At 44.7% G+C, this 105,860-nt stretch overlaps 1 protein-coding gene, 2 long non-coding RNA genes and 3 other non-coding genes across 7 annotated transcripts; 1 reads left to right on the plus strand and 5 right to left on the minus strand.

Moving 5' to 3' along the window:
* Positions 1-13,967: 13,967 nt before the first annotated feature.
* Positions 13,968-49,441, minus strand: LOC119842379 (somatomedin-B and thrombospondin type-1 domain-containing protein-like). Its single transcript, XM_038370413.2, has 5 exons — positions 49,078-49,441; positions 25,962-26,156; positions 24,821-24,899; positions 22,056-22,232; positions 13,968-15,175 (listed from the first exon to the last, which is right to left on the minus strand). Exons 1-5 carry the CDS (start codon positions 49,319-49,321, stop codon positions 15,058-15,060), a joined length of 813 nt encoding a protein of 270 aa, XP_038226341.1. The 5' UTR covers positions 49,322-49,441; the 3' UTR covers positions 13,968-15,057.
* LOC119842380 lies at positions 49,405-64,600 on the plus strand. The gene is made up of 3 exons (XR_005288726.2): positions 49,405-49,938; positions 62,906-62,989; positions 64,337-64,600. It is a non-coding gene; the product is annotated as an uncharacterized LOC119842380 (long non-coding RNA).
* Positions 64,601-80,669: 16,069 nt separating this feature from the next.
* LOC119841964 lies at positions 80,670-85,407 on the minus strand. Of its 2 annotated transcripts, XR_005288651.2 has the most exons (5): positions 85,325-85,407; positions 84,641-84,797; positions 83,684-83,830; positions 82,398-82,443; positions 80,670-81,112 (listed from the first exon to the last, which is right to left on the minus strand). It is a non-coding gene; the product is annotated as an uncharacterized LOC119841964 (long non-coding RNA). The 2 variants fall into 2 exon arrangements; XR_006275388.1 differs by lacking the exon at positions 85,325-85,407 and having other exon boundaries at positions 84,641-84,992.
* On the minus strand, positions 82,250-82,343 carry LOC119842429. The gene has a single exon (XR_005288745.1). It is a non-coding gene; the product is annotated as a small nucleolar SNORD12/SNORD106 (small nucleolar RNA).
* On the minus strand, positions 83,925-84,016 carry LOC119842427. The gene has a single exon (XR_005288743.1). It is a non-coding gene; the product is annotated as a small nucleolar SNORD12/SNORD106 (small nucleolar RNA).
* Positions 84,882-84,973, minus strand: LOC119842428. Its single transcript, XR_005288744.1, has one exon. It is a non-coding gene; the product is annotated as a small nucleolar SNORD12/SNORD106 (small nucleolar RNA).
* Positions 85,408-105,860: the final 20,453 nt, after the last annotated feature.

Consider the following 105,860-nt stretch of genomic DNA (forward strand, 5'->3'; position numbering starts at 1 on the left):
TTGTGAGCTACAGCTCACTTCATCGGATGCATCCGATGAAGCAAGCTGTAGCTCATGAAAGCTTATGCTCTAATAAATTGGCATATACAGACTGTCACAGTCTGTTAAGACAACTGTACCTGGATTTCCCCATCATGATCCCTTGAGGGCACCCATTCTTGGCTTCAGTCTCCTCAGCTGTCACGTCTCTTGGCTAGAGAGTCACCTCTCTCTCCCTCCTGACCAAGTTCTTTTCCAGGCTGCACAGTTCCCTGCCTATACTGGTATATCTCCAACAAGCCAGATGGCCTAAGCAGGCCCGCTTTGCCTTCTCCTCAGAGGCTATGAACAGCTGTAATTGTCCACAGTTATCACACAGCCCTTTTCAAGCAAGTACATTTATTCTTAAAGTGAAAGAATTACAGAGAAAACATTAAAATAATAAAAAGAACCTACATGCATGCTAAGAAGCTTACCAGAGACTTTTCCCTCACCCAACCTCACCTAGTTACAGCAAGGGATCTGGTAGGAGTCAGGCTTTGAAACCTGAACAGGGGTTTTTCTGTGGTTACAAGTTCAGAACAAGAACCCTCCATGAATAGGTCAAGTCCTTCCAACCTTTCCCAGGAAGGAATGGGGCCTCCCTCTGACAGAAGGTCCTGTCCATTTGCTAGAAAGAAAGCAGGCCCTGAGTCAGTTTAAACTCAGGCTATTTATCCAAAAATCCTTTCTTTGTCTGCTGGTCTCTAGAGAATCCAGTGTGAAGCAGGACATGCAAGCCTCTCCAGGTGGTGGTACCTCACAGAAAGGTGTTACAACATGAGTGAATTTGCCTCATTACCCCTAATCATTCTTAGGTAGTTCACTGCTTCATCTCCTGAGCTGCATCTGAGGGAGCCATGCTGTGCGTGTGTGTAGAGATTTATGAACTTGGTGGTTACCTGCCTCATTCCCTGAACTGCATCTAAAGAACGTTACGCTGCTGACTGGAAAATAAAATAAATTGCACGTGGTTGCTAAGCAAAACCACTATCCTGCAAACACTGACATACATGCTTAACTTCAGCAGCAGTGTTGAGCAGTAGTCTGAATTTGTGTAGTTCAAAAGCTCCTTTTTCACCCACAGAAATTGGTCCAGTAAAATATATTACTTCACCCACCTTGTCTCTCTAATATTCTGGGACCAACACAGCTACAACACTACAAATAACTTTACTAATGAGAGTTGTTCCATTGATGCCAATAGGATTACTTGTATGAGTAAAGTTAGCATGTGTACAAGTGTCTGCAGGATAAGGGGCCTTAATTATTGAAATACAGCCCTTAGAAAGAGAAGAGTGCATATAAAACATCTAAGCCACTAAAGATCTATTGAGCTGTTATGAGAATGAATATAGACAGAGTATACAAGAATAAATAGGTTTTAGTGAATGCTACATAGTGCTATCTAATTGTCTGCTATGATACCGTCTTTCAAGAAAATATTGTGCAATGAATGATGGGATAGTGTAATGAAAAGTGCAATGATGCGTACACAAAGGGGCAGAGCGAAGGCTGGGCACGTTACCATAAGCAGAGGCCACTCTAGTTATAGGCAAACTAACCAGCTGTCTGGGTGGCACTGCAGAGCGGTCTACAGGTACATGAAGGGGAGAGTGCTCTAATGTGCAATTCTCTATCTGCCCATGTAGACCCTGGTGTGAACCACTTTGGTGTAGTCTGTTCGGATCAGGCAAACTGCATGGCTGCCTGGCTTAGAGTGGTCCCTATGCACATGCACTGCAGGAGTACCCAATTTGATGGAAGAGGAGGCGCCTCCCATCTCACTGGGTTTGGCAGGTAACAGGGAGTGGCTGGGCACTTGGTACCCACTCCTGACAGATGTGTGCCTGGGGGAGTGGGTGAGAATGAACTGGGATGTTCCTGCCTCTCCACCTCCTGCAAGCATCCTCCTTCCTGATCTTTCACACAATCCTCCCCACCTCCTGCAGGCACCCACCACCCCCAAACCACCTGCATCCTCCCAGACAGCCTCCTGCCTCACTCTCCCCAGCATGGCCAGTTTAGCTGGCTGGGCTATCCCTCTCCTGTCCTCTGTGGCTAGGGGAGAGAAGGGACTTAACCCTGCTTCCCCAGTTCCTCCTCCCCTTTCACAGTCTCTGGACCTCAGCAACTCAGGAGAGCCCCTACCCTGCAGCTCTCCACCCACAGTCCCTAGCTAGCATTTCCAGCACCTCCTGCCCAGGTCTCAGGAGAAGGGTATCCTCCAGCTCTGCTGGTAGGTGTTATGACCATGCATGTGTCTCTTCCTGACTTCTAGGAGTAGAATTGTGCAACTTTAATCTGCTGCCACAAAAGAATCTGCAGTTTATTATGGGATTTACCAAACAGATCTACGCTAGTACCAACCACAACAACAAAAAGTTAGAAAACATTAAAGTTTTGTGAATTTTCTTTCATTAAGTTTGGTTTTTCTGCATGCTCATTTTCTGTCTCAAAGAAACACCAGGAAGCCTTTCCTTCAGATTCCTCTGTTACCTGCCAGTCACTGCCCCTTTTAGTCCAGAAAGGCTCATTTTGTCCATTTTTCCCAGCAGTCAGAAGTTTCTGAAGGAAAGAATCTTAGCTGACCAGGAATAAACTATGTCATGTACCTAAAACGTTTGTGTTTTAACATGCATTTCAGAGCTCTTTGCAGATGGCCCCTTGTTGTACAAGGACATTCCTGACACCAACATTCTGAAGGGAGCCATGTGCAAAGACTGCAAATCATTCTGGCAGCCTCCAACCTGGTGACAGCTTAATTCCTAGGGGTACCCTCCCTGACTGACTTAAGTCCTGATGCTCCCCCCCCCCCGTTCCCTTTGTGAATAGTTTCCAGCACAGCTCCCTGACATTTGATTTAAAAATTTAAGGCAGAAAAAAAGATTAGCACCATTTTCATCCTCTTCTTCATTCACTGTGCGTCTCCCCACATGTGTGCGTGCGCATGCACGCACTTTGTTTGGTTCGGTCAGACCTGCAGCACACTTTCCAGTTTGCCCAGCATGATAAATAGTGGCACTTTTCTTGGAAATATTTCAGCTCTTCTGCCTTAGGAAAATGAACAGCTTTTGACTTTGTTCCTACAATTGGGAGATGAGATTAGTACACAGAGTGCTGAGGAGTTTAGCACACAAAAGCCATGCACTTTCACAATTTGGAACCCATCCTTAGCTGGATACATGTGGCAGAGAAATTCAGCAGAATGCAACTCTAGTGCTGCCAGAGGTAGCAAGCACATTGCAAGGAGTTATTTCCCTTTAGTGGTCCCGGGGTTATATTTCAATGGGGTATCATAGCTCTTCCCTCATTGACATAGTCTGTAGGCACTTAGGCAGCTGAGTAGGGGTTAGGTATTTTATTGTTGTCAACTGTGCCTTTAGTATCATCGGTGAAACACCACATTTACCTGTCCTCTCTGCATTAAATTCCTACCTCAAATCACATTCCAATTAGTGCATTTCACCCAGGTTCCTTTCTGTATTGTACCAGCCTGGTGGATTCACATTGGATTTGAGTTGAAACAGATGAAAAATAGGAGCATCCTTGAAAATCCAAAATACACTGAACTCTTGGAACTAGCTTTGTTCTAGTGGAATGGCAGATTATTTACAGAAGCCTGGGAATTGTCCAACCAGATCAGACCCTCCAGTCCAGAAGTATCCTGCCCCCAGAAGTAGATAATAGATTGTGCTTCAGAGGAAGGTTAAAAAAAAATCCAGAATGTGCATGGCTAGTTGTTCAACGCTGTACTTCCAAGGAGGAAAAATAAGAGCCCTACTGAGTCTTATGTTCTGAAACATGAGCTCTGGTTCCTCATCTAATTGAGTTTGCAGCTCTAGTAAGACACAATAAGTTCTGTCCAGGTCATAGAGATGCCAGCGGGTCTCCCAAATGGTCTTAACACTGGCATTGTTTGTAAAGTAGGTCTAGTTCCCTCAATAGATTTTCACAAGAAAACTGTGTGGCAGAACAACAGCACTTATGGGGAATACAACTGTGCCAAGCACTTGCCACTATGTACTGTTCCTGCATTTTGCAGACAGCATTAGCTCCACCTCAGGGGTCGGGGTCTAAAGTGCAGAGTCAAGGAATAAATGAAAAATGGGCTGAGGATTGGTTTAAAAGCAGAGAAAGCTAGAACCCATTAGTGTGGAAATTCTCCCACACCCTAATTCAATCACACACAGTCATTGGTATGAAAAGCCACAAAAAAACCTCAAGTAAACAAGCATGAAGCATAGAAAGTAACAGCAAAACCAAATACACTGAAAGATAGTATCATTGACCTCAACAGAGGCAAGACCTCATTGTGGAAACAGCCTTTCTACCTTGATGACTCAGAAGTGGGCACTTAGTGGAATTAAAGAGGTGGTAAATTTACAACCTGTAATGGAAAATACCATACTTCTTTATCCAACGCATGAGTGGCCTCTGGAACTCACTGCTGCATGAAGTCATTAGATCAAATACCACAGCTAGATTTAAGAAAAAAACTGGATAATGTTATGATCATTCATTACATGCATATGGATGGATGGCACCACATTTTCAACTTCCTGCCTTCCCTCTATTCTTATAGCATGGAGAATATTTTTAACAAGCAGCTAAGCAAATCCTGCCCTTGGTATGCACGTGCTGGTCCCACTGAGAGTTGTGGCGTTATAGATTCATAGATACTAAGGTCAGAAGAGACCATTATGATCATATAGTTCGACCTCCTGCACAATGCAGGCCACAGAATCTCACCCACCCACTCCTACGAAAAACCTCACCTATGTCTGAGCTATTGAAGTCCTCAAATCGTGGTTTAAAGACTTCAAGGAGCAGAGAATCCTCCCTCAAGTGACCCGTGCCCCATGCTACAGAGAAAGGCGAAAAACCTCCAGGGCCTCTTCCAATCTGCCCTGAAGGAAAATTCCTTCCCGACCCCAAATATGGCGATCAGCTAAACCCTGAGCATATGGGCAAGATTCACCAGCCAGATACTACAGAAAATTCCTTCCTGGGTAACTCGGATCCCATCCATCTAATATCCCATCTCAGGGGATTAGGCCTATTTACCCTGAATATTTAAAGATCAATTAATTACCAAAATCACATTATCCCATCATACCATCTTCTCCATAAACTTACTGAGTAGAATCTTAACGCCAGGTAGATCTTTTGCCCCCACTGCTTCCCTTGGAAGGCTATTCCAAAACTTCACTCCGATGGTTAGAAACCTTCGTCTAATTTCAAGTCTAAACTTCCTGGTGGCCAGTTTATACCCATTTGTTTTTGTGTTCACATTGGTGCTGAGCTGAAATAATTCCTCTTCCCTCTCCTGTATTTATCCCTCTGATATATTTATAGAGAGCAATCATATCTCCCCTCAACCTTCTTTTAGTTAGGCTAAACAAGCCAAGCTCCTTAAGTCTCCTTTCATAAGACAAGTTTTCCATTCCTCGGATCATCCTAGTAGCACTTCTCTGTACCTGCTCCAGTTTGAATTCATCCTTTTTAAACATGGGAGACCAGAACTGTACACAGTATTCCAGGTGAGGTCTCACCAGTGCCTTGTATAATGGTATTAAAACCTCCTTATCCCTACTGGAAATGCCTCTCCTGATGCATCCCAAAACCGCATTAGCTTTTTTCACAGCCATATCACATTGGCAGCTCATAGTCATCCTATGATCAACCAATACTCCAAGGTCCTTCTCCTCTTCCGTTATTTCTAATTGATGCGTCCCCAGCTTATAACTAAAATTCTTGTTATTAATCCCTAAATGCATAACCTTACACTTCTCACTATTAAATTTCATCCTATTACTATTACTCCACTTTACAAGATCATCCAGATCCTCCTGTATAATATCCCGATCCTTCTCTGAATTGGCAATACCTCCCAGCTTTGTATCATCTGCAAACTTTATTAGCACACTCCCACTTTTTGTGCCAAGGTCAGTAATAAAAAGATTAAATAAGATTGGTCCCAAAACTGATCCCTGAGGAACTCCACTGGTAACCTCCCTCCAGCCTGACAGTTCGCCTTTCAGTAGGACCCGTTGTAGTCTCCCCTTTAACCAATTCCTTATCCACCTTTTGATGTTCATATTGATCCCCATCTTTTCTAATTTAACTAATAATTCCCCATGTGGCACGGTATCAAACGCCTTACTGAAATCTAGGTAAATTAGATCCACTGCGTTTCCTTTATCTAAAAAATCTGTTACTTTCTCAAAGAAGGAGATCCAGTTGGTTTGGCACAATCTACCTCTTGTAAAACCATGTTGTATTTTGTCCCATTTACCATTGACTTCAATGTCCTTACCTAATTTCTCCTTCAAAATTTTTTCCAGGACCTTGCATACTACAGATGTCAAACTAACTGGCCTGCAATTACCCGGATCACTTTTTTTTCCTTTCTTAAAAATAGGAACTATATTAGCAATTTTCCAATCATTCGGTACAACTCCTGAGTTTACAGATTCATTAAAAATTCTTGCTAATGGGCTTGCAATTTCAGGTGCCAATTCCTTTAATATTCTTGGATGAAGATTATCTGGGCCCCCCGATTTAGTCCCGTTAAGCTGTTTCAGTTTCGCTTCTAACTCAGATATGGTAATATCTATCTCCATATCCTCATTCCCATTCGTCATGCTACCATTATCCCCAAGATCCTCTTTAGCCTTATTAAAGACTGAGGCAAAGTATTTGTTTAGATATTGGGCCATGCCTAGATTATCTTTAACCTCCACTCCATCCTCAGTGTTTAGCGGCCCCACTTCTTTCTTAGTTTTCTTCTTATTTATATGGCTATAGAACCTTTTACTATTGGTTTTAATTCCCTTTGCAAGGTCCAACTCAACTCGACTTTTAGCCTGTCTCACTTTATCCCTACATGTTCTGACCTCAATTAGGTAGCTTTCCTTGCTGAACCCTTCCATCTTCCACTCCCTGTATGCTTTCTGCTTCTTCTTAATCACCTCTCTAAGATGCTTGCTCATCCAGTTTGGTCTACGACTCCTGCCTATGAATTTTTTCCCCTTTCTTGGGATACAGGTTTCCGATAGCTTCTGAAGCTTTGATTTAAAGTAATCCCAGGCCTCCTCTACCTTTAGATCCATAAATTCTTCAGTCCAATCCACTTCCCTAACTAATTTCCTTAATTTTTGAAAGTCAGCCCTTTTCAAATCAAAAACCCTACTTGCAGATTTATTTTTGTTAATCCTTCCGTTCAGTTTGAACTGAATTAGCTCATGATCACTTGAGCCAAGATTATCCCCTACAACCACTTCTTCTATGAGGTCCTCGCTACTCACCAAAATTAAATCTAAAATGGCATCCCCTCTAGTCGGTTCAGCAACTACTTGATGAAGGAATCCATCAGCTATCGCATCTAGGAAAATCTGAGCCCTATTATTACTAGCACTGGTCCTCCAGTCTATATCTGGGAAGTTAAAGTCTCCCATGATCACGTAGTTTCCATTAATATTTACTTTATTAAAAACATTAAAAAGGGCTCTATCCGTATCCAAATTAGATCCCGGAGGTCTATAGCACACCCCAAGCACTATCGTAGGAGAGGCTCTACTAGTTATCTTCCCCAATGTAATTTTTGCCCAGATGGACTGTCTTATCCATTTCCTTGCATAATGACAGGTTTCAGAGTAGCAGCAGTGTTAGTCTGTATTCGCAAAAAGAAAAGGAGTACTTGTGGCACCTTAGAGACTAACACATTTATTAGAGCATAAGCTTTCTTGAGCTACAGCTCACTTCAATTGGATGCCTTTGGTGGAAAAAAACCAAATGCATCTGATGAAGTGAGCTGTAGCTCACGAAAGCTTATGCTCTAATAAATTTGTTAGTCTCTAAGGTGCCACAAGTACTCCTTTTCTTTTTGTCTTATCCATTGCATCACTTCTTATTTCTTTACATTCTACCTCATCGTTGATATACAATGCTACTCCACCCCCTTTACCTTTGTTTCTGTCTTTCCTAAACAGCACATACCCTTCATTACCTGTAGTCCAGTCATGACTACTATTCCACCATATTTCTGTTATTCCTGTAATATCTGGTTTCACTTCCTGCACCAGTAGCTCTAGTTCCTCCATTTTGTTATCTAGACTCCTTGCATTGGTGTACAAACATCTTAATTTTTGCTGTTTGGCCTCGCTCACATTTTGTACCCTATTAGGCACAGTCATTCTACAGCCAGTATAACCTATTAGACTAGTATCCACACCGCCCTCGCTCCTTATATACATTCTCCTATCCACGGCTGTATCCTTTCTTACTTCATCTTCTTCCCTCTCAATGCTAAAATCTGGCGTGGAGATTTCCTGGACATCTCCCAACCATATCCCCCAAATTCCTAGTTTAAAGCTCTCTTTATCAGTTGTGCCAGCCTCGATCCTAGAAGTCTATTTCCTTCCCTACTCAGATGAAGTCCATCCCGAGAGAACTGTCCTCTGTCCGTGAATGCCTCCCAGTGGCCATACATCCCAAAGCCCTCCTTATAGCACCACTGCCTAAGCCATCTGTTGACAGTCATAATCTTGTCACACCTTTGTTGCCCTTCTCTAGGAACAGGAAGGATCCCGCTAAAGATCACCTGAGCCTCAATTTCCTTAAGCGTCTTCCCCAGCCTAGCATAGTCTCCCTTAATACTTTCCAGCGAGAATCTAGCCGTATCATTTGTTCCCACATGAAGGATAATTAGGGGATTCTTTCCCGCTCCCTTTAGGATCCTTTTCAACCTCAGGTCTACATCCCGTATCTTAGCACATGGAAGACAGCACACCCTTCTATTCTCTGGACAAAAAGTTATCTTTGACAGAATACACTGACTACTTGGAGTCTCTGAATATCCTGGTCTCTCCTAGATTTAAAAAGCCAGTGACTAATAGAAAACACTGAACTCAGTTTAGAAATCAATCTATTTCTCTCAATCTGGAAACGGGGAGTGAAAGAGTTAGTTTCTTCTTTGTCAGTTTTTTTTTGGGGGGGGGGGGGGAGTGGAGGTTGTTAATTGTAAGAGATGTATATTTACAGAACAAAATAATCTTTGTTGGTTAGGAATCTCCTCTACTCCCGACACTTATCCTCATAAATTATAATCCTCTGTTTGCAACATGACAGTCATCTCCACAGCAACTAATTGTACAACGTGAGTCTAAGGCCTTAACAGTAACAGTCAGAACTTTGTGTAATGCTTAACATTTTGAAAGTGCTTTATAACATTAACTAAAGGTTTCAGTAACCCAGGAGATTAATTGCCTGAGCAACTGCCACAAGGTTCATTACCTAAACACAAAGCCCAATCTAGGAGGGAAAATTTAATCCAAAACAAAGTTTCCAAAAAGTTTTAAAGGACAAAAAAAGGGTCAAATTCTCAAAGCTAGCATTAGCAGAGTGATTATGAAACCTTTCTACACATGAAGCAGTATTATCCTTCACCAACCGCCTGCCCCACCTCTCAAAAAAAAAAAAAAAAAAAAATCTTGAGATTTAAAACAAATAAATAAATAAATACATACATACATTTGGAGTTCTTTTTATTTACCTTCCAGCTTCTGAGCCTTTCGCCTGCAGTTTGGTCACATTTTCAAACTTTTCTCCAAAATCATCAGGGCTAGAAGCCTACCTTTTTCCTTAAAAAGAAAGTTGGTCTTCTCACATTCACATGAATCCAGACGCTGGGGCTTTAAGAAAAATAAAGTATTGTGAGACTCACACAAGAGTTGGCAACACTGATGAAGGCCCCATGGTAAGGTGTGATCCTGTGCTGCTTTGTGTTTCAATACTGGAGAAGACTGGCTAAATCACAGACTATGCTACAAGACCAGAACACAATGCACATGACAAATTCCTAGGGCCTCTCTTTCTCACCTGCTATCTGCAGACCCCCCGTCATAGAAATAACCTGCTGGCCTCTACGCCACTCTGGTAAATGGCCTGTGGTTTTGCCTGGCTTGTCACTGTGACTGAGTTTCAATTACATGAAAGTATTTCTGCAAAGTGTCTGCTTCCCTTATAAATTTTTAGCTTTTCACTGAAAAGCTGAAGACCTGAAAAGCTAATCTTTTCCAGTCAAAAGGGCGGGGGGATGCGGATGGAGGGAGAATCAGGTTTGGCCAAAAGCTTTCAGTTTTTGGCCTTAAATTTTTGGTTTCCAGTTGCCAAAAGCTGGAAAGTTTTTGATGAAAAGCTGAAATTTTCAATAAGGAAAAGCATCCTCAGCCTTCCACTGAGCATGTCCCCCTACCCATTCCCCTCAGCCCCAAGCATATAGAAAATTAAGTGGGGAAAAAGCTGGGGAACAGACAGAAGAACGTGGTTTTTAATGAAACATCTTAAGGTGTCACTGAGTCTTTTAACTTTGATAAATTATCTGAATTCTTGTGGTTTTTCCCTTCATTCATTGCTCCAAAGGCCCATAGCTAAAACATGAACCCTGCACACTTACACAAGAAACAGTTCCTGATTGTCTTGTTGCTCAAGAACAATTTGAGTTATTGGGCTAAGGCTCTTGGTTTCATCCATTCACTGCAGGAGCTGTTTTCCTGTTGATACCCAATAGTGAAAGGCTCACAATGTTGTCATGGGAACAACTGTCATCTCTAGTAAACAGCCTTTTGCTCAATATGAAGCTGGTTGTCTTTTTTGCCATCTGAAGCCATTTTTCAGCAATATTTAGCCTGGGCTTTCCAGTAGCTTTGTCTTCCCTTAGATCCAGGCTCTAAGATGTTACAGAGATGATGATGATGGATGGTGATAAAGACCCCGGGGACAGGAGGCAGGACCAGGGATTCGTTTGTCACTGCTGGGGAAATGGGCCCATCACCTCCATTAACCTCTCCTGCTAATGGGATCTTTCTCTCTCAATATTTGTGCTTTCCCCTCACCAATGGGTTTATTTGAGTGAGTGTCTCAGGGGCAGCATTTAAACCAGTGCCTGGTGCTGCCCTCTTCTGGGACATGTTGATGCATTTGCGGTGGTACCATCACTGTGGAATGTAGCCTCGATGTAGCTTCGCTTGAGATTCAAACACGGAGGAAAGCTGGGGCAGAGGATGGGAAAAAGTCCCTTCTTGGGACCCTTGAGAGTGAGAGGATGGGGGAAAAAAGTCCCTTCTTGGTTAAAACCCTAGATTTGAAGTTATCATCTCACCAAAGTGCCTCAGTCATGAGCTGAAGGTACAACCTCGAGGGTAATGAGGGATTTATTCAGACTTCAATGGATTGCGAGTCATTGCTGTCTTCATGGACTGCCTAGAGAGTTGCCCCTTTGGACCCATTCAGGTTGTGTTTCATACTACAGACATCTGACCCTTCACGTCACATGGGCCACTGAACAGCTTTCAGCTGGTGACAACTTCCAGAGCGTCACTTGAACCAGCAACATAGAACTGAAAGGGCCCATAGCCCATCACCACGCTCCTCCCGCTTGCTTAACTGGCTGATCCTGCAAGCCCTCCCTCCATGCATGGAATTCACATTGAGGCCAGGGGGAGTTCCTTAGAGGAAGGACTTGCAGGATCAGGTTCTTAATTTCTCAGCACCTCTTTGCAACCTCACCTCTGCCAGAATAGAAGTATCTGTATCAACAAGACAGCTGTGCTCATGGTTACTCTCACATAGCTGAGACGAGGAGGTACTATATACACCTCTATCGATCAAGGTTTGCTCGTCACTGTGGCATGTGGCAACCACCAGATCCTGAAAAAGTCTCACAACGAAGCCCACACAAGGTTTCTAGTAATAAATGCTTAGAGAGTGTTTATAACAACCTTTTAATGTGTATTCTAATGCATAGACATAGTACAGTTAACATATGGGCACTTGGTAAATGGAGCCACTATAGAGTGACAATGTCATTAACGTTTTTCTAACCATAATCTAAACTGTGAGCAACAGACTATTTACACTTGGTTGGCTGGGGGGTGAATTTGTAGGGGAGGGGTGCTTTGGAAGATTACAAGTTGGGACTGAATAGAATTTTTGTAGAGAAAGTTAATTCGGCCACAAGTTTTATATTGAATGAATGCTGAGTCCACTACTGTACCCACTGAAGCCTGGCTGAGGTGGAGGTTTGGTCTCTCAAAGGATTAGACACACTAATTTACAAGTGAAAAATGCTTCTAACATGCACTTGAGCCTGCTGCCACTGAAGCGAATAGCAAAACTCCCTTTGGACCCATATGGTGCAGAATTAGGCCTCTTTAAAACCTTCCCATTAGAGTTACTATTATCACACATCTCCAAAGAGAGAGACTTACTTCTATATCCAGAGAAATTCCTCACTGCAAAAGCACAAATGCTGCACTCTGGTTATTTATTCATACGCCATTCCTCAAAAGGAGTACATCTTTGTCCACAAAACAGAAAGGATCTTTGAGGAGGCCATAAAGCCCAGTTACTCACAGATGATGTCAGAGACAGCAAAGCATGAGCTATTTTTTTCCACCTTGCTACATTGAGATGAGGTCATTTCACTGAGAGTCGTTAGTCCACTAAGAGTCTGAAATATACAATTAAAAAGCAGAGGCCTGCTGTACTGTCTGAGTTTACTGTGTCACCAACTGCACAAAGAAGTTAAACAGAGCAAATTCCTAAGGCAGGCAAAGGGAAACCCACTTCTGCAGGGAAGTCCGAACAATACCTCATGCCAGTTTGAGTGACTCTAAACAGGACTTGGGAGGCAGATCATAAACACAAGAGGAAGAGAAGGGCTGCTAGAGGCTTCAAATAGACCCAAAGGTAAAGATCAAAGGTTTTGTTTTCACTGCAAGAAATAGGTGTGTATTTTCATGGCAATAGCTTTCGCAATGAAACCCTAGTGAAGAAAAGGCACTGTAGTTTTTACCTTGATGGGAAGGAGGTTGTAGGGTTGGCCTCAACTAGCTTGACTGAGGAAAGAAGTACCTGTGCCTTGTCTCCACTAGGATTTTATAGCGATATAGCTAACTGGAGTCAGCTCTCTTGATGTAAATACATACCTCTTTTAGCAGCGAAGGCATCGCCACAGAGATCACAGCACTGAGTATAACCACCCCTGAACTCAACAGCCCCAGAGCAGTGGATAGTTTTCTCGGTTATCATTTACTGTGAGACTGGAAGTAGACCATTAGCGCAGTGATACATGTATCCCTGGAAGAACAAGAGGTCTTCCATGGCGTACCATCAACTCATCTAGATATTTGCTTAGTTTTACAAGAGGCTACAATAAAAATCACTAGCAAAGTCAATACAAACTAAAATATACAGACAATGGCTTGTTTACATACTATCAACTGAAATATAAATACAATATTTATGTTCCAATTGATTTATTTTATAATTATATGGTAAAAAAGGAGAAAGTCAGCAATTTTTCAGTAACAGTGTGCTGTGACATTTGTATTTTTAGGTCTTATTTTGTAAGAAGTCGTTTTTAAGCGAGGTGAAACTTGGGGTACACAGGACAAATCAGACTCCTGAAAGGGGTACAGTAGTCTGGAAAGGTTGAGAGCCACTGCACTAGACTAGAGTATTCCATCTGTAGGCAAAATACAGAATCTCCCTTTATCCTATACAACTCTACTGTATACTGTGTTATTTAGGTCCATCAAATGAACATTAGCATATATAAGTGCCACTCTGATTGTCCAAATGAGGGATCCTATCAAAGCAAAGCTACAAAGATGGGCTTTTTAAATTTAATTTAAAAAAAACTAAATATAATAAACAATGTCATTTTAAAAAAAAAAAAAAGTCATGTCTGCTTCTCGGGGCCATTCATGCAAGGTGCTTGGGATTTTTTGGAAGTTCTAAATGGACTAAGGATTGGATATCTGAGAGATCCATCCTTGTCCTATATCCTGTGGTAGAGAAGTGGACAGCAAGATTAGCTGGACTCAGCTCTCAATGGCCAACTGCTCGATGATGGCACTATAGAAACAGATCAACAAACACTGTTAGAATGTCTCCAGCATCTCTTTATTTACTACAGGAAAGTGTTATAACAAAACCCAACCATTATAAAGAAAATACTTCAAACAGTTCCATGTGCAAATAAAAAGGAACAGTTATCTCCCAGTTGCACATGAAATGGCTACTTTTTCTATACACCCCAAAGGTGTTTTAGGCACTTCAAGGAGCATGGACCATGTTATCTCCACATCTGTGAAGCCTGAAATCAAAGGACTCCATTCTCCATGGCACCCTCAACTCCCATTGGGTTCAACAGGCCTGATCCCGAAATGGAAACTTTGCACAAATGAACAGAGGACTGGAAGGGATGGCCTGAGTTATCGAGTCCAGTCCCCTGCTATCGCAAGCAACCCTCTCATAAATATATACCTCAGTGGAAGCAGGATCCAGCCCATTGGGAGCGGAGGGTGCCCAGAAACATCCAGGAGGCACTCAGCACCCTTCAGGATCAGTCTCTAAGGGCTCAAAATGCCTCTCATTGAAGTAAATGAGAGCTTTGCCCCAAATTTCAATAGGGGCCAGTGCTGTAGCTACCAGGAACCCAACATAAAATAGCAAAAGCATGGGGGGGAATGGGGGTGGCAATGAAGTGCCCTCCAGGCAGGGAAGTTATCTGTACGGAGAGGAGGCAGTTTGAGTGGACTCATTTTGCAGGTCTCTTGTGGGCTACTTAGGTAGGTTTTTAAACAATACATGTATTGTAAATTCTTTTTTGAATTCTCTTATTTGGTGGCTTCTCGCTGGCAAGTCTCAGGGAAGGAGGAACTTGGAAGTAGAGAAGAGAACTGACTGATGGCCCAAGTCAGGGTGGCTGCTCTTAGGCACAGGGGACATTCATGGAAGGAAGTGTGGGGAAAAAGACTGAAGTTGCTTTGTCAGCCTGTCTTCTTCAGAGAGCCAGGAGCATGGGTGGATATTTCAGCCTCAGCAGGTGGCAACCTCCTTGAAGCAGTCCAAGAGGGGCTTTACTGACTGATCAGCAGGTGGGGTGGGGTGGGGTTGTTACTTCAATCTTTGTGCCAAAGCCACGATCATGTGGCTCAGGCTTGGAGACGCTGGGCCAGTTCAGAAGGGTTAGATGAACAAGAAGCTGTGAACGGAAGGACAGGAGCAAGTGTCCAGCTGGCGAACTCTCCTCCAGGTTCCTCTGCACTGGGGATTCCCCATAGCCTGCCAGTGCAGCAGCCGATTCCTGGAAGGAACAAAGCAAAAGTGCGGGGAAGGGATTAGCATATTAACTCCTTCAAGGACAGTACCTGAGTGCATAATGCACCATCACTAATGGGGACTCCAGCAAGGCTGCTAGGCAGGAAGCTGGCTGCTCTGTAGAAGCAGCCAGTCACACAGCCAGGGTTTGAGATCAGCCAATAAATCCTGAAGCTTCTGTTTTTGACATCAGTCTGCATCCACTGGGCCTGATTCTGATGAAACACTGGTGAGAATCAGTATCAACTCTATTGATACCAGTGGGGTTACATCAGTGCAAAAGTAGTGTAAAGTGAGATCACAATCAGTCCTCTTCTACTGAAGCAATTGATAAGTTGCAAAGCACAGGCAAAATTCACCTCTTTGATGCACATCACCAGCCTCTACTAGGAGGGTGAATAAGGGATTTTTTTGGTTCACTGGTAATTGAGCAGCCGAGGGAATAAAATAATTGTTGCAGCTCAAACCAAAAAAGTTTTGTTTCTATTTTGAGCATTTTTTTTTAATGTTTTTGATTTTTTTTAAATAAATTGAAGGAAATTCTGAAACAAAATGTCGTTTCAAACAAAAAAAACAAACTATTTTTGTTTCAAAAATGTCAACATGAAATGTTTTGATTTTTTTGTTTTAAGTTTTTTTCCAAATCAAAACAATTTGGTGAAATCTACAGGAATTCACGAAATATTTTGGTGTCTCCAAAAAAAAAAAAAAAAAAAAAAAAAAAAAAAAAAAAAAATTCACCCAGCTCTAGTCTCTTCTGTATCCTGCCCTCTTTCCTTGGGCAGAGCTCCCACTGTCGTCCATGGACGCTGCAGACACCGAACGAGTACGTGTTACGCAACACAGAGCCATGGAGTACAGCTCTATTTGTAAGGCAGGAAAAAGAGCAGAAACATCACCGTCACCTTCTAAGCTATTTTCTGCTAGGTTCTGAATGTTCCCAGCAAGTTACTGAATGTGTTTATCCTGAACGGACTAGAGAAATGTTCCATTTTAAACAAATGCTTTTAAGCACTTGCCCCGATGTGTAGATGTAGCTTTTGTGAGTCCCAGCTCACATTAGACATACTCACACTAGCTTACTAAAAACAGCAGCAAAGCCAAGGCAGCAGAGGCAGTGGCAAGCGGCGGCACAAGCTAGCCAGGTCAAGCACATACCCACAAGCTTCAGGCAGGCTTGTATGCAGCACAGCTACCCTGTGCCAACACTTGCTGCTGTCCAAGCTATGCTATTATTTTTAGCATGCTAGCTTGAGGAGAGCTAGCAAGAGTATGTCTAACATGAGCTGGGAATCACACCCTAGCTCTTGTGTAGGCGTACCCTTAACGCTAGCACAAAAGGTGCTGGCCAGACAGACATGGAGCTTGAAATTTAGCTATAGAAAAAAGTACGGCATGGGCAGCAGCATTGCAAACTTCTCCCATTACACATGCGCGACCTCATGCCAACGAGGCTGAGCCCTGCCCTTTCGGAGAAGCACAACGGCTCGTTCAGTCCCCGCTCTGGCGCCAAGAGCGGTCAGCAAAATAGCCAGAATGATCTGTTGCTCCTGTTAGCTTTATAATTCTCTAGAAGCCTGAATGATCACTGCCAATTGTACAGAGACAGCAGTACTGCTGGTTTAATGAGGTGCCATGCTCCAGGGTGCAGTTTTATACATCACACATGGTTGGGGGGAAACAAAATGTTCTCTCTTCTGACTTTGGGTCATTTCAACACACCAGGGTTTGCACAGGAAGAATTAAGATCCTAGATCTTACAGAGCAGGCTACATACATCGACAGGTCCTACATGTTGTATGGTTCTCCTCCTCCCCTGGGCCACAGCTTTATCTTTAAAAGGCTTAATTCTTTCAACATAAAGCACGCTTGCCAGCTTTGGCCCTGCTTATAGGAGAAACAGCCTGTGTTATGTTTAGAGGAACATTCCCCAACTTCCCTATCTGGATGTCCCGAGCGAAGCTGTTTGTGAGCTGCAATCACCACATCTTGCTTAAGACTATCAAGAACAGCTAATCCTCCCAGGCTCCGGCCCCCAGAGCAGTTTGTAGAGCATGCTCAACACAGACATCAGTGCTTGTTACTCAGTGTTCTGAGGTCTGGTACCATTTCAAAAATGCCTACCACCACCTGTCCTAAGATCACTGGATAATTTTGCAGCCCTGTCACGTTGCACTTCTTACCACTTACCCTTCCATGAACAAGGAGGCCAATCAAACTCCTTGGAGCGTCCCGGATGTCCCCACTTAGGTGATGGCTGCTACTTGGCCATCACACTGGGGACCTCCAGAGCTACAAGCAGGAGCTGCTACATCTTGGGCCAAAGACCCAAGGCTCCCTAGTTGTGACTGTAACAGATTCACATTCTCTGCAGGTCAGGCAAGGAGAAGGAACCACTCACTAACAGGTTACATAGGCAGCCTTCAGGATCTCCTGTTAGTCTGCACTGGCTACTCAAATGCTTGAATTGCACCAGACTAGGCGGAGAGAGAGAGAGACAGAGACAGACAAGCAGGAAATATTCAAAAGTACAACACTGCTGCCGAGTTTATTTTAAACTCTCCGATGTTTTACTGCCCGACAATCATTCTGGGAACAATAAGTGAATTAAATGCTGGAGTCAGCTGCCAAACCAATAGCATGTGAGAACTGAAGTGTCAAAATGGAATGGGTGTGACCCAGGCACTAGCTATGCACGTTTCCCTCGCAGTGCCCAAGCAATGTACCTCAGCAGGAGCTGCAGTGACCCCCCTCTAGGAGTGGCAGATAGTTCAGCCTGCATGATCACCAGCAAATTGATCATATTTATCCTATTAGCATAAGTGGAACAAGCTAAAGCTTGAAACCAGTGTACTTTGTGGGGAAAGGGGGTTGAATGTATAGCAGGAGAGGCCTACGTAAATCTGATCAAGTGCTCACTAATACTGCAAAGCTGTATCCCACCCCCTGCCAGCTACCGCTGCCTGCTTCATCCTCTTCACCAGGGCTCACACATTCTGGCCTGAGGAGTTTAGCAGGACAAGAGCTCCCCTAAAATGTTTCAAAACTCAGTCAATACTCTGATAGTCTACTCTATTCTACTGGAGAGGCAATGCCCTCCAACACATGTGTTTCTCCCATCCCACCTGCTCCCCTTCCTTCTCAGAGATCATGGCTGACCAGCTCCATATGCCCCCTCACATGCTATCCCTGCCTCCATCCTACGTGGCCAGTCCTTAAAGCCTATTTCTAGAAGGAAGTGAAAAGGGACTATCATGCACCAGCCCAGTACATAAAACATGCCCATATAAGACATTCCAAACACGGCTCAGGTCCATCTACAAATACTTTAAACTGCACACAAGACAGCAATTGGAGAAAAATCAATAAAACCTGTCCCCATAACTTGCACAACATTTCGTGGTAGCTTTAGGGAGAGTTGTCATCTAATGTGTGAATCATAAAAATATTTCCCACCACTCCAAAAAGAGATCCAAGCCCCATTACCCCCTCAAGAATGTAAGGCCACAGATCCAATTGAAAGGAACAAAAGAACCAACAAAATCTCTTACCCTGAAGTAAAAGCTAAAATGGCTCAGAAACTTGATGGAAATTCTCTTTGCTTTCAAACAGCAGGGGGCCTTGTGGCAGGAGATTTAAGGATTGATGGAGAGGTGGTGGAGAGCAGAGAATGAAATGAATGGAAACAAGATGACTGTCAAGGCTAGAATTATTCTAATCACTCACGGATTTTAAATTTATTGGTATAATCAACCCGTTAAGATTCCCCCCCATTAAGGATTTCATCACAGATGGTTTGCCGCATTAAGGGCTAGAGTGGTACCTTGCCTTGAGATGATTAAAGGTGAATTAATTTTAAATCTCTACAGGGCTTCCTATTCACTAGTCACTTCATCACAACTCTGCAGTGCACAGCCTTCCCACCCCCCATAACAGGAATGACATTATACACACTGGCATCCAAATGGATTTTTAGGCTGCACCATCTTGCCTTCAGTTGGCCAACTGCACATTCCACCACCAGCCTGAAACTGATCAGGGTGTAATTAAGCCTTCTTCTGCCAGGTGCTCTCACATCAGAGTAGGGCTTCATGAGCCAAGGCAATAGAAGATAGGCTCCCAAGATTAAATTAGGCACACAGACACCTCACTGAGAACTATATTGGGTCAGAATAAAGTCCCAGCTTGTCCAAATTTGAAAATGACAGATCGCCGGAATAACCCGGCACCATGCACCCTACTGGTATGTCCCATGTTGGTGATCATGATCTTCTATCCATGGTCAACCAAGGCCTGCATAATGATTGAGTAGCGTCCTTTCTGGTTTACATATTCATGTGCACTGCGTGGAGGCAGACAATGGGCATGTGTGCCATCAGTGACCCCAGAACACTTCAGAAAGCCCATTCGCTTAAAGCCCTTGATAAAGGCTAAGATTTTGTCATGGATATTTTTAGTAAAAGTCAGAGATCAGGTCATGGGCAATAAACAAAAATTCACAGAAGTCTGTTTTATTTTTCACTAAAAATATCCCTGACAAAATGGGAAGGTGAGCTTGGCACCCACTGCTGCTGGGGCTCCAGGGTCCCCTGCCACTGTGATGAGTGAGAGCTCCAGGATCCCTCTACAGCAAAGACATAACCTAATGATGTTAGTGCTGGTGGAAGGTGCCGAATTGACAGCCCTGAAGGCTATCCTTAAACAGATGTCACATAGGCAGCAGCAGTGTAAGCTTCCCCCACCTGGCCCCAGACCTATCTGGAAGGACCATCTCTGGTGCTGCAAGGGGCATTCACTGTCTGTACCCCATTCAACCCTTGGTCTCCCTGACAAGGCAGCCAACTGGTGCCAATTCCCTAGACTTATTTGACTCAACTTGGTAGCTAGACTGGTCAAGTTCACTATGTTTTATAATCTGTTTAACTTCCCAGTTTCTCATGCACCTGGAAATGGATTAACTCAGCAACTCATCTCACGTACACCACTATACAGCAAACAGATGGGAACAACTTCCAGCTCTGCTGAAGTAGAAAGGATTCAAACCAGCTCCTTAGAGATGAAAGGAAAGGCACCATGGGTGAAATCTTGACTCCATTCAAGTCAACAGCCACACTCCGACTGGCTTCAATGGGGCCAGAATTTCACTCCATATTCACAAAATATTTAGTTCAACCCAAAATGACTTTTGGAGTTTGTTTGTTTTGCTTCTTTTATTTTCAGGTGGCTTTTTATTTAAAACAAAAAACCACGAGCTAAATTTCTAAGCAAAACAGTTTGAAAAGAAAAAAAAAAAAGTCAAAATGTGTCATTTCAAAAGTATTGAAATTAAACATTTTAGCTTTTTGGAATTTTTCTTCCCCCCCAGGCAAAACTATTCACGGAGTTTTACCTGAATGTGCAAATAGTTCCAGTCAACCCATGAATTTTTCCATGATTAAACTGTTCAAAAAATTTCACTCAGTTCTATAAAACTATGAATGTAGATGTTATTCACCAGACAGCCTAGTAAATGAGGGAGGGTCTCTTTCCACACCCCTGGGAAGGAAACTGTGGGCTGCAGATATTTTTCATTTCACCTAGTCCGATGCTCTTCTCTGGCTCCAGGATTTCCAACAAAATAATGTTATTTCAAGCTTTTACATTTTTATTACACTTTTTAGCCTCCACTGACCGCATCAGTTGGTTTCACTGCTCTTTATCTAAAGATCTTTGCAACCTTCATACTCAACAAGCAGGGGGACGAGGGGGAGGAAAAAGAATCTAACCCGACTTGTTCTCATTAAAAGCCATGGGCAGCCTCTACCTAAAAAGGCTATTACTGGTGCGGGTAGTGGGTGTGCAATATAGAACATGTTTTCAAGCCTCATAATCCTTGTTTATGGTTAGTATCTAAAAACAAAGCTATTCATTTCAATATTAAAGTGAGCTACAAGCAAAACACCCGCAGCCCTGCCACACAGTCATTTCCAGTGCTGGATTGCCCTGCAGTTCCACAGTGGGATCTTAAAATGTTAAAAACAAAAATTACATTTCACCTGTGTTACACAGATGTAATAAGGAAGGGAACTGTGTGATAGAAAAGTGGAGGGGCAGTGTTATGTAGCGGCTACAGCAGGGCACTGGAGAATCAGGACTCTATTCCTCCACCGACTTGCTGTGTGGCCATGGGCAAGTCCTTCCTCCTCTCCTTTGGCCCATCTGTACAGTGTGATTAATGCTTGCAGAAGCAATTTGAGATTCTTGGGGGAAAGATGCTATAATGCAAAGATTTGTTTTGATCTCCAGTTACACTGGCTACCGGTCCTCAGCACCAGAGCTTACAGTGCCTGGGGTCAGGGAGAAACACGCTATTCTGAACCAACCGGTGAGGCTCACTTTTGGAAACACAGTACAGATCTAGATGAGCCATAGGTCCACTCAAGTGAAGTAAATGGTTCTTACAACCAGTGACAGCCGGCAGAACGGATTTGGTTTTATTTTCTTGCTGGTGGGAGGATGGTCAGACAACAGGGGAGCCTTTAAAAAAAAAATCATGACTGTGCTACTTAAATTAGGAGGCAATGAGATTTAACGGACTAAGCACAGGAGGTCCTGAGTTCCCATTCTGGCTGCGCCACTGGCTTACCATGCAACCTTGGCCAAGACCTTTCCTATCTCTCTCTCCCAAACAATTATATCATCACCTACCTAACTCCTAGTGTGCACTGAGGATTACTTAATATACGTACAGGGCTCTGGAGATGTAAAGTGAGAAGTGAGCACAGGGTATTATCAAACTGGGGCAAATCTCTCCAAGCAGCTCAAGGGGGAGGAATATAAAATCCAATATGAAAAGACACTAACAAGGCAGAATTCAGGGCTCTTACTTTTTGCTTCCACTGCCATCCCCGTAGCAATGCAGACTCCTGGAATCCAGGGCCGGATGCTGGCACTCCACGCAGACTGTGTGCCCCTCGCTGAGATATCGCATCCACTGAGTATAGGAACTGTTCCCCTGCAAACAGCCTTTCATAATGGCAGTGATCTGGAATTCGACACAATATCTGCAGCAGAAATGACAGTCTCAGCTAACTTAACAGCAGCATTACAGACCTACCAGTGACCAAGCAACCCAGAGCAGACTGGGTGAACAAAGATCGTTTTTAAAAAAGGGAAAGTGCATCACCAAACACACCATGTACATTTATTCTGACAAGTTAGATCCGAGTGTTGCTATTCAATCAAACATAGGTGCTTTCAACCTACAGATACCAAAGTGCTTCTCAAAGGAGGGTATCACTGATGCTCCTTTTACAAATAGGGAAACAGAGGCACATATAGCAAGTAAATGATAGCTCCAGGAATAGAGCTCAGGTCTGCCGACTCCTAGTCTGGTGCCCTGTTCACTGGACTGTGCTGCCCCCAGTGCATAGTTTTGATTATTTATGGTAATTCTTCATAGGAGACTAAGACATGTCTGGTAGTTTAATTCAAAACAGCACCCAAGTCTCAAGTAATTGGAGATCTTTCTATGGCAGTGTACTTGCTTGGAAGTGAGGTGAAGCTGCCAGCTTTCTGATCAGGATTACCAGGCTAGCAGTGAGACTTCGCACTCTATTTGTACCATGCTCAGATCATGCTGTACGGGTGTTTTTAACCAAAACTTAGTGGAAAGGCTAAGAACCGGCCTTTTTCAGCGAGGAGAATGGAAGTTTGAGGTGGTAGTAACTGCCTGCAAACATACTGCAGAACGGGGTTTTGCACAAGCAGAAGCTCTTTCCCTGCAGAAACTTAAATGAGGGTGATGGATGCATGCACGTTATGGAAACGTGTGCGCGCAAGGGTGCGGATCCAGCAAGTGCACAACTGCCGTATGGTGCCAGAGAGGCACCAATATCCTCCCTGTGACACTCACAGAATGACAGGTGACAACAAAGAAAACCCCTCCATAGGAGCTTGAAATAAAAGACGTCACAGAGAATCACCAGCCTGCAAAACCGAGTAAGGCAGGAGACAGGAAAACATGCAGCAATCCCCCTTAGCGATCTTCTACATGGGCCTGCATCAGCAACAGCAGCCCCTACCAGAACGAGAAGCAGGAGGCAAGGCCAAAGTCAGCACCCTAATAGACCTTAGTTCTTTAAGCGGAGCGTAAAGGAGGAACGTTTGCAAAATTCATGGCTGTGTCGAGAACCCCGACCTGGCGACTGATCAGCACTTGCAATTCTGTCTCTCACAGGATTTAAAATGCACAGGAGAGCCATATGCAGAACCTTGATGCCTGCCAGTACCTGCACCATGTAACAGTGACATTGGGGGGGGGGGGGAAATGCACAGCAGGAGCTTAAGGGAGCCAAGCACATCAGGTACCCCCTCCAGCTCTTGATGCAATCAAGCCAACCAGTACAATAACCTGCCTCCTACACAGCAAGGACGCCCAAACTCTGCTCTGCTGGTACCCAATAGGGCAATTTACCAGGATCCCAAAGGCAAAGCTAATTTGCATAAAACAGAACCAGCTGCACCTGGCTTCACCTTTAATACAGAGGTGCTGCCCACAGACTACAGCTCCCAGCTGGAGCTGGAGCTGGAGTCTAAATAGTCCATGCTTTCCCTTTAATGCGGAGGATAACTATGGTTCACACTGTAATCCAAGAGGGGAATGTAAATGCCTATCCCTATTACAAAGCTGAAGATTAATGCTAAACTATAAACAAGTAACAAAAACATAACACACACACACACACACACACAAAAACAGGGGGTCCATAAATGCACTCCTCTTTGACAGCAATTAATAGGCATCAAGGGCCTATACAGTTGAGATAAGAAATTCTAACATCAGGATTGATTTATTCTAAGGACCATGACAGTAACACTGCATACATGCACATTTTTCTGACTATTTAGGCCACGGTCTATGCTGGAAATCTATTCATGGTGCAATATAAACAGCAAAGAGCACAGCGAGACTGAAAGCTACCTTGCCAGCAAGCCCATCACACGATGATGGGAGAAAAGGGAACTGGACCCAGAGAGAAGTAGGTAAAGGGAACCGGCTGAAATGACTGCTCTTTGCTTACGGGATTCTAAATAGCAACAATATTAAGCAGCTACAACTCAACTCTCCCCATCAAGCAGAATCAAGCTTTTTATTTTGTGAACTTGGTGCTGCACTGGAATCAGGCTTTAAGGGTTTGTGGGACCTGGACTTGTAGATTCAGTGTTTCCAAGCCTACACTTTAGCATCCACACTAAATTGTAAGCCTGGGTTCACACTTACTGAACCTGGGTCTCACAACCGTGCTAATGCATCCATACTGAACTACGCAGACCTTCTGACTTGGATCTTCGGTTTGACCTGTGACCACACTGCAAAATTTCACGGAGGAACTCAGGTTTTGACCTACCCCCCCCCCAGCCAAGTCATAGGACCTGGGGCCTGATTTATATGTGGACAGAAGGGAGGTTTGGGCTCAAATATGAGCCAGAGCCCAGGCTTAGCATGCCGTGTAGACATCTAGAAGTTTCCATCCTGTTGGACATCTGCTCTGATAAGAGCAGACCCTGGGTGCAATCCTGCACACACTGAAGCCAATAAGAAAAGGTGCGTGAAGTGTGATTACACTGCAGCACTCAGCCCCCTACTTACCCTGCTCCTTCATTTTCGCTGAATGCAGCTCTCTTTTTCCTTGCTTTCCCATAACCTTCTGTGGTTATTAATGCTGGAACTGTGCACAAAGAGAAATAGCACACATGGTAAGTGACACTACTGCACTGAGGCCACTTGTGCCTGTCAAACAATAAAAATTGAGGCGTTGATGGTCTTTAACAGCACATAATTTTTACTCTGGCAGGAAATCAAAGACAATTCCATATTATCAGTGAATATCCAGCATTTGATTGGAGATACATTTATATACATCCCCTTTTACTGCCCAAGATGGATGCTGCTTATCAGAGCCGTGCCAACCAACGGAGAACAAAATCACAGTTAATTTAATACCAGCTCTCAGCAGGTTTGAGAAAGCAGATTTAAAATAAATCTAAACTCTTAAATCCACATTAGTAAAGAAGTCAAAGCCAGATTCCGGTCCCAGAGACATCAGCAGAAAAAAAATAAAATAAAATAAAATAAAATAAAATAAAATAAAAAAAAGTTAGTAGTCGTCAGTGGAATTACACCTGTGGAAAGTCAATGTATTCGAGATCAAATCAGCCTTTACTCCAGATTTACATCAGAAACTGGCACGCAAGATAAACTGGATGGGGAAAGGTGATACCTTGTCTCTACTGGGCACCATTCCTTCACGACTATTGCAGCTGATTTATAAAAATACTGCTCAGCACCTCCTAAAGCCAAATTTTCCCTCCTACTTAAAAGAATTTTCCTCATTGACTTCACAGGAATTACTCTAGATTTACATTCATACGTGAGCTCAGAATCAGACCCCTGGTGTGTTACTTTTGAAACATACCAGATTCCACTAAACAGCACGTACGATTTAAAATAAAATTTCCCAGAAAGGATGCCCATGAACCCCATATAAAAGGTTAAATTCTATTCTCAGTAATGTTGGTGTAAATCCAGCGCAACTCCGCTGACTTCACTGGAGCAACTCCAAATTTACATTGGTGTAACAGAGCAGAATCGGGCCCAAAAGCTTTATCTGCAAATAATTCCAGCCCAACTAACCCTGTAAAGAAGGTTTAGTGGCCAGGCCCCTGGATTCAACCAAGCTCTCTTCAGCCCAGGACTCAGCCATGTTCCCAAGAGTTTTCAATGCACTTACTAAGGGACTGTTTGCACTCAGCTCCTTCCTGGTTCCAGTACTCCACACAGCCGGCCTTCTCCTCCAGAGGAGGACACACCTCACCTCCATTTCTAGGCTCCTGCACGACGTGTCTCCTCCGAACTCGGTATGTTGCTCGGCAAGGCTCTGCACAGCCACTCCAGTCGCTCCACTCGGATACAGCACAGGAGACCTCTGGGAGTAGGGCGAGAAACAACAATGTAGGCTGCAGAAATCGTGTGCGCAACACCTTCAGAGATGGATTGGGATCTCTGGCTCAGCTCAGTAAAGCAACCTTCCCCCGACTAAAGCTGCGGGATGCGGAGTTTGCAGCCAACCCAGACTGTCTGCCATATTCGGTCACACAGAGCACTTCCCAACGGTTTCAGTAGAAGGCCCCATACACTCATAGCAGAGAAGTACTTGACCCTGGAGGAAGTTTCAACAACTCAGGCTGACCTGTGTTGGGGGTTTTGCACCCATGTGGCTACACTGCACCAAGGAAGCACTGCTGTAAAACAGTGCCTGCACTTAGTCCAGTTTGAAACCAGAGTAAGTCACACCAGTGTAAGACCCTTTTTATACTCTGGTGCAGCACATCTACGCTGGCTGGGGAGGGTGGGAGGAGAGAGAGTTGCAATGGTGTAACTACAGCCATGCAAACATCCCTAATGTAGACAAGCTCACAGATCCTTTATTCAGACATCATACGTCTCTCCATAAACAGGAGGAGAATCTCTCCCACTAAATAGCAATGTTTTAAGCAGCTTGTTTCCCTTCTCCCACCAACAAACCTCTTTCTTATCCAAATACCATGCCCGCAGGGTGTGTGCTCAACCCCAAGATACACTCTCTCTGGATGTGTGAAGGCATGGACCATGTGTATTTGCTATGTGGAGTACCATGGGGTAAATTGCACAAATACATTTTCCACTAATTTTTGATTTTCTAAATAGATTGAGAGTTTAAAGCCAGAAGGGACCATTAGATAGCTAGTCCAACCTTCTCTAGATCACAGACCATTAAAGACTGAATGCATCAGATGATGTGAGCTGTAGCTCACAAAAAGCTTATGCTCAAATAAATTTGTTACTCTAAGGTGCCACAAGTACTCCTTTTCTTTTTGCGAATACAGACTAACACGACTGCTACTCTGAAAACAGACCATTAAATGTAATCCATTAGCCCTTGCATGGAGCCCACTTATTTGTGTTTGAATAAAGCATCTCTTCCAGAAAAGTCATCCAGGCTTCATTTGAAAACATCAAGAGATAAGAATCCAACACTTCCCTGGGTAATTCGTTCCAATAGTTAACCATCCTCATTGTTAAAATTGTGCCTAACATCTCATTTGGATTTATCTGGCTTTGACTTCCAGCCATTGGTTCCTGTTATGCCTTTCTCAGCTAGATTAAAGAGCCCTTCAGTATCTGATATTTTCTTCCCAGGAAGGTACTTTGTAATCAAGTCACCTCTCAATCTTCTTTTTGGTGATCTAAACCAGATTGATCTCCGGGACTCTCACCACAAGGTATTTTCCTCCAGCCCCTGAATAATTCTTGGTTTCAGAGTAGCAGCCATGTTAATCTGTATTCGCAAAAAAAAAAAAAAAAAAAAAAAAAGGAGTACTTGTGGCACCTTCGAGACTAACAAATTTATTTGAGCATAAGCTTTCGTGAGCTAATTCTTGTGGCTCTTCTCTGTGCCCACTCCAAATTTTTCAACAACCTTTTTAAAATGTGGACACCAGAACTGCATGCAGTATTCCAGCACCAGTCTGACCAAGACCATATATGGAAGTAAAATCACCTCTGTACCGCCACTCACTACTCTCCGGGTTATACATATAAGGATCGCATTGGTGCTTTTTGCCACAGCATCACACTGGAAGCTCATGTTAAGTTGCTTTTCCACTACGACCTCTAAATCCTTTTCAGAGTCTCTGCTTTCCCACATCCAATCCCCATTCTGTAGGTATGGCCTACAGTCTTTGTTCCTAGATATACAACTTAGCATTTGGCGGTACTAAATGGTATTTTGTCTGAATGGCCGCCCTGTCTTCCTCATTATTGACCACTCCAATTGGTCAACCACAAATTTTAGCAGCAGTGATTTTATATTTTGTTCCAGATGATTGATGAAAATGTTGCATGGTGCCCAGCCTAGTACAGATCCCTGCAGAATGCACTAGAAACACCCCCATTCAATGATGATTCCTTGCTGGCAATAACTTTTTGAGACGTCAGTTATCAACCACTTAATCCATTTAACAGGTGCTTTATTGATATTCTAGTTTAAATCAGAATGTCACTTAGTATTAAGGGCTGGTCCACGCAGCACAGCAATGTACACTAAATTTCTAAAGGTTTCAGAGTAGCAGCCTTGTTAGTCTGTATCCGCAAAAAGAAAAGGAAGACTTGTGGCACCTTAGAGACTAATGCTCAAATAAATTTTAGTCTCTAAACAAATTTATTTGAGCGTTAGTCTCTAAGGTGCCACAAGTCCTCCATTTCTTTTTTTAAAATTTCTTAAGTGCTCCAACATATTGCAAATTAATTGGTCCTTGTAGAACATACTGTTTCAAGCAGCACTATGTTAAAGTGCCCTAGCAGGGTGTGCTTTAGAAATCATGCCACCATAAATGTGCATTGCTCTCCACCTAGACCAGCCCTAAGTCAAATCCCTGACATAAGTCCAAGTATATTTACATCTACATGGTTACCTTTATCAACCAAACTTGTAATTTCATCAACAAATGAAATCAGATTTGTTTGACAAGATCTATTTTCCATAATACCATGTTGACTGTCATTAATTATATCCCTAACCTTTAATTCTTTATCCACTGAAGCCCACTCAGCTTTTTCATTGTTTTGCCCAGGACTGATGTTAGGCTAACCAGCCTGTAGTTACTCACTTGCCCTTTTTAAATATTGGCACAAAATTAGCACTCTTCTAGTCTCCTGGAATTTCCCCTATAGTGCAAGATTTATTAAAAATTAACACCAATGGGCCAGAGATCTCCTCAGCCAACTCCTTTGTTTTAGGACTATTGGGTACAATTTATCTGGGCCTGCTGATTTTAAGTGTTTATCCCAAGTAGATGTTGTCTAACATCATCCCCAGTTACTAATGCACCAGAAACTATTTCATCATTGTCACAGGATAAGAACCTGCTTCTTTCCAAACACCTGCCTTTTCTGCATCATTATTAACAATTTGACCATCTCCATCTAATAATGGGCCTATATAACATTGCTAGGGTTTCTTTTGTTCCCAATATACTTTAAAAATTCCTTCTTGTCTTTAGGCCTGTCAGCCATGGAGTTTTCCCTGATGTATTTAGCTTCCCTTATCAATTTTCTGCACTTCATAAAATCTAACTTTTCTTGATTGCTATTTATTTCTCCCTTTTCCCCCCACATGCTATATATTGCTCCCCCCGCATTGATTGTGAAATGGCAGCTTTGACCGTCTAGTAAACTTTGTAAATAACTCCAATTTTCATTCATATTTTTCTGTCTACATTTTTCCTCCCAATCTATCAATTTCACTCAATGTTCCTTGGCTTTGGAAAATTAGTCTTTTTGAGAAGCACCAAGTTTATATATTACTGGTTGGGACTTTCCTCTGCCCATTTTTAATGTCATCAGATCACATGATCCAGAGGCAACCAACAACTTGCAGTCCAGTGATTAATTCATCTTTATCCATCATAAAGAGGCCCAAAATGCAGTTACCATATGTTGACTGCAATACCTTTTGTGTTAGAAAATCATCATCTATAATTTTTGGAAACTCGAATGATTTTTTACTAGTGGCTGCATGAGACCTCCAGTTTGCAAGACATGTCCTGAAGGCCCCCATAACAACACAGTTCTTTCAATACATTACACACCAGCATTTAAGCAGTAACTTATCCTGTTCTCTGGTTTGATTCAATGGTTTGTAACAGATTTCCTCTTCCCTCCCCCCCAACAACATCCTGGGCTTTATGAGTTAGCACTTCGATCTATATGGATTCAAGATCCTGCATTTCTGAGTCATCAATAACTCTAAAAACAAGCAACAGTGTCTTTAATATAGTGCGCCATCACATCCTTTTTTTACCCACTCCATCCTTCCTGAACAGATTATAACCAACAATTTTAACATTCCAGTCAGGTGAACTGTCCAATCAGGTTTCAGTAAAGCCAACTGCATCACATTTGTCCCATCAATGAGAATTACCAATTCTGCTTGCTTGTTACCCAGACACCTAGCATTGATACAAGGTGCCATTGAAACGTTTCTTCTCTTCCCATCTTTGCCACCTTGGTTCAACAGGTTTGCAACACACTGAATCTGCATTTGAACTACATCCGTACCACCACTTATGCAAAGCTCAGGGCCCTTTCCATGTTCTCTTCCCATGAAAATTCCTGCAGTCGAGTCTCACTGCAATGAATTTTAGCAAAGAGCAGATTTCACTGCATCACAGGAAATGAACTTAAAATCTGCATACAAGAATATTCACTTGTAGGATCAACAAGAAGCGTGGAACAATACCACATGACTTACCTAGCCAGTGACAATTAACCCACATGGCTCAAATAGTAAGTATAAAACTTTCACAGAAAACTATTTGCAATCAGTCCACAGAGTCCAAAAACATGTAGAAAAAAAATGCATCAAATCCTTTTGATTCAATGATAGTTAAATTTGAGTAAATCACAACCTGCTTAAAAATACCTTACCAGCAGAATTATCCACTCACTTCTCCCCAGAGATGTGTTCTTGGTTAGGTCAATTTTTTTTTTTAAAATGGCCAGCAGGCCTGCACACACACACACACAAAAACAAAAAGCCACGCACATGCACACGCACACGCTAAATTTATTTGAAATCTAAAATACCATTCTGGGTAAGGACCCCTCCTTACCCTTTTCAGTCACCAAAGCAAACATGGTAGAGAAGGCTGTGAAGTCTGTCCCTGGAATGGGGTCATTGGGCCTTGTTCTAGTAACACAAGCATTACAATAATATTTAGAAATAGCAGCATTTCTGGGTTTATTCAGTGCATGTTTATGCTTTTGCTGCCTCTGTTACTGCTAATTTGGGAAATATTTAGGCAGAACCACATCTTCCCTAGGGCCTCTCATCCAGTTTCATTCAGGAACCAAGCAACCTTTGGACTGGAACAGAACCCTGAGGCATTGGTCCTATCAGGACTGAAAGTGCATGGTCCTTAAACTGGCCCATATGCCAGGGGTTCTCAATCTTTTTCTTTCTGAGGCCCCCCCGAAGATGCTATAAAAAGTCCATGGCCCACCTGTGCCACAACCATTGTTCTTCTGCATATAAAAGCCAGGGCTGGCATTAGGGGGTACCAAGCAGGGCAACTGCCTGTGGCCCCATGCCACAGGGGCCTGCACAAAGCTACATTGCTCAGGCTTTGGCTCCTGCCCTTGGTGGCAGGGCTCAGGGCCCCGGCTTTCAGCTCCATGCTGTGGGGCTTCAACTTTCTGCCCTGGGCCCCAGCGAGTCTAACGCTGGCCCTGCTTGATGGACCCCCTGAAACATGCTTGTGGCCCCCCAGGGGGCCCCGGACTCCTGGTTGAGAACCACTGCCATAGGTTACCTGGGAACCACAAGCTGAAATAGTTACAGGACTAACCAGCAGGGGGAACATTTAAAAAAAAAAAAAAAAAAAAAAAAAAACCACCAAAAAACGGTCATCAGTGTATCAGAGATTATTTTGATGAGTGATTAGAGCATAGGATCGGATTTGGGAGAAATGGTTTCCTAACCCTGGCTGGCTCTGCCACAAATTTCCCATGTGACCTTGGGCAAGTCATTGCATATATCTGTGCTTCAGTTTCCTCATTGAGATAGGATAATACTTATTATCCTAATAATTTACTTGCACCTACAGATCCCAATCAGGGATGAGAGCTTGCTGTAGAAACACACAATAAAAAGATGGTGCCTGTCCCAAAGAGCTTACCATCCAAGATAAGAGACAACAGGCGGATACAGTCAGACACGAGGGAGTACAAGGTAAGAGTGAGATGACAAACTGTGCACTTGCCCATCCCATGAGCTCCTGTGAGGTGAAAATTCATCAACATTTGTAGAGTAATTTGAGATCCTCAGAGGCAGGACATTATGGGATACAGCTCTGTACTGGGACTCGGGAGTCCTGAGTTCTATTCCCGGCTCTGCCCCGAGCCAGTCGTGTGACCCTGAGCCATCTCCCCTTGTCTGTGCCTCAGTTTCCCCATCTGTAAAATGGGGCTAATGAGAAATTCAGTGCCTGTGGTCAGTGTCATTTCCCCGGTGCTTGACCCCCACTCTGCCCCAGGCCCTGTCCCACTCCCCCCCTTCTCCCAATGTCCCACCCTCTCTGCCTCTTCCCACCCCGCCAAGTTCACGAGTCAAGAATATGTCTCAAGTCCAGTTCCCATGCTCTACTCACTAGATCACTCCCCCACATTTTTTTTTGCTTGCCTGATGCTAATTTTTTCAGCACCTCCATAGTTTGAAATTAACAGATTCCTCATCCCCATCCCATTTTCAGTCACCACTTCCCTTTCAAGCTTGACCTCTTTGCTGAGGTTGCCACTTAGTGCCACTTGTTCTTCGGGCTCCTTTGCAATGGGTTACGATGATTTTATTCCTCACAGATGGAACCACTGTAGATCATTAGACCAGAGCAGACAACATCATTACAGGAATCCCTCATCAGCTCCACTCTGGCCCGCATCTTCCTGGACAGGACTCTCATCTGTCAAAATTATGTTTCAAGGTTTAAACTCCCAATCTCAAAGAGAAATGATCAGTATCTGCTTCTGGTGGTTCTGCAAGGGACTAAGAGCCTTCATGTCCCATTGAAGACAATGGTCATGCAGCATCTTACAGGACTGAGCCATTACATAGGAAAGCAGCAACATCAGTGCTGGATTGAGCATCCGTTTGTTGCACTAATACCCTCCAAGGTGATCCTGATGTAAACTCAGACCCTGCAGTCGCAAATCAGTGTATTATACAATGTTTCATGAACAGCCCCCCCAAAATATCCTTGCATTATCCCGGTGTATTTGATTGACATACACCAGACTATTCTGCACCTGAATCAGCAGGAAAGGAAGCCAGTATTTCAGCCTTGGTCATTCCGGCATCTCTGCTTCTCCAGGCAGGCCTCTGGATGGCTTCCCTAGCAGCTTTCTATTGCCAGCCCTTCTGTGAGGTAATTCCTCTCTGTCTGGGATGTGCAGGCATGCTACCTCACATCCTGTCTATAATTAACACTCCCTCCAACTTCAAGTCTTCCTTGCTGGACTGAGAATAGTAACTGGGACATTCACTGCCCATATTATCTGAGAGTTTGCTCTATTTCAGTTTCATCTTGTTTTCCTATTTTAGAAAGTTCAGATTCATACATTATAATCCTAAAATCAACCTCTTCACTCTCCATCCACCTTCCTCAGGTTCCGAGACAGCTTTCTACAAACATCTATATAGAAACTGTGTAGAAAGCCATAGCATGCTACAACAGCATGTGTTCTATTGACAGATCCCGGCTTTCCATTGGACTCCTCAGACCAGTTGCTTCTCTCTGCTGGTGATAATCATTCCTGTGTCCAGATGTTCCCATTCAGATTTGATCCCATTCACTGCGCATCTATGCAGTCTACTAGTTTAGGGCCAGAGTCTGTAGCATGCATGCTCACCAGTCCAGGAGTAGCCCCCACTGAAATCACCATGACCACTTGGGGCATAAAGTACTACTTCAAATGAATAAGGATGGCAGACTCGGACCCTTCATGCTAGGCTCAAATGCGAAGAACTCCTGAGTTCTAATCCCAGCTCTGCCTTGAAGTTGGAGCCCAATCTTGAGAGATGCCAACTATCTCATCTCCTCTTCAAATCAATGAAGAATTCAGGGTGTTCAACACCTTGCAACACCGGGCATTTGCCACATAGCCACAAAGCCTCTGCTTCTTCTCCAGTAAAACAAAGATAGTCTCTAGTTACTGAATTAACTTTGTTTGAAACTGCTGCTAGTATTGTCTTCAGTATGTTTTGGGGAGATTCCCATTCCCCTTGCAAAGATTTAAAACAAACACCACACACACACCCCCACTGTGGCACCATCCATAATATAAACAAATCTGAACCTTTCACTTTTGTAACCATACGTCAATATCAGTAATTAGCATTAATGAGCTAAATAAATGAGATGCTGTTCCAAAGATGCAGCAATAAACCCTAAATGTTTATTGGCTTGCACAATGGCCAACATTAATCCTCTAATGAATCGTCTTTGAAATCACCTGTTCTTTCAGCCAAGTTTGCCTTCAGATATTAGTACCACACTTGAAATATTTCATTTTAATATTACTTGGATAAAGTAAATCTGTAGTGATGAAAAATAATTAGAAACAATCTACAGATATGATTCAATATCAAATATATTTGAGTTCCTTGCATCCAGTACAAATGAACCATAAGAAATAACTGAGCAAAAAAGATATTAGTATACAGAAAGTGACCACATATTTTTGTACATAATTCAGTGGCTAGTACATGGTTATATCTACAATATGCCACTAGATGGTACTGTTTCAAAATACTATTGTGATGTATAAATAAACAATAGGCAGTATTCATAACAGGTGGTTTGCTGAAAATTTTGGCAGCTTTTGCAAAAAAGTGACCTACAGAGGGGGAAAACTGTACTTCCCTTTTTGGTTTATTTACAATGCATGAAAAGATTTTTTTTTTCCTGCTAATTTTATACACAAGAAATTTGGCTGTTATCATTCCTTGTTTTCTTGGAAGACTCTATAGACAACTGGGAAACTAGAAGGAGCATTATATAACAAGTATAGTGTTGTTATTATTTGGATTTCAGCAATATCTGAAGGCGCCAGTCATGTTCAAGGGCCCATTACGTTAGGTGCTATATAATCACTTCAGAAAACACAGTGCCCCAATCCCAAAAAGAGTTCACAACCTAATCCGAAACAAGACACAACAGTGACTTTGACAAACAATAGGAGACAAGGAGAAAGATTGGACAGGGGTAACAGTAAAGGAATCACATGGTTACATACATCAAGTATTGCACAGACAAATTATCGGGATCTTTTTTTCATAAATACATAAAATCAGCTATTCCTGATTGCTGCTCAATCTAACCATCACTTGGAGTGAAACCTTACTGAGAGGAAACAGGATTGACAGTCAATTACGGGTTTTTTGGGTGGGAAACCACATCCTGAAAGAAATCCTTCCCAAACTCCTTCTTGTGGCCTTCAAACAACCCCCCAACCTTGCAAGATCATCAAAAGCAAGCTTCTCAAAGTTCACCAGCCTTTGCCAGAACAGATGCACAACCTACAGTCATATCTCCACTAAGTCGATGATCAACACCACCCAAAACATGCCTTTCAAGATCCATCAGTCCTACACATGCCTATCACAACACCTTACCCAGTACACTAAATATCCTAACACCACCTATGTGACCGAAGTCAGAATCACTATGCTCTCAAATGAACTCACAGAGAAAAATGACGAGACACAGAAATACCATGACATCTGTTGGTGAACACTTTTCACAAAATGATCACTCCATATATGACCTCTCAGTCCTTGTCCTCAAAGGGAACATGTGCAGCACCTTCAAAAGATAAGCCTGGGAGCATAAATTCATGACTTTGTTAGACACTAAAAATCATGGTCTTAATAAAGACACTGGATTTATGACAGGTTTCAGAGTAGCAGCCATGTTAATCTGCAAAAAGAACAGGAGTACTTGTGGCACCTTAGAGACTAACACATTTATTTGAGCATAAGCTTTCATGGGCTACAGCCCACTTCATTGGATGCATAGAATGGAACATATAGTCAGAAATTTTTTATATATATATATATATATATATATATATATATATATATATATATATATATATATATACACACACACACACACACACACACACACATATACACACACACACACACACACACACACCACGAAAAAGGTGGAGTAAGAGGCTAATTAATTAAGATGAGCTATTATCAGCAGGAGAAAAAAACACTTTTGTAGTGATAATCAAGATGGCCCATTTAGACAGTTGACAAGAAGGTATGAGGACACCACTTTCTACAAGCCATTACCCTCTGATCCCACTGAGAGTTACCAAAAGAAACTACATCATTTGCTCAAGAAACTCCCTGAAAAAGCACAAGAACAAATCCGCACAGATACACCCCGGAATCCCGACCAGGGGTATTCTATCTGCTACCCAAGAGCCATAAACCTGGAAATCCTGGACACCCCATCATCTCAGGCATTGGCACCCTGACAAGAAGATTGTCTGGCTATGTAGACTCCTTCCTCAGGCCCTACGCTATCAGCGCTCCCAGCTATCTTCAAGACACCACTGACTTCCTGAGGAAACTACAATCCATCGGTGATCTTACTGAAAACACCATCCTAGTCTCTATGGATGTAGAAGCCCTCAACACCAACATTCCACAGAAAGATGGAGTACAAGCCGTCAGGAACAGTATTCCCAATAATGTCACAGCAAACCTGGTGGCTGAACTTTGTGACTTTGTCCTCACCCATAACTATTTCACATTTGGGGACAAGGTATACCTTCAAATCAGCAGCACTGTGATGGATATCCGCAAGGCCCCACACTATGCCAACATTTTTATGGCTGACTTAGAACAATACTTCCTCAGCTCTCATCCCCTAATGCCCCTGCTCTACTTGCGCTACACTGACGACATCTTCATCATCTGGACCCATGGAAAAGAAGCCCTTGAGGAATTCCACCAGGATTTCAACAATTTCCATCCCACTATCAACCTCAGCCTGGACCAGTCCACACAAGAGATCCACTTCCTGGACACTAAGGTGCTAATAACCTTATGTTATGTAATAACCTTAACATAACCACCACCCTATACCGGAAACCTACTGACCGCAATTCCTACCTACATGCCTCCAGCTTTCATCCAGATCACACCACACGATCCATTGTCTACAGCCAAGCTCTACGATACAACTGCATTTGCTCCAACCCCTCAGACAGAGACAAACACAGGCAGGTCTATGTGATCGGGGACTCTTTATTGAGAAGAATAGACAGGCCTGTAACTAGAGCTGATCCTGAGAATAGAAGGGTGTGCTGTCTTCCGGGTGCTAAGATACAGGATGTAGACCTGAGGTTGAAAAGGATCCTAAAGGGAGCGGGAAAGAATCCCCTAATTATCCTTCATGTGGAAACAAATGATACGGCTAGATTCTCGCTGGAAAGTATTAAGGGAGACTATGCTAGGCTGGGGAAGACGCTTAAGGAAATTGAGGCTCAGGTGATCTTTAGCGGGGTCCTTCCTGTTCCTAGAGAAGGGCAACAAAGGTGTGACAAGATTATGACTGTCAACAGATGGCTTAGGCAGTGGTGCTATAAGGAGGGCTTTGGGATGTATGGCCACTGGGAGGCATTCACGGACAGAGGACAGTTCTCTCGGGATGGACTTCATCTGAGTAGGGAAGGAAATAGACTTCTAGGATCGAGGCTGGCACAACTGATAAAGAGAGCTTTAAACTAGGAATTTGGGGGATATGGTTGGGAGATGTCCAGGAAATCTCCACGCCAGATTTTAGCATTGAGAGGGAAGAAGATGAAGTAAGAAAGGATACAGCCGTGGATAGGAGAATGTATATAAGGAGCGAGGGCGGTGTGGATACTAGTCTAATAGGTTATACTGGCTGTAGAATGACTGTGCCTAATAGGGTACAAAATGTGAGCGAGGCCAAACAGCAAAAATTAAGATGTTTGTACACCAATGCAAGGAGTCTAGATAACAAAATGGAGGAACTAGAGCTACTGGTGCAGGAAGTGAAACCAGATATTACAGGAATAACAGAAACATGGTGGAATAGTAGTCATGACTGGACTACAGGTAGTGAGGGGTATGTGCTCTTTAGGAAAGACAGAAACAAAGGTAAAGGGGGTGGAGTAGCATTGTATATCAATGATGAGGTAGAATGTAAAGAAATAAGAAGCGATGCAATGGATAAGACAGAGTCCGTCTGGGCAAAAATTACATTCGGGAAGAAAACTAGTAAAGCCTCTCCTACGATAGTGCTTGGGGTGTGCTATAGACCTCCGGGATCTAATTTGGATATGGATAGAGCCCTTTTTAATGTTTTTAATAAGGTAAATACTATTGGAAACTGCATGATCATGGGAGACTAACTTCCCACATATAGACTGGAGGACCAGTGCTAGTAATAATAATAGGGCTCAGATTTTCCTAGATGCGATAGCTGATGGATTCCTTCATCAAGTAGTTGCTGAACCGACTAGAGGGGATGCCATTTTAGATTTAATTTTGGTGAGTAGCGAGGACCTCATAGAAGAAATGGTTGTAGGGGACAATCTTGGCTCAAGTGATCATGAGCTAATTCAGTTCAAACTAAATGGAAGGATTAACAAAAATAAATCTGCAACTAGGGTTTTTGATTTCAAAAGGGCTGACTTTCAAAAATTAAGGAAATTAGTTAGGGAAGTGGATTGGACTGAAGAATTTATGGATCTAAAGGTAGAGGAGGCCTGAGATTACTTTAAATAAAAACTGAAGAAGCTATCAGAAGCCTGTATCCCAAGAAAGGGGAAAAAATTCATAGGAAGGAGTTGTAGACCAAGCTGGATGAGCAAGCATCTTAGAGAGGTGATTAAGAAGAAGCAGAAAGCATACAGGGAGTGGAAGATGGGAGGGATCAGCAAGGAAAGCTACCTAATTGAGGTCAGAACATTAGGGATAAAGTGAGACAGGCTAAAAGTCGAGTTGAGTTGGACCTTGCAAAGGGAATTAAAACCAATAGTAAAAGGTTCTATAGCCATATAAATGAGAAGAAAACTAAGAAAGAAGAAGTGGGGCCGCTTAACACTGAGGATGGAGTGGAGGTTAAAGATAATCTAGGCATGGCCCAATATCTAAACAAATACTTTGCCTCAGTCTTTAATAAGGCTAAAGAGGATCTTGGGGATAATGGTAGCATGACAAATAGGAAGGAGGATATAGAGGTAGATATTACCATATTAGAGGTAGAAGCAAAACTGAAACAGCTTAATGGGACTAAATCGGGGGGCCCAGATAATCTTCATCCAAGAATATTAAAGGAATTGGCACCTGAAATTGCAAGCCCATTAGCAAGAATTTTTAATGAATCTGTAAACTCAGGAGTTGTACCGAATGATTGGAAAATTGCTAATATAGTTCCTATTTTTAAGAAAGGAGAAAAAAGTGATCCGGGTAACTACAGGCCAGTTAGTTTGACATCTGTAGCATGCAAGGTCCTGGAAAAAATTTTGAAGGAGAAATTAGTTAAGGACATTGAAGTCAATGGTAAATGGGACAAAATACAACATGGTTTTACAAAAGGTAGATCGTGCCAAACCAACCTAATCTCCTTTTTTGAAAAAGTAACAGATCTTTTAGATAAAGGAAATGCAGTGGATCTAGTTTACCTAGATTTCAGTAAGGCATTTGATACCATGCCACATGGGGAATTATTAGTTAAATTGGAGAAGATGGGGATCAATATGAACATCAAAAGGTGGATAAGGAATTGGTTAAAGGGGAGACTGCAACGGGTCCTACTGAAAGGCAAACTGTCAGGTTGGAGGGAGGTTACCAGTGGAGTTCCTCAGGGATCGGTTTTGGGACCAATCTTATTTAATCTTTTTATTACTGACCTTGGCACAAAAAGTGGGAGTGTGCTAATAAAGTTTGCAGATGATACAAAGCTGGGAGGTATTGCCAATTCGGAGAAGGATCGGGCTATTATACAGGAGGATCTGGATGACCTTGTAAACTGGAGTAATAGTAATAGGATGAAATTTAATAGTGAGAAGTGTAAGGTTATGCATTTAGGGATTAATAACAAGAATTTTAGCTATAAGTTGGGGACGCATCAATTAGAAATAACGGAAGAGGAGAAGGACCTTGGAGTATTGGTTGATCATAGGATGACTATGAGCTGCCAATGTGATATGGCTGTGAAAAAAGCTAATGCGGTTTTGGGATGCATCAGGAGAGGCATTTCCAGTAGGGATAAGGAGGTTTTAATACCATTATACAAGGCACTGGTGAGACCTCACCTGGAATACTGTGTACAGTTCTGGTCTCCCATGTTTAAAAAGGATGAATTCAAACTGGAGCAGGTACAGAGAAGTGCTACTAGGATGATCCGAGGAATGGAAAACTTGTCTTATGAAAGGAGACTTAAGGAGCTTGGCTTGTTTAGCCTAACTAAAAGAAGGTTGAGGGGAGATATGATTGCTCTCTATAAATATATCAGAGGGATAAATACAGGAGAGGGAGAGGAATTATTTCAGCTCAGTACCAATGTGGACACAAGAACAAATGGTTATGAACTGGCCACCAGGAAGTTTAGACTTGAAATCAGACGAAGGTTTCTAACCGTCAGAGGAGTGAAGTTTTGGAATAACCTTCCAAGGGAAGCAGTGGGGGCAAAAGATCTATCTGGTTTTAAGATTCTACTCGATAAGTTTATGGAGGAGATTGTATGATGGGATAATGGGATTTTGGTAAGTAATTGATCTTTAAATATTCAAGGTAAATAGGCCAAATCCCCTGAGATGGGATATTAGATGGATGGGATCTGAGTTACCCAGGAAAGAATTTTCTGTAGTATCTGGCTGGTGAATCTTGCCCATATGCTCAGGGTTTAGCCGATGGCCATATTTGGGGTCAGGAAGGAATTTTCCTCCAGGGCAGGTTGGAGAGGCCCTGGAGGTTTTTCGCCTTCCTCTGTAGCATGGGGCATGGTTGACTTGAGGGAGGCTTCTCTGCTCCTTGAAGTCTTTAAACCATGATTTAAGGACTTCAATAACTCAGACATGGGTGAGGTTTTTCATAGGAGTGGGTGGGTGAGATTCTGTGGCCTGTGCTGTGCAGGAGGTCAGACTAGATGATCAGAATGGTCCCTTCTGACCTTAGTATCTATGAATCTAACACCTACAAGATCTCTATCAAGCATTCTTACAACTACAATACCCACCTGCTGAAGTGAAGAAACAGACTGACAGAGCCAGAGGAATACCCAGAAGTCACCCACTACAGGACAGGCCCAACAAAGAAAGTGACAAAACCCCACTAGCCATCACCTTCAGCCCCCAACTAAAACCTCTCCAACGCATCATCAAGGATCTACAACCTATCCTGAAGGACGACCCATCACTCTCACAGATCTTGGGAGACAGGCCAGTCCTTGCTTACAGACAGCCCCCCAATCTGAAGCAAATACTCACCAGCAACTACACACCACACAACAGAACCACTAACCCAGGAACCTATCCTTGCAACAAAGCCCGTTGCCAACTCTGTCCACATATCTATTCAGGGGACATCATCATAGGGCCTAATCACATCAGCCACACTATCAGAGGCTCGTTCAACTACACATCTACCAATGTGATATATGCCATCATGTGCCAGCAATGCCCCTCTGCCATGTACATTGGCCAAACTGGACAGTCTCTATGTAAAAGAATAAATGGACACAAATCAGACGTCAAGAATTATAACATTAAAAACCAGTCGGAGAACACTTCAATCTCTTTGGTCACTCGATTACAGACCTAAAAGTGGCAATTCTTCAACAAAAAAACTTCAAAAAACAGACTCCAAGAAGAGACTGCTGAATTGGAATTAATTTGAAAATTGGATACAATTAACTTAAGCTTGAAGAAAGACTGGGAGTGGATGGGTTATTACACAAAGTAAAACTATTTCCCCATGTTTATTCCCCCCCACTGTTCCTCAGACATTCTTGTCAACTGCTGGAAATGGCCCACCTTCATTATCACTATAAAAGTTTCCCTCCCCTCCCCCACTGGTAATAGCTCACCTTACCTGATCACTCTCATTACAGTGAGTATGGCAATACCCATTGTTGTATGTTCTCTGTGTACATAAATTTCCCCAAAAAGAAAAGGAGCACTTGTGGCACCTTAGAGACTAACAAATTTATTTGAGCATAAGCTCAAATTGCATCCGATGAAGTGAGCTGTAGCTCATGAAAGCTTATGCTTAATTAAATTTGTTAGTCTCTAAGGTGCCACAAGTACTTCTTTTCTTTACGCAAATACAGACTAACACGGCTGCTATTCTGAAACCTCTCCTGCTTAATTCAACCCCCGGCCTCTTCAACTGAGGGCCGAGAAGTCTTCCACTTCAGTTACCTAGTCTTCCAAGGAGGCCTTCAGTGAAGACGTGACTTAATATTTCTAAGCTAAGAAAAGCAAGATTTTTTTTTTCCTTAAAAGGGAGGGGGAGTGAGGGGTTTTTTTGTTTTGTTTTCCCCCCCCCCACACTCTGCAGTCCCTTTAACCAAGGACATCAGCAGCAGGTCTACCCTTAAAATCCTGCAGTGGTGTAGCTGCACTGCTATGGCGCTTTAATGAAGATGCTCTAAACCCATGTAGAGAGCTTCTCCCATTGGTTTAGTTAATCTACCTCCACAAAAGACGGTCGCTATGCTGGTGGAAGAAGCTCTCCTGCTGACACAGCGTTGTCTACACCGGCGCTTAGGTCGGTATAACTACGTTGCTTAGGGGGGTGGATTATTCACAGCCCGAGTGACATAGTTCTACTGAAGTAATTCTGTAGTGTAGACCCAGGCTCAGAAAACCTTTGCTAAGGGGGGAAAAAAAAAAAAAGAAAAAAGAAAAAAGGTCTCTGAACAGCATCCCACCCCATTGGATTTGTGTTTTTGATTTAATATACAACATAAACTGTCGGACATGGATAGTCTTATTTGCCATGCACACCTATAGCACTATAGCAGTGAACAAGAGCTTGATCCCTTTAGGCGGTTATCTCTAGATGTGTTCTTAGAGGTTTATTCACTGTTCCAGCCAGCCAGCTTGTCAGATGATTTCCATCCTGCAGCAGCACTGACAGATGAGCTGTATATTTTGTGGCCTTCCCCTCACCCTCAGAAATTGCTCCTTTACCTAGAGTGCAAGCTCTTAAGGACAGGGACCGGCACTGTGTTACATGTCTGAAATGGCTAGTACAATGGCACTGGGGCCTCTCAGCACTATTCTGAAATAATATTTGACCACTGTGGTCAGCACAGATGCTGGAGAAAGATACCTCTGAGAGGCAGTTCCTAAAACCTACCAGCCTTGTGTTGAGTCCACTCAAACCAACATTACTCATGTGGGTGGTGGAGCCTCCTCTCCCCTCATACATTGAATGGTACAGAAGAAGTGATCTTCCAAGTACACTTTGTGACTCTCTAGACTAGAGTAGCTTCTTTTTGCAGGTGAGAAAAGAAAAATACCCACCCTGTCTGCATTTGCTGGGTAAGTGATAGCAATTCTCTTCCAAGAGAGGGGTGAGGGATAGCTCAGTGGTTTCAGCATTGGCCTGCTAAACCAAGGGTTGACAGTTCAATCCTTGAGGGAGCCATTTAGGGATCTCGGGCAAAAATTGGGGATTGGTCCTGTTTTGAGCAGGGAGTTGGACTAGATGACCTCCTGAGGTCCCTTCCAACCCTGCATGTCCATGACACAACTACAGCAGTGCTACCCTAGGGTACCATTTCTCAAATGCAGCCACCAGCAGGTTTCCCAATGGCCATGGCACCCTCCTGGGCAGCGATGGGGGGGGGGGGGAAGGAGAAGCATCACTCCTCGCCTTCCTCCCTGTTGCTCCTGGATGCGCTGCCCTGCACCGCCTCTCTGGAGGCAACGCTGAAGGAGCAAGGTGAGTTCTCTACCGGGGGGTTGGGGTTTAGCCCTGCGATCGTTGGGCAGCAGGGACTTCAGGAGCTTGGCTGTGGACCAGGGCCCCAGCCCTGGGGCTTTAGGTGCCAACACAGGGTTCAGGCCAAGGGATTTCCGGTGCCGACCCTCAACTCTGGCCACGCAGCCCCAGCCTTTGGCCATGGCGCTTCAGGCTCCAACCCCTGGCTGCGTGGTGACAGGCTCCAATCCCTAGCTCTGACTGCACAGCGTACCAACCCCCGGCCATGCGCTCTGACCCACTAACCCTGGCAGCTGGCGCTGGCCCTGGATGCAGTGATGAGCTGCCAAAATCTTAACAGGTTCCCTCCTCACCCCACAAGGGGGTCGTTGCCCATGGTCCTGCCCCATCCAACCCCCCTGCATTCCTTGACACCCCCCCAGGACCCCTGCCCCATCCACCCCCCCCGGTCCCCTGACTGCCCCCAGAACCGGACAGGAGGGTCTCGTGGGCCACTGTAGTGGGTGCCCACCCCACTCCTAAGAGCCAGAGGCACCTGCGGGGGGCGAGGTGGGGAGTCCCGGAGGTGCTTACCTGGGGCAGCTCCCAGGAAGCATCCAGCAGGTCCCTCTGGCTCCTAGGTGCGGGGGAGCGTAGCTGGGGGGGAGCATGGGGAGCAGCAGCTCCCCCACTGATCACACCAAAAGTGGCGCCTTAGGACCAACTCCCTGGGTGCTCCGGGGCTGGAGCACCCGTGGGGAAAATTTGGTGGGTGCAGAGCACCCACCAGCAGCTCCCACTCCGTGCCCGGTCCCAGCTCACCTCACCTCCGCCTCCTCCCCTGAATGCACCACCCCGATCTGCTTCTCCGCGCCTCCCCCTCGGCTTCCTGCGAATCAGCTGTTCGGCGGGAAGCCAGGGAGGGCTGAGAAGCAGGCCACGGCTTCCCGCTCAGGCCGAGGGTGGCAGAGGTGAGCTGGGGCGGGGAGCGGTTCCCCTGCGCCCCCCCTCCCCCCAGGGTTACCTGCTGTGGCGCAAGTGGCCCTCCTCACACCCCCCCACCCCAGCTCACCTCTGCCTCCCTGGGCCTGAGCAGGAAGCCGCCGCCTGCTTCTCAGCCCGCCCCGGCTTCCCGCGCGAGCAGCTGATTCGCGGGAAGCCGGGAGTGGGGGCGGAGAAGCAGAGCGGGGCGGCGCGTTCAGGGGAGGAGGCAGAGGCAGAGGTGAACTGGAGCCGGGGAGCTGCTGGTGAGTGCTCTGCACCCACCAAATTTTCCCCTTGGGTGCTCCAGGGCTGGAGCACCCGTGGAGTCGGTGCCTAAGGTGCCACTTTTGGCCGGTTAAATTTAGAAGTCCTTTTAGAATCGGTTGTCCCTCACAGAACAACCAGTTCTAAAAGGGCTTCTAAATTTAACAACTGGTTCTAGCAAACCGGTGCAAACCGGCTCCAGCTCACCACTGCCTGGATGCCAACCCTGAACTCTGGTGAGTGCCGGCCCTGGGCACTGATGCTGTCCCCTAGCCTGAGCTGAGCGGAAGCAGGTGCCAAACCAAAGTGCAAATCCCCACCCCAGCAGTAGCTGCCGACCCGGGTTGTGTGCTCTGACTTTCCACCCTGGCTGCTGGCCATGGACACTGATCCTGGATGCCAGCTCCAGGTGCAGATCTCCGGTGCCGGCTGTGAGCTCCAGCAGGTGCTGGCCCTGGAAACCGACCCTTGGCCCCAGTTGCAGGGCAGCAGGCTCCGGTAGGTACCAGCCCCAGACACCAACCCCTGACCCCAGTCATGCGGCAGCAGGTGCAGACCCCAAGCACCGGCCCTGGGGGCCAAGCCCTGGCCATGTGGCAGCGGGCACGGTTGGGGTCTGCGCCTGCTGCAGGTGCTAGAATGCTGCAAGTGGCCCAGGGAAGCAGCAGTCCTGACCACGTGGTGGTGGCACCCCTCATCTAGTGCCTCACGCCCCACCCCTCCATCCAGGTCTCAATTTGCCAGGACTTGCTCTGAAGTGAGATCTTAAACAAAACAAATATCACTTTTCACAGCTCAGTTAGCAGCCCAATGCCACCTGCCTTCAGAGCTGGGCACCTGCCAGCAGCTGCCCAGCTTGACCCCAACACCTTTCATTACAAATTAAGGACTGCCCCCTGACTACTACTATTTCCCGCTGCCTCCCGGGCTCCCCACCCACCACCCCACCACCTATGGGCCCTACTGCCTCCCCCCACATTGTCCCAAGCTCCCTTCCGCAGCCTCACACCCGAGACCTGCCCCATTCCTTGCCTCTTGACCATGGTGTTCCTCCCACCATGGCAACACCATGGGCAGTTCACATTGCCCACCCCTAGGCCTGGTTAAATCCACACCACCCTGCTCCCCCAAATACAGAAGTCAAAATATTCCTATGCACCAGAGCACCCCAACAATCACCGAGATGTAAAGTTTTAAAGTTGCCTTGTAAATGCCATAATTCATAATGCAGACTCATTCCCTTCTAAATATTACTACAGTGCAGGCAGAGTTGTATTACATAGATTAGGTTTCCTTTCAAATAAAAAAAAAAAAACATCCACACAATGTTTACATCTCCCACTACTGTAGCACCATAAGCAGCCATTGTTCAACCTCATCGTGGACAAGATCAAGGTGTGGTGTTTGAGTAGGCTGAGATTGTTTGTGGCAGAAAGCAAAAAAGAGTTAGAGACACAAATGGATATCAGAAAGTTTTTCAAAAAAAGAAAAGAAATCAGTGCCAGATAGTGCCCCTAAATGCGATACAGAGATGGTCCCACAGCAGTCACCTCCTGCTAAGAAAAGCAGAACATGGAAGGAAGGAAGAAAAACAAACATTTCAAGACCAGCGGGAAATCGCAGTTTCTTGGAATCAGACTGCTTCAGAATCACATTTCCAAGCAAGTTGCCGTGTGCTCTGTTTGTAAGAGAAATTCATCAAGTAAAATTTTATGCACTGCAACATCACTATAGCACTCATGCAGGAGTACTTGAACAGAATTACCACAACGAGTTTCAGAGGTGCAAGCTGTTACATGATGCAAAAACAGAGTTCAAAAGACAACAGCGGCAGCTCAAAGATTTTTTTGAATAAAGCTACTTTTAAAGTTGTACTATTTTTGGGGAAAGCAAGGAAGCCATTCAGCGATGGAGAACTCCTGAAGGAAATTGTTCCGGTCGTAGAACCAGAAAATAAGCTTTTCAGAGAGATACCACTGACTGAGCAATGCCACATTACAGAGCAGCACAAGAGATCTGGCAAATTTTCTACAAAAAGAAATAGCTGGAAAAGTCACACCAAGCCCTTTCTACAGTCTGTGCTTGGAGAGAGCCTTGATGTCATGAGGAATCCCAAAGTAATCATATGCATGTGCTATCTGGACTGTGATCGCCATGGTCTTTCTGAAGGTGTTTTATGTCACCTGACATCTAGCACCAACAGGACAGACCCCCTCATTGGCAGCCTCAGCCCAGAGGAACCAAGTTGGAAAAGTGACTGAGCTCTTCTCTCATCCCTGTAACTAATCCCTCCAGGTCAGGGCTGAGACAATGAAGATGTTGTTTGCACGGCTGTAATCTATGCTGTGCATGTTGGGTGCATAGGAGTTTTCAGTCTCCAGAACTGCCAACCCAGCCGCTTTCACCAACACTAAATTCAATTTAAAGTGATTAAATTAAGTCATTTCCCACAGGGAACTTTCCCTCATAAAGTAGTGCTCCCAAAAGATCACGGAAATGTTTGCTTGAGGCAAAAACTTTGTTAGGGCAGAGCCAAATGGAGGAAAAATATGGAGCCCATGACTAGGCCACTTCAGAATACCATCTGTATGTGCATCTGACTTTTTGGAGGAAATTGCTTGTGGGAAACAGGCAGGTGATTACACCCATCTCTGGAAAAAGTTACCTCCCTGATTAAAGATTTGCACTTTGCTCTAAAGCATTTTACTGCTTGCTCCACCCACCTGCTGTTCTGAACTGCACATCAATATGAAGACACAGCTGCTCATGGGCTGGGGCTCAGAGTCCAGCCAGCTCAAATCCTAGCCTGAACCCAGACCAGACACTTATAGAGCTTGAGAGCATTCTGACTTCTAGGGAGCTGTAGCGATTTACAACAGCAGAGGCTCTGGTCCTAGAGTTCGCAATTCATTAATGAGAGGAAAGCTGGTCTTGTGATTTAAGCACAGGACTGGGACTCGAGAGATTCTTCTTCTTCTTCTTCTCCTCCTCTCGGGAATGGGTTCTTTCCCCATTTCTGTTACAGACTTCCTGTGTGACCTTGGGCAAGTCATTTAAGCTTGGGCCTCAGTTTCCCTCTCTGTAAAATGGAGCTGTTACTTCCTTACTCCACAGAGGTTTCTGAAGCGTAATTAATACTTGTAGAGGTGCTCAGATACTATGGTGATACACCCATCATTAAAATAATAAACCTCGCCCAAGTAGCCCCATGACATCCTGAAGGTTAGTTAACCCTAATCTTACATGCAAACCATAAACTTCTCATCGAACTGCTGCCTCAAACGTTTTACCTACTCTTGTTACAAGTAATGCCTAGGGTTCCTATAACTGGAGATGAGAGAAAACCAGTCTGTGTACTGTGTGCATTTGTGATGGCCTGTTTCGGGGTTTCTTCCGCACAGCCCGTTCCCTCTGTTGTTGGGGTGGGAGGTTACACACAGTAACAGGGGGGAGGGGGTGCTTTTGAAAACAGATGCACATTAAAGTCACACACGATACTGAAACGGAAAGGGAACTCGGGGCAGGTGTGGGATTGGAAACTACTTGAGCCATTTTTTTAAAAAGAGACTAGATTTCTTTCCAGTTGATGGTGCCCCTTAAACTCCCTTGGTTATTTCTAAACACCAGAAAAAGGGGGTGGGGGGGGGTGCGCTAAGGAAGACTACAAGGAGTTTATCCCAGAAGAGGCATTGCCCAGGCTGTTACTGATTTTTCAGATCAGACCAGGAGCTGCCCAGCACCACAAACCCTAAAGTCAGTAAAATCCAGGGCAAAACAACAAATATTGAGCCAAACCCTGATATTGAGCCTGAGGCGGCATGGCACCTCTTCCTGCCCCCTCCCCAGGCACTGGGGGGCTTCCAGGAGACACGTGGGTGCTCACTGCCTCGCCTTGGGACCGACGGGCAGGCGGCACCTCCCCAGGGCACCTGTGGGTGCCCGGGCAGCACCTTCAAAGTGACTTATGGGTGCGAAGTGCTCAGCACGCCCCCGCGGCTGGGGGTGCTCGGCTCCGTTCCGGATCAGCCCCGCAGGCAGCCGCCCGGCCCAGCCCCTGTGGCCGCAGGGGGCGCTCACGCACCTGGGCAGGCCCGCGGGTAGTCGTGGCAGCAGTCCATGGTGCGGGGACACGCCTGGTCGCAGTAGCAGGCGCCGTGGGATCGGTCCGGTCTCCAGCCGCTGCTGACACAAGCCAGGTCTCTGCCCCGGCAGCAGCGCCCCAGCTCGGCGCAGCCGGCCTCGGAGCTGGGCGCCAGGAGCAGCAGCAGCAGCAGCAGCCGCCGCAGCCGCGCGGCCGCCGCCAGCCAGCCGAGGCCCCGAGCCATCGCCGCGCCCGGCTCGGGAAGAGGGCAGCAAAGGCAAACCCGGGCGGGGCGGGGCGGGCCCGGCAGCCGCAGGGGTGCGGTGCCCAGGGGCTGCGGAGCCGGTGGTGCCCGCGGCTGCTCAACTCACCGTCCCCGCAACGGGCTGCGCTTTCGGGAAGGGGCGAATCCCGGGGCTCCCTTAACCCCAGCCCAGCGTCCGCTCCCTGCGGCGACTGCGCTCAGCTCCCGCGATTTAAAGGAACAAGGCGCCTGCCCTGCTGCCGGTAGTTCTGACACACCAGCCGGGACCCTCCTGCTCCGCCCCCAGGGAGCCCCCGCCCCCGGTGCTCGGCGCTGGCGCCCCTTGGACACACGGGCCCAGGCTCCGGCTCACCCTTGTGACTGAGTTTCCTCCACACAGTCCCCCTCAACGCTCGGCAGGGCGGAGGGCGGGGCTGTGGGACTCATTTCATTCACCTTCCCTCCCCCCGGGCCCGGCTTTCCTGCTCTCCTCAGCCCTTGACTGCAAAGAGTAAAACTGCCTCTGAAGAGCCCCACACCCCTAATGTGGGTCAGGTAGCACCAGGTTTCCTTTGGCCAGGGGTGGGCAAACTTTTTGGCCAGAGATCCACGTCTAGGTATGGAAATTGTATGGTGGAACATGAATGTTCACAAAATTGGGGGCTAGGGTGAGGGCCCCGGTTGGGGATGTGGGCTCAGGGCTGGGGCTGGGGATGAGGAGTTGGGGGTGCAGGAGGTTGCTCTGGGCTGGGACTGAGGGTGGGAAGGGGATCGGGTTGGGGCATGGGAGGGTGTCAGGTGCAGGGTCCGGGAGGTGCTTATCTCAAGCAGCTCCCAGAAGCAGCGGCATGTCCCGACTCCGGCTCCTATGCAGAGGCATGGACAGGGGGCTCTACACACTGCCCTGTCCGCAGGTGCTGCCCCTGAAGTTCCCATTGGCCGCAGTTCCAATACCACTCCCTGACTGGAGCACCAGTGCAGGGCAAGCCCCAGACCCTGCTCCCTGGCGGGAGCTCGAGGGCCAGATTAAAACATCTGGAGGACTGGATGTGGCCCCAGGGCCGTAGTTTGCCAACCCCTGCCTTAGGCCAACGGGAGTCACTGCACTAGGACAGAGACTGCCTTTGTGTGGGCAATGTCTAGTGCAGTGAGGCCCAGGGTTTGGTTGGGGGGACCCTACACGCTATGGTGATACAACCAGATAATAAACCCTGCCAGTATTCTAATCTATTGTAACACTCCAGAGATCTTCAGCTAGCAATGGTGATGTTACATCATATTATTATTTGTTATCTGTATGGCATAGCACCTGGGAGCCCTAGTCATGGATCAGGGAGCTGGCCAAACACAGAACCAAAAGACAGTCCCTGCCCCCATCTCAGGTTTTCAGTGCTTCAGTCCATTGCTAGAGACCACAACAGTATTTTTATTAGGCTAATTCTTTGCTATAACATACTTATATCTGTCTTTGATGTTAATACACTTTGTATTGACTTTAACCTCACAGTGGCTTTTTGAAACTTAAAGGGTATTGGCATTGGCTGCCCACAGTTAGCCAGCTCAAGCCCCAAAAAAGGGACACAAAGAATACTACCAAAAAAACATTTAAAAGACACTAATTTTTTCAGATATAACTCCAGCAAATCCAGGATGCCACTATAACCTGAGGCTGCACCATTCTCACTACAGCAGCTTGTAATAAACATGACCCAGCTGTTTACCCTGCCTCGCTGCAACAACTTTATTATGAATGTTTTGCTAGCTTTCAAGTGCTGGAGGCTTAAAGACATTAGAGCAACCCCTGTGCATTATTTAGCTATTCACTGGGGATCAGGTGGTTTTACTGTAGCTTTTTAGCAAAGGAACTGGCTTTAAATATTGATCACAACAGATGTTATTACTGGCTGTGTGCTGAACAGGGGTTTGCAAAACCCACCCACTGACTTGTTACAAGGGATTAGACTAGAGTTCTAATGGTGGGCAGAGGAATAAAGTTGCTACTTAAGAGAGGCTGCACTGGAGACATTTCTAGACATGGAAAATATTATTACAGAGCAAACTGTGAGGTTCTGAGTGCTTGGCAGTTCAGGGGACCTAGCCCCTCCCAGGAGCAGGCCTTCTGAAAGAATAAAAAGTAAAAGAAATGCTATCTTCCATATATGGCCATGTGTGGCTGTGACAGAGGAATGCGGGGAAACCAAGGAGTTGGGAAAATAAGAGGCAGCGTTGTCTAATGCTCACAGAAAGAGACCAGGAATTTAGGACTTGAGTTCTAATTCCTCCCTTTGTCACTGACTCACTATGTGACCATGGGTAAGTCATTTAATCACTCCGTACCTCCATTTACTCATCTGTAAGGCTTACCTAATCAATCAACATAAAGCCAGAGGTCCTCAGTGGCCTGGTGCATATTATGCAGAGTGGCATCAATGGAGAATAATTCTAAGGGATTTCCTCTGTCTCAGGCACTAGTGCTGCTATCTCTTCAGTGCTCCTAGTCCCCATCACACTGCACTACACATTGCACTGCTACTAAAGCTCTCCTCCTGTTCAACCATCGGTCTCAAGAACACTCTGTCCTGGCATTGTCGTTGTTCAGCTAACAAAAGCCATAAGTAAGACAGGCTCCACTGACTGTTTCGACAAGCAGCACCAAAAGCAAAGCTCAGACTGCTGGATTAGCAGAAGCTTGTTCCACAGACAACAGAGCAAAAATTTAGTTTTATACAGCTATGGGACCCAAACCAAAACCTCAAACTTCGAGGAAATTCAGATCAGGATCCAGACTTTGCGGTAGACTTTTCGCCCAATATAGCCCCCCCCTAAACTTTGCGATATTTAACCTCCAGCTCCCAATCTGAACTTTGCTGGTTGGCCCCAGCACTAGCTTTAAAGGACAAGAGTTAATTCTCCCTTATTCTGAACAAGGTGGAGACTAGCCTTGTGTGAACTTCTCATTTGAAATGGTTTTGCTCTGAAGTTGGAAAAGGGCCACATTGAGACAGGCCATGTTTTCCCTTGGCTAAACCTTGCTGAAACCCCATCAGCAAGGCAACAGGCTCCCTAATTTGTGGGCACTAGAAGTGGGCCTACTGGCCATATTTGTGAACGCCATGTGACTTAGCCCAGGCAAACTTATTGTACAGCAGAATGCATAGGTGTGCAGCACCTCAACGCGCCTGGGCCTCCGGAGTGGAAAAGCTCTTTTCCAACTTGGACAAAATGTACACAGGTCACTGCAGGGCCATGAGATGGGACCCAAAGCTGATCTTGAGTGTGGCTGAGGGTCAAGTCAAACAGTGTGACCGCTAGTGCTAGCTCCTACCACCTGTGACACTGAGAACCTGACCCGCAGCTTGGCTTCTCCCTTTCGCTTGGCTTCTCCTCTGATGCCAACAAGATAAAGTTACAGATGTTTTTCTGCAGGAAAATGGAATAGCAGGCCTGATCCAAGTCCCTTTAGGTCCATGGAGAGAGTCCAGTTGGTTTTAGTGTTGATTGCACTCTGAAAGGGCTGGAGCCAATGGACAACAGCAGAGAACAGAAAATGAGAAAGAATGTGTGTGTGAGGGTTGAGGAGAGGGGGGGAATGAGGGTGTGTGAGAGGCAGAAAGGGGTCAGAGAGAGGGGCATGTGGAAGTTGATGTGATCCAGTCTCCCTCCATAAAAGAAACAATTCCCCTATTTAGAGTCAGCTGTTCCTAATGCTTCACCTTATTTCATGGCAAAGCCTAGCAGGCCCATTCCAAGAACATGCAAGCTCTCTGCCCTTTCCACTTTATCACAAGGCAGCATGATGAGTTCACTTTGCCAAGTGGGAGCAGTTCAGAGGCAAGAAGAGTCTACAGGGGTGTTCTTGGCACTGGCTGCTGTGCTTGCCAAGCTAAGGGGAACACCAATGGGCTGTTTGTTGGGACCAAGCAAACAGCTTTATCTGCTCCTTCAGCACACAGCTGCCTTTCCTGCCAGCCTCTCGGGATTTCCTTCCCCTCTGGTTCATTTTTTCTGCCTTAATTAAGCAAGTTGCACTGCAGTGGAGCTGCCAGTGACCCAGTTCCCAGATGCTTTCACTCTCCTTTGTGAAACTTGTGGGCAGAAAGATGCTGGCAGATGAAACATTTCTTAAAAGTGGTGGACACAAAGGAACCCTTCTTCTCACTTTCACTTCTGGATAGCGCTTGGGACTGTTAATTGCTCTCCCTGGCCCAGCATCAGTGGCTTTACAGGTGGATGCATCCGCTTGTGGAACTGGAGCCACTGTGCTACAAGCAAAGAGGGTCATCAAATCCCTTCGTAAAACTCTCCTTTGTGATGATGCCTACAAAAAACTTGACAATGGTTAGGCAACTGTTGTGCAGAGAGTGCTGCCCATGATGCTGGTCAATATTGTTTCTTTGTGTTCCTCCAATCTGTTCTGTCTGTACCCATCTCTTTCTTCTGTCTTATATTTAGATCATGAGATCTTTAGGGCAGGGACCATCTTTTTGTTCTACATTTATACAGCACCTAGCACAATGAAATCCTGGACAATGACTGGAGCTGATAGGAACTACTGCATTACAAATAATAATAATCATGATGCCAAAGAGGTCTAGTAATATTTCACCATTTCTGATTTCATTTGTAACTAAAGGCCTAGGAGAGCAAACATTGCGGGGGAGGGGGTTACTATTTAAAGGGTGCAGTGCTAGAAATATTCAAGTTCACAGTGTGCCTTTAAAAATGTCTATCAGAAAATGCAAACAAGAGCAGTAAAGCTCAATTCACATTTGGATCCAGGTGAGGATTTTGAAGACTCTTGGGGCAGAAGAGGTGAAGAAGGAAGAGTTTGGGGCTTTGGTTCTGCCTGTTATAAACATGGGGGGCTTTGCAACATTCTGTTATAGATTCTGAACCCCCCCGAAGTTTGGTTCCTGAGTTTGAGCTTAGTAAAGATCTTTTAACTCTTTCCTTTTCATTCCATTGTCCATGGAGACACATTCCTCTGTTTCTGCTGATGCCATATGTGCTAATGTCCCCTGGCACTAAGTGAGGCGCCAATGCTCTCCTGTGATGCTGGAAATAATGCTTGATTAATTTTTCAGACGCAAGGCTTGGATTGTGCTGCTGCTTAGCTCATGGGCACCAATGTAAGACTGTGGCTATGTAATGATGTTTGTTCCTGCTCCCCGTCTGCCCTAGCCAAAGGGAAAGTGCAGCGGGGGTGGGAGGATAACAGGAATCAAAAGAGAGACTACACAGCTCCACACCATACTTCGCTAACATTCCCTTTCACAGAGTCAATTCTGCATGTGCTTCACTGACCTGGCAGAATAGGGAAGAGCTGGCTCCTTGCCAAGGCCAAAAGGACCGCTGGGTCTTTGTGTATGTGGCACTTGACCGTCTCTGTAATTTACTGAATGGTTTCTCTTCCCAGCTCCTTTCCTCTGCTAGTCAGATGGGGAAAAACATCCAGCTCCGGGGAAATGAGAAAGCAAGCACTGTGATCATGCTCTGTTAGCTCTACTCCATATGTCAGGGCTGGGGCTCCTTTAGAGCCATGAGTCTGAGAGCTTTTGATCATTTTCAGAAGGGTTACTCTGCTCAATCGTTGTGGGTTTAAAGAGTAAAGCAGATCACGGCTTTTTTCAGTCAGCGGCCGGAGATCTTTGAAGGGTCCCAATCCCAGCCCGCACTCCACCCCCAGCATCCTATACTCCTTACAGTCCCTCTGCCACCCAGCATTGTGATAATCTTCCCTCTGGCAGCTGCTGGAAGGAGCTGTGCACAATGCCATTCCTGGCATGAGCCAGATACACACAGGGTTCTCCCTCCCCTCCCTTCCAGGAGCTGCTCTCACGTCCCAGAACAAAGGAGAGAGCACACTGCATGTTGCACTGCTGTTACAGTACTGGTTTGACCCAAGTGAGCTGTTTATTAATCCTGAGCTAGAGCCTAGGAGACAGTTTGGTCCTGTGGTATGAGCTGGGGCTAAGTATCAAGGCTCCTAGGTTTTATTCCAAAGAGACCTGTTATTAAGAGCTTTATAGAATTACCATATTCATGTTAAAACTCCCCATGTCCTCTCCATTCCATAGATTGTCTGCTGGCCTTGACTGCAATAGAAATAGATGGGCTTGCTTTCCCATGCAACCCACTCGCAATATGAATGCATGCCCTCAAGGCCAAGCTGAAAACAAATTCAGAACAAGCCAATAACAAGGTCTTAGTGCCAAGAAGAAAAAGGATGTAGTGTGAGAAAATATCCAAGAGCAGGAATTAAGAGATTATTTTTTCTTTTGACAAACTGAAAATAATTCTCCTAAAACTAGTGGAGGTTGGCCAATTTACTTTCACACCTGCTCCTGCTCTCCCCATCTACCTTCTTAGCCCATGCACCCTGCATGAAAAGTCATAATTAAAAAAAGTGATGATGGGAGGGGTGGGAGAGGGAGGACAAAACATTTTTGAGTCTCAGAAGAGGCTTGTGATTTGGGCAAGGCTCAAGAGTTCTTATTTTATTCAGTCTGGTTCACCCAGAATGTATGTGAGAGGATTCTAAGCTCTAAGGGTGTTTAACTCTGCCTGACCTAAAGGGGAGTCTAACTCTGAACCTTGATTCGTTACTCCTTGCTAAGTATTGTTGAGATCTAGGAATGGAAGGGATCTTTGGATGGAATTATTATATTTACTTTTCTGTAAAGTGAGCCTTTGAGCCTGTGAGCCTTTATTCTGAGAAGAGATGGAGCAAAAGCTTTCACCAAGCAGGTCAGGTTTGATACTGAGCAGAAATCAGAGATGTTTCACGTAAGATTTGCCATATTTATTATTGTTCCATAAGCTCTGGTACTCTGTCTCCTGCTATACCAGATAAGATCATTGAACAATCTAATCCTAAACACCATCAGCAACAAACACCCTTCACAAATAATTGTATAAATTAACAAAAATAAACGTGGTCCTTTTCACACTAAAGGGAAATCTGGTTAGCATATCTAAGCAGGGTATTGCCCCATAAGCCTAAGAGCCTCTCACCCAGAAACAAATATTTTTTTGTTGGCCCTGCTGCATTCTGTGCCAGTTCAGAACTCCAGGCCCTGCTATGTATCGACAAGGAAGAAACAGTGCCATTACCATGTCTGTAGAATGTGGCCCCTGCCTTACTGCAAACGGGGAGAGATCACATCAGCTTGCAAGACAGCTGGATATGGGGAAGTCATGAGAAGAGGACAGCTGACTCCTGCTGCCACCTCTGCAGCCCTATTTTAAGATCAGGTTGGTCCGATATCTGTGCATTTGTTCAGTTGGATGCATGTCAACAGTTTTATTCTCAGGATTTAGAGCTGCAAGGTGCCGCAAAGAGAATCTTCATCCGGGTGGAGGCAAATTACACAAGTAACTTTATAGGGAAAGCAAACAGCCCTCACTGATTTCAGCTCTGCTCTCAGCTGTGAGAACATCAACATTGGCCAGAGAAGCACATGGCCAGCTCATTAATCCAGAGCGACTCTCTCTCCCAGGACTCCAGCAATGAAGACTTGAACACCCATAGCATACCAAGTTTTATCCAGTCTCTCTGCCTCTTCTTCTCTTAATTACAACACTGAACTAGACTAGTGATGGTACAGGTGTGGGCTAGAGCTGGGTGAAGCAGGACTCTGTATAGCAAATAACTGATTCAGTTCAGTTTCCTCTGTCTTTTGTTCATGAATTGGAAGAGAAGGGGGGATTCATCGGTGACACTGGACATCAAGGAGTCAAACCTGCTGCTATCAGAATCAGTGGCCAAACTCTCATTGTCTATAATGAAAGGCGGAGCAGGTCCAAAGTGGTCGACTTTATTTTTAAGTACATAAAATACATTTATAAAGCTTTTAGTGGTTTCTCTGATGCCCCTTTTGCTCCCCACTAGAGCAAGACCAGAAGCAACCTGTTTATTTGGAACTGGCACATTTCACACCCAGACTAAAGCTTTCGCTTTCTGCTTTGTTTCTCCTAAAGAATCCAGTAGAACCTCAGAGTTCCAAACACCTCGGGAATGGAGGTTTTTCACAACTCTGAAATGTGCATAACTCTGAACAAAACCTTATGGTGGTTCTTTCAAAAGTTTACAACTGAACATTGACTTCCTACTGCTTTGAAACTGTACTATGCTGAAGAAAAAAGCTGCTTTCCCTTTATATTTTTAGTCGTTTACATTTAACACAGCACTGTGCTGTATTTGCTTTTTTTCCCCCAATCTGTGTTGTCTGATTGCCTACTTCCATTTCCAAATGAGGTGTGTGGTTGACTGGACAGTTCATAATTCTGAGGTTCTACTGTATATTAAAAAGTCTGAGAAACTGCCTTTAAAAAGTGCTGCCCCCATGAGCATTCCAGGTCAGAAACTACTTTCTCCTAACTGGAGGAAAAGCCATTGGAGAGCCACTTTTCCAGTGAAAGCTGGAGTTTCTGCATACTCACACTGGGATAGCACTGGGTCACTACCTGTTCCTGGGTCATACCCAACATTGCGAGGTGTTAGCAGAGAGTTTTTCCGAGCCCAGAATAACTCTAGAACACTGTTCAAGTAGGCCCGGTCACACTCTTCTTGGGAAGAGGGAATAGATCACTCAGTATCCCCTGTGTCATTGTCACAGGCTCCCTATTCGTCTCCGAGACTAATTCAAAAACACTCTGCTGGTTTTCAGAACTCTCCATGGACTTGCTCTTTTTTGCCTCTCTAGCATCCACATAATCCTCAGCACCTTGTTTCAGTTTTTATGGTGCATTTACAGCCAGGGGCCAGTCTAGCTCTAGGCAAACTATGCAGTTACCTAGGGCAGCAGATATGGCTCAGCCAAATCTGCCACCCTAGGCCTCTTTAAGGAAATACTTGCAAGTTTGCACTGGCTCAAGTCCAAGCCCCTTTTATGTTTTTGACATATGACAATTCGTAAGGTTAAAATGCAAAAGCCAATATCTCCCTCCTTTAAAACGACTCATGAAGCTAAGCAAAACTTCAGGATTTTCTTGCAATGAATTATCCTGAAAAGACAATGAAAAATGGTTCTTGAATGAAGCATGGGCTTTATTTGGGATTTAGAGCTGTACCTCTGTGTGTGTTTCAGGATAAATTAGTCCAGACAAAGCTAATGAAGCCATTCAGTTATTTGTTTATTTACTGATTTTTCAGGGCCAGCTGAATTGGCTTATCTGAAGGTAGCAAGTGCAGAGGACTGTCATACACAAATTCCAGCTGCCAACTTCAGGCTTTGACTGATCTCTAGATTTCCGAGCTTCTTATCCAGTTTCTGAATGCAGGAAACAACTATTTGAGGGTATCATTATATATTCAAACCCTTATGTTCACCCAGTTATACAACTTATCAAATATTCACCCCCAGATTATCAAGGAAAGAAAATCAACACAAAGGCAATCCTATCATCATACAGGCCCTGGGTCAGCATAGTGCTTAAATGCATATTTAATTTTAAGCACATGCTTAAATGCTTTGATACATCAGGGCCATCATCCATAACCTCATTTGGTTGCCGTGCAAGCTGCCGAGGAAAGCAATTACATTTAAAATAAAACGACCTTGATTTTAAGTTGCCAGGGGAAATAATTACATCCAGCAAGAAATCTTGGTTTTAAACACAGCTATTCGGTAACTAAAGATACAGGCCATTAATATCTGATTGATCCAGGCAAGGTTTTGAAAATACTTGGTCAAATGTATGTAGATTACAACGAACTGTAGAATACGCACTTTAAAACAGAATGAATAATGTCAGTTTCTTAGCATCTGAGGAACTGAAAAGCTTCCCTTTATAAAATAGCAAAATTAGGATCAGATAAAAGGTCTTTTAGCATCATGAGCTGTCTCACGTGGGCTTCAGTGAGAGTTGGATCTGCATTAACATTAATTATAATAATAGATCTAATGTTAGTTCCTCTTCACCCCCCAAAACATATTAAAAATAAGTAATTTTCTGCAATAAATCCCAGGAAGCCCTGATTTTCACAGACTCACTCTCCTCTGGGTTTGCCAACCTTCTCCTTTCTAATACAAGGCCTGTATATAAGAATCACGACCTTTTGTGGAACACTTACTGGGCTAAGTCCTAAATCAGGCCTCAGTTGCCATTCATGCAGAACTCTGGCTAAAGTCAGATTTTCAGTGAACTCTCACAGTTTTTGACAATTCAAAATGAAAAGCAAAACCCTCCAATGTCAAGGGTTTCATATTCTTAGAGAGTGGTTGCATAGCCCTGGCCCCACACAATGGTGCTCACTGCAGAGTTTTGCTAGGGTAGCAAGAATAAAGTAATTGTAGAGGACATAACGAAGTCAAATGGCAAAATGAAGTGTAACAGAATCTTAGCAAGCACCGGTCCAGCAATGATAAACCCCCAGGAAACGACTCATATACAGGTACAGAATGAGAAATCTGGAACTCCCAAAAAACTGACAATGGTTTTAGTTATAACTTGTAAACAGATAGAATAGGGAAAGGTAGCAAAAAGATTTGATTCTCCTGGACTGGCCCATTTAGATGCTGTTTGGGGCCCTGCTGCACAGGTGGTGCTGGATTATTGTTACACCCAGGTTGTCTAGTCATATTTACTTTGGCCTTCTGAGAGTGCAACTCGTAGATAAAATAAGGAGGTCAGAGGAGAGCACCTGGTTTAATCTTTAATACACAGAGTTCCTGTGGAGCCCACAAAGGGGGAGGAGTGCCTGTGCTCTGCCTGTGTTTGTTTACCTAACTCAAAGGAGCAGCACATGGCTTCAAGGGGTCAGAGAGTTCTGGTGACACCTGCTTCCTAAATGTCAATTACCCTTTTCAAATGTTTCATCACAGTGTTAATAGGGCCTGATCCTGCAAAGTCTTTACTATGCTAGCAGCAGGGCCGGCCCACAACATTTTGGCACCTGAGGCACGGCGCTCAAATGACGCCCCCATGCCCCCTCGCTTGGGCCAAAACTTTGAAAGGTCTCTTGTGCCCTCCTTCCTCCAGCACAGCACTTCACCATCTCTAGAGTAGAGAGAATACACATGCATCAGCAGCAGATACAATTTTCTACACTCTGGGTCCTAGTGGTGCCCCCCACAGTCTGGCACCTGAGGCAACCGCCTCAGTTCGCCTCATGGTAAGGCCCACCCCTGGCTAGCAGCCCTTATTCATACATGTAGTTCCATGGACTTTACTGGGTCTCTACTTGTCTAAGCCTTTGCAGGTCTGGACGCAAAGCAGAGAAGTGACCTTCCCATGGTCGTAGCAGGTTTAGGATTAAACTTGGTCAGGAGTCCTGATTCCCATGCCCATGCTCTAGCCACTGAACCACTCCGGCTCCTGTGGCTACCCTCTCATTGAAGAGGACACTATAACAGTAGCCACCAGAATGACTGTAGACTCACCCCCATCCTCTGACCGCACTTCTCAGCTGCTGCCCTGATGTAATCTCTCTCTGTATTTGTAATGCAACCAGCAAGACACTATCTAGACACTGGTTACAGACTCAATTTCACGGTGAATGTCTGAGGTGGGCCTAGCTCATTTCCCTTCCCTTGTTTTAGCCTTTGGATCCTATAAATGGACTCTTTTGGCCATTTGATTAATGGAGCTGATCCTGTGACAATGTCTTTGGGATCCATTCTTTTAAATGAATGGTTTCTGTAGAACTGTGTTCTACTCCATGGGAAAGGGCTACCACAGCAAATCCAGGAACTAAAAACCATAGGGGATGGTGGTGGTGGTGGTGATAGAAAATCAGCCAGGACGCAGCAACCCCCACAGAGAGGCACCACATTCTGGCACATCTCGCCTAGATTTGTTACAAAAAAAGGACTTTGGATAATTGGCCTGAGGTTAAACTGACTCAGGTGCTGCTTTCTGATCCAGAAAATGCACAGGACCTTCTGTCCAGACAGAGGTCCCCAATCCCTGCAGAAGAGTTAGAAGGACTTGACCTACCAGGGCCAGAGAAAACTGTCGGGTGACTCTGGTAAGCTTATTAGTATGCATATAGGAACTTTGATGGGGCTTTATAGGTTTCCTCTGTAATACAGTCACTTTAAGAATAAATGTGCTTCCTTAGAAAAAGCTGTGTGGTAACATATAACTGCAGGCCATACCCTGGAAATAGTCTCTGGAGAGAAAGCAAAGGGCAGACATTGACCCTTTAGGCAGTCTGGGTTACTTGGGAAATCACAGTGTAGGCAAGGATTGTGCAGCCTTCAGGAACCCCCAGTCAGGAGGGTGTGAGACATGGGTCTTCACCCAGGAGAGGTGAAGGCTGGGAACCTAACGTGGGTGCCCTTGGGTGAACCACAGGGAGGGAATGCAGAGACAATTGCCCTGAACTGCGACAGACCCTTGTAAATCAATAAAAGCATAGCTGAGCTACACAAGAGCTGAATGCTTATTTGTCAGCCAAGACACTGCCTGCATGAAGATCAAGGATGGCTGTGACATGGAGTTGATTAAACCTGTGAGCTCATCTAGGTGAAATTTACCTTTCCACTTACGTACAGAACATCCTGTCTTCAAATTCTAGTAGCTGAGAGAAATTCAAGTGCAGCTGCTTACGGTACATTCAGTATTCACAGATGCAGTCTAGGCAATGTGCACAACCTTGAGTAGCAGCATAAAATTACACCAGATTGTGAAGTTTAAAAAAAAAAAAATAGGCCCTGCTCCAAACACCAAACCCCACTGAAGTCAACAGAAAGACTCTCTTTGACTCCATGGGGCTTTGGAGTCATGTGGTGGTGGCGGGAAGAGGGGAGTGTGGGAAACAACTCAGAGGAGCTCATCTAGGGAATATGCCAGCAAAGGGTCCTGTATTCTCTAACCATGACTGCATTAAGGAACTGAAATGAAATGAAATAAGAGATAGTATATTTCTTCCCCATGAGGCCCTCATCTCGACCAGGGCCTTCAGGTGCTATTGCAATACAAATAATATGTAATAATAATGCAGATGGGAGGAATGAATAACCACCTGTACAAACTAGTCTACTATATAATATTTTTCTCAGCTGATACAACTCACTACATTGGCAGAAATAGCCATGCTTATTTTCTAAAATGAAAGCAGAAGCAACCATGGACTTAACAGATTGTTAGTCAGTCGGGTGTTTTGTTAGATTTTGCAGTTTTGTATTTTCTTAGAATAAGCAAAGTTGCCATGTATGCCATCAGTATATGCATTTTTTTATACTTTGCAGTTTAGGCAAAAGAAATAATTATTTCATTGTGGTTTTTCATGCTGGGGGGAAAACTTGAATTTCTCTCTCTCCTCCAAAATTATATTAAACTTTTATCACTTCAACTCTGTTCAGCTGGTTCCAGGTTTAAATTATGGGGCTCCAAATCAAAGCTTTATTTATCTATTTAACCTCCGTCACCACTGAACAATATTAATTTCACAGCCTGGGCTCCTTTTAGACTCACAAAAAACGACAGTAAAAATTATAGCAGGAAAGAAAAAAATCTTGTAAATAAAAAGAACGAGACAGAAAATTAAGTGTATGGAAAATAGTTTTCCTCCCTCACTATAGCTATGTGTTTTATTCAAACAAACATTTAATTGGTTTTTATTATTATTTCTTGCAGTTGTTATAACAGGCGGCATATGAAAGACCTCTTCATGGAAAGATGTAACAAGAGAAAAGTTTAGCTCTACAAACAATTCTGCAGGTGGATATTTTCTGGGGTTTGCATTCGTAGGGATGGGGTAGGGGTCTGGGGAGTCCTTTATTTGTGGTTATTAAGGATAACTGAAGGTGCAGCCTTCTGTTGGTGACACTTAGTTGCTGTGGAGATTACAAATTCACAAACAGAAGATACTAGGATTTGGGTGATGGGGGGAGAATGCCATGACCCCAAGCCAATCTCTCCTGCTGATCAGCCAGAGCAATACTGCTGAACAGCTTTTGGCAGCCGTTTTAGGCCCTTGATCTTGTAACTAGCTCTGCATAGGCAGAGTACTGAGCCCCAGGGAAGTCAATGTGTAGGGGTGCAGAGGCCCACCCACACAAAGCCAGTTGCAGGATCCATCCCTTAGATTTTAAGATCCTTGAGACAAGGACCACAAGTTTCCTATGTGTTTTCTACAGCAATGAACTCAAGGATGATTCTCTCTGTATCCGTCTGTTGTCTCCTGTTCTATAGTTGATCGTAAGCGCTTTGAGGCAGAGACCAACTTTTTGTGCTGTGTTGTTAAAGCACCTACCACAATGGGGCCCTGGTCCATGGCTCCTAGGCACTACTGCAATACAAATAAATAACTGTATTTACCACAAGTTGCTCATCAGCTGGCGTCCTGCCAGTGGAGAATCCAGTTGTAAATGCCATGCACTAAGTTTTGAGTAATTGCTCAGTGAATTGAGGTAGCTTTATATCCCAGAGCATCATGTCAAAGAAAATTCACATACATTTTTATTGTCTCTCTTTTTCCATAGAATTAGATTTCTAGGCAACCTCCCCAATCCCTCCCTTATCCTTTTCTAAATGCAAACATACTATTCATTTCTGTTGCTACCTTTAGCACAATATGAGCCTAACACTGTCTGGAGCGGAGAGCCTTAAAGAAAACAGCCAGAAGACAGATTTGAATAACAAAAGGGGTCACTAGACTTTAAATAATTACATTTTAAAAGAATTAAGAACTTTTAATAACATGCTAAATGAGCCCAAGAAATAGGCCTTATAACCCAAAAATCACATTAACAGTATCACTGACTGGCTGTAATTCTCCCTTCTAATCTCTGCTGATAAGGGAAATACTGCTGAATAGCATCTCATATTGTCAATGGGAAAAGAGGGTGGGGAAAGCCAGAGGAGGAATTCACTAGCACCGTGTGGCAGAAACAAGAGAAATCTATTTGTGAAATCCAAGCAGAGTTTTAAAAAAATCATATTTGTAATTTTGCTTAAAATGCTATAGTACAAGCTCTGCAGAATATAGTGTAAGGAACAAACCTTTGCTGGAAGTTAGATGAAGGAAATGTGACTTAAGACTTTTCCAACTCTTGTTTTCATTAGACAAAGACCTTGATGTTTGCAGCCATTTGACATCATTCAGCCATCACTTCTTATGACTCAGGGCCTGGGGATGATGAAATGCTAAGACCCACTGCACAGATTTCAAAGGCTGAGCATCCAAGACCTTCTCAAGAATTTGGATTCATATAATGACTGAAAATCTGACAGCTGTTTGCCAGAAATGAATTAGTGGTTTCAGCCCAGTTCATATCAGATATGTGTCCATGTCACAAGAATCACCACCACAATAGGCACTGAGGCCCATATAATGGCATTTAGGGGCCTAACTACCCTTGACATTTATATCAAGAGGAGTTAGGCCCCTAAATACTCTTGAGGATCTGGGCTTAACTCTCCCCCTTGTTGTAAGCAGCCTAGACCTGGAAACCAAAGGACTCTAGTGATCGCTCTAGGATAGGCTGAGGTACACTTTTACCAGCGCTAAGATTCACTAACACCCCCACACACACACGTGTGCGCAATTAATTTGGATCACATCTTTGGAGATTACTTGATACAAAAGAGATTGCAGGTCATCTGCTCTATCTGGACCTCTGCTTTCTGCTGAAGTGGAAAGGGAACAGCTTTAGTGGGCAAGTCACTCAGGTAGACTTGGTGAACAGAACAATGATTTCTGCTCCATGTGCAGCTAATCACCTCCCTCTCCACCTCCAAAGCACTCCAAAAGCACTTCTCCTGCCAGTTTTCTCAATTTTACCTGCCAAGTACAGAACACAAGCCATAGCATCAATATTCCTTTTGCAAAAATGCATGCACAATCACACACCTAATCTGCATGCAAATCAGACAATTGCACATATAAATTACCATAACTGGCCACTTGCACGTTCAATTATAGGGATCAGCAACCTTTGGCATGTGGCGTCAGCTCACGCCACTTCCCGCAGCCCCCATTGGCCTGGGACGGTGAACTGCGGCCAGTGGAAGCTGTGATCAGCCGAACCTGCAGACGCTGCCGGTAAACAAACCGGCCTGACCCGCCAGAGGCTTTCCCTGGAGGGCCACATGCCAAAGGTTGCCGATCCCTGAATTATAAACAGTCTTCCGTGCAATGAGGGAAATGATTTCCAAAGCAAATTAGGTGCAGAACTGGGTAGACATCTTTGCATGGGGAAAATTTTGAATATTCTGGTCAATTTATTAAATAAAGAAACACCTGCCTTGCTTAGTTTAGTGTTTCAGCTTGTCTTGTGCATCTGAATGATATAGTTTATATCCAATTTCAATTGTAAGTTCCTTGGAGCAGGGACTACATCCTCTAGTTATATTTGTGAAATGGCCACTATCTTGACTGACACCAGAGAATGAACTGGAGATCTCTCGAGCTGAAGCTAAAGAGCCAGGCACTGTAGCTGGGAGCTGTAACAGATTCACATCATCTGTGGTTTGGGAGGTAGACACATACCCCACACTGACCAGCTGGTTACATTTGCACAGCACTATGCACTCGGTCACAGCCTTCAGCATGTAACCATCCACTACTCCCAACTCAACTTACCCATTTTAACTGAACTCCCTGGGAAAGTCCATATGCTGGGAAATCACAGAGTTGGTGGTTGTTATTATTTTTAACTAAACAAGACAAAAACAAAACAAGGAAGTTTGCCCCCTAGGGTTTTTCCTCCTTCACATGCTCAGTGCTCTATTAATAACAATGCTCTGAGCAAGATGACATGATGATTACAAAGCTGCTGCTAAGAGGCCAGATCCGCTATTACACCAAGGAACATTTTATTAGTTCCAAATCAGAGGAGGAACTGTTCTCTACATAGCTAGTGAGCTCCTTGTTGATCCAGCTTGCACATTTTCCAGTCAGGTTCTGCTCTCCATAACAGCAGCATGAACCTGGACTCACACCAGTGTACAAAAGCACTGGCCCGATGACATTTATTTCCCTCACTGCACTGTTAAGCACATTCTTTTTCTGAATAGCTTTTTGGCCATAAGCCTTCTGAGCCACCCCGTTTCTACAGCAGGCACTAACGTTAGAAAAAGCTAGACCACAAACGGCGTTTTACCATCCTCTGCCTACTTTAGGTCTCATGGACAAAGGGCGCCATGTAACACCACATCTCTAAGGCTGCCCTGAACTGAGTCACAACTCTATCAGCACGGCTGAGAACCAAGGCACGGCAGGCATAAACAGATCTGACACAACATCACTATTATTCACATTGCTCCAACTCCTGAGGTCCCAACAGCTGGCGGAAGAGAGCCAAAGACAAAGAAACTGCCACAAGTTGCTCCTCATAGAAGTTGCTCATCAATCCTTCTGGCAGAGGGTTCTCTCCACAGGCCAACCCCCACAATGCCTCCAGATCCACACAGATCCCAGGGAGAGGGGGATCTGCAGGAGGCTATGACTCTCTGTGAGGAAGCCTCATGCCTCCACCCTGGTTCTGGGTCTCTGGTGGCCTGACTCTGCAGCATGACTCCAATAGAACAGTGCTAATGGGGCTCTTGTCTCTGACACTTCCCTGAGGGACACCCCCAAAAGGCAGATTCCTGCTGCAAGTTCCAAAGGGCTGGTGAGGAGATGATCTGTATCTGTCCTCTATCATCCTGCCCTCTCCTCTCCCAGACCACTGTGGCCCTCCACACAGATCCCAGGAGCCACGGAGCAAAGTGTGAAGAAGAGGGAGGAGAATATTGCAATGAAGTCAGTCAAGCCCCATTCTAAAGGGAATGAGGGAGATCCCTTCAGTATAGGGATCCTGGGGATGGGGGTGAGAGTGTGATTTAAACACTCAGTTTTTCATCAGTCCAGAAAACTCCCCAGGACTCCAATAGCAGCTTGACTTGAATCAGAACCGAGTAAGGGTTTTATTACAGCAAAGAACTAGCTTTCCCTCATATCTCGCAATTACACCAGAAACTGACACTTGAAGAGCACAATCTCTTCCCTGGAGGGGAATATGTGTTTTCAGCATTGCTGTAAGGAATGAGACACGTGGAAGAGCAGGATGCAACTCCCTGGATGCTCCCCACCTTCCTCCTAATGCAGAGAGGGTTACAGTGCATCTCGAAAAGACACTGCAAGAAACTTGCTGGTAAATTCACACGCGTGCACACAATGCATGGAGAGAGAGAGAAGGAGAGACGCTCACTGGAGAAAAGGCTGCATTGCACCTCACAGGAAACAGCCCCCACCATCCTTTGTGCCTGGCACATCCTATTTGTGCAGCATCCAGAAGCTGTCTAATTTGAAGCATAAATGTTAAGTAATTGATATCCTGCCTCCTCTTCTCCTCACTGCCATGTTACTCTGCATACTTTGGGCAGGATTAGGAGACATGCGATAGCCTCAGTGAAAGTCAGCACATGATGTCCTTTTACGGTAAAGAGCAGAAAGGGGATTTATTTGTGTTTGCTGCATAAACATGCAGGCTGATCTCAGCACTGCCCTTATCTCAGTGGGTATCCAGCTTATACAGAGAGTGCAAAGCAGAACAGAGCATGCATAGTGAGATCTGCTGGACAAAAACTCAGGTCTGTTTGAGTGCAAACACGTTCATTAGCTGCTTGGGCTTTAGCCCAGACTGCACATAACTTCTCATTCTGATTAGCGAGCACTAACTACTCCCCATGCCAACATCTACGTGTATTTGACTTAAAGCCAGTAACCTCACATGTGGGCACTGCATGCTGTGCATGAAAACTACTCCGGCCCCAAGCGGAGTAAACGGATCAGTGGAAAGGCTGGCAGGGAATCTGCTTCACAGAGCTGAGAAGAGAGAAAGGGGCCCCGGTCAAAGCCAGCAGCAGGAAGAGACATGTCTCAATTCACTGTCACTAAACAACCTAACGGCAGCCCTTGTGTACCACAGGCCTCTTTCTATGGTGTAACAAGTGAGTTCAAAACCAATGAGAGGCAATAATTGCTCCTGGTCTGCTTGACAGCTTTTGTCTCAATGCACTTTCCCTTAGTCCTTACAGCAACATAAAACGTTGCCATGGCAACATAAACTGCTGACTTAATGAAACTGCTCAAATGGATTCCTTTCTAGATCTCCGGGAAAATCAGAGCTATAAATAAATGACTGTAAAAAGCAACTGTCACCACACAACCAATGCTCAGAAAATGTTTGCTTTCAAACACTGGTGTCAGGTACCCAGCCCCGGAGGCCCGAACCACACCTGCTTGAGGCATTTTCTCAGCCCAAAGGCAGATTTCACAGAGGGCAAACTTTCCTGTAAAAAATAAAATAAAATAACAGTAGTAGGTTTCTATCTCTTCTGGGTGATCAGAAAACCTTTGAAATGTGAACTGTATGCAAATCAAATGTAACCAATGCAGTGTTGCCTTCTTGCAATTACAGATGGCCTGAAATAACATCTGTCAGAGAGATGTCGGCTATGCCTTTTACATCAACAGGGGATTGACTCTTAAGTCTAGCACAAAAGCCAAGTATTCCTATCATTGAGATGTGCAGCTGTTTATGCATTTGTCGCCATTGTGTGAGTGAATCAGGTAACTGATGTGCCCACGGTCGAATAAACAAAGGGCAGAGACAGTAGTGACCCTGAAAGTGCGTGGGACTGTTTTTCTCAGAGTGATTCTAACAAAACGTTTCCTTATATCTAAGGGTCATGCTCTCTCCTCTTTAAGCGCAAGCCTTCCCTTATCAGTGGGAGAGCCCAGGACCAAAAGCACAAGCTTCCATCACCTTTGAGCTGAAAGAGTTATTTTGAACAGTACGTATGTAGCAGACTGCTAACATTGTTGGGGCCAGCCACACCAGGGAAATATGATCAAATATGCCAAGCCAAATGTATATACTGTACCTGCTGTAGGCTAACTAGTGGGTACCAATGTGCAGCTACCAGGAAATGAGTTGCAAAAAAACTCCATAGAGTCAATCAGGACCACCATGCAAAACTCACGCATTGTACATCACCACCCTGTCTGGGAGCAATGAGAATAGCTCTTGCCCTTCATCCATGGATCTCAAAGTCCATCTCTCACACTCATTAAGCCCTCTACCCCTTACTACAGCTAAGTATTATTGTGCCTACTTACACAGTAAAAAAAATTGACCCTGCTGCCAAAGGCAGCAGCGCTGAGACAGTCTAGAACAGTGGTTCTCAACCAGAGATCTGAGGCCCCCTGGGGGGCTGCAAGCAGATTTCGGGGGTCCACCAAGCAGGGCCAGCATTAGATTCACTGGGGCCTAGGGCAGAAAGCCAAAGCCCCACCACTTGGGGCTCAAGTCTAAGAAATGCAGCTTCATGGGAGTCCCTGTGGCATGGGGCCTTGGGCAATTGCCCTGCTTGCTACTCACTAACCCCATCCCTGGTTTTTATATGCAGAAAAACAGTTGTTGTGACACAGGTGGGCCACGGAGTGTTTATAGTATGTTGATGCGGGGGTGGGCCTCAGAAGGAAAAAGGCTGAGAACCCCTGGTCTAGAAAACTCTTCAGCTCTGGTCACCTTTGCACAGGAAGGTTACAGTCACCCCTGGGAAAGCAGGTGCAAAGTAAGGAAATGAGGACAACTCCTGGCTTTAATAATATTTGTTTGGAGGAAAGGATCAAGACACTGAGCTTATTCTCAGTGGCGCAGGAAAGACTTCAAGGTGACCCAATAGAAGTGTTTGGAATCATGCAGAACAAGATTGAATGACAAGCACAGTGAAAAGTCCAGACGCCCCCAGGGGACACTGAAATAGAACAGGAAAGAAAGAACAAATGATTCAGGCAGGTGGAGAACAAGAGCCTGATCTTGGTTACTCCCAAGTGACCTCAATGAAGCTAATGGAGCTACTCCAAATGTACACCAAGGTCAGAGTCTGGCTCATAAGGTGGTTTTTTTTAACTACAGCTATTGAAGCAAAATTACAATGAAATAGAGACAGCCTATGAACCGGTTTATGAAAAATCAGTTCTGTGGAGGCCAGATGATCAGCCCTTTGCAGCGGTTCTCCAGTCAGTAGGTGGCCCTATGGCCCTGAGGAACAACTCCCCTCCTATCTTCCACTCCCTTAGCATTTCTCTATCACCGGTTACCTGGGCTGGAGGTAGGGGTCAGTGTGGTCCTATAGCTTAGGATCTGTGCTTTATGTACAGAGAGATACTAAAAGTCAAGGCCATTACAGCCCTCTTTTCAGGAACTGAGAATCTTTTCCCGTGATGGATATTTGGAGATAAGGATGTATTTTTTCTTGCTGGTAGATCTGGGGCCTATTCGTGAGAATCCTTTTACATTTCCCTTTTGAAACCAAGCTTATCACTGTTCAGAATGAAGAGAATTAAGTCTTTGTTATAAGAAGGATGGTAATGGTCTGTGGATCCTTTCACTGGTGTCACTGGAGCAAATCCAGCCCAGTTCAGAAGCGATCAGCAATTATTACAATCTGATAGTTGCTGGGCGGTCTATGGTAGTCATTTTCAACCAGGGGTATGCTTACCCCTGGGGGTACATCAACTCATCTAACTATTTACCTAGTTTTACAACAGGCTACATAAAAAGTACTAGCAAAGTCAATAAAAACTAAAATTTCATACAATGGCTTGTTTATACTGCTCTATATACAATACACTGAAATGTAAACATCATATTTATATTCCAATTGATTTATAATGATATGGTAAAAATGAGAAAGCCAGCCATTTGTCAGTAACAGTGTTCTGTGATGCTTACAAATATCAGACATAAAAATACAAAAGTAAGTAGTTTTTAAGTGAGGTGAAACTTGGGGTTATGCAAGACAAATCTGACTCCTGAAGGGGTACAGTAGTCTGGAAAGGTTGAGAGCCACTGCTCTTTGGCATGTGACATTAGGGTGGTGGGCTCAGCCCTGTTCCCAGGCTCCACATCACAATATGCAATTAGGGCCAACTCCAATCAATGGAAAGACTAATGGGAGTTGGATCAGGCCCTAACTGGCCCCTTGTTGGTCGCTTCAGTAAAGAGGCGGATACAGAGAAGCTTTAATTTTTGTTGTCTGTGCTTTGTGAATAAAATGAGTTTTCAGAGTAGCAGCCGTGTTAGTCTGTATTCGCAAAAAGAAAAGGAGTACTTGTGGCACCTTAGAGACTAACAAATTTATTTGAGCATAAGCTTTCCTGAGCTATAGCTCACTTCATCGGTGAGCTCATGAAAGCTTATGCTCAAATAAATATGTTAGTCTCTAAGGTGCCACAAGTACTCCTTTTCTTTTTGTGAATAAAGTGAGCGTAACAGTCTCTGGCCATCTAGCTGACACTTCTCACCACTGTTTCACTCCCTATACAGTATTTTAAAAAAAGAAAAGGAGTACTTGTGGCACCTTAGAGACTAACTAATTTATTTGAGCATAAGCTTCCATGAGCTACAGCTCATTTCTTCGGATGCATTCAGTGGAAAATACAGTGGAGATTTATATACATAGAGAACATGAAACAATGGGTGTTACCATACACACTGTAATGAGAGTGATCACTTAAGGTGAGATATTACCAGCAGGAGAGCAGGGGGGTGGGGGTGAGGACACCTTTTGTAGTGATAATCAAAATGGGCCATTTCCAGCAGTTGACAAGAACGTCTGAGGAACGATGGGGGGTGGGGTATAAACATGGGGAAATAGTTTTTACTTTGTGTAATGATCCATCCACTCCCAGGCTCTATTCAAGCCTAAGTTAGGAATCCAGTTTGCAAATTAATTCCAATTCAGCAGTCTCTCGTTGGAGTCTGTTTTTGAAGTTTTTTTGTTGAAGAATTGCAACTTTTAGGTCTGTAATCAAGTGACCAAAGAGACTGAAGTGTTCTCTGACTAGTTTTTGAATGTTATAATTCTTGACGTCTGATTTGATTTACGTTCTTGTCAACTGCTCGAAATGGCCCACCTTGATTATCACTACAAAAGGTTCCTCCCCCGGCTCTCCTGCTGGTAATATCTCACCTTAAGTGATCACTCTCATTACAGTGTGTATGGTAACACCCATTGTTTCATGTTCTCTATGTATATAAATCTCCCCACTGTATTTTCCACTGAATGCATCTGATGAAGTGAGCTGTAGCTCACAAAAGCTTATGCTCAAATAAATTTGTTAGAATCTAAGGTGCCACAAGTACTCCTTTTCTTTTTGCGAATACAGATTAACATGGCTGCTACTCTGAAACCTAGTATTTTAAAAGACACTGGCACTGGGCCTTGATGTGCATCCTGTGATAAAAGGGAGAGTCTTCTCAAAGTGGCACAGCCTGGGTTGTAAACACCAGCAAAAAGCTACAAAATACTGTGGGCACCTCTACCTTCCTCCAGCCCACCCACCCATCCATCCACGATGGTGTCAGCAGCGACCACTCCACTGCATAAAGCAAACCTGGGCAGTAGCCATCAAGAGCTATCAAGAGAATTCACAGCAAATAGCAGGGGAAGCTGACGTAATTTTTCCCATGGCAAATGGTGACAAAAGACAGTGCATGCTTTTTAGAATATGCTTATCCATATGTGCACAATGGTATCATTGTCAGGCCCTGCCTTTTTCTTTTAAAATAAACACCTAACAAAGGCCCCAGTTTACGATGGCACCTCAACTTTGCTCCCTCCACACCTGCACTCTGAGCCACGAGCACCTGCACGCACAGATGATTTCACATGCAAGGCCCCTTTGTCCCAACATGGGGATGATGCACGGGAAACACTATCACATGTACTTGCCACTGTTTGAATCTGCCATGGGCGCACATACAGGTGTCGTGCACAGAAGTGTTTGCAGGTGTAAAATCGTATGCATGCAGGTGGCAGCTGGTGTGAGGGAGGGGAAAAATGGAAAGTGAACGTGGGGCACAAGTGTTTGTATAGCGCCTCGCACGATAGAGCCTCAGTCCCTATTTGGGAGCCCTTAAGTGCTATTCAAACTCATAATAAAAACATAGGCCTAAAGATGTGTTTAAAAGCAAAGACATCAGAAAATTCAGCCCCAGAGATGTATTTTAAAAGGATCCTGACTCCTGTAACCCACAAGAAAGCATTTACAGTTCTTCATTGCATGGATAAATGGTTGACATGAAACCAACGTTAGAACACATTTGCCGTGGCAAAGGGAAAATGAAACTTACCATGCACAGCCTCCAGAGCAGCCATCTAACCATTTTTCAGTTTAAAAGAATCAACTGAGCAGCAAGGAAAGGAAGAGGCAAGTCAGCATCATCAGGTAATTAATCAGTTGATCAGCTGAAAACCAACAAGATGTTATGACAGTCAAAAGTATTTGTTGATTGCACTGTGCTCCACAGTCAGACCTAGATCTCTCCTACAGCAATCACAAACTATTATTGCCTAGAATACAGTCTGGCCTGTCAACACAACTGATGTATCAGAAGCTGATAACTATTCAATTTATCACTCTCAGATTAGAGATGGAGCTGGCAGGGGAGGGAGAAGGGAGAGAATGCTGCAATGAATAAATAGTTCGTGCTAACCCATCAGCTAATACTCCTGCACAGCTGAGCTAGGATAGGCTCTACAAATAATATTATAATCAGCATATGGCCAGAAAGATTATAGGGTCTTTGGGAAAATAAATGTTAAACCACTCATGGTGTATGGGGAAAAAAAGTAAATCTATTAAAAACAACATCAGACGGAAAGAATCTGTGCTTATTTCTGGACCCCAGACCCTATCCCCTAACGGCACCAAGAAACAGATCTGTTTGAGAAAAGTAAACATTTGTTTAAAAATAGGAACCAAGTGAGAGACTCCAGATTGATTTTTTTTAAAGTTATATAAATATATATGGAATTGTCTGTTCCTGCAGTAACTGATAAGGCGAAGGAGAGAGAAAATCCACTCAGTTCCCTGCATTCATTCTCTTCTCCTGCTACTTCACACGGCCAGAGGGCTGGATGCAGCGCTAACCCACTGGAACCTTCCTTTAAACTGCCTCTGAGTTGGGGCTCTCAGTTTAAAATGGGAATTTGAATAAACCCCGGTCAATCTCATTCCAAAAATTTTATTTCTGCTATCACCTGGTGTTCCAAAACCATGCAGTGGTTATCACAAGTGCTGGCGTCCTCTGGGCCCCGGGGGTGTTCCATACCCCACTCCTCCTCCCCACCCCTTCCCCCAAACCTCCACCCTTGCCCCGCCTCTTCCCACCCAGTTCCTCCCCCTTCCCTGAGCACACCCCACTCCCCAGCCCCAGAGCACCCATGGAGTCAGCGCCTGTGGTTGTACCAGGGAATTGGCTGGTCCCCGCTAGAAGCTGACATGTTTCAGTAACACGAAGCACAGCTCAGACCCAGCCAGAGAAAGAATTCAGATTTCACTTGCTGAGCGTTAGAGCTGAGGTAATTCCCCTTCCCCATTTATTAAAGGAACAGGTTAAGGCCAAGATTTTCAAATATGGGTGATCCTACATCCTGGAGAGGAAAGCTGGTCCAATGATTCAATCACTAGCCTGGGACTTGTGTTCAGCTCCCAGCTCTGCCACATTCTGTATGTGACCTCAGGCAGGTCACTTTGATCCAGGTCCTAAAAGGTATCTAGGTGCCTAACTCTCACTGAGATCACAATGGGAGTTGGGGGCCTCAAGCCCTTTGAGGATCTGAGCCATCGACTGTCTATGTTCTCCACCTGTAAAACAGGGATGAGTGTGTAATTCCCCACCTCATAGGGGTGTTGTAAGACTAAATACATTAAAAGAGTGTGAAGTATTTAGATACAACTCTGATGGGGGGCATCTAGGTACCTTAGATAGTTATTTAGGCCCAGATTCTTAGAAGTATTTATGCATTGCTGTGCTCAACATCACAATGCCTAACTGATTTAGAAGCCTCTACTTCATTTTTAAAGGGATTTAGGTGCTTAGGGGGTCTAAATTCCATTGACATTGCTGAACACAGCAACACCTAAATACTTTTACCTGTCCAGGCTTTTGTAGACAGATTTTTCAAGTGCTGAGAATTCATTTACTTAGAAGCTCCCATTTACTTAGAAGCCCCATTTTTGAACACCTCTTTTTGCAAGTCTTGTCCTTATGCTTCTGTGTGTTTGAATAAGTGCCAGGAACTCCAACAGAAGCAAGTCTCGGGAAAACTGGCTAACACAAAACTTTGTAAGATACACTTACTAAACCAGGCTTTTGCCACAGCAAAGGAAAATTACATTCTGTCTGGGCTTTGTGCCTCTCAGCAACAGTACCAAAAACCTCACCTAACCGTCTCTCCAAGTTCAGATTTACTTAGGAGCTGTTTCTGAGAGGGCTGTGTGTCAAATCTCTTTCATTTCTCTGTTGCAGAAAAAAGAGAAAAAAAAAAAGTCAAGGACTTCTTTGAGCTACAGGCTCGCGATTGATTTATTACAACACTAATCTAGTGAAAAGGAGAAAGCACCAAAGTACAGGAACACAAAGAAGTGATGACTTGGCAGATAAAACTACCCTCTGCAACTCAAACAGATGGGAGTATTTGACAGAGAATTCCATCTGACCCATACAAAACCTTGGCAAGCGTATGCACACAGCACCCCCTGCAGATCCATAATTACTTGCAAATATCTGGATTGACTTCTCAACAATCTGTATGTGATTTTCCCCACCCACATCTATTCCACTCCTGCACAGCAGACACTCTCATCCAGAATTGTTGGCATTGACAGGGACGTCCAATCCACAGTGAGAAAATCAGCAGTAGCCAGAGGTAGATTTTAAGCTGTATTCCCATACACATGCAGAGTAACCCTGTGAGACAGAGCAGAAATCCTGAACAGTTATTCCTGGAGAGAAGAAATTGAGGGGAAAAAGGCAAAGAGAAAATTCCATCCCAGCTGGTCCCTCTCAGACTGGCTAAACAGGTTCCTATTGGACTCCCTTGGAACCAGCAGGGCTCAGCTGCCTTCAATCCCTATTATAAAGGATAGGAGTACTTGTGGCATCTTAGAGACTAACAAATTTATTTGAGCATAAGCTTTCGTGAGCTACAGTTCACTTCATCGGATGAAGTGAGCTGATGCTCAAATAAATTTGTTAGTCTCTAAGGTGCCACAAGTACTCCTTTTCTTTTTTGCGAATACAGACTAACACGGCTGCTACTCTGAAAGCTATTATAAAGGATGTGTCTGCTAAACATACTTAAATTATTAACATCTATAGTAGAAGTGTTTTAGCTCCTGCATCAGTATGCTCTAGTTCAAGAGATTATTCTGATTGGAGTAGCTAAATGAGCGAAATTGCTACTCAGATTAATGGAAAACTGCTTTAAATTATGAGAGACAATTTTCCACCTTCACTATCTTGTGGCTACATACACTAAAGGCAGCTGTTAACTCAGCCACCCTTTCCCCTCCCTTCATCACGAAAACTGTCATTTATGGTTCTAAGTAGCAGTAATGCCCTACAAATATGCAATGCCCTCCCAACCTGCTGATGATTTATGGTAATGTGTTAGAGTATTAATTAGGCTCTTTCTATTGGGCATTGAACTAACAAAGCCATACTTTAAATGCTGCAGGAAATTGCTGCTTAAATATTTCCTCTGCCTAGTTGACTGTTACTTGCTGAAGAAGCATAAGGAATTGCTGCTGTTGCCACTAACTAGCTTGAAGCAATGATTAAGAGCTGCAACTACTTTACTCCTGGGTGAATTCTGCACCACTGCACAATGCAGAATTTTGCAGAAATTAATGCTGTGTGCACAGAATTTCCTTCCCCCCCCCCCCCCCCCCCCCCCCCCAAGAAATGGGCTGCAGAGATGTTGGCTGTCACTAGACCCAGCTGAGCCCAGCTTGCAAATAGAAAACAAGGCCAGGGGGTGGGAACTGGAGGATTCCCAGCAGCTGCAGTTCCCAGCACACCCTGAAGTAAGGAGGTGGTGGCACACAGGAAATTCCATGCAAGCCCAGAACTCAGCATCAGGCTGTTTCTGCCCCTGGATCCCTAGGCTCTAGGAGAGTAGGGGCAGGGGTGAAAGTAATTTAAAGGACTTTCTGGTACACAGTACGGCCGGGGTCCTGGGCAAGGTGGAGGGGGTGGCTTTGGGCCCCAGGCAGAAGGGGAAGGGCTAGGGCCAGACTGCACTAGCTCTTCCTTCAGCACTGCCTAGCCTATGCTGCCTGGCTCCAGCAGCAATTTAAAGGGCCTGGGGTTCTAGCAGCTGACAGGAGCCCCCAGCCCCAGGGCAGCTTCTCCTTTTGCCCCATCAGCAGCTCTGGTGGTATGGTCAGCTGTGTACTAGTGACCACTTTCTTTCCACTATGCCATACCAGACCTGCTTACTTTCACCTCTGGCTGGGGGTGAGAGTGTCTAGGTCAGAGAGGGCAGGGTGTCTGACTACCTGGCTGGGCTGGGCACAGACAAACAGGAACTAGGCTGCTGTAGGGGTTTCTTTAACTCCCTCCTCTGGGGGGATTTTTGTGTATCTGTATTGTTGCAAACATACGTGCTGACAGGTATTTTGAAATAAATTACCAAAATAATTGAAACTGATGTGATTATATAATGTTATTTTGACTTACAATTTGCATAATTTTAAAATATTGTACACAACTTTTGACATTTTAGCACAGAATTCCCCCAGCAGTACTATTTGCCCCCAGGCAAATGCCTCTTACTTCATTGTATTAAGCATGTATGAACTATTAACTTGATAGCTTTGCACAGCCAGGACGTTACAGACACATTACCTTACAGCTGTGGAAAACTAAGCCTGCTCCTTGGAGTTCTAACGAATATGGCATGAGAATTGTTTTTAGAAACACACACTTCTAACGTACATCAAAGTACTGCTGCATTACTCCTCTACATTAGCATGTGTCAGTAGCAGCTATTTTCATCATTAAGCCTGAAGTTTGAATGGAGTCCTACCACTCTAGATGCTGCTAGGTAATGAACACATTCCAGCTCTTAAAAAGAAAAGGAGTACTTGTGGCACCTTAGAGACTAACAAATTTATTAGAGCATAAGCTTTCGTTAGCTACAGCTGTAGCTCACGAAAGCTTATGCTCTAATAAATTTGTTAGTCTCTAAGGTGCCACAAGTACTCCTTTTCTTTTTGCGAATACAGACTAACACGGCTGCTACTCTGATTCCAGCTCTTAGTATCAGCTCTGAAGCATGAACGTGCATTGCAGCAGGAATGCAGAGGTGCTACCAGCTTGTTTATCCACACATAGCCAGACCCTGGTGGAGTCATCAGTTCAACTAATGCCAAACATTTACCAGGGCTAACCCCAGATACCCTGACCCAGTTGCTTCCAGCTAAACATCGCTCAGCCAGGATTACTGTGTGCCACATAGCAATCATGCCAGATGGAGAATGGCTGTCACCTTCCAAAAGAAACAACAGCCGCCTCACCTGAGACTCAGCTTCATCACACACGGCAAAGTAGTTAGGATGTTTGTATCTTGTGGTAAATCACTACACACACTAGAACAGGCTGACAACAGTTAAGAGGGGAAACAAAACATATTTTTACTACTGCTTAATATCAATGGAATCAGAATATGTAAATTAGGTGTACAGAGCTGCCATCCCCTGACTAACTGCCACTCAGACTGTGGCTTTTTCCCAGCTTTAGGGATTTCCTGTGTTAGTATGTGTTATATGCATCTGTATTAAGGGTAGCCTGGGGGTTTGAGAAATGTCAGTAAGATGAGGGTAGAAAGCAGCAGCATTTAAGTACCTCCATTTAATTAAAGAAATGGTTCTACAAGCCTGAACTGGCAAATGCAATCACTAAAGACCTCATCTTCCTGTCAGACTGACTGTTAGGATCAGCAGAGGCAACCGAGTTGGATTCCCCTTGATTTCTGAGGGGGCTGACTCTAGACCTCTCTCTGGAAGGCCTTAGATTTCAGAACAAGTGTTTCCTCTAAGTGTTTTCCTTATGAAGTCACCTGGCTGCATCTACAGAACAGAGCTCTGAGGGGAAATGACATTTAGGCATACAGTTGTGTAGGCTTATTAATTTTGTTTTGTAATTTATAGCAGCAACTATTAGCCTTGGATGGGCCTAGTTTTATTTCTGTACAAGTCAAAAGAAATGAGGGAAGAGTGCAGCAACTGCTTAGAATGCCTTCAGGATAACTCCTGCACTCCAACTCAAGGGGTAGATACAAACAGATCCAGCTAGAAAAGGGAGACTGCCACCCCAATGGCATTGTTCTCTGAGAGACTCCAGGAGTTGAATGGGGAGAAAGACAAGTGTGGAGAGGAAAAGCTGGCAACAGGTGCTCTGCAGTTGCCCACCCTTACTAAGCGCTATCTGCTCTGAGGTTTGGTCTACACATGGAAGTTTTCCACCGAATGCATCCGATGAAGTGAGCTGCAGCTCACGAAAGCTCATGCTCAAATGTGTTGAGTCTCTAAGGTGCCACAAGTCCTCCTTTTCTTTTTACATGGAAATTGTATCAGCATAGCTGCATTGGTGAGGAGAGTGAAAAACTACCTCAGAGTTGCTATAGCTATTTAAGTGTGCTGTCAACATAGCTACCCATATTCAGGGTGGTGTTGCTACACCAACAGAAAAACCCTTTGCCAACATAGGCTGTGCCTACACTATGAGGTATGCCAGCATAATTATGCCAACATTGTTGCTGTAGTGTAGACATACCCTTAACCAATACCATGTGTCAGAAGCAGGGAGATGAGGGAGCCAAGACACTAAGAATTCACAGCTTCACTTCAAGTCTGGCTACCACAGCACCTCCTAAGCATGCAAACCATCTGGTGCAGGATGAATTACCAGCTCTAAGACCATAGGTACCGACTAGGCCCCAGAACCTTGTTCTCTTTAGTTTCTTGCTGCAACTGAGGCTCTGGCTCTCCTAAGTTGCCAGTAAGCAACACCCACCTTCCCAGGTGCAAGTTTTTGATTATGACCATCCAGATCTGTAAAGTAAAAAGCCCAACAAAACCTAGACAGCTTTTAGAGCACTCAGCCACCCTGTCAGAATCTCATGCAAAGTAGGTTAAGAAAGGAGTCTCCAAGGAGGATGATTGAGGGGTAGTTTTATCTGTCTGAAAACATGACGACAGTTGGGTATTTTCCTCAATTTAACCATTTAAAAGCTTCCCAATATATTGGCATCACCTTATGCGGGGTCTGCATGCCATGTCTAGAACAGGCTATTGAGGTATTTTGTCATCTCCACTACTGTGGTATTTCAGCCCCTCAAACACTAATGAATTTATCTTAACATAGGAAAGCATAATCCTATTTTTACACATGGGGTGCTGAGGCCAGGAGATCAAATGACTTGGCTGGGGTACAACAGGAAATCTGGTTAGCACAGCCCGGATTTCAACCCTGATGTCTAGAGACCCAGGCTCTGCTTAACCACACGACATTCCCATTCATATACAGACAGAAGCACACACTTCAATCCATTTAAGAAGTTACCTCAGTACTTTTAATGATTTTTAGTACATCAGAACCTTCCACATTACAGCAGTGGGTTGAACCCAGCTTGCATGGGGTGAATATAGCCATTACGGACACAAGAACACTTGACGTAGTATGTTACTGCATAAAAAGAGGTCAAGATCTATAGATGGTTAATCCCTTCCAATGAAATGGCTCATGAGCTTTGAGAGAATAAATTACTAAAGCTCCATGGCAAGTCTTAAGGAGGCAGGACATGCAGTATTTCTTACTCCCTGCAGAAAGAGGGAAGCTTGACCATGAAGTCAGAGCAGAGCAACGTGGATACAACAGCCTAGACTCAGGATATTTTGCTGTCACTTGGGCAAATATTCGCAATATTAACAGGAGCTTTCTGCTACTTCACAGGGCAACTTCTGCTTCATGCTGACATTGACAACTCCTTCACCTGTCAAGGGAAAGTCAAGATTTAGTCATATGAACTCTGCCAATTTTACAGACAGTTAAGGCAGCTCGTCACTTTGCACTTCTAGAGTGACACATGGGAGTTTGAGCCAGGATTCAACCTTGTGTTGTGTTCTCCACAAGCTAAAATAAGGAACAGCTACTTCTCCCTCCATATTACTTAGAGCATCTTAAGACCCAATGCAGCTACAGCAGTAAATGCAAACTTAGTAGAGCAAGACACCCACAATGAACTGAAAAAAGCAGACTTGTTTAAATTTGCAGAGGATTTTGGAAAAATTATGACTATTTGTTTCTTCACAACAGATTGAACTTCAGTCCCCAAAAGGCAGCATATAAAGGAGGCAAACACCTTGAATGAGAAGTTGAGGCACTCAATCTTCAACAAAAGCCCTTTTTACTCATTGAAGTTAAGTTTGGTGTTAAGATCAGTTTCAAAGTAATTTTGACTAATATCCTTTTCCCCTCTTAATTGAGCTTTCCACCCACAAGTCCTGTGACATGAGCACTAAAGGGTATTTAAGCACCTAAGCAGAAGTTGTAATTTTCAAGAGCACCAAGATGCATCATTCCCATTGATTTCAATGGGAATTAAGTGGTAGGTACATTGGAAAATTCCACTAGGTACCTGTCTGCATCTTAGGCATCTAATACCTTTTTAAAACCTGGCCCACATTCAGTCTGGATGGGACCTGAAGTCCTAACAAAAGTTTGCTCATGACCCACCCACAAACAAGTGAAAACCCCTCTCCCCTCCAAAAATAAACTCAGTCACCTTTAACAGAGCAGTGCCATGCTATTTTTACAGTCAGCTATGCCAATGAAGCTAGTAACTTCAATGACCTACATTTTGTTCTAGACTGGCACAGCAGTCTCTGCAAGTCCCATGAAAACATGGACTGTGCTCAGTACTGATCAGCTAATGTTTGTTACGCATGTTGAAGACAGTTTATATATAGTCCAAGTGTTACTGAGATGTGTGCAAAGAGCACCCTCAATTGCTGTCTGCCTTCAGAGTAGCCTGCATTTATGTGCAACCATTTTGGGGATACAGGCCATGGAGCTCTATATATGTAATTGGTATTTATACAGCAACATGAACAGGGAAAGCATCTCCGCATCTGTGGAATCAGACAGCCTGGCTAAAATGCAAGTTTTGGTCAGCATTGCCGATCTGATGGGGAAAAAAGTTTGAAGTCATCACATTCCACAGAACATGTCTTTCAGGTTGTCAAACACTTTTTAAAAAAATTAAAACCACAGTTTACCTTTAGAAGATCCTCAAGTCTATGTTTACGGACAACTTAATAGCTCCTGCAGGAGAGATATTGTACAGGAGAATTAATGACTTTCAAGGGCTGCTGGCATTTAAAATATTCAGTCTGCATCTTAGAAAGTCTATGATCTACAGAGCAGCAAGTGGGTGCATTTGAATGACAAACGTTTATTTTATATTCCACATTGAGTGCCACTAGTAATCTAACTGAATTGCTAAGAACAAGTATCGAATTATGAAACAATTTTAACAGCAATACAGGAGAGACGCATGGATCTGAAGAACTGGGGTTTTTTACCCACAAAAGCTTATGCCCAAATAAATCTGTTAGTCTTTAAGGTGCCATCGGACTCCTTGTTTTTACGGATACAGATTAACATGGCTACCCCTCTGATACTATGCAGCTGTTCCTACAATATACTTCTGGTCCACTGCTCATTCTATCATTTACCCATTCCAGGTCCAACTATTAAGCTATCACAATGGAATCTCCCTAACAGGATGCAAGAGAGATAAGGTGGGTGAGGTAATATCTTTTATTGAACCAACTTTTGTTGGAGACACAGACAAGCTTTTGAACTTCAGAGCTCTTCACGTCTCCACAAAACGCAACACACCAGCATACCCTTTTTTGCTTCCACTCTTGACTGGCCAGCATTTCATGTGAAGTTTGCAGACATTTCTCAAATGCTCCCAGACTTCCAGAAATGTTCCTCATTCACAGACCATTTGCAAAGCTTAATGACCCGCAATCAACTATGTGCCCATTGCCATCCTGCAATGGTAGATTGGCTGGGCCCTGGCTTTTTCATGTTCCTTACCACTGGACATGCACTGCTGTTTACATGCAGTATTTGCCACCTATGTCTAAGGCTGGCAGACTTGGTCAGCAACAGATATCTGGGGCAGTGGAGGGACAAGATTTTTCTCCAGAAAGGATGCACCCAAAGTGAAAGGGGCGGTGTTTTTTTTAAATGATACCTAAACGATGTTTAAAAGGCTGCAGTCACTCCTACTTGGAAGGCACAAACTTCTAGCCTGAGGGTAAAGGGATTAAATGTCTGTCTTGTCTATTAGAGCATAAACTCTTCAGGGCAACATCTGTCTACTATTGTTTGTAGAGTGTCTAGCATAATGGGGCCTCATTCCCAGTTGGCCCTTATGCACTATCATAATTAATAGTAAAGAAGTGGGATTCATAACTGGCTTTAGAGCCAGACTCTCCCTTGTAGGGAGAAATTTGAGACTATTGAGATAGATATTTATTCAGAAACTTACCACTCTCTCCTAGTAGTGGCTCACAAGTGGCTTGTTAACCAGGGCAGTGTTCTCTCTTTCCAAGTCTGCTTCAGGTCACCATATCACCTTTCTCTCAGTGAGTCAGGCCTCCCATGCTCACGTTGCTCCACCCTTGCTGCCATGGACCTAAAAGTTACAAAGCCATGGGGTGGGATTAACTACTGAGTATGAGTCAGTGGGGGGGGGGGGAGAAGAGAGGGAGGAGAAAGGGCCCTTCCCTGCTGGTGTATCAGACTGAGTCTGGCTAAATCAAAGAAAAATCAGCACTGTCGCTCTGATGGGGAAAAAAGTTTAGTCATCATGTACACCAGCGAGATCTCGGCTCCAGAGTGAGCTGGAGGAGGTAAGTGCCAGGGCAGCATGGGAATGACATCTTAGTTTGCATGCAGTTTCAGCAAGGCAGACACATGTGACGTAGGTAGCTAACTGGTTATCTGCACATTAGGCTGGCATACAACTGCACAAATGCACTTCATTTTTTTAAAAAGTCAGCCATAAGAGTACCAGTTACGTTTCAGATGGAAAATTGTGAGCACCCAGCATCTAACTAAATTAGAGACTGCAGCACTTTAGATGTTACAGTGGTAAGTGCTATGGAAGCCTAAGATAGAGGAGCCAGTTTGGTCACATATGGAGAAAGGAAAAAACATGCTGAGAAACAGGTGGAAGAGAAAAAACAGTGTTATAGTGGCAGACAGAGACAGGGGTTGGCAAAAGAGCAGCACTTTTAAAGATGGGAGCCTAATATAGCAAAGACTAGGATAGTGGACAGAGAGAGTGGCAAAAAGGATGCAAAATAAGAGTAGCTTACATCTGTTGGCTGGGGAAATGGCGATATGGATGCCCGAAGCAAAGTCTCACAGTATTTACATGCAAGCACCAAGAAACAAACTTGGAAAACAGCAGCAAAGGATATTTATTCATAGACGGACTCACCGCTGCCTCCTCCACTAGGGTCAGCAAGGGCAATGGACACAGTGGGTTCATTACCAGAGCACCGGTGCTTCCTGCTGGCTCTACTCCGTGGCCGCGCCTGGCCGTGCTCTCCCAGGCCAGGTCCCCAGCGCATGTGGCTCACTCCTGCTCGCTGGACCTGAGAAGCAGAAGACCGAAGAGGCAAAAGAGATTTAGCCCCGCTGGCCATCCGGCGGGAGCCAAGCAAAGGCCGCCTCCCCGGGCTGGTGCATCAGACACAATCTGGCTTAGCGCAGCGAAATCAACACTGTCGCTCTGATGGGGAAAAAAGCTTTAGTCATCACGTGCACCAGCGAGACGCCCGGCTGCGGGACCAGGGAGCGACCAACCCGGTCAGCGGCTACACACTCCCGGGCCCTCTTACGGGGGGAGCGACCGGCGAGAGGGCAGGCTGGAGCGGCAGAGGCAGCCGCTAGCGAAGGACCCCCCAAGCAGCAGGGCGCTCCCGCTCAAGGGCCGCGGCCGAGCGGTAGCCGGCTCCCCGCGGCCCTTGCGGAGCGGACGCCCCATCAATACAGGCCGAGTGCCGCAGCAGGGGCTACGAGGCACTGCTGGAGCTGGACAGGGGGCAGGCACCGGCGCGGACGGCCGCGGATTGCATCGGATTGCATGCCGCTCCCCCCCGACCCCGCGCAAGCCGCTCACCGCCAACCCCAGCGAAGGGAACGAAAAAGGGAGAGCAGGCCTCCAGCCACGTCCTTATATAGCGGACTGTGCCTCACTGCGCATGCTCCACCCACGTGTCCCTGGGAAACGTAGTCCCAGAGGCGCCGACTGTGTCGGGCCATTCTCGTTCCACCACGCCAGGGCTCCCCGCTCTGGGCGCTCGCTAATGGGGCTCCCTCCCGGCCGGCTAGTCTGGAGATAGACACAGAAAGGCTCAGCGGCTGTGCAACCCCCGACCGCCTGCCCACGGTTTGTAGGAGCAGGAGATGGGCCTGGGGTGCAAGGGTCTGGTTTGTCCCTTTTCTCTGGCAGCCACACACCAGGCAGGTCTGGGTTGCTAAAGCCCCATCAAGCAGGTCCTGTGCCCAGGTGGGCCTGAGACCACTGGGCGGGAGTCTGGGCAAAAACAGCAAAGAGAAAGCTTTCAGAGTAGCAGCCGTGTTAGTCTGTATTCGCAAAAAGAAAAGGAGTACCCATGGCACCTTAGAGATTAACAAATTTATTAGAGCATAAGCTTTCGTGAGCTACAGCTCACTTCATCGGATGCATTTGGTGGAAAAAGCAGAGGAGAGATTTATATACACACACACAGAGAACATGAAACAATGGGTTTATCATACACACTGTAAGGAGAGTGATCACTTAAGATAAGCCATCACCAGCAGCGGGGGGGGGGGGGGGGGGGGGGGGGGGGAGAGGAGGAAAACCTTTCATGGTGACAAGCAAGGTAGGCTAATTCCAGCAGTTAACAAGAATATCAGAGGAACAGTGGGGGGTGGGGTGGGAGGGAGAAATACCATGTGGAAATAGTTTTACTTTGTGTAATGACTCATCCATTCCCAGTCTCTATTCAAGCCTAAGTTAATTGTATCCAGTTTGCAAATTAATTCCAATTCAGCAGTCTCTCGTTGGAGTCTGTTTTTGAAGCTTTTTTGTTTTGAAGTATAGCCACTCTTAGGTCTATGATCGAGTGACCAGAGAGATTGAAGTGTTCTCCAAATGGTTTTTGAATGTTATAATTCTTGACGTCTGATTTGTGTCCATTCATTCTTTTACGTAGAGACTGTCCAGTTTGGCCAATGTACATGGCAGAGGGGCATTGCTGGCACATGATGGCATATATCACATTGGTAGATGCGCAGGTGAACGAGCCTCTGATAGTGTGGCTGATGTGATTAGGCCCTATGATGGTATCCCCTGAATAGATATGTGGACAGAGTTGGCAACGGGCTTTGTTGCAAGGATAGGTTCCTGGGTTAGTGGTTCTGTTGTGTGGTGTGTGGTTGCTGGTGAGTATTTGCTTCAGATTGGGGGGCTGTCTGTAAGCAAGGACTGGTCTGTCTCCCAAGATCTGGGAGAGTGATGGGTCGTCCTTCAGGATAGGTTGTAGATCCTTGATGATGCGTTGGAGAGGTTTTAGTTGGGGGCTGAAGGTGATGGCTAGTGGCGTTCTGTTGTTTTCTTTGTTGGGCCTGTCCTGTAGTTGGTGACTTCTGGGTACTCTTCTGGCTCTGTCAATCTGTTTCTTCACTTCAGCAGGTGGGTATTGTAGTTGTAGGAATGCATGATAGAGATCTTGTAGGTGTTTGTCTCTGTCTGAGGGGTTGGAGCAAATGCGGTTATATCGTAGCACTTGGCTGTAGACAATGGATAGAGTGGTATGATCTGGATGAAAGCTAGAGGCATGTAGATAGGAATAGCGGTCAGTAGGTTTCCGATATAGGGTGGTGTTTATGTGACCATCGCTTATTAGCACCGTAGTGTCCAGGAAGTGGATGTCTTGTGTGGACTGGTCCAGGCTGAGGTTGATGGTGGGATGGAAATTGTTGAAATCATGGTGGAATTCCTCAAGGGCTTCTTTTCCATGGGTCCAGATGATGAAGATGTCATCAATGTACCGCAAGTAGAGTAGGGGCATTAGGGGACGAGAGCTGAGGAAGCGTTGCTCTAAGTCAGCCATAAAAATGTTGGCATACTGTGGGGCCATGCGGGTACCCATCGCAGTGCCGCTGATTTGAAGGTATACATTATCCCCAAATGTGAAATAGTTATGGGTCAGGACAAAGTCACAAAGTTCAGCCACCAGGTTAGCCGTAACAGTATCGGGGATACTGTTCCTGACGGCTTGTAGTCCATCTTTGTGTGGAATGTTGGTGTAGAGGGCTTCTACATCCATAGTGGCTAGGATGGTGTTTTTAGGAAGATCACCAATGGACTGTAGTTTCCTCAGGAAGTCAGTGGTGTCTTGAAGATAGCTGGGAGTGCTGGTAACGAAGGGCCTGAGGAGGGAGTCTACATAGCCAGACAATCCTGCTGTCAGGGTGCCAATGCCTGAGAAGCCAGAAGAGTACCCAGAAGTCACCTACTACAGGACAGGCCCAACAAAGAAAACAACAGAACGCCACTAGCCATCACCTTCAGCCCCCAACTAAAACCTCTCCAACGCATCATCAAGGATCTACAACCTATCCTGAAGGACGACCCATCACTCTCCCAGATCTTGGGAGACAGACCAGTCCTTGCTTACAGACAGCCCCCCAATCTGAAGCAAATACTCACCAGCAACCACACACCACACAACAGAACCACTAACCCAGGAACCTATCCTTGCAACAAAGCCCGTTGCCAACTCTGTCCACATATCTATTCAGGGGATACCATCATAGGGCCTAATCACATCAGCCACACTATCAGAGGCTCGTTCACCTGCGCATCTACCAATGTGATATATGCCATCATGTGCCAGCAATGCCCCTCTGCCATGTACATTGGCCAAACTGGACAGTCTCTACGTAAAAGAATGAATGGACACAAATCAGACGTCAAGAATTATAACATTCAAAAACCATTTGGAGAACACTTCAATCTCTCTGATCACTCGATCACAGACCTAAGAGTGGCTATACTTCAACAAAAAAGCTTCAAAAACAGACTCCAACGAGAGATTTGGGACAGGGTGGGTTCCCTGTATTTGGGTGCTGTTGATTCACTGTTTGACTTTGGACAGTAGGGTGTCTCAAGGAGAAGGGGTGGCGCAGGATGGGGGGCTGAGGGAAAGAGGCAGCGCATCGCATGCTGCTCCCAGGGGCTTATGAGCAATGGCAGCAGAAGGGCATTGCATCACAACGAGGCGGAGAGGTGGGGCGTTGGCGGACCGGGAGCACGGGCCACTGCTCCGGGGCCGGTCCGTGGTGGGGATGCTGACACTGTCCAAGGGACCCGAGCTTCTGGACAGGAAGCGGCGTGGCAAGTGGATGCCCCCCAGCCACTGGCTGCCAGTCCCTAGCACACTGCACCCCCCAGGCTGCCCGAGCCAGATGCCACAGGCCAGGCACTGCTGGTGAATAGAGCCCTGCACGATTGTATCCGCATCCAATCCACTATCTGCAGAAATGGTCCGTGGCTCTCCATGGATTTGCAGGGCTCTATAACGCATAGCATCCAGCTAGAGCTTGAAGTGGGCACGTCCTGTTGAGACAAGCATCAGAAGGGGGATATTTACCAGGGTCGTCCCCATGACGCCCCATTCCCCCTCGCTTGGGCCAGAACTTTGAAACTCTGGGTCCTAGTGGTGGCCCCCCCAGTCTGGCACCAGAGGTGGCTGCCTCAGTTCGCCTCATGGTGGTAAGGCCAGCCCTGCTTGCGGCGCAGCCTGGGCCTTTGGGGTAGCTGCTTTAGGGAAGCCCTTTGCCAGCATGCCTCCTTGGCTGCTGGCCCTTTAAAAGTAAGGGGAGAGAGGCAGCTGCTGCCATAAGGTGGCTCTTTTGCCCTGGAAGGCTGTCTGCAGGCCTGGAGCTGTCCCTGTCTCGGCTCAGGGCCAGTAAATGGGAAGGCGGGTGCTGGTCGCCTCTGGGCTGGTCTCCCTGAGAAGGAGGTGGTGGCCCATCCTGCCTCCCCCAGGGCCTTGCGAAGTGGGAGACGGGGCAGGGCGAGGCCTCTGGGGCGCATGTCCTGGGTTTCCCGGAGCAAGCAAAAGGCAGGCCAAATGCGGGAGGGCGTCCCCAGGGAGGCTTGAGAGCTGTGAGCAGAGCAGGTTGTGTGGGAGCTGCCCCTGCAGGGTGCGTGCAAGTGAGGCACGGGAGTGGGAGGCAGCCCCGTCCTGGGTGGTGCGTTGCGCCTGGGGGTGGTGCGCGGGGTGTGTGTGTGGTGGGGGAGCTTTGTGAGGGTCCCATCTCAGGAGAGAGTGTGTGGTGAGTGGGTAGCAGGGGGTGTAGTTGTGCAGGGTGGGGAGGAGGCTTAGGTGTGGTGTGTGTGGGCCAGGGGCTGTGGATGGTGGTGCAGGGCGGGAGTGTTGGTGTGGTGAGGGAGGGGTGTGAGGCTGGTGGTGTGGGTGGGAGTGTGTTGTGGAGAGAGGGAATCAGCAGCATGGAGCAGACAGGGCATGTCTGTGTTCTTGCTTAAAGGCAGGCAAAGGGGTAGCAAATGGGTAGCCAAGGGGTTTGCCATACCACCCTGAACGTGCCTGATCTTGGAAGCTAAGCAGGGTTGGGCCTGGTTAGTACTTGGATGGGAGGCCTCCTGGGAATACTGGGTGCAGTAGGCTTTTGCCTTCACTCGCCAGGTTGCCTGGCTGCAGGTCTAGGTCTACCTCCAGCACATGCTTTTGCCGCCTCGTCCTCACTTGCTTCCGCAAAGGTCTCCCAGGCTGTAGCCACCTCGCCCACCGCAGCCAAGGGTGAGGGCTTTAGACACCCAGCTCCATGGCGTGTTTGTTTTCTTTACCAGCCAGTGCTCTTGCCCCCTTGGCAGCAGGTATGGGAGGCCAGCTGGCTGAAGCAGCGGCAGGCACCCTAAGGCCTGTCTGCCCTCGCGCTCCCTACCTGCCCCTTCAGCTCTACCGGTGGGAGCAAAAGGCAGGGAGAAAGGAAAGCCACAAGCCTTACAGTGCGATTAGGGCCGTCCCACAACATTTTTGGCACCTGAGGTGGGGAGCTCAAATGACACCCCCATTCCGCCTCACTTGGGCCAAAACTTTAAAACTCTGGGTCCTAGTGGTGCCCCCCCCCCCCCAGTCTGGCACCAGCTGCCTCAGTTCGCCTCATGGTAAGACTAGCCCAGACCATTATTTACCACAATCTCTGCCTTCTAAATAGGTCCAGGCATCACATGGGCAGTTTAACATTTGAAATATTAGTTCCTTCTTAACCTTTTCAGAGACAGGTTGAGATCCCCTTTTCATTGGGAAGACCCCTCTACTCGCTGCTAGAATTCAATATTTTGCCGTACAAAAAATTCCAAAGATTTGAGTCAGGGTTATCAGTAGATCTCAAAGCACTTTGCAAAGTTGGATGAAGGGAAAATGGAAGGTTCAGAAAAATTAAGTGACTTGTCCAACAGCATACAACTGCAGTGAAAAAACTGGGAATAGAATCCAGCTATTCTAGTCCTGTACCTGATCCAATTTAGATCACACTCGCACCTGTTTTCCTTCAGGTCTGTATACTACAGTCTCATTTTTAGACTAGGTAGTTATACAATTTGTCATTTTATTAGTCGAAGATGAAATTTAATATAAAAATTACATTTGGAGCAGGTATCCCCTAGCAAAAATTAAAAGCAATGGCAAATCAGTCGTACTCCAAGGCTTGATAAGGTCACCAACAGAGAACAGAGATAACCCCCACTGGGATGGGTTTATACCTTCCTCTGAAGCATCCTGCACTGGTTATTGAGAGAGATCAGATACTAAATTACATGGATTGCTGATCTAATACATTGCGGCAAGGTTCTCATGCTTGTATTTTCTGAACCAAAACATTAGAAAATCAGAGCATTGAATCCAAATGCAGTAAATTATCATAACTCTTCCTACATGTGAAAATAGACCCTGTAATCATTTATGATCAAATATTTTACAGTTTAGACTATGCAGAACCTCAGGGTCACATGGGACACAGTTCAGGGGTGGATTGATTTTTCTATTTTGGGTTCTCTCCAAGGATTGTTATAATTTATTATAGTAACATGTAAGAAGCCCAGTCTTGGACCAAGAGCCCCTTAGCTGCTGGACAAACAGAATAAAAAAAAAATACAGTCCCTGATTCATTCATTACAAACTATCAAACTCACCCTAAGCAGAGTCCAGGGGGAAAAAAAATTCCAATTTTCCAAATCTATAAAACCAACATTTTGAATTAGTTTTACTCAACATAAAAGTGTTAATTTATGGCCAAAAATTAAGTCAGATTGAATTTCCCAGGCTTTGAAGTCTTGATAAGATCCCTTTAAATATTTCTCCACTAAGTAACTTGACTCTTCCCAAGAGAAAGGCATCGATCTTGAATGAGAACAATCTGTCTCATAAATGGCACACTCAGACATGGCTGCATCAGTGATTTTATATCCATAGATTCACCTTAGTCATGAGAACTGAATGATCATCCACATGTTGCAGAAATACTTTGACAGAGAGAGGGCCACATAACATCTGTGAAAACACACTGAAGGTATTTATCAATCTGCATTGCTTGGGCAGTGCCAGCTCAGCTGTTTGTATTTAGAAAAGTCAGCCAAGCAGAGTGTTCCCATCCTTGTGATAATATATACATGCCAGGGTGGTTTCCAAAGTAGAACTCCGACCTGCTGCCCAGAATTTCCCTGGTGAATGAAATCTCTGGTGGCCAGGCTAAGATCAACAACAAAAGACGTGGTGTTGAAGAGATACTGCAACACAGCATAGCAAGGGGGAAAGCTGAAGAACCCTCCCCATTCATGTCTTGGCTTCATGTCTATGAGCTTTGAGAAGCAGAGAGATCTATTGGAACCAACAAAGGATTACGAAGTGAGCAGTCCTGGGTTCCACGTCCCACTGTGCTGATGACTCTCTCTATAGCTCTTATGTAACCGCTCTGTGCCTCAGTTTCTCTGTGTAAAATGCACACTGGTTCTGCTGAGTAACTAAATATAGCCATTTGGTTGCTCAGACCTACCAAGTTACAGGAAGCTTTAGCACCATTTGACTTGCCACACTGGTTTTTAAGCCAGTCAACCAGCCTGTGTTTCATAATTGAGATTCTTGTGACAGCAGCCAAACCAAAACCAAGCTGAAGAAAACTAATGTCCTGAAACCCTAGTGGATGGAGAGGATGGTTTAAGGATGTTATTTAAAATCTGACAAGAGTGCAAGAAGACATCCTGCAAATGTGTGTACTAGACTGTGAAAATATGCCAAATTCTCTTTACAGAGCTAGCCAGAGGAGAAAGCCGCGAGGTATTCTGTGCTCACTCTCTCAGAAACAACCTAACCCATGTGGTTTCATCCATCTCCTTATTTAGGGGGATCATATGGAAATATAGTGCTGAGTACATATAGGCGTTATGCAAAATGTTGTATTATAAAACTGTCCGTTTAAATTCTGGTGACAAGTATTGTTCAGTATGACTTATGTTTGTAGGTGGCTAATTCTGGAAAGTAGCTTTCAACTAGGATTTGGGGAAATGAGGTCTGGATCCCCTTAATCCCAGTTTTACAGCACTGAAAGATAGAAGACAATCAGAGGAAGGACATTTTAAGAGGATTGCAGTGAAACCTAATCTTGTTACACAGCAAAACCATCTCACATGGGCAACCGAAAACTAACTTTAAATGTGCATTGGTGTTTCCTAAATTGGCAGGATAGGGAAAGTGGGAGGGGCTAGGATAATCAAACACGTGGCTGAGACACAGCTATGTTGCCTAGATTTACTTGATCTCCCCAGGTAACATTCAGATTTTTCCATAGAAATCTCTTTGGCTGGAGCAGTGTTTAAATATGGTTTCTTAACTCACTTTGGGTTGATTGTAGCAGGGCCCTTATGAAAGCAGAATGGAGTTTGTAAGTTTATGATAAATGGTCAGAACCCACCTCAGCTCCTATTGTTTTTCACTTTTGGGTGCAGACAGAGCTCCTCTCTGAGAGATTCACTGGCTTCCAGCCAGCTTATGAAAGCTTTGCTGGATTCCAGCCACGTACCAGTGCATTACCCAACAGAACACATCTCCCACGTGACAGCGGCGCAGTTGTCAGAGTGCTCACTCTCTTGGCATGGATGCTTTTGGCACAGCACTGCAAGGCAAAGATGCTTCTGGGCTGCGTCTGCATTTTGCATTTTAGCTTTGTCTACATTAGAAGTGGTTGTTCTCCTGCCAGTGTATCTCCACCAGTGGGAGCAACGATAGGAGTGGCTGCTGGCATTGGAATTACTCCATTGTCTAAGCCAGCGTAGAGCAGCTTTAGCCAACGGGATGGTTACGAGGCTGCTGGCGGCCTGAATTACCCTGATGCTCTCGTTGCTGTCCACAGTAGGCTAATATTCTCAGTGCTCTACAACAGTAGTTCTACAACGCAAGAGGTCTTCCAGGGGGGTGCATCAACTCATCTAGATATTTACCTCGTTTTACAACAGGCTACGTAAAAAGCACTAGCGAAGTCAATACAAACTAAAATTTCATACAACTTATTTATACTGCTCTATATACTAAACACTGAAATGTAAGTACAATATTTATATTCCAATTGAGTTATTTTGTAATTATATGGTAGCAAGGAGAAAGTAAGCAATTTGTCAGTAATGGCGTGCTGTGACACTATTGTATTTTTATGTCTGATTTTGTAAAGCAAGTCGTTTAAGTGAGATGAAACTTGTGAGAGTATGCAAGACAAATCAGACTCCTGAAAGGGGTACAGTAGGCTGGAAAGGTTGAGAGCTACTGCTCTACAATCTGGAAAACATTCATTTGCAGCTGAACGTTAAAGGGATGCGTTTTCAACAACCTCTAAATATGAACACCCTGTATGTTAGACTGTCATTCTTTTGCTCAAGTGCCCAAATAAAAGTTAATAAAAGAAGAAAAATGTCTGAGTTTCTAAAACAGATCACACTGGTTTCTGTGGGATCCTTAAGTTTAGCATATAAATGGCCATACCTACTAGATATGGGCGTGAACCAGAACCCTGGCTCTGAACTATTCCAAACTTGGATGGAGTTGAAATCAAAACAGCAACTTTGGCCTCTATGTAATAAGAAGCTAAACCAAAACCACAGAGCCAAACACCCCCAAACGGTGGGCAAGTTCCAATCCAGGTTGTAATTTTACAGCTCAAGCCCATCTCTCATAGCTGCCTCATTTTAAATCACATGCATCGTTGACTTGAAAGCCATGAAGAATCTCTCATCTGACATCAGCAACACAGCTAAGGGGCTGTGTGGAATGTTCATAAAAGTACGCCTGTCAGCATCTTTACTGCATGTTGGGAAAATCTCCATGCAGCTGCCAAATCAGAAACATTGATCATTCGGAATAAGGAAATTGCAAATGCCTAAAAATCATCTACTCCACATAATGGAATAAGGGAGAGTAAAAGAATCTGCTTCTCTGCAGTAATAGTTGAGCCACGAGTCTTTTAAGCTGCAGCCAAGAATAGAAATAAATGTGTGTCCTAGCATAGCATCAGCAAAACAGACCTTAGAGCATCGTACCCACTATCTTAGATGTGCAAATGTAATAGGCGAATGGTGCACATGAATAAGCTTTCTTCTTTCTGTCCATACAGACTGTCAAGGCTTTCCTCCCAAAAATGTTGGAGCTGGACCATGGTCACATTGTGACAATAGCAGAATCCTTGGGCCTCCTAGCAACAGCTTGTGTGGCAGTCAGTAGCTTTGGATCACCAAAGTGTGTGCTTTCACCCCCCCTCCCCCAGCAGCTGGTGCCACAGCCCCTCCAAGATTCAATCAGGGGTATTTATGGTATAAGTCATGAACAGGTCACAAACTGTGATTTTTTTGTTTTTTGCCTGTGACCTGTCCATGACTTTTACTGAAAATACCCGTGATTAAATTGTAGCCTTACTTTTCAGTTGTAATTAATTTCATAAGTGTTCCCCCCCCCCCACACACACACAAATACACAAATTTGGTTGATAAAACAGAAAGCATCACTAGGGAGGTGGTAGGTTAGTGGCCCGAGCACAGCGCTGGGATACTCCCAAGTTTTAATACCACCTCTGACACTGGCTCTGGGGGGCCTTGGGCAAGCTACTTAATCCTTTCCAGCCTCAGTTTCCTTATAGCTAAAAGGCAAATAGTAATCATTACCTCCATCACAGGCACCTGGAAAGACTTAAAATGCTATGTCAGCTTTGGCAAGCACCCCGATTATTTTCCCAGCATGTTTCAAATGTGTGTTGTGGAGTTCAGTCTATTATCCATACTAAAAAAGTGGGGCGTTTATTGAGAGATCTGCTTGTCAAAGTAGCTTATTGGTGCTAAAACCTCTAAACATGTTCTCAAGCTCTGAGGAGGGGGGGCAAGTTAAGTGAGCTCAAATTATCTGGAATGTACAATAAAAATAGGACATTAGATGCTAATGGAAAGGCCGTCAGAAGCAATCTGACGGCCCAAATTTGGTAAGGGATGGAAAATGAGGTCCCAGAAATTAAGAAAAACTGACAGGTGATTTTTATTCATTATAAATACAATGTTTTTATGCATCCCTTTAAAGTGGTGACAATATTTATTAGGCATTTGCAAAGAATTACAGGAGCAATATTAATGCAGAGGTTGGATTTTAAAAAGCTAGAATGATGGTGTAAATACACCTCACTTTCAGGTCTGCACTGACTTGATTTGTATGGGGAAGTGAGGCTCACAATTGTGCACAGTTTTTGCAAGAAAAGCTGCACATCTAAGTGCTATAAAAACCTGGCTCAGAGTCAGATCCAAGCCAATGGAAAGACTCCCATTGGGTTTTAGATCACATCCTTAGCTCATTGGCACCTGCAGTTTATCAGCAGGCATTGCTAGTAAAAGGCATTTCTCAGGGGCAAAGACAGATTCTCCTGGATCAAAGAGATGAAGGAGATTATAGAACAATATGGTGGATCAGAAAGGAGTTTAAATCAGAGGTAAAGAAGAAAAATGTTTTGAGTACAGCCAACTCACTGAAACATACAACAGCGTCCTTGTGTCCCATTTACTTCGGACCATCCTTTGGCCCATAATATTTACCTCTTTTTTACTTGAGTAACTAGTCAAAGCTCAGGCCCAGAGGATGTTCCAGCTGTGAGCAGAAATTGATGTTGGAGTCTGGTGTTTTCTTTGATGCTTTTTAATCAATCAATCAATCAATCAAGGAGCATATAAAGTCCTGCTTCTCCTAACACAAGAGGAACGGAAAAATGGGATAGCTTCTTTGTTTACAGCCTCAAGCTTCTTTATCCAGCACCAGACCCAGAAGTCCCTTCTCTAGTTTCTTCCAGGGTCATACACCATGCTTGTCCAGGCTCTCGCTCTCTTCCAGTATGTCTTGCTTCAGTTTCTGTGCTTCAGTCTCTGTGTATTCTCTCAGTTTCTATCTGCACTTCAGTTTGTCCCACCCATGTTTAAACAGTACCCTGTCAAAAACCCCCACCCACAGGCACTGGCTTCCTCCTTTCCCAGGGGGTGCTCCACCCTCACCCAGCTCCAGACCCCACCCCCACTCCACCTCTTCCCCCAAGCTCCTGCCCTGCCTCTTGCTGCCCAGTTCCATTCCCCGCCCCGAGCATGCTGTATCCCTGCTCCTCCCCCTCGTGCTTCCTGCATGCCGCAAAAGAGCAGATTGCGGTGGGTGGGAGGTGCTAAGAGGGAGGAAGGGGGAGCAGTTGATCGGCAGGGCCACCAGTGGACAGGAGGCATGGGGGGAGGAAATTGGCGGGGGGAGCTGGCTGCAGGTGGTGCTAAGCACCCACTGATTTCTCACATGATGGTAGTTTCTGGGCAGACTCCATTATGCCCTGTTTTAGGTGGGGCTGCTTAGATGCTTCTTACAGCTATCTTAAGGGTGCATCACATCCATCACAGTTCCAATGAGATTTTAACCCAAACCATAACAATATTGAAAGATGGCATGTGGAAAACCAACCCAGGAACCTATACTTGCAACAAAGCCCGTTGCCAACTGTGTTCACATATCTATTCAGGGGACACCATCATAGGGCCTAATCACATCAGCCACACTATCAGAGGCTTGTTCACCTGCGTATCTACCAATGTGATATATGCCATCATGTGCCAGCAATGCCCCTCTGCCATGTACATTGGTCAAAGTCTCTACGTAAAAGAATAAATGGACACAAATCAGACATCAAGAATTATAACATTCAAAAACCAGTCGGAGAACACTTGAATCTCTCTGGTCACTCGATTACAGACCTCAGAGTGGCTATTCTTCAACAAAAAAAACTTCAAAAACAGACTCCAACGAGACACTGCTGAGTTGGAATTAATTTGCAAACTGGATACAATTAATTTAGGCTTGAATAGAGACTGGGAGTGGATGGGTCATTACACAAAGTAAAACTATTTCCCCATGTTATTTCCCCACCCCCCACCGTTCCTCTCCTCAGACGTTCTTGTCAACTGCTGGAAATGGCCCACCTTGATTATCACTACAAAAGGTTTTCTTCCTCCCCCCACCCCCGCTCCTGCTGGTAATAGATTATCTTAAGTGATCACTCTCCTTACAGTGTGTATAATAACACCCGTTGTTTCATGTTCTCTGTGTATATAAATCATCTCCCCACTGTATTTTCCACTGAATGCATCCGATGAAGTGAGCTGTAGCTCACGAAAGCTTTATGCTCTAATAAATTTGTTAGTCTCTAAGGTGCCACAAGTACTCCTTTTCTTTTTGCGAATACAGACTAACACGGCTGCTACTCTGAAAACTACCTAGGGGTGTTTCCAGTAAGAACCACCCTCTTCCCCCACCTACCAATAGCCAAAGCCTCCCATTTCCTGCAGGATTACTGTGCAAGCAAGTTCGCAGTAGTTGGATTCCATGAAGCTTTTAGCCATCAGCTGAAAGCCAAGCAAATCAATGGAGTGAAGACTACTCTGGTGTGCCCCTGTCTTGTTGACACGGGCATGTTCACTGGATGTAGAATCAGATAAAAAAGCATTTACATTTGACTCACATCACACCTGTCCAGCTGCTACCAGGGTCAGTTCCTCAGTTGTTAGGGAAACTGAAAGAACACCTCCAGCTGACTTTGTAGACAACTAGAATCAGCAGACACCCCCAACATTTAGCCTTGCAGCAATTCTGCCCTGGTTCAGGTGCTCAGATAATGGAGCAATTAAACTCTCCTTTAATTAGCCTAGCGTACTTGTCCCTTAATATTACTGAATTATAGCAGGTTGGATCACTAATGTAGAACACTGAAGTGTTTTTAAGAAAGGGCAGACAGCAAAATCAGAATGTAAAGCTGGCATCTCTTGATAAAAGTAAAGAGAACTTGTAAAATCCTTACCTACAAAAATGAAAGTATGAACCATCCTTCCTCTGAGGGGTGGATGCAAATGAGAGCTTCCGAGAGAAGACTCAGGCTAGAAATGGATCATCTAGAATGATTGGCCATAACCAAGAAACCAGGGGAAAATTGTAGCAAACTTTGGCAATTCCAAATTGCAGGAACTGTCAGTACGCACATGTTCCCTCTTGAATAAAACATTTCAAACTAGAGTGAACCTACTGGATAATGATACACAAACATGAAAATAAAGAGCACCTTCCTGTAAGAAAGGGAGGAACCTATATTGAAATAGATTTCTCTGTTTATAAGATCAGATCCACATTATAGCACAAGACCAGGAGACAGGATGCCCTTGTTGTATTCCTGACTCTACTACTTTGAGATCTTGGACAAGTCACTCAGCTTCAAGTTTACCTATTTGCACAATCACAGGAGCATTAATTGCAAAACCCCTGGAGGCCCCTGGATGCAAGATGCTAATTTTGTGCAACGATTTTTATTAATGAAGTAGCCTGTATAGAATTTGCAAAGAGTGCATGATTCTCTGGCCAGGGAGAGTGGGCATAAATATCCCTCAATATGAGAATTAAAAAATTCCAGGTGATGAAACACGACAGGGTATATAGTATTTCTCCCCACCACATAGGAGTAATATCATAAGCCAAAAGGTGACATACTTTTAAGTGTGTTTTGCAGGATTAGGGGCTGGAGGTAGGCCTCCCCTCTCCCGCCACACTCATGTATAACTGAATTTTAATGCTGAGCTCCCAGTTCATCTGTCCAAAGAGGATAAGCTCCCAGTAGACCAGAACTCAACTAATGTGGAGATGTTCAAAAAGAACTACAGCTTAGGTATGAGACCCTCATGTATGGCATGTCTGCACTACAAGTGCTATAGTGGTACAGGTACAGCTAAGCTACAGTCGTGTATGACACTTGTTACCATGATGGAAGGGGTTTTTCCATTGCTGTAATAAATCTATCTCAAGAAGCAGTAGCTAGAGTGATGGAAGAATTCTTCTGTCAAACTAGTGGTGTCTATCCAAGGGTTTAGGGCAGCTTAACTACATCTTATGGGTCACTTGCTGGTTTAAAGTCACATAAATGGTAACTTCTCTGTAACTTGAAGTCTTTAAACCATGGTTTCTAACCATCAGAGGAGTGAATTTTTGGAATAGCCTTCCAAGGGAAGCAGTGGGGGGCAAAAGACCTATCTGGCTTTAAGATTAAACTCAATAAGTTTATGGAGGAGATGGTATGATGGGATAACATGATTTTGGTAATTAATTGATCTTTAAATATTCATGGTAAATAGGCCCAATGGCCTGTGATGGGATGTTAGATGGGGTGGGATCTGAGTTACTGTAGAAAATTCTTTCCTGGGTATCTGGCTGGTGAATCTTGCCCATATGCTCAGGGTTTAGCTGATCACCATATTTGGAGTCAGGAAGGAATTTTCCTCCAGGGCAGATTGGAAGAGGCCCTGTCCGTTTTCTGCCTTCCTCTGTAGCATGGGGCACTGGTCACTTGCTGGAGGATTCTCTGCTCCTTGAAGTCTTTAAACCACGATTTGAGGACTTCAATAGCTCAGACATAGGTGAGAGGTTTTTCACAGGAGTGGGTGAGTGAGATTCTGTGGCCTGCGTTGTGCAGGAGGTCGGACCAGATGATCATAATGGTCTCTTCTGACCTTAGTATCTATGAATCTATTTGACGACTTCAGTAACTCAGCCAGAAGTTAGGGATCTGTTTCAGGAGTGGTGAGGTTCTGTGGCCTGCCATGTGCAGTAGGTCAGACTAGATGATCACAAGGGTCCCTTCCGACCTTAAAGTCTCTGAATCTATCTCAGGGGTGTGAATTTCTCACCCTCCTGCATGACAAAGCTAGGTCAATCTAAGTTTCAGGTATAGACCAGGCCTCAGATAGTAAACCTAGAGTCATGACTGTGGAGCACTACTCACAAATGTGCTCTGTGCTTAATGTTGGTCATTAAATTAAAACTAAACTGATAAACAGCTTACAAAAGGACCAGATTCAGCATGCAGCACAACTCCACTAAAAATCAATGGTGTGGCAATTGAAAGAGTTGCAACCAACTGCTGCATTTGGCCTAGTTTGTCAAGGTGTATCACTTTAGGTAGATCAGGCAACTCTCTTCCTTGCTTGCGTGAAGCCAGACTCCCAAAACACTGCAGATTCGGTCTGCAGAAACAATGCTTTTTAAAAAAAGATATCACATGACACTGTTCTATTTGAGAGTCAACACCTACACTTTGAATGGAACAATCATTACTACACAAATGTAAAGGCTCACTAAAAATGACCGTTACCTTTGACGTTAGCATAATATAAAGAACTCCGCAATTATTGCTAGTAATCCTTACCAGGAGCTGGAATTGTTTAAATTCATTTAAGCTAGGAGCTCTTGAAGTTGTACATCAACAAGGGTGATATCTGAGCTAATACAATAAAAGCTTTGTTATCCAATATGTTGGAGGAATGGGGGTGCCAGTTAGTCAAAAATTATAATTAACTAAGAGTTGTACTTCCCAATGGAATACCAATTTTCAAAGAATTAGAATACAATAAAATGAATCAAGTATAAAATAGTATACAGGTACTCACCAATCCAGTAGTAGTAATGCACTGCAGAGTGGTTGGTTTCTTGAAGCACTTAGGTGTTATACAGGTAAAGTTTTCTATACAGTAGGTTATATTATGACTCTACATATCACTATGGGCAGTGCATGGCATACACCCAGATCACTAAAAATACACATTAAACTATACTGAACATAATTTAGTCCTTGGCGATTCAGAAGGCACTTCAGGATCTTGCAGTGCCTCAGTCATCAATCATCGTTGTAGATGTAGGTGGTGTAGGAGATTGGGCTGAATCTGTAATGACACTGACACCCTGGAAGTGGTTTTTTTGAATAAACCCGATATAAGCTTGCTTACGTGTCTGCCTCTTTTGCATAAAAATAGTGCAGAATGTGCAATTGCATAACCTCCTTGGCAGTATACTAGTCCCGGTTACTAAATTGAAGACTTGTATTGGGAGATATCAGAAATGCTGGTTAATAGAGCTTTCCGGTTGATAAAGTGCAGGATAACACAGCCTTTACTGTAATTAGAACAGCTTGACAGGCTAGACACCTTGGTTTATGAACTCCCCTGGATCTACCTAATATCGTTTAAAAGGAAAGGTTACTTTATGCAGTGGTGGTTTCAGTAGGGTTATACAGAATCTAATTTCCCCCAAATTACTGATTTCTTTCTTAATGAAAGATTTACCAATTGTTTTTCTAGGCAAGAGCTGGATGCTCTTCTCTCTCCATTAAAACCAGATGACTGTGTGAAGACAGCAATGAAAGGAATATTGAATAATCAGCCCATAATATGTATCCCCAGAGTGATGTACTTTGCAGTAGTTTCAAAACGGTAAGTATTTCAACTCGGGGAATTGCAGCCACATTAATTCATTTTGATGGTTCTCTGTTTCAAGATGCAGTTAAAAGTGAAATAATTGGCTGTAGTGTTATCTGATGGTCCCAAAATGGCTAGAACATTCAGATTTAATGGAAAAGCGTATCAGAAGGTTCTGGGCCTGCTACTTAGGAAATGCTGTTCTTCCCTCTGCAAAAAGGATTGTTTTAAATATGCAAGATGCTACACCTACATCTTATGTTTGAAATAGCAAAAACCATGGAGGTAAGATGTTTTAGAATAGGAGATATGTAAGATACTCTATCAAAAGCTTTTTCAGATTGTCAGCTACATTACATTTAATGTTTATCAATTAGCAGTTTGGGGAATATGTCCTGAAATCTGACAGGGAGAAGATGGATTGTTTAATAGTTATAGCTTTTCCACCTCTAATCTTACAAATTTTTACTGTATTAGAATAGTGTTAGTCACATACAAGATTCTTTTCTTTCTTTGGATGGAGAAGGTAGCATAGATATCCTCTTGGGAAAGTTTTGTTCACCTCTCAATACATTATTTAGATCTAGTCCACAGATTCAATCAAGGCCCTAAAAAATTAAATGAATAATGATCTGAGAAAATTAAAATCTTTTCTTAATTACTGAAATTTTATTTCCAGCCTCCTACATTGGATGTTCAAGTTCTTGTTCACAAGTTTTTGGGTATTGATAAGTGCATGCATCCATTCATTAGACAAAGGGAAGCGAAACGCCTTCTCGTAGCAACAGGAAGATGAAGATTGGTACTTGCAGAGATTTTTTTTAAACTTCTGGAACACTTTCTTAATCTAAACTCAGCTGGGAAAACCTGGTGAATAAAATCACTTCAATGTAGAAACACTTAAAGGTAGCATCTTATATTGATCCATACTTGCTCTTTTGGTGTATGTCTGCAGGCTTTCAGGAGAATTCTGGTGACATCCAGCTTTATGTAATAGCTACTACACACAAGGGGGAGGGCTAGATGAATGGTATAAATACATGCGTCAGCACCTGATGCTTGGTGCCTTCACTGAGCGTAGACACTTCTGAAAATCCCATCTTTTAGTCTTTATGCATTAGAGTCGGGAGAGAGATCATGTCTTTGACTTTGCTCCACAAGCTGGAGTAGTATTTGGACCTAAAGTCCCAGGAGATGGCAAGGAGATGAGGAGAATGCGTCTTTCCAGGATTTTTTTTTTTTTAAATTGTTTTCTGGACTTCTTGGCCACCACACTGTAAAGCAGGGGAGGGGTCATGTATTTTCAGTGTTGCTTCCCTTAGCTGCTTTTGGATGGGAAGTTTTATGCCGTATGTTCTCAGCTGGGGATAAGAGTAAGGAGTATGGGAAAGAATCCTCTTGTAGATCTGGATGACTTCTTTTGAATTTTAAAAGTTACAAGAAACAGGAAAATTTCAAAAAATGTATTTTCCCCCCATCTCGTTTTTCATCAGCTGTATCCACTTGGCTGTGGGGATATTCCATTAGAAAGCCGGAAGAATCTTACAGGATGGCTGCTCGAATGCCCATGTTAGGATTTCATAGGAATACCCAGGGTGCTGGTTAGTTAAAGCTAGGTGTCTGGTAAATACATGCTGTGCACATGCTTGTTTTGTGATGTGGATAGATGCTGTGCCAGAGGAAGACCCTCCCATCTCCGAGACAGTCCCTTTCCCTGATAGGACGAGGGTTCTTGGGCTGGGAACAGACTAGACAGTTCTGTTTTCGTTGCTACTTGGACAGGCACTTCACAGATGGAACATTTGTTTGCATGCTCCACACCCTGCTGCTGTGAGACAGGGAGAGTTGACCGTTCCAGAAATCACTGGTCTGCTCTGAAGTTTGGAGGAAAGCATCCTAAACTAAAGCTGCTCCCACCCCAGCAGTGCGTAGGACTTGTGCCTAAAGGCAATGGCTGAAGAGGGGGTGCTTGCCTCAGCTCAAGGCAGACCACTTGGTGACAAGAGGAAGAGGCATGGCCGAGCAGATAAGTCCTCTCAGCTCCACTGCACAGGAGGCAAACCACTGCTGTGGATACGAGTATGAAACACGGATGCCATTTATAAACGTTAGAAGACTCAATGTGAAGCAAAGTGAAGCTTGCCTGAAGTGTGTGTTTTGATGTCAGTGCTGAAAGTTGGTGTAAATTGAACTTTCTCACCTACCTCACAGGGATGCTGTGAGGATCAGTGTCTGTACAATGCTAAGAACATGTAAAGGGCTATATAAATGCTGTTACTACCATGTGAGAGAAAGATAGATCACTCTCTCAATTGCTGTTAGTGTAATTGTTAAGAGACTGATGGATAAAACAGGACTAGATATTTTAAAATGTTAGATTTTCCTTACATTCAGTCACGATTTGAAAGGCAAACCCAGTACAATAGAACCTCAGCTATGAACACCAATGTTAAGAACTGACCAGTCAGCATACACCTCATTAGGAACCAGAAGTACACAATCAGGCAGCAGCAGTGATGAAAAAAGCAAATGCAGCACGGTGCTGTGTTAAACGTAAACTGCTAAAAAAAAAAAAAAAAAAAAAAGGGAAAGCAGCATTTTTCTTCCGCATAGTACAGTTTCAAAGCTGTATTAAGTCAATGTTCAGCTGTAAACTTTTGAAAGAACCACCGTAAGTTCAGAGTTACGCACATTTCACAGTTATGAACAACTTCCATTCCCGAGATGTGTGCAACTCTGAGGTTCTACTGTATGACTAAATTTCATGATCTTTTGGTCTGCAAAGCTTTTCCCCTTGCTGAACGTTCATTAGGTTCTGGGACACAAATTGTTATAGTCAGTAACCCTAAACTTAGACAAAAAGATAAACCCAGAAAGATTATCCATTTGCTAGACTGTTTGTATTAATGAGAGCAGAAAATGCTCCTGGACTGGTTCGACTGTGTCAAAATCTCCCATTGCATGAAAAAATTACTTAAACCAATTAAGCCAAGAGTCTGATGCAAAGGCATGTTTTTAGAACTATAAATCTTGCAGTCTGCTTATATGAGGCTCATTAAGAAAAATAAGATTTACCAGAATTATAGACTTGCAGTGGGATTTTGACTTTAATTGGAGGAGTTTGGCCAATGGTGAATACTGTACATTTTAGTCATGTGCATGCATGTTTTTAGGGATCTAAGAGGATCAAAGCAATAGGAGTTTAGCATAGAGAAAAGTCAGAGGCAGTATTGCCTAGTGGATACTGGAGAGGGATTCAGAAAACTTGGGTTATTTTCAGGTCTGCTACTAGCCTGCTGGGTAATGTTGGGCAAGTCACTTCAATGCCAAGTACCTTAGTTTCTCCACCTGTAAAATGGAGAGAATGATATGGCCTCCTTTGTAAAGCACTTCAAGATCTACTAATCTACTTACTCCTTTGTAAGAACTGGGTATTTATTATACACTTGTCCTATCCTACTCTGCATTAAGAGTTGACTAAATAGAATAGAATGACTAAATAGAACATAAAACCCAAGCAATAATATAATGAAGCAGCTCAAGTGAGTACAGCTCCAGGTGAAAAAAAATGCTTTCCTTTTGCACATTCTAGGCCCCACCTTCCACCCACCTCCCCAATAATTTGATGTCCTGTTTTCTGGCTTTGACTCCAGGCTACTTGGGCCAGGGACCTTATCCTGTGTCTAATGTCCCACATACATCTATGATGCTAGTGCCTCTAGAAATGCATTAGGTATTTGACATTTGATATTTTTGATAGTGGACACATTTGAAAGTTCACGTGGAGCACTGTAATACCTCAACAGCT

Source organism: Dermochelys coriacea, chromosome 13, assembly GCF_009764565.3.
Source record: "Dermochelys coriacea isolate rDerCor1 chromosome 13, rDerCor1.pri.v4, whole genome shotgun sequence".
NCBI classification, from domain to species: Eukaryota; Metazoa; Chordata; order Testudines; family Dermochelyidae; genus Dermochelys; species Dermochelys coriacea.

Coding starts and splice junctions, on each gene's coding strand:
- LOC119842379 (XM_038370413.2), bottom strand. CDS start 49,321: ATGGCTCGGGGCCTCGGCTGGCTGGCGGCGGCCGCGCGGCTGCGGCGG. Junction 24,900..25,961: donor TGAGTGCAAACAGTCCCTTA/GTAAGTGCATTG, acceptor CTTTGTGCACAG/TTCCAGCATTAATAACCACA. Junction 15,176..22,055: donor GATGGCAGTGGAAGCAAAAA/GTAAGAGCCCTG, acceptor TGTTCCTTCCAG/GAATCGGCTGCTGCACTGGC.